This window comes from Neolamprologus brichardi, chromosome 3 (genome assembly GCF_056152115.1).
Source record: "Neolamprologus brichardi isolate AB-2024 chromosome 3, ASM5615211v1, whole genome shotgun sequence".
NCBI classification, from domain to species: Eukaryota; Metazoa; Chordata; class Actinopteri; order Cichliformes; family Cichlidae; genus Neolamprologus; species Neolamprologus brichardi.
Genome location: NC_142106.1, coordinates 49,668,917 through 49,808,050, shown reverse-complemented (window position 1 = coordinate 49,808,050; position 139,134 = coordinate 49,668,917). Strand labels below are relative to the sequence as shown.

Genomic DNA, 139,134 nt, shown 5'->3' with positions numbered 1-139,134 from the left:
GATGAAAAGATTGTTCATCGGGGGGGGAGGATGTTGTAACTTTATTGCAGTTTATTGTTTGATAACAGCATTTTGGTTATTTTGTAAGTGATTTAAGTGTTAGTCACATGTTTAGTGAGAGCTGTTAATTATAGATTTAATTTTCTGCTAAAGGGGAGCATTTAACAGGTATTTTCATTAGAAAACTGCGTTTCCCAGAATCCTTTGTGCTAGACGAAAGTTACTCTGGGTTTAGCTAGCAAAGAAAGTTTTGGGAAGCTATTATATGTTGCGCTGATGTCGAGAAGTTTATTTGTTGTACATTCCCCCTTTTGAAGCCTTATATAAAGACTATCATTTCTACAATTGATGTCCGATTCATTTATTTGGCAAGTGGATTCGCCACAACAAGTCCAGTTATTACTCAATATTTATGTATGATGTTCTTTCAGTGTTGCACTTTGTAGATGCTCCCTGAGCCTCACAGCCAGCTGCACATGGACCAGCTGACATTACCCAGCATTAGAGGCGGGTGTAAAAAAATGGATTTTCCTATTTAAATGGTTTTAATTTGAATAAAGCGATGTTGATTCATTCAATCCTGAATCGATTTTGAATATAAATGTATTTTGCCAGAATCTCAGGTTAAAGCTCCCAAAAGTATTTCAACAACAACCAAACAGATAAAACAGTAAATGAGAGCAGCTAAACACACAAAGATGGAAACACAGAGCGTGGATTGTTCACTCGACGGCACGTACACGGACACGCCGTCGGGGCTGAAAGTGGACAGCTCACAGATCCTGAAGCTACAGGTTTCATCTGTCTCCAACCAAAACTGACTGAACCAGCAGCAAAAGAAGATCCAAACTACGCTTTACGTTTGATGAACATCGTCATGAATTCTCTCTGACTTTGACGTTTACTTCCTGCACAGCTCTCTCTCTCTCTCAGTGTACTTCAAGAACAGTTTACCTTCAAAAATTTGTTTTCTGCATTATTCACTGCTTATGACGCACCAGTCTGCTGTTGTGTTCACTGCTGTCGGCCTCCGAAAACAAAGCCTCATTTCTGCTGTTCAATACTGAAGAAATTTAAACCTTTTAAAATGATGACAGATTACAAACTCTCAGCTGTGTCTGTAATCAAACCTCTGTAACTTTGCTTCACTTCAGCAGCATCAGGTCATGTTCACATGTTGATTCATGGTTTGCTTCAGTTTTTGATCGACTGCAGAATATTTTGAAGGTTATCTGCTATAAAAAGCCAGAACAGGAAAATCTGCTTCATGTGTTTCTGTTTGATCCTCAGTGACTTTGACACAAAGGCCTCTGCTGTGATGATCACACCTCTGATCAAGTCTCACAGTGTCAGCTTTGTTTTTATACATATGGATATGTGCTGATAAATGATCAGAATTATAATATTTCCCACTGTCTGCTGTGTGCCGTGACCTTTGACCTGCTAAAGACAGTCAGCTGTGGATTATTCATTGTTGTGTCTGATACTTAGAACTGTGAGGAAGAACACTACACAGTTAATCAGGGTCCCCTCTCTCTGAATCAGGAAAGGTGGGCAGGCCGCGTGTGGGCCGCGGGCCATACGTTGAGTCTCACTGTTTGAAATGTGAACATTGTTCTGCTGCAGTCAATGGACTAAATCAGAGAAGAAGAAAACAGACTTTACCATGAAGATCCTCAGTGTGGATCAGTATAATATCAGCCTGATGTCTGCAGTTTAGTGTCAGCACAACTTTCACATCATATTCATCTCAGCACAACTAAAACATGCTGACTGACCTCAGAGTTTCAAGTCCACATCCTGGACTCTCCAGGAAACCACACAGATGCTTCACTCCTGAATCCTGCAGCTTGTTGTTGTCACTCAGCTCCAGCTTTCTCAGATGGGAGGGGTTGGACTTAAGCGCTGCTGCCAGATAATCACAGCTGATCTCCGACAAACCACAGTCCCTCAGTCTGTATAAAGAATGAAAGATGTAAGTTTATTAGACGAAGTGTGAGCTTGAAATCGTTCAGTGTTTCATCATCTGTTCACAGCTAAAGAAGGTTCAGAATGTAGAAGTTTAGAAAATGGAAACTCCAAACAGCTGAAGCCAACAGGAAGCAGCTTCAAACAAAAACAACAAGAGAAAATACTCCTAATGTTTCACATTAAAGTCGTACATTTATCATAAAAACAGGACAAAGACTTGAAAAAGTTGTGTTTTTCCTTCCAGGAACCACAAGGCTTCACTTTTAAAGGTGAAGTGTGAAAGAAATGGACATATTTGAAGTCCAACACCTTTTTCCAGTCACATTATTAAAGCAGACAAACTACAAGCTCATTTTCATTCCAACAAGTCATCTTCTGACCTGGACTAACAACACTGGTCTCTATGTACAGCTGGCTGTGAGACCAGTGCTCAGGGACCGTCTACAAAGTGACACACTGAAAGAACATCACACACTAATTTGCTTCCAGCACTTTCACACAAACATCTACTGTCATTATTGTCACCAAACTCTGTGGATCCTTTATTGCAAATTCAAATGCGATTCAAATGGTCAGACAAAAGAGGGTTATGAGGAAATATGATGAAATGTTATGTATTAGCAGCAAGTTATTGAATCATTTTCCTCAGAAACCAAACAAAATGATTGACAAACATGTTTTTGCAAACTCAGTGTTGGACTTGGATCAGCAGGATAAGCTGATGTTTAAAGGCATTTGAGTCTCGCTGTATGAGAGTCCAGTTATTACTCAATATTTATGGATGATGTTCTTTCAGTGTTGCACTTTGTAGACGCTCCCTGAGCCTCACAGCCAGCTGCACATGGACCAGCTGACATTACCCAGCATTAGAGGCGGGTGTAAAAAAAATGGATTTTCCTATTTAAATGGTTTTAATTTGAATAAAGCGATGTTGATTCATTCAATCCTGAATCGATTTTTAATATAAATGTATTTTGCCAGAATCTCAGGTTAAAGCTCCCAAAAGTATTTCAACAACAACCAAACAGATAAAACAGTAAATGAGAGCAGCTAAACACACAAAGATGGAAACACACAGCGTGGATCGTTCACGCGACGGCACGTACACGGACACGCCGTCGGGGCTGAAAGTGGACAGCTCACAGATCCTGAAGCTGCAGGTTTCATCTGTCTCCAACCAAAACTGACTGAACCAGCAGCAAAAGAAGATCCAAACTACGCTTTACGTTTGATGAACATCGTCATGAATTCTCTCTGACTTTGACGTTTACTTCCTGCACAGCTCTCTCTCTCTCAGTGTACTTCAAGAACAGTTTACCTTCAAAAATCTGTTTTCTGCATTATTCACTGCTTATTGCGCACCAGTCTGCTGTTGTGTTCACTGCTGTCGGCCTCCGAAAACAAAGCCTCATTTCTGCTGTTCAATACTGAAGAAATTTAAACCTTTTAAAATGATGACAGATTACAAACTCTCAGCTGTGTCTGTATTCAAACCTCTGTAACTTTGCTTCACTTCAGCAGCATCAGGTCATGTTCACATGTTGATTCATGGTTTGCTTCAGTTTTTGATCGACTGCAGAATATTTTGAAGGTTATCTGCTATAAAAAGCCAGAACAGGAAAATCTGCTTCATGTGTTTCTGTTTGATCCTCAGTGACTTTGACACAAAGGCCTCTGCTGTGATGATCACACCTCTGATCAAGTCTCACAGTGTCAGCTTTGTTTTTATACATATGGATATGTGCTGATAAATGATCAGAATTATAATATTTCCCACTGTCTGCTGTGTGCCGTGACCTTTGACCTGCTAAAGACAGTCAGCTGTGGATTATTCATTGTTGTGTCTGATACTTAGAACTGTGAGGAAGAACACTACACAGTTAATCAGGGTCCCCTCTCTCTGAATCAGGAAAGGTGGGCAGGCCGCGTGTGGGCTGCGGGCCATACGTTCAGTCTCACTGTTTGAAATGTGAACATTGTTCTGCTGCAGTCAATGTACTAAACCAGAGAAGAAGAAAACAGACTTTACCATGAAGATCCTCAGTGTGGATCAGTATAATATCAGCCTGATGTCTGCAGTTTAGTGTCAGCACAACTTTCACATCATATTCATCTCAGCACAACTAAAACATGCTGACTGACCCCAGAGTTTCAAGTCCACATCCTGGACTCTCCAGGAAACCACACAGATGCTTCACTCCTGAATCCTGCAGCTTGTTGTTGTCACTCAGCTCCAGCTTTCTCAGATGGGAGGGGTTGGACTTAAGCGCTGCTGCCAGATAATCACAGCTGATCTCTGACAAACCACAGTCCCTCAGTCTGTATAAAGAATGAAAGATGTAAGTTTATTAGACAAAGTGTGAGCTTGAAATCATTCAGTGTTTCATCATCTGTTCAGAGCTGAGGAAGGCTCAGAATGTAGAGTTTAGAAAATGGAAACTCCAAACAGCTGAAGCCAACAGGAAGCAGCTTCAAACAAAAACAACAAGAGAAAATACTCCTAATGTTTCACATTAAAGTCGTACATTTATCATAAATACAGGACAAAGACTTGAAAAAGTCGTGTTTTTCCTTCCAGGAACCACAAGGCTTCACTTTTAAAGGTGAAGTGTGAAAGAAATGGACATATTTGAAGTCCAACACCTTTTTCCAGTCACATTATTAAAGCAGACAAACTACAAGCTCATTTTCATTCCAACAAGTCATCTTCTGACCTGGACTAACAACACTGGTCTCTATGTGCAGCTGGCTGTGAGACCAGTGCTCAGGGACCGTCTATAAAGTGACACACTGAAAGAACATCACACACTAATTTGCTTCCAGCACTTTCACACAAACATCTACTGTCATTATTGTCACCAAACTCTGTGGATCCTTTATTGCAAATTCAAATGCGATTCAAATGGTCAGACAAAAGAGGGTTATGAGGAAATATGATGAAATGTTGTGTATTAGCAGCAAGTTATTGAATCATTTTCCTCAGAAACCAAACAAAATGATTGACAAACATGTTTTTACAAACTCATTGTTGGACTTGGATCAGCAGGATAAGCTGATGTTTAAAGACATTTGAGTCTTGCTGTATGAGAGTCCAGTTATTACTCAATATTCATGGATGATGTTCTTTCAGTGTTGCACGTTGTAGACGCTCCCTGAGCCTCACAGCCAGCTGCACATGGACCAGCTGACATTACCCAGCATTAGAGGCGGGTGTAAAAAAAATGGATTTTCCTATTTAAATGGTTTTAATTTGAATAAAGCGATGTTGATTCATTCAATCCTGAATCGATTTTTATTATAAATGTATTTTGCCAGAATCTCAGCTTAAAGCTCCCAAATATATTTTAACAACAACCAAACAGATAAAACAGTAAATGAGAGCAGCTAAACACACAAAGATGGAAACACAGAGCGTGGATCGTTCACGCGACGGCACGTACACGGACACGCCGTCGGGGCTGAAAGTGGACAGCTCACAGATCCTGAAGCTGCAGGTTTCATCTGTCTCCAACCAAAACTGACTGAACCAGCAGCAAAAGAATATCCAAACTACGCTTTACGTTTGATGAACATCGTCATGAATTCTCTCTGACTTTGACGTTTACTTCCTGCACAGCTCTCTCTCTCTCAGTGTACTTCAAGAACAGTTTACCTTCAAAAATCTGTTTTCTGCATTATTCACTGCTTATTGCGCACCAGTCTGCTGTTGTGTTCACTGCTGTCGGCCTCCGAAAACAAAGCCTCATTTCTGCTGTTCAATACTGAAGAAATTTAAACCTTTTAAAATGATGACAGATTACAAACTCTCAGCTGTGTCTGTAATCAAACCTCTGTAACTTTGCTTCACTTCAGCAGCATCAGGTCATGTTCACATGTTGATTCATGGTTTGCTTCAGTTTTTGATCGACTGCAGAATATTTTGAAGGTTATCTGCTATAAAAAGCCAGAACAGGAAAATCTGCTTCATGTGTTTCTGTTTGATCCTCAGTGACTTTGACACAAAGGCCTCTGCTGTGATGATCACACCTCTGATCAAGTCTCACAGTGTCAGCTTTGTTTTTATACATATGGATATGTGCTGATAAATGATCAGAATTATAATATTTCCCACTGTCTGCTGTGTGCCGTGACCTTTGACCTGCTAAAGACAGTCAGCTGTGGATTATTCATTGTTGTGTCTGATACTTAGAACTGTGAGGAAGAACACTACACAGTTAATCAGGGTCCCCTCTCTCTGAATCAGGAAAGGTGGGCAGGCCGCGTGTGGGCTGCGGGCCATACGTTCAGTCTCACTGTTTGAAATGTGAACATTGTTCTGCTGCAGTCAATGTACTAAACCAGAGAAGAAGAAAACAGACTTTACCATGAAGATCCTCAGTGTGGATCAGTATAATATCAGCCTGATGTCTGCAGTTTAGTGTCTGCACAACTAAAACATGCTGACTGACCTCAGAGTTTCAAGTCCACATCCTGGACTCTCCAGGAAACCACACAGATGCTTCACTCCTGAATCCTGCAGCTTGTTGTTGTCACTCAGCTCCAGCTTTCTCAGATGGGAGGGGTTGGACTTCAGCGCTGCTGCCAGATAATCACAGCTGATCTCTGACAAACCACAGCGACTCAATCTGTATAAAGAATGAAAGATGTAAGTTTATTAGACAAAGTGTGAGCTTGAAATCATTCAGTGTTTCATCATCTGTTCAGAGCTGAGGAAGGCTCAGAATGTAGAAGTTTAGAAAATGGAAACTCCAAACAGCTGAAGCCAACAGGAAGCAGCTTCAAACAAACACAACAAGAGAAAAAACTCCTAATGTTTCACATTAAAGTCATACATTTATCATAAAAACAGGAAAAAGCAGACAAACTACAAGCTCATTTTCATTCCAACAAGTCATCTTCTGACCTGGACTAACAACACTGGTCTCTATGTACAGCTGGCTGTGAGACCAGTGCTCAGGGACCGTCTATAAAGTGACACACTGAAAGAACATCACACACTAGCTGTGTCCCAAAACGTCGGCTGCATCCTTCGGAGGACCCGGTCTTTGCGGTCTACGTGGGCCGGGTCCTTCAAAGACTGAAAAGGCTGGAAGTGCGAGGTTGTTAAATGGGATGGTCTAGCCTTCAGATTTGCGTCACCGCTGTGTCGGTGGAGTTTAATAAACTTGGCCGTCTGCTCCTTGCTATCTAAAATCTAACAGGACACTGGCGTAAATTCTCGACCGTCTCACACTTCTGTTTAATCAGTTTTCTGTTTAACGTTTATTCAGCTGTGTTAAAATCCCGGAGGAACCCACCCGATGGATTAATAAAGTTTTATTTAATCCAATAACTTTGATCTCAGCCAAACCGATTTACTCGGGAACGAATAAAACACCGAAAAAAGGCAAACAATTACATTTTTAAGTTATCCGAGTGACTTATATATCATGTTTAACCTGAGTAGCGAAAGAGCGGGGGTCTGAAAACGATGAAGCCGGGAGTCCACTGCTCTCGCCAGCTGGAGTGACCATTAAACCCCCCGGCTCTCTAACGAGCGGGTGTGGAACAGACGTCTCAGAAAACGTCGGCACACTTTTGCAAATATGCGATGTCTTGATAAACCGAGCAGATATTTGTAATTTACACAGGTACTTTCTCGACTGAAAATATGTTAAAAGTTTATTTTGTGACCCAGAAAGATTAATAAGAGTAATTTTAAAACTTAGTAGCAGCCGCCATTTTTGGCAGCTGGAATTTGGCTGGTCTGTGCTATGAATTCTGGGATATGGTGGGCCACGAAGAACACACCCAACCCATCCTTCAAATTCGGGGAAATGAAGGACGCATTTGTCGGCCGCATTTGAAGGAGTCGACGAATACGGACAGCCTTCGTCGCCTGGCTGTGATGTAATCGGCCTTCAAATGCGGCCTCCGGAGGATGCAGCCGACGTTTTGGGACACAGCTACTAATTTGCTTCCATCATCCAACCTGAAGAGGAAACAGAGACGCCTCTAAAAGCTGCTCCTTTTGGACACAGTATCAAAGAAAGTCTACAGTATAACATAGAAAAGACAGAACAAAGTTTTGGTTGTTATTAAATTGTGCAGAAATGAAACTACACTAAGCTCAATTATGTGACAGACATTTCATCCCATGTCAGTTTGGCCTCATCCTGGGCCGGATTATCCAGCACACACTCTGACCACAGGCCCAGGGGCCACGCACAGCTGGGCTCCATCCAAGAGACAGGAAACAAACCAACACAATAATAAAAAGCACCATGTGATCTTCTTACATCTTCAAGACAAACATAATAAAAACATGAGCATATTTGTTTCCTGATAAAATGATGTGACAGGTAGAACAGAGTAAAGTGGTTACAGCCTTTCTCCCCTCTGCTGCCGAGGCTGTTAGTCTCTCCCAAACTCAGCTACAGGACTTCCAAATGAATGAAAGCAGCAGAAGTGGCTTTACAAATGAAAAAGGAAGAGGAGAAGAAGAGGAGAGGGAGGCCACCCTGACCATCACTCCAGCTGAAAACATCACACTTCCATTAAAGTTGGTGAGAAAATGTTGAGCAGGATGTGCTGCTGGCTAATCTGGAGGCTGTAGCAGCAGCTCACAGTCACAGTGGATTTCCACTCATGAAAAAGCTCTGGCTGCTTCATTTCTCATCTCATATCAGAGACTTTAGTGCTTCACTGAAGCTGTACTGTGATGCTTCCATATTCCAGTGAGGCCTCCATAATGATTTCAGCTGTTCTGTACACACACTGTGTGCCCTTTATGGCTCAAAGTCTCTGCAGCCTGTTTTTATCTGCTATCATCAGATCTTCATCATCCTCATTCACATCCCTCACACACTCTACAGCCTCATCAGCACTGACTTCATCTTCACTGACTGATGGAGCACAACATGAACCTGTGGAGGCTGAAACACTGTCCTGTCAAACATCTCCCCGTCACCACTCCACTTCTGTCGGCCTTTAAATGAACCCTGCTCAAGTCTGTCACTTCTATTTGGAGCCAAAAGAGGTTAAAGATTACGCCACTACATTCTTGTCTAGAAAATATTAAAAGTGTATTTGGTGATACACAAAAAAGGGTAAAGTTTAAGTATAGTTTGGGTCCACACATGTCCAAACCCTGGTGTGTAGGCCTACTTAGTATTGAGAAAAGCCCACTAAAAGAATGCCCACCAGACCAAAGCAATGGTTTTGACTTGATCAGCATTAACCCCGCCCCCTGACTTTGATGGGTGAAGCTGACAAATAAAATGTATTTATGAACAGCGATGCAGGGCCATTATTATTAATTATTATTAGCATTATTATGAACACCACAAAAACAAAACAAAAGTTAGTGGCAGTGTGTTTTTCCATAACATACCAACATAATTAAATAATAAAAACTATAACTTACAGAGCTTTTTTAGAGACTTTGACCACTGGCAGCAGCCTCAGAAGTGCCTCCTCTGAAACAAAGTATTTCTGCAGGTCAAACACACCCAGATGTTTTTCTGATGACAGTAAGATGAAGACCAGAGCTGACCACTGAGCAGGAGACAGTTTATCTGTGGAGAGACGTCCTGAACTCAGGGACTGTTGGATCTCCTCCACTAGAGAACGATCATTCAGTTCATTCAGACAGTGAAACAGATTGATGCTTTTCTCTGCAGACAGATTCTCGCTGAGCTTCTTCTTGATGTACTGAACTGCTTCCTGATTGGTCAGTGAGCTACTTCCTGTCTTTGTCAGCAGACCTCGTAGGAGAATCTGATTGGTCTGCATTGAAAGACCCAGGAGGAAGCGGAGGAACAAGTCCAGGTGTCCATTTGGACTCTGTAAGGCCTTGTTCACAGCACTCTGGTGGAGAGATTGGAGTTTTGGTTTATCAAATAATTTAGACCACATGGACGTTGTTTGTTGTTCTTCCAGCAGATTGAGTCCAGAGTTGATGAAGGTCAGGTGGACATGAAGAGCAGCCAGAAACTCCTGAACACTGAGATGAACAAAGCAGAACACCTTGTCCTGGTACAGTCCTCTCTCCTCTTTAAAGATCTGCGTGAACACTCCTGAGTACATTGAGGCTGCTCTGATATCGATGCCACACTCTGTCAGGTCTGGTTCATAGAAGATCAGGTTTCCTTTCTGCAGCTGATCAAAAGCCAGTTTTCCCAGTGACTCAATCATCTTCCTGCTCTCTGGACTCCAGTGTGGATCTGTCTCAGCTCCTCCATCATATTTGATCCTCTTGACTTTGGCCTGAACCACCAGGAAGTGGATGTACATCTCAGTCAGGGTCTTGGGCAGCTCTCCTCCCTCTCTGGTTTCCAGCACATCCTCCAGAACTGTAGCAGTGATCCAGCAGAAGACTGGGATGTGACACATGATGTGGAGGCTTCGAGCATTCTTTATGTGGGAGATGATCCTGCTGGCCTGCTCTTCATCTCTGAATCTCTTCCTGAAGTACTCCTCCTTCTGTGGGTCAGTGAACCCTCTGACCTCTGTCACCATGTCGACACACTGAGGAGGGATCTGATTGGCTGCTGCAGGTCGTGTTGTTATCCAAAGGCGAGCAGATGGGAGTAGGTTCCCTCTGATGAGGTTTGTCAGCAGCTCATCCAATGAGGTGGACTTTCTTGTTTCAGTCAGGATTTTCGTTTTTTTGAAGTCCAAATTAAGTCGACACTCATCCAGACCATCAAGTATGAACACAACCTGGAAGTCTTCAAGCCTGCAGATTCCTGATTCGTTAGTTTGATTAAAGAAGTGTTGAACAAGTTCCACCAAGCTGAACTTTTCCTCTTTCAGCACATTCAGCTCTCTGAAAGTGAATGGAAATATGAACTGGATGTCCTGGTTGGCTTTGTCTTCAGCCCAGTCCAGGGTGTATTTCTGTGTTAAGACTGTTTTCCCAATGCCAGCCACTCCCTTTGTCAGCACTGTTCTGATTGGTTCATCTCTTCCAGGTGAGGGTTTAAAGATGTCTTCTTGTCTGATTATTGTTTCTGGTCTTTCTGGTTTCCTGGATGCTGTTTCAATCTGTCTGACCTCATGTTCATCATTGACCTCTGCACTCCCTCTCTCTGTGATGTAGAGCTCTGTGTAGATCTGATTCAGGAGGGTTGGGCTTCCTGCTTTAGCGATCCCCTCAAACACACACTGGAACTTCTTCTTCAGTTGGGCTTTAAGTTCACGTTTACGGAGTGAAGCAAATATTTCTGAAAATAAGAAATTCAGAAAAAAATATGATACAATAAATATCATAGCCTTTCAGTACCCTGAAAGGATGAATGTCTATTGGTCCATTTCTTGAGCTATTAGGAAAGATCAATATTCAATCTTTAGAGAAATTCTCTTACTGCTCTGCAGATGGTCAGCCATCTCATGCTGCTTAAGTCTCCTCAAGAAGTGAAGTGTGATCTTCAGAAATGCTTCTCTGCAGCTCTTTCTTTCATCTTCATCCTCACCTTCAAACATCTCCTCATCCTCCATCTGGCTCTTTAAAGTTTCTGGGTGATCTGGACTCAGAAGCTTCTGGATCTTCTTCAGCTCGTTCTTCACAAACATGGTGATGTTATCCTCCAGCCGCTGGAAAAGAAGACTGAATTACCCAGTGGTAAATGGACTGGTTCTTATATAGCTCTCTTTAATACTCTATGCACACAAAGCATTTTATACAACATGCCTCATTCAACCAAGCACATTGTTCTATGCTTAAATACTTTCTTTCACACTCTGATGGATGCATCAGAGGGCAGCTTGGGTTTAGTACGTTACCCAGTACATTTGCCAGCCAGGGTTTGATTCACAAACCTTCTGACTAGTAGCTGACCTGCTCACCTCCTGAGCTACAGTCACCCCAATCTGACTGAAAACATGGAGCCCAAACTCTGATTTATGTTGGACACACTGACAATCCTCTGGTCCACAAAGTGCAGCATAGAGGTGACTGAAAAGAACAAATGTAAACGTAGTACTACAAACCATAACCACAGAGTCCAGGTGTGTTTGATGTTGCTGTGCAGACTGACCAGTGGAAACCTCTGCTCTCTCCTGGTCCACTCTGTGGAGGAGTAATGTATAATTAGCTCATGTTATGTCTGTCCACACACAGACACAAGCTAAAGGTCCATGAAGTGATGTTTGGATGGGTTCAGTCAATCAGATGACTGTCATGGTGAAGCTTTGCTAGTCCTGGTGATCCCACTGAGAATTAACAACTCAGTTTCCAGATGTTTGTAGTTTTCTGCTCAGTTTCTTTAGTCCCAACAGCTCTTACCATCTCCCGCATAAAGCTTTCCCTCCATACTCAGATGCCCTGGAACAAGGTGCTCTCTTTACATCAGTGAGTGGTTTAAAGTGCCAAACTTTGTGTCAGCAAAAATAGTTCTAATGTTTCTTACATTTTTTACATTTTTTTACATTACAATTTGTTACAAAACTCAGTTCACAACTACACAGTCTGATTTACAAGTACAAAATATTTATGACCACAGTTTGAGCCGATGTATGTCCCGAGTCTGTGGACTCAGTAGTTTTGTTTTGATTGTTATTGTTTTTTGTTACAATTTCATTCTGATTAAGATTTTCTAGTTCTGAGGTTTTGGTTTCTGTGTTCCCTCTGTACTGTGTTAGTATTGTGTCTCTGTGTTCATTTCCTGTTTTATTTTGACAGTGCCATGTCCTATGTTAGTGTGTCTACTTTTGCTTCCCCTTGTCTGGTTATGTCCAATTAATCCTGCTGTGTCTCCCTCCCTTTTCTCATTCCCTTATTGCTCTTTTGTGTATATGAGCCCTTTGTTTTCTCCTGCTTGTTGCTGGTTCGTCTGTGTTATCTCCCCGTGTCTCCGTTTAAGGTTTCAGGTCAGTCTTTTAGTTTTTTCAGTAGAGTTTATCTTAGCTTCTGCACAGGCCATCTCCACTGCACTTCACCGTTTCAATAAAGCTCACTCACTTCACAGCAGTGTCAGCATCTTGGGTCCTTTATTAAATTCAACATGGCTCGTCCTGCTAGCCATGACATAAGATGTGAAAACAATATCCAAAAAACATGAGGGACAAACAGGGAATAGTTTTAAGGTGCAGGGCCAACAAACTGAGTCTAGCCATAAACTCAGAGTTGATCAAATTAGCATTTTGAATTGGCTGATCTGAGTTACTTCAATCAAGTATATGTTCACTTTGAGTAAAGATTATACGTGATTAATGTAAAAGAAAAAAGCCATCATCAGCAACTGATTCTGATTTAGCAGGTTTTCAAATCTAAGACAATCAGAGGGGCAGTGTGATGATCTTAGGTTACAAACTACCGCAGTCAAGTCATTAAGGGAGACGGGATAAAACTGCTCTAAGACAGCTGAGCACACAGGAGAAAGACTCGGATCTGAGGCAGCAGTCGGCGAGACAAGAGCCCTAATAGATAGAACCTTGTAGTTAAAAATGCTAAAAAATCATCACAAATACTTGGTGAAGAAATGACTCCGACATTATCACGTGAACGAAGAAAACGATTGAGGACATTAAAAAGTACCTGAGGCCTGTGACTGTTTACTGACACTAAGTTTAAGACAAACTGTGTCTGCAGTTTTTACAGCTTCTTGGTGAGCAGAAAGACAGAAAGTCCTTAAAATCTGTAGAGAAACATACAATCTGTCCTTTTCCCATCTTCTTTCGGCGCGTCTACAGTCATGTCTAAGGGAGCACGTATGTTCATTCAACCACGGCTCTGATAAATGCTTAGCGCACAGAGTCCTGAACGGAGCAATAGAGTCCAAAATATCAGTGCAGGTAGAATGAAGAATGTCCGAAAGGTCCTCAACACTTTAACAGCTGGAGTTCATTATTCCAGAGTCCATAAAGGCAGCAGAAAAAGCGGCGCTGTTAGAGCATTAAACGCGCTGAGGCGCACGGCTTATCTACCGAGCAGCGCAGCGTTAGAGTGAACAACACAGGAAAATGATCGGAGATGCCCAACTCAGATATTTCAGTGATGCACACATCCAGCCCGTGGGAAAGCTCAAAGTCTAGTGTGTAACCTTTTTCATGCGTGGGACCAGTAACCCACTGGGTCAAGTTAAAAGAGTCAATAATATTTAAAAAGTCCTTGACCAGAAGATTAGAGTCACAGCAGACATGGATGTTATAATCACCAAGGCAGCATCATCAGAAGACATAGCACACCCAGCTCTATCTGTCCATGAAGCCAGGTAACACACACCAATGAGTTAAACTGCAGGAATGTCTTAAAGACATAAAGACCTGGATGGCCACTAACTTTCTGCTTCTTAATTCAGATCAAACTGAGGTTATTGTACTCGGCCCTGAAAATCTTAGAAATTTGGTATCTAAGCAGATTCTTACTCTGGATGGCATTACCTTGGCCTCCAGTAACGCTGTGAGGAACCTTGGAGTCATTTTTGACCAGGATATGTCCTTCAACGCACATATTAAACAAATATGTAAGACTGCGTTCTTCCATTTGCACAACATCTCTAAAGTTAGAAATATCCTGTCTCAGAGTGACGCTGAAAAACTAGTTCATGCATTTATTACTTCCAGGCTGGACTACTGTAATTTATTATTATCAGGATGTCCAAAAAACTCCCTGAAAAGCCTTCAGCTAATCCAAAATGCTGCAGCAAGAGTCCTGACAGGGACTAGAAAGAGAGAGCATATTTCTCCTGTATTGGCTTCCCTTCATTGGCTTCCTGTTAAATCCAGAATTCAAAATCCTGCTCCTCACATACAAGGTCTTAAATAATCAGGCCCCATCTTATCTTAATGACCTTGTAGTACCATATCACCCTATTAGAGCACTTCGCTCTCACACTGCAGGCCTACTTGTTGTTCCTAGAGTATTTAAAAGTAGAATGGGAGGGAGAGCCTTCAGTTTTCAGGCCCCTCTTCTGTGGAACCAGCTTCCAGTTTGGATTCAGGAGACAGACACTATCTCTACTTTCAAGATTAGGCTTCAAACTTTCTTCTTACTTAACAATTAAGTCCCTGTATTCCACCATTATATGGAAATCAGCCATTATAACTTGTGTCAAATCTACTTGTACCTCACAGTTTTCTAAGTACACAGAGAGCAGTAAACCTTAGAGCAGCAGCACATCAGACTGTGTGCAAAAAATCTAGAAGAGAAAATATTTTGACCCATTTCTAAATGATTCTTGTGACCATGCTGCACCACAACATCTCTGGTTTCCTGACCTCTTCAATCCCACTTTAATACTTGACTAAACTCATTTTCCTGTTTAGGTGTTGAGGCAAAGCCACCCATCTACAATGCAGGCAACAGCAAATGGAGCTATTTTTTATTCCCTTTGGGTTTTTCTACTTTTGTGCTACAAAATTTTCAAGCTGATTAAATTCATTAGAATAAAAGTTCAGATAATTTTCTCATATTAATGTTGGAGGTAGAAATTCAGGTAACTTTGCACAAAAACTGGCAGAAATTTCCTTCAAAGATCAAGTTTTTACTTTAATACTGTGAGTACATTTCAGAGCCTGTACTCTTTTACCTTTACTTGAGTAAAGAAGTTGAATCAGTATTTCAGCTTTAAGAGGGCATTTTAACACAAACATCAGTCCTTCTACTTAAGTATGTTTGACACTTTGTTTACGCCTAAATTAACTTTACTGTTAACGAGTTTTCATCTTTCTGTAATCCACCAGTGTGTTCATGCTTTTTTAAATGAAAACATATTTTTAATGATCAAATATAATTATTTTTGTTATTTGTGGATTTTAAATGTCCTTGACAGAAACAGATGATAATCATTATCCTGCACTGTGGTCTCAGGTTTGGTCGAGCTAGCACAAAGAATGGCTGGCTATGTTGAACTTCCTCCTGGGATCTACACTAAGAAGTGAGTCCAACATTAGCAGGGTCTCTTTCCTTGATCTGGATTCACTTTAGCATTCACAGTCACGTGAAGCTTGTTATTAACTCGATAAGTCAACCCAGGGTCTCAGCTGAGCGTTCACATGAAACACATGGTGTTTCATGTGAACGCATGGTGCTGCTGCTCTCTGGCAGCAGCACCATGCTCTCCCTTGTTTTAAATACACTTTAGAGCAACACGCAGCAACACTACACTTGAGCGGGAGGAGGAGGGTATGGGGTCTTAACACACCCCCGTTCTCTACTAGCCATTGGGGCGGGGGGGCTGGGAAGAGATGCTGGCTGTCCGATTGGCCTCCCTGCTGCTGCGGAGCCTGGGGCGGTCTGCTTGCCTCCATCCCGGAGGGAAGGGTAACATCTCTTGGGTCTAGGTGCCGTTTCCCCCTCTGGGGGCGAGGGTATGGAGTATGTTTGGGGAGTGTGATTGTGTGTACATGTCCATTTACGTTTATTCCTACGTTGGGTGAGTGCTGAGTGTTTGTATATGTGTGCATGAGGGTGGGAATGCATGTCTGTGTCTGTGTGTGCCTGTTTGTCTGTGTCTATATGTCAGGTCGGGTCTTAGACTCCACCTCTCTGGAAACTCCCAGGCCCTCCAAGTGTGGAGGCCTATCTCCCCTCACCACACTCCCTGCCGGTGACTGATGCCCTCAGGGGTCGGTGCATTGTTGGTTCTTGGTGTCCGGGGCTGGGCGCTCAGGTCATGTGCCAGCTCACTCCCGGTGGCTACTTGGCGGGGCCTGGCGCCTGCTGCTCGGTCAGGCCTCTTCCGGGGCGCGGAGGGCCCTCGGGCCTCCGGCCTCTGTGCCTGCGGCTCGGTTCACTCTGGCACAGCTGGCTGCCGGCGGAGCCGGCGGGCGCGCCGGTGCAGCCCCCTCTAGTTTCTGCCCGGTGGCTACTGGGTGACCCCTCGTCTGGGGATCCTCAGCCCTTCCCATGAAGGTGGCACGGATGCCCCTCCGGTGGTCCTCCTTGGGCTCTTGCACTCTGGGGCCTCTGGATGTCTGGGGCCTGGATCTCCTCCATGCCTGCTTCATGCCCTGGGGGACAGGGCTATGGCTCTCTACATCCTCTTGCAGACCATTACATGGGGAAACCATTTGAATACAAGCGCGCCGACCCACACAGGTGTGCACACGGGTGTTCACTGTTCGTAGACTTAAATCACACCTTTCTTGGCTGCTACTTCAAAGCACATTGTGCGCTGTCTGTCCTGCGTGCTGCACAACAACATTCAATATTTAGTATTTACTGCTGTTTACACTTAGCTAGATTAATGCGATAGTGTTGTGTTTATTATGTTGCTTTGTTTTGTTTGGTTTTTTTTGCTTGTTTTCTATTCTTTTTCTCTCAACAGGTGATCCCGGAGATATTTTTTTTCCCCCCCTTTCTCACTGTCCCTCTCCCCTTCTGTTTTTCTTTTCCTTCCTCTTTCTTTCTCCCTTTCCTATCCCTCACTCATGTCTGTCCCGTCTGTAACAACTGAAAATAAAATAAAATAAATAATAAAAACAAAGGTCGATCAAATGGACCAATACGGCAATGCCATGATGATCCATTTGGCAAAATAAATCCATTGGGTATCCTTGTTGGTCTTCAGACAACAATTCTGACGGCTAAAGAACCAAATGGGACAGGCAGGAAAAAAAAAAAAAAAAAAAAAAAAAAGAAACACATGGTGTTGGCAGCATCTGATCAATCATATTCATGGAGACGTGTATCAGCAACAGAGCAGCTGAGTTTGCAGAAGGAAGTCAAACTAAACCATAGGAACAATATGAGGAGATTACACACGTAATAAAATACTAGCAGTAACACAGCTGCTGCAGACAAATCAGTCGTGTGATCGTGTGTGAGAGGAGAAGGACTGTAAAGGAGTTTGGTATTAAAAGCTCTGTATGAATGTAGGAGCATTTGAAGGGCTTTAAAAAGGCCAATATAAAATAAAAGGCAGCAAAATTGCTGACTGTGAAAGTCACCTGACTTATCAGACCTCTGTGATTAAGACCTGTAAGAACACCTATTTGTACTTGTTGGCATTATATCAAATACACACGCATATTAAGCCTTTGTTTGAACTCTGGTTGAATTTGTTACTTTCAGACTGTGAAACATCACAGAGGCTGCAGCTGCAGATCTTTTTTTTCACCTGGAAATTTACTTTAAATGTTAGATGGAAAATGTATTGCTCAGTTTAACCAAAGTAAGAACAATAATCCATAAACCTTCATAAAGACAAACATCTCCCCAGAACATTGAGCTTCTGAAGTGTCACTGAAGGGAAAAACTATTTGTCCTCCTCCATCCATAAAACTCCATCAAAGAGTCCTAATGTGGCTGTTTGGAGAAGGGAAAGAAGGACAAAGTGGAGCGTCGAGCTGAGGCTTCATTCACTGCAAACCTACAGTTATGTTTTCTTATTTCTGCTGTTTGCATGTTCACAGCTGAAATAAAGCTGCCTCTTTGACTTCATCCTGTTGTGTTTGGGTTCAATCCTGCCTGCCACACAGCGCTACAGGACAAAGTCTAATATTTTTATCTTTTTAATGAATCTTTGGTCTTATTTATCCAGGAAAACACAAACATGTAAAGGACTCATCACAGTTCTCTGACCTCGTTGGTCCAGGTTCACCACTGAAGTTTGGAGGATAACCTTTGGACCAGTCACTCCTCACAGACGGACAGCTGGATCCTGCAGACTGTGACCTCTGACCTCTGCAGACACAAACATGTTTTATTCAATGATCAATTCTCTGATAAAGTGATTGAAGCAGCTGTGATCACACAAACCGCAGATAATGCAGCTGTTTCCTGTCAGTAACAGTCCTCTTAGATTAGAGTTCAGCTTTTTACAGGAAAACAAATGTCCCTGAATGCAACAGTGAGGAACAGTGTGCCTGTGTGGCTGTGATAGCTGCCGTTAGGAGCGCTCATGTGTTTGCAGTTAGACGAGGAGATGTTACCATCATGGACATATTAACAAATCCTGCAGCATCACGTGGCACAAACACTTTGTGTTCCTGTCATCTGCAAGCAACAGGAAGTTCATTAACCTCTTAAGCCCCAACGCCCCCTGATACGGGGGCAAAAAGCAGGAGATCAGGTAGGCTTGGGGCTTAAGAGGTTAATAAAGGCGGGATGGAGACGTGACTGTGATGGTTCTCCTTCATCCAGCTGTTACACACATCTGGGCTCACACGACGAGCCTTTGTCTAATACAGCAGCTGCTCTCTGAACACTTTTCTGAAGAGGAGCTGCACAAACCTTTGTTTGCTTTCTAGAGCAGCGTATCAAAGTCAAACTACCCACTGCTAGCAGCTGTTTCTATCATAGTTTAGGATCCAGATGTGTGAGGTCTAAATTTACACCTCTGATTAAAATACATAGTTAAAAACAGCCAATTGTGTCCAAATGTGTCTTAAACCAGATAAACTGACAGTTACAGCTGAGCCTGTGTGTCCTTGGAGACACTGCTCTCCTACAGAGATGCATTTTAGAAACCAGGAAACAGAAAAATTATTTAAATCAGAGAGTTCTTGTTACTAACAGCTCACCTCTCTGCAGCAGAGACTTTAAAACCAATGGGGGAAGTTCTAGACCGGCAACTCTTGAAGGACACAGAGCTGGAATCTGAATCAGAGTCTGAATCAGGTTCAGGTCCATGTTGGTTCCTGTGAATAATGATGGAGCAGTGATGTGAGTGCTGAGCTGTGACATGGAGAAGAGTCATGGACAGTTAGAGATGGTCATCTCACCTCTGAGCTTTGGTCTGGCTCTCATGTTCCCCACACAGAGTGGTTTTAGAGGGAGGGACTCCCTCCTCTCTGTCCTCACACTGATCCATGCTGCTCAATTCACGTCAGCTCACACACACTTTCTACCTTCACCTGCAGAGGAAACACAAATCATTCATGTGCACATCAACTGAGAGCTGCAGAGGTCGTGTCTGATGTGTTGGACTAACATCCATCTGAGACGCAGCTTTCATCAGTTCACTACAAAAAGTGTCACAGAGCCGAGTTCAGCCTCCAAATCCTCCATTACTGTAGTCCTACAAAGCAGCAGGTCAAACATGGCTGCAGAGAGCAGCTTTATGTCAGTAACAATGTCCAGGACCGAGCTGACTGCTTACAGAGTTCATACTCTAACTGCTAGCTGCTCTGCTAGCTAAGCTAACTCAGTAACAGTGACTCTGACAGCAGTTACTGTGGAACAGAGGCCGAGCTCAAGACACATTCAGGGTGTTTAGTCTGAGTCTAAGTTTAACTTAAAGAAATCCAGACGCTTTTCTTTTTGTCTCCATAATGCTGCAATGTTATCTGCCCCAGAAACACACTGTGCAGAAGCTCTGATGGTGACACAGAAAAGTCAAAGTGGAGATACTTCTGTACACCTTTGATTAGACTCATTATAAAAAGTAAAAAAAAAAGTTTGAACACAGTCATGTTTCCAGTTCACTGACTTACATTTATTCCATGGACACTCACTCTAACCTGAACCACAGCTACAACCCAACATTGTTGAGGCCTCATCTCCTCCTTTCCTGACTGTAGAGGTTAAATATGCAACAACCAACAAATAAAAGAATTTGGTTCATTTCAAAGAAATTCACACGGTGACCAAGTAAAGTAACCGTAGTAAAGGAGACAACATCCCGTTGATGGTGGGATTATTTGAAAGATTTGCTTTAGTCACGTCACCAAATGCAGTTGAACCACCCGTGGATCCATGTTTGACCATTCTACCACTCTGAGCTCTGCTTTTTAATCATTTTATTATTATCATCATTCATTTATTCATTCTTTGGAGGGGGGCTATTTCCTAATGCCGCCCTAATAAGGTGATGTTCAAGGGGAAATATAACAGAAACTCTTTCAGTGTTATTCATTAATAAATTAACAGATAAACTGTGAAGACGAAAAAAACTGAGATTTAAAGGAGAGAGTGAGAAACTTGATCATCCATCCTCATAATGCATGTTTATCAGTATCTGCTGTGACCTTACTGCAGTAATAACTACAAGTCTACATTTCTGTGACTGTTGATCAATCACAGCAGGAATCTGAGCTCATCTCTGCACACAGAGCAGCTTCAGCTCTGGGATAAACTGCTCGCTTCACGTCCTTCTCAGCTCACAGACACTCATCCTGATATTTTCCTTTAAAATTTGATGGTATCTGGAATAGTTGGCAGTAATAAGGATGATTTTCTGTAAAATAATATTGATATGACCCGTGAATTATTCGTAGATGAGCGTTAGATTAGTTTGATGGGTTAACGCTTTGTCGGTGGTAATAACAGCTCGATTGCTTGCGAGGCGAGTGGGTCTATCCCACGCTTTGCCGTGAGACTGGGCTGGGCAGACATCTCCAAAATCATCGAAGCACTTTTGCAAAGAAGCTGTATCTTGACAAACCGACCAGACATCTGAAGATTAAACCGCTACATTCTCGGCTAAAAAATATTAAATATTATTATTATTTGGTGACACACAAACAGGGTTTTTCAAAGTATTTCCCATTTTATTTAATTATTTCAAATTTTAATTTATTATTGTCACATTTAATTTATTATTTAATGGTGCATTTAATTAATTCATTATGGCAGTCCTGGCGTTCCATACTGTGGTTGGGTCGACTTTACTATATAGATATGTTACACATGTTTCCATCTCAGCAGCCCCGTTGACAGATCACAGTATTATTACTTTTAAACTTAACCCTGAAAATAAAACGCAATTTAAAAAAGATTACTGGAAATTTAATGCAGATCTATTAATTGATGATGGGTATGTTAAGATAGTTAAAGAGCTCCTCCATAACATTTACAACAATGTAACAATTGGCAATTACATACATAGATGGGAATTCTTTTAATTTAAAGTTAGAGAATTTTCAATTACGTTTAGTAAAATGAAAAGTAGACAACAGAAGGAATTTGAAAGTAAATTACTTTACAATATAAATAACTATTGTAATAGACATTTTATGTCAGAGGCTGATAAGAAATCCCTGTTGTCTTTACAGGCTCAATTAGATGATCTATACAAGAAAAAGGCTCATGGAGCTTACATTAGAGCTCGTGCAAAATGGATAGAAGAAGGTGAAAAAGTGCTTCATATTTCTACAATTTGGAGAAACGGAGGCAAGAAAAGAAATCTATTAATACAATAATCGTAAATGGGGAGGAATGCACAAATCATAAGACTATAGCGGAAGAAAAACATAAATTTTACTCAAATTTATACTCCTCAAAATATTTAATTACTGATTCATTACGTTTTTTTGATCAGATTGAACCTTATACTCCAAAAATCGATTCTGTATTCAGAGAAATGTGTGATTCTGATATATCACTGGATGACTGAGATCAAGCCTTAAACAAACTGAAAATGGACAAAACTGTTAGAACAGCTTTGAAATTCATATGAGTTGTTCGCACTAAAGTAAAAACCACCATCACTTCATGCGGAGACTCTTTCGGCGCCAGCTGCGGTCTCAAGGCTGGAGCTGAACAACAACACCCTGATAACGACTGTGTTGAGACTGTTCTTCCCATTTTATGCAAGGCCACCTGGGTTGGCTGGAAGACTGTTTACTTAGCCTGGCAGGGCCAAGGACACTGTCTCAGCTGAACTCTGGACACATACACACACACACACAGAGACATATACACATGCTGATATACATTCACCCCCCCTCCAAACGCCTTCGACGCTTATTCCCTTCCGATGCTGACGGTGGATCATGGAGACCAGCGCATAGGCTGCAGGCCCGGATGTACTGTCTACATCGGCTGTCTCTCACCCTTTACCCATCCCTGTTGCTTGTCTTGTGTTTCTTTGGTGTATTAAGAGTTTTTTCATGTGCTATGTGCAGAGGTGTTTTTTCTGTTCTCAAACTGATCTCCCTGTTGGAGTTCAGTCTGGGGGGAGTTATTTTTTTCTCCTTATCTTTCCTTATGTTGTGCTTTTCCATGTTATACCCCTCTGACCTGTCTTCCCCATGTGATGTTTGTGTAATGTATGTATGGTCGGATGGGTAAGACGGCGCTGGCACGGCTGGCAGCCTTAACCCAATTGATATAGTGAAGTCATTTGAAGAAGGAGGTTTGAATGTGATTGATTTTGAAGCAACGATGGTTCCATCAAACTCAAATGGTTGCAATCTTTCATAAATAATTCAATTATTATCATTATTATTAATTAATTAATTATTAATAATTCTTGCTTACTAAAACAGAAGGTATCTCTGGATTGCTTTATCCATCACAATGTTTATATGTTTCCAATAGTCTAATCAATAATATAAATCGTAATTTTCGAGAAGCTGGGTGACATTGAATTTCTTATAAAGTGCGACTTTGAAATTTCCAAATTAAATTATCCAATTTTCACAAACAGGTTCTCCAGTAATGGAAAATGATATACACGCATATTTTTTCTCCACATACAAATTCGATTTGGAACAACAGATGTATACGATAAAAGAAAATCCATCTTTTATAAGGATTGGATGGATCACGGAATTTGGACGGTTTTACACCTTTTAGACAATGACGGAAATGTGTTAACATCTAACAAATTCATAGATAATTATGGCATATCATGTACTCAGAGTAAATTCATTAAAGTTGTGAAAGCCATTCCCCCTGCAATGATTCAGATGTCTTCCCCCAATTGAACAACAACGCGTCAACAACATGCTGAGCTGTGACTCTTCTTCCCTCTAAAGTCCTGGTGTTAACACTCACCCTGCATCAGCTTCACCTGTTTTTAAATTGTTTTTACTTTTCAAACCAACGGATCATTTGCAGCCAACCATCCAAAAACTGCTTCAGCTGTGTTTGATGTTTATGCTACAGCCTGTTTACCAATATAATCAATATCAGATATCAGAGCAACAGAAACCTCGGTGATCAGGACGCTGGGACTGAGAACAGGAAGTGGCTCAAACGTCACAGTTTCATAACGTCACCCTGAACTCCACTTACGGAGTTTCTGTCGCCATTGTAGTTTTTAATAAGTCCCGTGATAAAGGCGGGTCTTTCTGTGAATCCGCATGCTCATTGGCTAATAACTTGAGATTGACACATCGTTATCCAATGAGCGTGCGGGAACTTCCGACATAAAGTTGTTTCCTTTGAAAAACCAAAGTCTGATTATTTTTGCCTCCACTAGTGATGTGCGATACCACTGATTTCCTTTCCGATCCGATACCAAGTAATATTCAGGGTGGTATCGACGATACTGATCCGATACTGATACTTTGTACAAAAACTTATTTTATTTATTGTATCTCAAATTATAGCGTCATAATGATTACAGGACATCAGATTACTTGTTCTTATCACTTAATAATGCAGAGTTCATCATACAGAAATAAAAAACTGAAGTTGTGCTATTTGAACACGTTGCCTGCCTGCAGCACTAAAGGACTCCGTGAGAGACGTCTGTCTCGCCCTAGCAGCACCTGTCCCTGTCCTCCTCTTCAGTTCACCTCAACATACGTGCCTCATATTCTGTGATATGATTTACTCTGAGGTGTTTGACAAGGTTAGTGATGTTGCCACAACCATACATGCCAACCCTCCCGATTTTTCCGGGAGAATCCCGGAGCCACCATTCTCTCGAATTTCCACCTGGACAACAAAATTGAAAAACCATATCGCAGAATTCATAGCGCGGCCCAGCCAATTCGCTACTCTGGTTAAACATGATATATAAGTCACTTTGATAACTTAAAAATGTTATTGTTTGGCTTTTTCAGTGTTTTATTTGTTCGTGAGTAAATCGGTTTGGCTGAGATTAAATTTATTAGATTACATTAAATTAAATTAAATTTAACTTTATTAATCCATCGGGTGGGTTCCTCCGGGGTTTTCACACAGCTGAATAAACATCAAACAGAAAACTAATTAAAGAAAGTGTGAGACGGTCGAGAGTTTACGCCAGTACACTGTAAAATGTATTTATCACCCCCCCCAACAGCCCTTTTGAATGTCTCCCTAATTCTCAAGGTTGGGAAAGTATGGCCACAACACCTCACTCTTGGAGCACTTTTTTGCCACATGTATCTCAAACCATGACTCAGCTGTTTGCGGCGGTAAAATACGTCCGCACAATTACGCTCAGCCATTGTTGTGAGTGCGCGCGCCAAGGGGCTGCAAGACATTTATACAGCCGTATTTCGCACATGACTATGAAAGGCGGAAGAGGAAGTAGTTCCTTTGAATGTAGACAATCCGGATGTTATAGTTTCTTTCCACTGTGTTCCTGTTAATGATAAACTACAAATTAACCCTAAATTACTAAAATATCGATATTTTAATGTGAGAATCGATTCTAGAACATAAATGACTGGTATCGGAGGAATCAATATTTCAGGATCGATCCGCACATCACTAGCCTCCACTGACGGAGCCTGTTGTTCCCGCCACAGAGACACAGTAATGTCAGAGCGGTGTTAACACTCACCCTGCCTCAGCACAGCTCTCACTCTCCTCCTGCTCTCTCACACTAAACGGAGGCTCAGCTAAACTCACTTCCTCTCTACTTACAGGAAACCAGCGCTCAGAGAAGCCGACCGGCCTCACATTTCACCCACAGACACGAACAGCGTGGAATTATTTTATGTCATAAGAAGAAGCATATTCATGTTAACACTCACCTACCTCAGCTCCACCTTCCTCCTCCTGCTTTCACTTTCACTACTGCTCCCTAAACACAGAGGATGCTGGGACTTGTAGTTTTTTCCTTCCGGTACGGTCTTCCTCTTTATTTGTTTGTGTTCAAGTTATTTCGATCATGTAAACATCAACAGAGCACGTGAAGAAGTGAATCTAACTCTCCTCCACACTCAAAAACAAAGACAAACCAACTGACACATCTGAGTCCCTCACTTTCTTCAATCCACTCACTCTAACAAGCTCCACTTAGTCACACTGGCTCTGTTTATTACTAATTACTATTGTCTCCCCAGAAACACTTCCGTTTTCTTTTTTCCTATTTGTGTTTTCGTTTTTTGCATTTGTGTTTTGTTTTTTCCTATTTCCGCTGTCAGTTTTCCTATTTCAGTTGTGTTTTTTGTGCTTTTGCAGCGTTTTTTTTATTGCTGGTGTTTTCTTAAGTTGCAGTCCGTTTAGCCTCTCAAGGCCACCGTAGATAAAGGACAAAAATAAATACATAACATCATTGCAATCACTTTAAAGGTTTATTTGCCAGACACAAAACAGAAAAATTAAAAGTTACAAATGTATTGTGCATGAAACAGGAATTCAAACGTGGCTCAGATGTGTGTCACAAGTTAATCTGGCTGTAGGCTATTGTTATATTCTGGTCTCATTCACGACAGACTCCAGAATATCTATTTCCTACCCAACGGGGTAGTAAGTTTTATTAACAAGTCATGCGACTCAGATTGGTCCTGTGCCATGTACAACAGCAACATACAGCCTAACAATCCTTACTTGTGTGTCACTCTAAAAACGTCCGTGCAGCAACACAATCCATTGTGGAACAAACCATCTTGCAAACAATAATTCACATTATTACATCCCTTCTCTTTTTCTTTTTTTTTCTTTTTTTTTTTTGTTTGGAAAAAACAGAAGTCCTTTTTTTGTTTTGATTTGTCCTTCTTCTTACTGAGGGAGAAAACAATATGAAACACTCAAAGAATACAAAAGCATTCCACTATTCAAACATGTACATTTCTGTAAGCTGTAGTGAACATCAATTTCCACAGAATACACAACTCTTCCCCTCAAACAATAAACAATAAATCCTCATTATGTAACATAGTCCTTGTACCGAAGTGGTGGAACCACTTTGCGGCCTGACCTTGTCCTGACACCCCCTGATACCTCGTCAGTCTTGATCTGCTGCTCACGAGTTTCCGAAGGAGCTGTCACCGAGCTGCTCAGTGCCACAGTGTCTGTAATTGCATTTTCTTGATCCATCACACCTGCATGTCTCAGGTGCCTCCGATTCCTCCTCAGAACACTTCCAGAGTCCAACTGGACCTCATAGGACCTCGGGTCAACAGTCCCAATCACCACTCCCCTGCTCCAAGTGGAATGGCGGTCAAAAGGCTGAACTCTGACACTGTCCCCTAACTTCAAAGAGTCCATGTCTCGTGCTGATCGGTCATAGCACAATTTTTGGCGCTTCTGTTTCATCTCCAAGTCCCGCAGGGCTGGAATGACTTTTGGCCTTAGCAGACTCGTCCTGGTTGGCAAAAGCGTCTGTGTCCTCCTGCTGAGCAGCCTCTGAGCTGGGCTGGTCTCCAGGCCTTGTGATGGTGTGTTGCGATGGTCTAGAATCGCAAGATACGGGTCCTGCCCCGCCATTTTTGCCTTTAGCAGCAGCCTCTTTGCTGTTTTCACTGCTGATTCAGCCTTCCCATTACTCTGAGGGTAACCTGGTGAAGATGTTTTGTGCTGGAAATCCCACAGTCGACTAAATCTCAGAAACTCACCGGACGTATACTGTGGTCCATTATCTGAAACAACAATGTCTGGGATGCCCTGTCTGGCAAAGTGAGCCTTCAGCTTTCTAATCACTGTGGTGGACTTAGTGTCTGGGAGATAGTCAATTTCCCAGAAGTTTGAATAGTAGTCCACTGTGATAAGGTAGTCCTTGTTGTCAAACATAAACAGGTCTGAGCCCACCTTAGCCCATGGTCTAGTCGGGATCTCATGTGGGACCAAGGTCTCTTTCTGCTGTCTGTAGTCAACTGACCTGCAGATGTCACACTTAGTCACATAAGTCTTAATTTGTTCATTCATGCCTGGCCAATACACACACTCTCTGGCTCTCCTTAGACAACCTTCTACACCTAGGTGTGTCGAGTGTAGTCTAGCGATGATCTCCTGTCTCATGGTAGTCGGGACAACAACACGTTCACCTCTAAACACAAGTCCATCCTGACTACTCAGTTCATCCTGGAATGAGAAGTATGGTCTGATGTCACCATCAGTGTCTCTTTTGTCAGTCGGCCAACCTCTGTGAATTGTATCTATGAGGATCTGTAGTGCTTTGTCCTCTTGTGTAGCAGTCCTTATGCTGTTTAGTCTGTCAGGTGAGATGGGTGCATGAGTGACCATGTTAATGCTCTCTGTTTCCTCCTCTATGGAGCCCTGTGGTGAGCACTCTGGTAGATATGCCCTACTCAACGTGTCTGCTAATAACATGTCTTTGCCTGGCACATACACCACATCTATGTCATATTTCTGAATGCACATAAGCATCCTTTGCAACCGTTTGGGTGCGCTCAACAGCGGTTTTCTAACAATGGTCTCTAAGGGTTTGTGATCACTCTGTACCACCACTTTACGACCATATGTGTACTGATGAAACTTCTCCATACTGAAAACTACAGCCAAAAGCTCCTTTTCGATCTGGGCATAACCTTGCTCTGTACGTGTAAGTGCTCTACTCGCAAAAGCCACAGGCTTACCCTTCTGCATAAGTGCTGCACCTAACCCTTTGTCAGAAGCGTCACATTGTACTGTCAGCTCTTCCTCCGGACAGTAGTATTTCAGGACTGGAGCCTCTGCTATAGTCTCTTTTAGTCTCTGGAATGCGTCTTCATGTCGAGTCGTCCAGTTCCACTCACTGTCTTTGTGTGTCAGTTGTCTCAGTATGTCGCAGTGGTCAGACAGATGTGGGCAAAACTTTGCTAAGTAGTTCACCATACCTAACAGTCTCTGTACTGCCTTCACATCTGTAGGTCTGGGCATTTGTTCTATAGCCCTAACCTTCTCTGGGTCTATTTTCAGACCGTTGCATGTCAGCTGATGTCCAATGTACGTAGTCTCCTTCTGTTTAAGTTTAAACTTGTCTGCGTTTAACTTAATGTTTTTCTGCCTGCAACGAGTCAAAAACTGTCTCAGCTTCTCGTCATGGTCACGAACTGCTTCAGCATCTGTGTCCCCCTGACCCGTGATCAGCACATCATCTGCAATGATGTAGATCCCTGCCAGTCCATCCAAAGCTTGTGTGAGCTTCCTCTGGAACACTTCTGGAGCTGGACTTATCCCCATTGGCATCCTCAGCCATCTGTAGCGTCCAAACGGAGTCGAAAATGTTGTCAGATAGCTCGACGACTCCTCCAGTTTCACGTGCCAGAACCCACTCTTCACGTCGCAGACAGAGAACACTTTAGCCTTTGACAGATCTGGTAAAATGTCCTCAATGGGAAGTGGCTCCGTTGTAGGGCTTTGTTTAAGGGTTTTGGATCTATGCACACCCTTAAGTCCCCACTCTGCTTTTGGACCACAACCATCCCACTGATCCAGTCTGAGCTGCATTCTACTGGTGTAATGATCCCTCTGCGCTGAAGATCTTGAAGCTCCTTTTTTAACGGCTTTATCATTGCAATAGGGACACGCCGTTTTGGTAACTGCACTGGTTTCACAGTTACATCCACCTCGAGCCTTAACTCTCCCTCCAAACAGCCATCTCCTGTGAAGACATCGGCATACTCTGCTTTAATCTGATCCATGTTCCACTCATTGGCTGTTGGGTGCTCTGAAGTAACGATGCTGTCCAGTTTCAAGATGTTTTCATAGTGCACTTTTATGAGTTTCATCGCTTCGCTGGCTCTCTTGCCCAGCAGTGGTACTTTACAGTCTGTGTCAACCACTTGAAACTCCAACCGATACAGTTTCTGATTTCTCGGGTTACGTAGCTTAACTTTGCATTTTCCCAACGGCTTTATCTTACTTTTGTTGTACATCATCAACACTGTCTGTGTGTCCTCCAACTGTGTGTTCGGGCTTAGCATGTGGATTGGCATTACATTACAACTGGCACCACAGTCAATCTGAAAATTTACAATCTCTTTGCCCATCAGCATGCCTGCAAAGAGTTGAGTGCCTCTCACTTTGTCAGTGTTCTTTGTAGTTGAATCATGTGTGTCAGCCTCTGTAACACAGAGAACGTCCTCATACTCATCACTCTCACATGCTGTCACGTTGTGTACATTCGTCCTTCTCTTCTGCTCTGAATGTGCTGTGCATTTAACTGCAAAGTGGTTTTCTCTGCCACACTTTTTACATTTCTTCCTGTATGCTGGACATTTTTCTTTCTTTTTTTCATGTGTTCTGCCACAAAACTTACAGTCCACTGCGTCGCCGATCCTTTTCTGGCGCGCAGCTCCACGCACAGCATGCACCTCCTCCACTGCAGCTCCCGAAATGGTTTTGCTGTTTTCCCGCGACAGCTCCGCGGCTCTGCAGTGCTGTATGCATGCATCCAGTGTCATGTTTTTCTCACGCAGCAGTCTCTCCCTCAAACTCGGGTTGTTAAGTCCACATACAATCCTGTCGCGAATCAGTGAGTCCCTTATTACTCCAAAATTGCACGTTTTTGTCAGCAGCTTTAACTCCGTCACATAGCTGTCGATCGTCTCACTGGTGCCTTGGTTTCTCGTGAAGAACCGATAACGCTCCACAGTTTCATTAACTACAGGATTGCAATGATTATCAAACTTCTCAATAATGTCCTTAACTGTCGTGTCGCCCATTAGCGTGTCTAGCAGCTCCCTGCCGCTCTCACCAACGAGATAACTGAACAGGCTTACTTTTTTCTGTTCGCCGTCTGAGTCCATGGTGAGCTCCAAATAGAGCATAAACTCGTCCCTCCAGGTCTTCCATGTCCGTGATAGGTTACTGGAGTCCAATACCAACGTCGGCGGTGCTTTAAGGCCCTCCATGCCTCGCGGCGGTGCTAACTCGATTAGCCGCTAGTTGCTCGCCGCTCCGACAGGCGTCTCCCGGGGGTCCACTCCGGCCGTGCAGCTTACTCCGCTACCTGCTCCGCTGTCCGCTCCGCTGCCACCATGTTATATTCTGGTCTCATTCACGACAGACTCCAGAATATCTATTTCCTACCCAACGGGGTAGTAAGTTTTATTAACAAGTCATGCGACTCAGATTGGTCCTGTGCCATGTACAACAGCAACATACAGCCTAACAATCCTTACTTGTGTGTCACTCTAAAAACGTCCGTGCAGCAACACAATCCATTGTGGAACAAACCATCTTGCAAACAATAGTTCACATTATTACAGCTATGGCACTTGACCACAGGTGGCGCTAATTGACTTGACTCCATTTGAGTGCACACAAAGTAAACTGCACACTTTAGTTGTGAAGCGAAAACGCTGAAATCGCAGTAAAACACGTACGAGGGGAACGATAACGAAAACAAGATGCTCCTGATCGTTACTCTTGCTGTCCTGTGAACAGCATCGGCGTGGTGTTAATTGTTTGCTTTTGTTTTGGCGATCGCCCTGTGAATGAGAATATGACCAGGTAAACCCGCGACATTTTTAAATAGTTTGTCGTTCAACAGCAGCAAGACTGACGGAGTGTGTTTGAGGAAACCTCACAAATGTCACAGATGAAATATTTGGTGTTTATTTGCTGGTTTGTCGGTAGCAGCTCCTTCAAAGTAAGTCTACCACACATCTGTTTGACCAACGCCAGTTGATTTGGATCACCGGTCCAAATAATTTGAACGATTGTTATGTTACCTTTTGTGTTGACTTTGACTGATATTTGCTGGATAGCAAATGTTTTAAAGCTATGCAACCTTTATCTGCACATAGCAATTAAACTGTTTAGATCAATCTTTATTGATAATATACATTATTTATTTATGAATTACTGTGTACACAAGAATAAGTTAATGTATTAAGCTAAACTGGCTGAAATTTTTGTATTACTCTTGTGATTTTTTTTTTATTGGCCCTGTTTATTTACAGGCCAGGTGACCCTTTAGGAGTTTAAAATGCCGAGCCAATGAACAGCTGGGAGCAGGAATCTTTCTTCATTGAAGCTTCCACTTCCACGGGTCTGGTAGGAAGTTGTCAAAGACGACGCTCTGACCCCCACCCCCCCAGCTCATTATTCAATTACACCGATTTCCTTTTTTTTTTTGTTAGAAAATTTACTATTTATTTACATTTTTTAAGGTAATCTCCATAATCTTTTTTTCCCCCTCATCTGTCCTGTTTGGTTCTTTTGTCATCAGAATTATTGTCTAAAGGCAAAAAAAGATGCCCAACGGATTTACTTTACCAAATGGACCATCCCAGCCTATTGGTCTATTTGATTCACCTTTGCTTTTATTGTTTATTTTATTTTATTTTCACTTGCTGAATATGGGACAGACTTGACTGGGGAAAAGAAAAGAAGGAAACAGCGGGGAAGAGGGACGGCGATAAAAGGCAAAAAAAAAAAACAACAACAAAACAAACAGACAAAAAATGCATATATCAATCACCTGGATCACCTGTTGAGAAAGAAAAAAGAGAAAACAAGCAAAGAAAAAAGAGCAATATAATAAACAACATCATCGTGATGATCTATGTGAAGATAACAGTAAATACTAAATATTGAATATTATTGTGCAGCACGAAAGATCGACAGCGCACAGTGTGCTTTGAGGTAGGAGCCAAAAAGGGTGTAGTTTGTGTGTGTGAGCACCCGTGTGTTCACCTGTGAGCATGAGCGCGCTTGTACTTAAAAGGTTCCTTCATGTAATGATCTGCTAGAGGGTTTGGGGGGGCCACAGCCCCGTCCTCCAGGGCATGAAGCAGGTATGGAGGAGATCCAGGCTCCAGACATCCAGAGGCCCTCAGAACACAAGAGACCAAGGAAGACCAACGGAGAGGCAACCGTGCCACTATCCCGGAAAGAGCTGAGGAGAGCCCCAGATGAGGGGACAGCCGCGGAGCAGAAGCCAGGGGGGGTTGCAGTGACGTGCCCGTGAGCTCTGTCAGCTGTGCCAGAGTGACTGAGCCCCAGGCCAAGAGGCCGAGGGCACCCCACCCCCGAAGGAGCCCGAGTGAGCCCCAGGCTCCAGGCCCCGACAAGCAGCCACCAAGGAGTGAGCCAGTGTGTACCTGGACGCCCATCCCCGGACACAAAGAACCACCGATGTCTGAGGGCGTCTGCCACTGGCAGGGGGAGTGGTGGGGGGAGATAGGCCTCCATACCTTGGAGGGCCTGAGATGTTCCCAGAGAGGTGGCATCTGATACCCGACCTGACATATAGATACATAGTTTTCTACAGTCAATGGTTCAAACCTTTACTGGAGCCTCCCAGTGTGCAAGCCACAAAAGTGCAGCTCATTTCTTCTTTTTTCTTTTTTTGCACACAGAAACCCTTTGTATAAGAACATCTTATTAAATAACAATAGTACAGAAATGTTAAATAAGGTGAAATACTCAAGGGCCTTCCTGCTCCCATCTTTCCTTTATCTCCATGTTTGATTTTCATGTCGCAGCTTCCTTTTGCTCTGCTGGCTGCTCTGCCTTTGTAAAAAACAAAAACAACAACAACATGGCAGATTGAACTGATTGCTTATGCTTTAGGGTTTTTTTCCAGTAAATTTTATATCTAATGTCCTTTTTTATAATGGTAAAAAAAAAAAAATGCTGTGGTCAACGAGCTCACTTTTGGCGCCGATTGACTTGTTCGCACTCCAGGCCAGTAGAGGGCGAACGGCTCCAAGCTGGTTTGCTAACTACCAATCACAGCAACAGTAGAAGAAGAGAACACTGACGGTAAAGTGGCGTCATTTCATTGTTCATTCATTGGTATCGAGGCCTACGTCTCTTTATAGGTGAGCTGGGGGTTTTGGTGTGAAGACGTGACACGAATCTTTATGTGTGCGATGTAAAACTTACGTTGTGGTGTTTATTAAAGAAGAAAATTAATTAACAGGCCAAAGTGAGTGAGTCTGTGGCTAGCGAGCATTAGCTTCCTGGACGTATTACAGTCAAAAATTATAAATAACAGTGGATGAATGGTGAAGAGTTGCGAACTAAACGCAGTTTACATAGTTTAGAAATTAGGAGCAACACGTACCTGTGGCGTTAGGGTTCGTTATCATGTGATTAATGTAACATACGCATTAGTGCTAACAAGCTAGCTACTTTACGAGTGCAAAACTGGTGTTGACATGTCTCCACTGACAAATGAAGGCAGTGTGTAATATGAAGGTGGTACTTTTCCAAATACAGCATACACACTCAAAAGTTAGCACATCTGCTCAGCAAAAGTCTGTTTATGTCACCCAGCCCCAAAGCAGCTCCTGTCACAGCCCGGAGTTCAGCTCTTCTCATCTGCAGATCATTTTGCAGCAGCAACATGTAGATACGGTTTAAATGAATTGTGTAGTCTCTGTGTGCACACTTGACTACTCGAGTAGTCACACATGTTAGGTCGCCTGTGATGAGTACAGATAAGAAACTATCCTGCCAGTGTCTGACATGGACATCATTCTGACCACCACAGACAGTCCACACGTTGAATCTTCTGCGGTCTAATAAAAGAAGCTGGTGAAAGCTGAGTGAATGATTCTCTCCTTTTATGTGACTTGATTTTGGCCTGTCCTCATTGATGTTTGGTGTGAAAACATTCAACAGTTTAAGCAAACATGCCCTGCCTTGTTAATGTTTGCAAAGGCCTTTGTATTAGCTGAACAATTGCTTTTAGATTTAGTTTGTATTTATTTGTATAAGGTAGCAATTTCATGACATTGTTAACCAACAGAAATGGGCAATGGCCCTCACATCCTTTTAGATCAATAAGTATGGAATGTGTTCCTAACAGACATATTTCTTGATCTTCTAGGATACAAAGAATTCATCATGGTGAAAATTTTTATTGGCAACCTTGCCTGCAATGCCACAGCAGAGGAGCTACGGGAACTCTTCGAGAAGTACGGCAAAGTCACAGAATGTGACACTGTCAAAAACTACGGCTTTGTACACATGAGCAACATGAGCGAGGCAGAGGAGGCCATCAAAAACCTCCACCAGCACCAGCTGCACGGCTGGCGCATGAATGTGGAAATGAGCAAAGGGAGGCCTAAGTCCACCACCAAACTGCATGTCAGCAACCTCGGGGAAGAGGTCACTAGTGATGTTTTGAGGGCCAAGTTTGAAGAGTTTGGCGCAGTGGTGGAGTGTGACATTGTTAAGGACTATGCCTTTGTTCACATGGAGCGAGTCGAGGATGCAATGGAAGCCATCAGTAAGCTGGACAACACAGCCTACAAAGGTGAACACTCGGGCAGGGGAGTGCAAGTTGTCTTCTCTGTACATGCGATTTTGGATTCTATTTTGCCGCCGTAGGGATTAGTAAAGTCCTCTTGCTGATGTATTTCCAGAGAGTATGGATAACCGTTAACTGACCAGTTAACTGAAAATAATCACAATTTTGGAAGGTTTTTTTGTAAAACCAGTGGCAGTGTACTTGATGAATGGGCACTGCACTGTCATTCAGTCACCTGCACGTTGTGCTGCACGTTTTTTCGCTTCTCTCAGTCATTGTCGCTTTAACGTGTTTAATGGTCGTTAAGAAGCTTTCCGTGTCAGAGTCCCCACGGTCTCATGCGTGTCTTCTCTTTCCTTACAAGGCAAGCTGATGAGCGTACAGCTATCCACCAGTCGGCTTCGCACTGCCCCGGGAATGGGAAATCATACGGGCTGCTTTGTCTGCGGGAAACACGGCCACTGGTCGAAAGACTGTCCAGTCAGTCGGAACGGTAGCCACAGTGACAGCATGAGAGGTCGCGGCACCTGGGCCCCGCCACACGGTCTCCCAAGTTATGGCAGCTACGGGATGGCCTCACCTGCAGCAGCTGATTACATGGGTGGCTCTGCATATAGTCAGGCTAGTTACGTAGGTGGGTTGCCTCCACCTCCTCCCCACAGGCTTAGCGGCTACGCCTCTGAGCCGGGGGATCGGTACAGCAGCAGAGCACCAGGCTCCTATGCTGATAGGTCACCAGCCTTTGATCGTGACCATCTCTATAGCAGCGTCGACTATTATGAGAAGTACAGAGCTCATCCTTTTGGCTCAAGCTATTTTGAGGATCGGCGCATGTCCTACCTTCCCCCTCCCCCACCTTCCTCCATCTCAAAGCTCTCATCCAGTGTAGATCCCTTTGAGCGTCAGGCCCTGCCTCCGCCTCAAGTGCCTGCCGCATGCTACACAGGTGAGCACACCCCGACCAGACGAGCAGCTGTCCCATCGGCCGGCTTTGCCTATGAGCGAACACAACTGTCGCCCGCCTCTGCCTCCAGGAGCTCATACACAGCTGCACGACCCAAAGGTCATTATGCATCACGTTATGCGCCTTACTAAAGCCAGGTGAGCACCACAGTCCATAACGTTACTTTAAGACATTAGCAGTCAGCGGGCACTGACGCGGTTCTGTGTTTGTCTGAACTTGGACTGTTTTTAACGTTCTGAATCTTTTAAAGTTGTGGTAAGTGTCAGCACTGTTTCTCAGGAATGCTGTGCTCTCTTTCTAGGTCTATCTGTGAACTGCAAGACTTTTCCTTTGCCGTCACTTCAAGTGTGATTCCTTCAGTCTGCGTTGATGTACGGCAAAGAGACTCTGTTTGGAAAATGGTGTCCGTATCTTCTAGGCATCTGAGATGCCAGTGGCCTGCAGATGACTCTTTTCAGCCATGTTCCCCTAGCTTGTTTTCTGAAGGGGCGATTAGCAAACGTCACACTTTGACATTTTTCTTACTCTGCAGGTTTTCAGCTCGGGTTTTAGCCAAGTCTTTCTTTCTTTACATGTCTCTCATCATTTGTTGCAAATTGTTCAAATCGGCAAATAATAATTTTTGGTCTTTCTTTGTCATTTAGACATATTCTTGTTCAGTTAATACATGTTTTGTTTTTTGTTTTTTAAGATTGCATGAAGCGTACCTCATTCCACATAATGGCATAGGTTACCCGTTGCACAGAAGAATTGGATCTTGCCCTTTCACACATTTGACATGTGTGTCAGTAAAATGAATTTGGATAAAGAGAAAAAAGTGTTACAAATGATCATCATTGCTGCAGCGTCATTGCTGCAGCGGGCGGTAACTCTCAATGTGTATTTTATCACAGGTAAAGCCAGAAGTGTGGAATCGAATGGTGCAGCGTTTCCCTCTGTAGTGGATTAAAAGGCTAAAGGCAGCAGCAGGGAAATGGATGTGTGTGCAGTCTGGCGTTCAGTTAGCATTTACAGAGTTTAAACCAAAGTTAAGCCTGGAGATCATAAACATTCCAGCTTTTTTCTCAGTTAAATGTGTCTGTGGGTTCTGCTATTTGTTCATTTTCTAATAATTGAGGTGTCTGCTGGTCTAAAATTCCTCAACTAAGTGACACCAAAGTGAGACTGCTAGCTGATATGGATTGTGCAACTGACAAACGGTTTTCTTCCCGATGATAGTGGTGCTGACTGCCTGTAGCCAACAACAGAAATGAGCCACGATGTGTGAGATCTCTATTGTATCCATGTAACACTGAGTAGAAACAAGTCTGTGGGGGGACAGAGCAGAGCTGTAGAAGTTGTGAGGCACGTCCTGTGTACTGTTGAAGGTGCCTTTCCTTGTTTCGCTTATGAGTGGATTTGAAGTTTGTATTTTTCATACTAGCTGAAAAAATATTAATATACCTTTAAAAAAAATCTGAAGTTAATGATTTTTAATAAAGCCAAAATTATTTTGGTCATGCTCTTTTCAGTTTTTTTTACTTGAGTATGATGAACGCAGTGGTGTGGCTTTTGGTATTTTGTTCTAAAAATGCTCCAAGTATGAATATCAGAAAATAAAATCCAGTTATTTGGCCAAATAGGGGCTCAAGGTTAATGTTCAAGACAATGTCTTGTAAAAAAATAAAATAAAACAAAGTCTCCAATGAAAGGCCATTCTTCACATATTTAAAATCTATATTTCTTTGAAATTCTGTTTTTTGTTTGTTTGTTTAAAGCTCTTCATTGATGTAGAGCCACAGTTGAATTAAACTTTTCAGTGCAGATTTTAGAGAGAAAAAATACTAACCCCTGTCTCTTCATTGTGTTAAAATTCAGGACCATACATTTAAATTCCATTTAAAAGAGAGAGAAGTCACCGGGACAAGCCTGGAGAAATATAAATTGTTTTGACAAACCAAAACAGCCTTATGTGCTGAGCCAGTTTGGGTCATGTGTGTTTTATTCTGCTGCGGATGGTAGAGAATACAGGACGAACCACTGTGCCCAAACTGGGATGGATCAGAACTAAATTGCCCCCTCTTTCGCTACGTTGTTATCAATAAGGTTTTCATATCAGAACATATTGGACGAAACTCATTGACACTAATATGTATGTGGTAGTCCAGTTAACTTGAAAACTTTGCTCCGTGAACCGAGATGGGACCTCCAAACTCCAGGCTACAGATCCAGCTTTGAGTGGGCTGTGTGTCTCCGCATGAACGCTTTCAAAGACCCAAAGATGTGATCCAGCGACTGTATGAAAGAACCTTTTTCACTTTTGATCAGCGTGATTAGGTGCTAATCTTCCAAAGCAAGTCGGATTTCTTAAATGTCACTGTTCAAGTACTGATAATAATGTTTAGAAAAAAACTATTTTTCACGTAGTCACGAACTATATCCTCCATCTTGCCTATTCTCCTGCCTTGGTTTCCTTTGCTCTGCATGTGGAGACGCCATGGCTTAGCTTTCGGTGCTAGCTAGTCCCTCCCAAAAAGCGCTAGCGGGGTTAGCTGTATGTATTTGCCTGCCAACGCGCTAGCCGCCATTTCATTCTCCGAGGGAGGAGACGAGGAGTGCGACTTTTAACAGGTATGAATTGTATTACCTCGTAATTGCGAGGAACAAAAATCGGTTGCGAAAATGACCCAGTGCACCACAGTTCCAGCTGCTCCAGAAGTGTTTGCTGTAAAAGAGATCTGCTAATCCAACATCCAAGCTACAGCCTCGCGACTCGTGTAGTGAAGGCCGCAGCCTGAATGTTGTGACGTTACGTAAGAGTAACTGACCAAAGCAGGCAGAGTATAGTGCGCTAAGTGTAAGTGTGTAAGTGTTTTGTCACGGTTTTGATGCACATTGTAATCAGATAAGCTGCGGTGATGTTATTTAGCGGTGCCGCTAACGACTTTTTTCGGCTGCGTGCTCAGTGTCTGGTTAAGCACCGCGCGGGCAGTGCTGTGCTTGCTAATGGCTCGTTCGCGCGTTTCCTTTGGACTCCGCACACCACGCCGGTTCTTTGTAAACTGAACAGCCGATAGAAATGGCTCCGCTGAATCCAGTCCACTGCAGCTTTGTCTGTTGGTCAGCTCCTTCGTCAAACTTTAGTTGTAGCGCTTAAACTTTTGCCCAAAGAGCGCGTCCATTACGTTATTCTCCAGTTAACGTTCCAGGCCCATACGGTGACTCGTTAAAGCCGAGTGGGTTATCTTTAATGAAATGCTGTCAGAGTGCTGGCTTTGTTAGTATTGCTGCCACTCTATTCTGTGCGGACTGTACCAGTGTTGTTCGTGTTGTCCCCATTAGATTACGTGGAGACTTTCTATACAGTTAACTAGTAGGGGTCCTCACTCCTACATGCCGCAGGAAGCCTTGTTAATGGAAAAAAGTCCATAAAGTTTGAGTAGTGATTGCTCAACAACACTGCTGGAAACTCTCATTATCGCAGAAGTTCACCTTACAACCTTGGAGTTGTGATTTGGCGCTATATTAATAAAATTGAACTGAATAGCATTTTGTTAAATGAACTGGTAAAAGTTTGAATTCAGTCATCGGAGTCATGACGCTACTAATGCTGAAGTTCCTCTCTTCCTTTAGTGACGTGGACCCTGCACAATGGTGAAAATATTCATAGGGAACTTGTCCCCAGACACCACATCAGATGAACTTCGCTCTCTCTTCTCCCAGTATGGAAAGATTGCAGAATGCTCAATTGTCAAGAACTTTGGCTTTGTGCACATGGATGACAAAACAGAGGCAGAGGAAGCCATCCGCAATCTCCACCAGTATGAGCTGAATGGCCAGCCTATGAACGTGGAATTAAGTCGTGGCAAGTCAAGGGGATCCACCAAACTGCACGTTGGCAACATTGCCTGTACCAACCAGGAGCTGAGGGCCAAATTTGAAGAGTTTGGCGCTGTGTTGGAGTGTGACATAGTAAAAAACTATGCTTTTGTTCACATGGAGAGAATGGAGGATGCCATGGAAGCCATTAATCAGTTAGACAACACAGCTTTTAAAGGTGAACTCTTGGGCTGGGCTTGATGATTTAATTAAAGTCAGATTAAAGATGTAGTATCAATATTGTTATGTTGATGGGTAAATTATTGCTCAAATGCAGGTGAGTAAAAAGAACTAAGGTAAGTTTTAATAGACAATTCCAACATCATTTTAAAGCTGGTATCCGTAATGTCTTTGGTAATATCCGCCTGTGTTGTGGACTTAAAGGGACACAGACTGGAATTTATGACTCACTCGTCAGGTAAACACCTGTTGTGTGGTTATTCCAAGTATCCGATTTGAAGTACATAGAGTGTACAAATCGGACCAAATGCATAGTCCCATTAAGGGCGGGATTAAAACGGACATGACGTAGTCCTGTTCGTAGAACGTGGTGTTTGACACGCATTTATTCGCAGGATCATAAATCTCAGGTTGCGCCGGTGAGATCCACGTCCGCACCACGGGTACAAGTTGAAATTGACGCTCACTGATCACATCGTATTAGTTACCTGTTGTGTTTTCGGTGGTTTAAGAAGCGTTTCAAGTTACGGATTTCAGCTTTAATAACCATATTTTCAGTGCTCAAATCATTAGGTATGTCTTCTTGCTACTGTTGGAATACAATGCAGCCTTTTAGCTGATTGATACAGGCAGGAAATATGAATGCAGGTATAAATCCTTATTGAGTCTTTTCTTTTTAAGGCAAACTGATGAGCGTGAAGCTTTCGACTAGCCGCCTGCGTACTGCGCCGGGAATGGGAGACAGATCGGGTTGTTATCGTTGCGGGCAGGAAGGCCACTGGTCCAAAGAATGCCCTCTTGACCAAAATGGCTACCACGGTTCAGAGCCAAAGTCTGATGGATATGATGCCTCGAGATTTGGCGGGCGGGGTCGCAGCAGGGGTTATCATCCGGACTTCAGTGGCGAACCAGATTACGGTGGCAGCTATGCTCCTGTGCACGGTTTTTCCCGAGGTTCCGGTCACAGCAGCAACATGGCAGGGTACAGAAGAGGTGCAGGCTATGAGGGTGCAATGAGGTATGGGCCACACCCGGGGTATGGTGTAAATGCTGCTGCAGAACATAGCATGGCTCAGATGTATGGCGGCGAGGCAGCATACAGGGGCAACGGCTCACTCTATGGCGCGTTCCCAGCCTACCCGGTGCGACGGTCGCCTTACGAGGAAAGAGATCCGTACGGGGTTGTGGACTACTACGAGAAGTACAGGGCCAATTCTTACGGAGGCAGTTATTTTGAGGAACGCCGCGCTGTCCCCTTGCCTGCTCCAGCAGCGTCCTCCTCCACGGCTATAATGAGGGAGCGTCTGCCTCCCTCTAATGTCAACCCATACGAGCGCCCTCCCCTCCCTCCTCCACCAGCCCCAGTCTCTTCATACTACGCACGTGACCGGAGTCCGATTCGGAGAGTTGCTGCCGAAGCAGATGGATATACATATGAGCGTTCGCGCCTTTCTCCGGTGACCGCCCTCCCAAGAAGTTCTACCTATGAAAATCCGCGGGATCCCGGCGCGGAGCGGGCACGGTATACATACTAGTGCTTGTCCCATGCAGTCAGGGCAGAGCTGATTTACAGTAAGCAGGTAGGCTAGCCGAAGTGCCATGTAAACGTCACACAGTGAATCTCATTGCTGTTGTTTGAAGCTAAAGTCAGCGCTCTGTATGTGGGTGGGTGGGCACAGTAAGCAGATCATTTAAGTCTAAATGGTTGGATACATTCACAATATGCTTTGATCTTCTTCCAGGTCCTAATTCACACTCCAGTCCAAACAGTGGCTCAGTTTCCCATCTCTCATTGTCTTGTAACATGCTGTGGTATAGCTGCAGTTAGCAAGTATGTAAAAGCAGGTCCAGCCTGATTCCTTATGTGACACTGCCACAACTGAATTTTTGCCCTTCTGAAAAAAACATACATAGCCTGAACACATTACATTAGTGCATGGTGCTTATTGTAAAGGTGAGTCTTCTGTTAATAGAACTTAAAGTGTATTCAGCAGCTTCTAATGTATTATGTGCGTTTAGTGTATTTGTGTTAGTGGAAGTATGCCTCATAACTGCAGCGACGGCTAAACAAATGTGAGTGCTTGAAGCCTGAAAACGAGGACCTTCTCTTCCTTCTCATGGTTCCACTTTTCTGTTCGGGATCAGATGAAAACATTTGTGAAATTAAGATGGGAGAACTTTTTTTTTCTTAAGCTACATTGTGTTTGATTTTTCTTTTTTTTTTCTTTTATTGACAGTAGGAACATTACTTAAATTCCATTGATTTCCATTGCTATGATAAATATGAGATTCACATGTTCAACCTGTAGTAGTAAAGCATTGACCTCGGAACCTTTTTGTCTGTATTGATTTCTCACTATTAGGTTATAATAAAAAATCTGTCTAAAGTTCGAGGATTGTGACCTCTGTGTGTTTGTGTGTGTGTGTGTGTGTGCGCTTACTATAAGATGTGAACTCGACTGCAGAGTCCATCAGCCCGTGAACACACAAGTGAAGACTGGTGGAAGATCACTTTGTCATACAGAGAATGATAAATGCAACTTGTGACATGAAATATGTTATGACATGATAAACATTGACTTGGACATGTTTTTATATCAGAATCTGTGTTTGGCCAAGTTTGTTTGACTCCAGTTCAAGTTTTTTTTAATGCAAAAAACCCATTTTGTTTAACCCCCCCCCCCCCCCCCCCCAAAAAAAAAAAAACAAAAACAAAAAAAAAACAAAACCCTCTTGCTCTTTTACAAGTTACATAGTTATAAATGGGGTGAACATAGTGCAACCCTGGATGAATCTTAGACACTCATTTTAATAGTGTAATACTAAGCCACTGTTACCTTGAATGATATAACAGTGGGCTATTTCTCAGTGTTCATTATTAGCTTGACAGCCTGGGGGAAGAAACTGTCTTTGGCAGCTGGTTTTAGTAAACAGTGCTCTGTAGTGCCTCCTGAAGGAAGCAGTTGCAATGTGAAGGGTCTGCAGAGATGTTTTCTGGCCCTTTCCTAAAACTGGGCCTGTACAGGTCCTTGATGGAGGGCATATCGGTGCTGATAAGCCTCCCTGCAGAGCTCATTGTCCGTTGGAGTCTGAACTTGTCCTGCTTCATGGCTGACCCGAACTAGTGAGTACTATTATTATTGTTGTTATGATTATGTATAATGTACAGTAATTTTAGTAATGACACTTGGCTGTATATCTGAAGTTTTACACTGCCAACTTTCACACAGTATGTGGTCTGTCCCACCAAGGGGGAGAGAATTTTAGACCTACTGTTAGCATACAGACACACACACAGCGAGTGGTTAAAGGAGGTCTTAGTGAAACTACAGGGCTGTTTTGAGGTGACAGACTGGGAGACACTGTAAACTTGTCAGTGAGGACATCAGTGGGCTTACTGAGTGTATCGCTGACTCCATCGTCCCTGCTCAGACTGTCCATTGTTACCTAAATAACAAGCTGTGCATAACTAAGGACATAAAAACCCTCCTCAATGACAAGAAAAGGGGCCTTCAGAGCAGGCGATATTGAGGAGGTTCATCTTCAGAAGTTTTCTGATGACTCTGCGGTGGTTGGATGCATCAGTGAGGGTGTTGAGACAGAGTACTGAGTTATGATGGACTCTTTTGTCATCTTGATGCATGCTCAATCATCCACATAAGTAAATCTCCAAAAGTTGATTCTGTTCATTTGGATGCAGTGTTTTCTTTTGTTATGTGGTGCGAGCAGAGTCACCTGCAGCTCAACAAGACAAAGACCAAAGAATTGTTTGTGGACTTTAGGGGGACCAGGAAACATGTGACCCCTGTTTCAATCCAAGAGGTCGATGTGGACATTGTGGAGGACTATAAATACCTCAGAGTACACATAATAAACTAGACTAGGTTAAAAACACCACTGCACTCTACGGTAAGTAGAGAGTAGAAGTTTTTCCGGAATATCCTGTGTAAGCCTCAGAGAGAGAGGCTGTACAGGAAAATCTCAGCAGTTTGTGAAACCGCAGCCCCCATTCAAAGTCTCTTAATCGCCTTTCTTCCCTACGCTGATGCTAGGTTTGAATTTCAGGAAATCGTCTACATGCATTAATGTACAATGAGCGTATAGACACGTTATATTTGCGATTTGTTGCCTGTTAACGAGGTATCAAAAATAGGAGATTGACATTTTTCAGCCAATCAATTTTTAGAATGAGAGGCGCAGGGAGCATTGGTCTGACCAATAGGAATCTTTCTTACTGCGACGGCCCGTCCCACGTCCGAAGGATTAACCTTTGTGATTTTCTGTTGGGCGCCATTTTGGTTGAAGTATTGTGTGAGAGCTAAAGCAGGAAGCACTTTGTCAGCTATTTGCACACATTTAAACCTGAGCTGACTGATCGCTCATACTGATTGAGCCATTTAAGTAATTCGAAAATGGCGACGGGAGCAAATGCAACTCCATTAGGGAAGTTGCACCCTAGTATTGGCGCTAAACGAGCCTTTGATGCCGGGCCTGGTGCGGGGAACGGGCTGATGCCAACACCGGGGCCGCCCGGGTCCTTTCCTTCTCTACAAGGCTTCCAGCCTTCGATGCCAAGCGCATCTTTTCCCCAGTCTCATCAGTTCAACCCGGGGACAAGTTTTTCGAGTCAAGCTCAACAGCAATCTGCTGCGGGGAGCGGAATGGCTAAACCTGGTAAGTTAAGCGAGCTGAAGCTAACTCCTGTAGCCCTCAACGCGGCGTTAGCGAGCTGAAGCTAACGACGTTAACCAACATGGGTGACGAGCCCTGGCCTGAGCGGCATGGATAAGGAGTCGCTAAAGTTGGTTAGTAAACGATAGTGGTTGGTGTTTTTTGGTCTAGGTTGTCCTCTTCTGACCTGACGGTTTAGTTAACGAGGGTTAATAGTGAAGTCTGGCGAAACGACAGCTCTCTGCCTGACGGTATGTTTTATTGGTAACAGTGCATTGCCTCGCTTTCATACGTAAACCTCATCAAGGCCATCCATAACTGTCTTTTTCTAAATCGAAGCACATGAGAGAGGAGTAGCCGATAGAGCCCAAACGAGGAGTAACGTGATCACCACGTTGCCGTTCTCCTGCATTTAATCTCGAAATACACTGGCTCCATCAATGCCGTGAAGGGCGGTAGAGCTGGCGTGCATCATGTAATGTTTCACCGGCATGCTGTGTTTCTCGCGGTAGATTTCGGCCAGAAGAAGGGAAGAAAGAAGAGTCGTTGGAGCAGCGAGACGCCTGATCAGAAGACCGTCATACCGGGCATGCCCACCGTTATCCCACCCGGACTGACCCGGGATCAGGAGAGAGCATATATAGGTAAATATTGAGTTGGTGATAATGAAACGTGTAGTTTCTTGTATTATGTGTCTAGGAAATTACTTGTTTGGGGTTTAGGTTTCCCTGCCAGTAATAATTTTATCCTGTTTGCTGAACTGCCAACAGTTAGAGCTTCTAAAGACACCCATTACACATTCTGGTTCCAGTATGTTTACTCTAACACGATGGGACATTTTGCTCCAGCTGTTGTCTTTTCTGAAGAGCAATGATTACTTTATGATTGAAAATGTTAAGTTGACTTCTTTGTAATGGAGGCTTAGTGGTGGTGCTGCATAGTGTTATAGTTTGCATACCATTGGGCACCCATTAGCAAGAGGAGTAGATTGTTAAACACCACTGCTTGCAGATATCTGTCCTCAGCTGCAGGTCACTGCTCACTGTCTTGCCTGATTCCCTACACATCATCAGTTTTGTTCCTGTGCATGGAGGAGTTAGTCATAATGTCCTAACATTGCTAAAGAATGCTCTGTTTATTTTGGTTTGAAGTGTGAGCAATGCTGCTTCAATGGCAAACGAGTCCAGTGAGTTTAAAGAAGACTAATTGTTTTTGTGGGCACTGCAAATTCGGAAATGCTTAAGGACTGTGTGCGCGCTCTGATTTTGGCCTGTCCCAAAAACATTGATCATAAAAAGTCCTTTTGAACCACACATGCCTTCCAGCAGCAGTGTAACACCAACATACTGCCTTCACAGGCCCTCAGCGGGTGTTCTGAAGCAGACCAATCCTTTTTTGTCAAAAACTAACATCATTATTGATGTTGTGCACTCATTGGTAATGGTTGATCTTGGTATGTAAACATTCATTTGTGCCCACCCTCCGTCGTCACACTTGTTATTTTTCCTCATTCAGTAAAGCCCCAAAAACATTGTGAGGGAAGATTTAAAGATGAAGCACAAGTCACTGGCCCTTTATTATTCTTCTCAATAACCCAGACTAATAGTTTCAGTGCCAGTGAACCTGTGTGTTTGGTGTATTTCATCACAGCTTTCATAATGTGCATTAGATGACTGACTGATTTCATTGCCTTTGGAATGATCCCCTCAGTGTTAGATCTGTGGAGTGACTGCGACTGACTTTATAAAACCAAATAGCCAGCGTAATCCTCAAATGTTTAAGATTTAAGCACTGTTCATGGAATTAATTAAAGAGTCTTATATACGGTAGGTATTATTAGGAGTCATGGAGTTAACGGACACATTGACGTTCAGAAGACGTTAGACTTTTTCATGCTAAAGTAAATGACCTCTAGGACTTGCTGGTAATGTGTGCTTCTGATGATGTAATACTTTAGAGTCTTACCAGATGTTTATTTGATCTTCCTTTTGTATTTAACAGACTCACCGTTTGTCTTTACCTCAGTAATGAATGAGATAGTGCTCCAATGTGCAGAGCATTGTCTCTCTGTTGTTATTGTGGTAATCAAATTTCTCTCCATCCTTGTTTTTCTTTCCTAACCTGAATTCTTCCAGTCCAACTGCAGATTGAAGACCTGACTCGTAAACTGCGTACAGGAGACCTGGGAATCCCTGTTAACCCTGAGGACAGGTCGGAAAAAGATTAAATCCACGAACAGTAACACTTTCTCTACCTTCTTGACTTTTTGGAAGACATGTTCAGAGTATATGTGGTTGTTAGCCTAAAACTTTAGTATTAGCTGAAGAATGTAGTTTAGTGAAGAACAGTGTTGTTTAGACAGTTTGAGTTCTTCACATTTCCATTTCCTGTTGCTAGAGGAGAATTGATATATATGAACGTTTTTCTAAAGACTGCTCCTCGTCCATCACCACTTAGTACACGTGACTACTAGTTTCAGCACTTTTCTATACATGCAGTGATTGTCTAGAATTGGTAATGATGCATTTTTAAAAGTAAATTAACATTTTCTTTGAGTAAACTGGAGAGTGATTAACAGAACTCCACTGTTACACTGTTCCCTGTAAAACAACACAAGTTTGAATGTTTTTACTCAAGACGGAGAAGCAGTGTTTGTAATTACACTGAAATGAAAGAATTGTAATAGAACGGACAGCCAAAAGCCAACCCTAGTAACATTTGAATAGTTGTTGGCGCAAACAGAAAGTTCCTTCATGACAGGTGAAATATTTGTTTACCAAAAACACAAAATCAAAGTGCACATTGTGGCTGCTGCTGCTTTTTTGGAAACCAAGCTTTGACAAAGGTGTTTGCTCTGAGCTCAACAGCTGCCATCAGCACAGGAACACTGTAAGATGTGCTTCACAGTACCGGAGAAGTGATCGAATGGTCCCTTTGATTTGTTTCTCTCACAGAAATCTGTACAAGCTTATGCAAATTGTTTCATTTGAATGAAATTACAACCACTGTTTTGACCTTGAGTAAAAAAAAAAAAGGCCAACACATTCTCACTCCTCTCTCACCTTTCTATACATTTATAGATGGCTGTGCTTGTTTGCGACCTTTGGTTTCACATGTTACCAGGCTGACAAACTTTAGTGTTTTCCATCCTGATACAGATTGAAGCTAGCGTCCTCATAATGCTATTGCTAACGCTGGGTAGCTCATATATAAACTCGGTGATCCTCTCCTTCACGTTTTCAGGTAAAGGCAGTGTTCCACATTAACTCGCTATAACTCAATAGCTCGTCAAAGTCTTCACTCTGTATATTTTCAACCTAATTGACAGTTGTAACTGTATTGTTAACAAAACAAACAAAAACAGTGGCTGCTCACTTTCTTGCAGCGCTCACCACAGGAGAGGAGCCACTGAATAATGCCCAACACCCTTTCTGATGCCGCCCTCCCACTTTTGAACTTTGTGCATTAGATGAGCATATAAACCTCTACACCGTGGAGCTGCATATGTATTTAATTTCTATATTTTATACCCAAATACGAATACGAGTCAATACCATCACAGAGACTTTAGTGGTAGGTGTGTGTCCCTGTTACACACACACCTGAAGGCCACATTAAAGAACACGAGGGCGAGGAGTGGTCACGTATTAAAAGCTATGAACCATTCAGAAGGGTTACTAGTTTGCTACTTGTTAAGTTAATGTAAGTTTAGTAATGTAGCTAAGGATTACATGACTGACACGAACCCCAAATATGTCTGATATTATTTTGAACTCAAACATCCACACAAATGTTTGGAAAATGAGCTTTTCCTAGGTATTGTGTTTCATTCCTCAGTACACTGCAGCAAACATGTGCTGCAGGGCCAAAAAGCACATTAAATTATGACCTGCCTGAGGTGGGAGTGAGAATAAGTTGAAGGATTTTAAGGCTTTGAAAGCCAGCTTTCCATAGTCGACTATAAGCTCAGTCTTTAGAAATGTCCTAACAAGGGTATCTAGCTAGTCACTGCCAGACTCCTTCTATTGGATGCTTGGCAGTTTACTTAACACAGTCGTTGCTTCAAATTTAAACCTGTAGTATTTCTGCACACTCCTTATTCTGTGTCTGCAGTAGGGGCCTGTCTGGATATGTGAGTGCTATAATTCATGTGTAAAGATTTTCCTCTGACACAGGTTGGACTAGTGTACAAATAAGTTTGCATATTGATTTATTTCACATCTTAGGTTTGACTTGAATTGGCTTATTTTGAAAAGATGGGTACTAAATGCACACGAGCACCAAACTACTGCTTTGTCTTACTTTATTTCACATACTTATTTTGGTCCATTGTTGCCAGTGACTCAGCCCATGGCATGAAGCCTACTTGATTACATCCCAGTGATCCAACTGGGCTTTGTGTTGGAGTGAACAAGTGATCTATTGCTAGTCCTCTCTGGTTTTCCCCTAATGAGGCTGTGAACATTTCTGCCCAGGAAGGAGGAGGATATGCTCAGTTTTCCCTCTGGATTTTGAGGTCTGGAGGAAAACTGACACAAATGTATGTGTTCTTGGAAAGCCAATGGCTGCCTTAGAGTGTGTGAAGTTGACCTTTGCTAGGTAGCGTCCCGGTCACCTGTACACTGTATATAGTTTTTTTTAATCATAATCAGACATTTCCACAGCTGTCCAAAACTTGAATGCAGAGCTGCAGAAGCTTTAGAAATCACTTCCCAATCTAATGTGACCAACTTGGGAGGTGTTTCAGGTTGTCAGCGTTGGAAGTTTGAAGCGTAAAATGAATTTTTTTTTTCTCACTCGTCACGTGGACACATGTGGCTCTCTGATGGGAGAGCGTAGGAAAAGGTGGATATCTAATCTTAATTCCTTTTCTCTAACCCAAATTACCCCACATCAACCTAACCCTTTTTCAAGCACAGAGCCTCCTTAACGCAATACCACAGGTTTTCAGCATCCAAGGGGAGGCACGGACCTCTTCCACCACGTCAGCACCAAGCAACTCTCACAGCCAGCGTTTCTGCTTAGGATTGCAAATTTTGCTTTGATTTGTTTTCTTGCCTCCAACTTTGCTTTCTTGTAGGCCAACAATCCTGTATGCAGGTTGAAGTTATGGCCGTGTATTTTATTTTTTCTTCTTGGTTGATGCCCCTCCAGATTATTTGTTTACTGCCACTATACAGCTTTGGTTGCTACGTTTTTCTTTTGTTTTCTTCTGGTTTTGTTTAAAAAAAAAAATTAATTTTTTGATGTCAGAATGGACTTCAGTCTTTGAAATGGCAGTGCAGAGTTCCTATATACCTTTCTTTTGTTTAAGTTTGCTGCTACTGCTGCACTGGCCATGAGTCAGAGTCCATCTGAGATTCTCTCAGTAGAAACAATTACAGTCTCAAAGTTTATTGTTGTTTTAAAGATTCACTGATTGAGATTCTTTTATTGTTAAAGTCTTAGTCAGCTGTAGGGAGTCTGTGTGATTGTTATTGGCAGAGCTTTGCTTGTAGGAGGGTGTTGATGATGTCTGTCTTGTCTTTTGTCTGCCGCTCTCAGGTCTCCTTCTCCTGAGCCCATCTACAACAGCGAGGGCAAGAGGTTAAACACCCGCGAGTATCGCACACGAAAGAAGCTCGAGGAGGAGCGACATGCGCTTATCACTGAAATGGTTGGACTCAACCCTGACTTCAAGCCTCCTGCAGACTACAAGTATGATGATCTTTTTTTTCTTTCACCCCATTGACTGTATTTGTAATTTTTGTTTCATTTTGTGTTCATTTATCTGATAAAATAAAAGGCTGGCGTTTTATCTGGGACGCCAGTTTGATGAGGGACAGAAAAACAACATGCAGCACGCGGTCTTTTAATGGGGGGCACTGGTGTGATTTTGGTAGAAAAAGTAAATAACAAATGACCAATTGACCGGATGGTTAAACGTTGCTGTTAGTGTGAGTGCTCAAATAAGCTAATTGTTACTAACTGTTAACTGTTGGATTGAAGATGTTATAATGCCACCCTCTGTGTCTATGATGGGAAGTTGCAAACAGGGAAAGTTGATAAGTAGATGGATGAAGCTTTGCAAAAGCAGTGTTCTGCAGTCAGTTGGTGCAGAAAATAAGTGGTTGCATGTAGACTGTGTCACAGGAAAGTTGCCTGAAGCAATGTCTAACCACACTCTCCACAGGTGTGTTGATGCTACCTGCAAAGGAACAAATGCGCTGATGTTGGCAAATTAATCTAACATTGCATGCATGTTGAATATTGCCTGTGGTGCAAATTGTTGCACATTTCAGCAGCAATTTGTGACAATTGGTCCTTAAAAAATGTGAGGAACAGTTTGGGTTAGCTCTTAAAAACACAAGCTGTACTTGGGCCGTATTTAACCCCAAATTACTTTTAGAGTAGTCCACTAGTCTCCCTCTTTGTAATCTACTAGCTTTTTATTCTCTGGGAACAATATGACATAATTAACAACTGAAGGAAAAAGGTTAGAGGGGCCACTGAGAGAAACAAAAGATTTAATTTTCATCCATCCATCCATCCATCCAAAGGGTTCACTGGGTAATGTGTCCTCTGGGCCATGGGGCCGTTGATAATGTCAGACCCTGATGGTTAGGTGAGATAATCAGTCAGCCTTGTGTTTAGATGTTAAACTGCCTGGATCGCAGTTTGCAGCTTGTGACACATTTTCCATGAGGATCTGTTTCTGCAGGTACAGCATTTTGTTCAAGCTGTTGAAATGATGTGAGAGTCTAGTGGACTAGATGACTAATTGTCACTAGGCTGCTGCAAGTTGAGTATTTTTTTTATAAAATGCGATTATTAAAAAAATTTCAACACAAATTCTTTGTTTTGATGCGTCGTATAAGACGACTCTATAGCACGCCATTGTCTCCATGGAAACACGAACAATTCAGCACCAAATCACAAGAAGTGTCGCCTCACGGCGAGCGTTTCACCAACATTTGCAACTAAAAAAGGACCTGCAATACCAATGTATTTGGGAGCAGCATATGAATAAATAACGTGACAACATAAAGCCCACACAGTGTTCAGCTGGCACAGTTTAGTGTGGAGCTGGAGTCTGTTTACACACTGTGAAAAGCATAGAGGCGTCCTGTTACCGAGACGATGAGCTCAGGTAGCATGAAAGAAAACGTGTTTCTAGTCTGAAACAGTGCTGCTGTTCCCATAATCACCATTAAACCTTTAGTGGGAAAAGGCTAGTGGAAGTCCTTCAGACTGTCAGAGCAGACGGTGGATGGAAGCTGTAATAAAGCAGGACTTGAGCAGAACCGTAGTGTTCTAGCAGCAGCTCATTGTAAGGAAGGATGGCAGATACCTTTGGTTTTGTTCGTATTAGTAAACGCTGAAGCCTGGAAGCTCACTGATAAAACATTGTTTGTTTACTGGTCTACATCGTTATTAGTGCCATTAGCACAAATTTGAATCTATCGCCCACTGCTACCTCACAAACCATCTGAGTTCAGTGAACTCCTGTTAGGGTCAAGAATCTGATCTGGGATGTGGAGTGTTGTCCATTAGATGATGGGTACACTGTGGCCAGAGACATGCTGCCATTATTTTCCTTGTCTCTTATAGAACAGGACATCAACAGAAAGAAGAGTGGAGGTCTCTGTTAGTGCCAACAGTCTGATTGACTTAAGCGTTTTCTAAGCTTTGAGAAGCGTGTTCATTCGACATTACTGCGGTGTTTTTATCATCATTGTCATACGTTGTCATGTGCAGTAACGCGTGCAAACGAATGATGTGTCAGCAGAAAGTGATTTTTATGCATTAATTGTCAGAATGAGAGTGTTTGACTGGTCGGTAACAGAAAGATTTCAGTTTAGTTTTCTTCTTCAGTGGTCTCGGTCTAATCAGTGATTGGAGTCCACCTGCTTTGTGCTTTAAGTTGTATCTTAATGACTCTGTGAAGAGTACACACTTTCTTCCTGTAGAGCAGCCCTACTGCACATGCTACTCCATGCTAATTGCTGATGATCTAAATACTGGATTGGCTCTTAGGACATTTAGAAAGCTAAATGCTTTACCTGTTTGTGTTCTCCAGGCCTCCAGCCACCAGAGTCAACGACAAAGTTATGATCCCTCAAGATGAATACCCTGAAATCAACTTTGTTGGTCTGCTCATTGGACCCCGGTAAGTTCGATGCCATCTTAAAGTCATGCAGTTTGTTTGACGTGCTTTCATACTGCAACTGAGGGGGGAAGAAACAGTTTCTCACGTTTGTTTTTCCTCCTAGTGGTAATACATTGAAGAACATTGAGAAGGAGTGCTGTGCCAAGATTATGATCCGGGGGAAAGGGTCTGTGAAGGAGGGGAAGGTTGGTCGAAAAGATGGCCAGATGCTGCCAGGGGAGGACGAGCCTCTGCATGCCCTGGTCACTGCCAACACGATGGAGAACGTCAAGAAAGCTGTGGAGCAGGTTGGAGCACCTCCTGTTCATTATGTGAAGATGTTTAGCATGTTTGTTAAATGTAATGCATGTATACTTTGGGGAATATATACCGTGATATTAATGGTGTGAAATGTGTGTCCACAGATTCGTAATATTTTGAAACAAGGTATTGAGACGCCTGAGGATCAGAACGACCTAAGAAAAATGCAGCTCAGGGAGCTGGCCAGACTCAATGGCACACTGAGGGAAGACGACAACAGGTCTGTGACACTGCCCGGGCTTTGTGCACAATCACTCCTTATTTGTTATAACACGAGGAGTCACCTGGTCATTAAAGTACAGAATGAGCAAGAATAGGAATGAAGGATGGATTTGTTCCATTTCTGAAGTCTCCGGACACCATGCTTATTGTCTCTTGTATCCACAGGATTCTTCGTCCTTGGCAGAACTCTGAGCCACGCAGCATTACTAACACCACCCTCTGCACTAAATGTGGTGGAGCCGGCCATATCTCCTCAGACTGCAAGTACAGCAGGTGACGATGCGCTGAGTGTCCAAACTTGAGCTGAACTCCTGACTCCACTCGCCTGACTTGTGTAACGACGTGTGCTTCTTTTACAGCTCGTTCGCTGCACACAGAGCAACTGGTGGAGAGCCCCCTCAGTCAGCTCAAGACAAGGCTCGTATGGACAAGGAGTATCTGTCTCTCATGGCTGAGCTGGGGGAGGCCCCTGTCCCAACGTCAGCCGGAGGACACACCAGCACCCAGGGCGCACCTCGGGCTGCAGGCCCCAACAGCTCCCAACCTCCACCGGTTAGTTGGGACGCACGTGGTTCTCTGTGCTCGTCGTGTAGAGCTCTGTCTGAAATTCTCTGTGTGTTTGACAGAACCGGCCTCCGTGGATGAGTTCTGGTCCAGCCGAGAACAGGAACTTTCACGGCATGCCTGGGGGGCCCGGGGGGCCCGGTGGTCCTGGAGGACCTCACAGTTTTCCTCCTCCGATGCCCAGCATGGGAGGACCGCCTATGCCTCCCAACCCCAATGGCTTGCCTCCACCCTGGATGCAGCCCCCTCCTCCTCCCATGGGCCAGGGACCTGGACCGCATGGACACCCGATGGGTAAGAGCAGATCCAGACTACACAACAATGTGTTTAGTGATGACGTATGAACCCTGCTTCAGGTCCAAACTACTCTGCGTTCATTAGGGCTGTTGTGTATTTAACATGTTTTAATGCTTTGTATCTTGTTCTATTTAATTTTTTTAAAAGTCAGTTTCTAAACCCTTTAAGCCCATGCAGCAGTTTATTAATGACTAACCTCGTATTGTGGATGGATTGTCTCAGTTGTTCTCCTAAGTGAAGTTTGGTCCGTTTACAGCATCCTGCCATGTGATTGCATTTGTCCCTAACCATCAGGAACCTTCATGTTTTATTGAGTGGAAAAAAGTTAGCGTTCATCCTCCAGCTTCACAGTGTTTATATTATGCTAACATAGCTGTGTCGCTAGCCACCACATCATTATATACCAGCTAGCCCAACTTCAGTAACCCTACAAACGTCACTGCTGTTTAGTTTTCTGTCTTCATTTATGTTGGAAGTGATAGCAGAGCTGTACGTTTGAAGTTTTTCATAAACCTCTCAATCAGAACATGCTATATCATGCATAGGTGGAAACTAGCGAGCTAACTTCCTGTTAACTTCTAACTCCGTTGAATTTAATAAATTCTGTTTTCATGGATGCCTGGATGTTAAACTTAAGAGTTACACCTGGTAAAGCAGCAAAACTGATCATTTTATTAAAGATGAAAGAATTTAGACAGTTTGTAACTCTCAGTGATGCTGCAGTGTTAGTTTGTTTTTGGGACCTGAAGCGGAGTTTGGGCCCAGACACAGCTAATGACGTCAGACTTAAAGTCCGGATACTGCCAACAAAAATCAGAGTGTATGGAGGATTAAATTCTGCATGGTGGTGATAAGAGTACAGTTTGGGTAAAAGGCTAAGACCTGGTGATCCATACAGTGCCAGTGATGTCCCACAGATGGCAGGGAGCTGGCACAGGCTGGACTCTCATGAAGGCTTTTAGATTTTTCAAGTCGAGTTACTGAGACGTCTCATGAAAGCTAATGAACTCTGTGTAAGATTCAGTTCACCTCCTGAGTTCTTTGTGTCGTACTTAAGTTGCTTTGAAGTGTGTTTTATTGTAAAGACTTTCCAATATTGAAGAGGTCAAACGCAAAAGAAGCGTCTGAGCGTCTGCTGTATTAGAAAAGGACCCAGAACTTTACTGTAGAAAATCTGCAAAATAGAAAAGAACCCCCAAACTTATGTGCTTTTGTTGTAGGTCTGCTGCCACCTCCAATGGGTATGATGCCACCTCCACCTCCTCCACCAAGCAGCCAGCCACCTCCTCCCCCTTCAGGTCCTCTGCCACCTTGGCAACAGCAGGCTCCACCTCCCCCTCCAACCAGCAGCATGGCAACTAGCACACCATTGCCCTGGCAACAGAGTAAGAGCGCACAAAAGCTTTATTGAGAAAACTTTCAGTGGTTCAGCACACACACAGCTCTTTTATACGTCAGTGGTTTCAAAACTGGTTCCGGTGTACACTGAAACGAGAGGTAGTGTGTTCACTGTGTAATCTATAACAAAACGGCTTCATTTTTTTGGTTTCTGGGGGGGCTGTCACCCAAAGAAGAGTGTTTGCCTCGGTGTGTTGATTTGACTGAGAGTTTATCACCGAATCAAACACATATAGGCAGTGCATATTTGCAATATGTCTTTGTCCTTACACACACAAAGACGTACTCACCGAACCTTATTCACAGAGCTGTGGAGACTCTATGCATAGGAGCTTATCTGCGAATGTGCAGCCTTTATATTTGCCTACAGTTCATTTCCATGTGTCCCCTGCTCTCTTACAGACACCACCACCACATCTAGCCCCGCCACCGGCACCCTGCCTCCATGGCAACAGCCCCAACAGCCTGCAGCCTCTGGAGCCCAGCCCCCACCACCCATGGGTACTCCGTCCATGGTGCCTCCTCCACCTGGGGTCCAGCCCCCACTGCCCCCGGGCGCTCCACCACCACCACCTCCACCTCCTCCAGGCTCCACGGGCGTGATGTATGCCCCACCACCGCCTCCACCACCCATGGACCCCTCTAACTTTGTCACAATGATGGGGATGGGGGTACCGGGCATGCCCCCTTTTGGCATGCCTCCTGCCCCCCCTCCCCCTCCACCTCAGAATTAAGTGTGGGTCAGAGGAATGGTCACCATGTACCCATAGACTGAAGTCTGTGCTCACAGAAATGTAACCAGTGCTTTATTTTTTATGGATCCATGATGTTGTGAACAGTGACAGGCTGTGATTGTTCACTCTGTAACTTAATTCCACTTCTTGTCGCTGTTTTTAACGTTTGTGTGGACATGGCGCTCGGCCCATGTGTACAGTGTCCCTCTCTGACTGCCATAGTTTGTTACATAAGTACAGTTATGACTCAGCCAGCCAGCACCAGGTTTAACGTATGTGAAGACTTGCCTGTCATTGGCTTTAATATATCAGAGTTCAGCTTGCATGATCCATTCAGACAGCTCATTCTGTTTAAAGTGACACATTTCTACTCTGACCTGCTCCCCATCTTCGCTTTGAGCTGGACAAGATGAATATTTTTGTATGCAACCTAGGAAGTGTACCTTAGTTGCGTAAAACCTTTGTAGTACTAAGATTGTTTTCCAGGGATTTCTGTGGTTTTAATTTTCTTCTTTGGCCTGGGTCTTGGCGGTGACACCGAGCTTTGTGCCCCCTGCACTAATCGACTGCTCAGAAGATCCTCGTTCATGTATCTCTGCTGTGATTAGACGCTGTGTGCAGTGTTAGTGTTGCTTCTGTTTGACTTATCTGAGTAGAAAATTGTTCATTTCTGGAGTCCACCGTGTAATGTTAGCCTGAATTAATGTTGGTTTCATATTAAACTGATCCATGTCAACTTGTTGTTTCTCCTTTTATGGATGTCAGCCCTTTGTGTCAGAAAGAAAGCTAGCTTTTCTTTCCCCCGAGAGGAGACCCTGTTGGCCACTTCATGAAAGTGTTACATAATGTGGTCTGCTTAAAAGAACATGGCCTTAAAAATGCCGTGCAGCTCGCGTCCCTGTCCTGAAACAACTTTCTTTAAACAGCCTAAGTCTATGTTCAGAAAAATTAGCTTCAGAGTTACTTGATTGCCAACATGTACCAGTTGATAGTACATGTTGGCTTGTAAAATCCTGACGATGACCGTGCTGTGCAATAGTCTCCCCACACATATCCTATGTGTTACTGTCAGTCTATGAAGTCTAGGTTGGGTCAGCTCTGACCTTACTCTTCAATATCGGGCTTAATAAATATCAGAAATGTTGGCAGGATTACAGAGGAGTACAAAGGATTGGACTGTGGTGTTTTACTCAAAGAGAGCTCTGTCATCTGAACTATTCAAAGTTTAAACCATGTAATCTAAATTTAATCGTTTTTCATTTGTAATCTGTGCCATTTGGGTAATTTATAATTTGATTACTTCATATTACATGTAAACCGTTTTACTGTGGGTCACGTGATGAGATTAGCCTGAAGACTTGAAGGTGATGTTTCCCGCAACCTTGACCACCTGACCTTGGGCCGAGTTTTCTCTGTGGATTCATCAGTACTTGTTCAGTTCAGACACTGAATTTAGACTCAAATTTCTTCTTGGTTTGAATGCTTTAAACCAGGGACAGAAAGATCAATGTGCTCAAAGACGCACCAAATATTTTATTCTCATTGTGCGACAAGCTTCTGAAGTCAGGGTCTGTGAAGTTTGCATAGAACTGCTACATATTCTATCCATGTGCGTCTCAGTGAGGCACAGTTAAGTCAAAGTAGCCACATTTACACTGGAAGTTAGAAAAAGTATTGTTTACAGAGTTTCGTGGAGTACCCAAACAGTAAGACGAAAGTCTTCCAAGTCGCTGATTGGCCACCTGATGATACTGAGTTTTATTTTGAAACTGTCGACCGGAAAAGCTGTTTGGCTGTTCCGTCCTGACGCTCTCAGCTGTACGTGACATATTAAAGAGGCTGGAGCATCGCTAGGCTCCGGCTGAGTTCAACGCAGAGCCGAAGAAGAGCAACGACGCGTCGGGTCACACTCCGGGAGCACAGAGATGGCTAAACCGCTGACAGACCAAGACAAGAGGAAGCAGATCTCGGTGCGGGGCCTGGCCGGGGTGGAGAACGTTGCGGACCTAAAAACTAACTTCAATCGTCACCTCCATTTCACTCTGGTCAAGGATCGGAATGTGGCCACCAAACGGGACTACTACTTCGCTTTGGCGAACACGGTCCGAGATCACCTGGTGGGCCGCTGGATCCGAACGCAGCAGCATTACTACGAGAAGGACCCCAAAGTAAGCAACCGGGTGCAACGCAGTCGAGCACAGCTGATCGGAGGCCTGGGGGAAGGGAGGGGATGCGGGTTCGTGATGCGGATGTCAGCAGTGATGGCTGCGGCTCGTAACTCTTCGTATCCATTTATAGTCACGTTCGCTCTGACCGTGAGTCGTGTGTGTGTGTCGACAGCTCCGCTCTTATGAGATGTTACGCAACGTCATCTGCAGCTGTCTCACCTTCACCTGACCTCTGCTGTACCTCGCTCACTCATATGCGTCCACACGGGCGGGCTTGGGACCAACCAGACATAGCTCACGTAAACGCGTGTCCTCCATCCATCCCTCCACCCCCTCTCCTCTCCTCTCACCAAAGCGCAAAATGACCTAAAGGCCTTGAGCAGGCAGCGAGAACTGAACCCTCAGAGCTGCTGCATAGCCCCTTTTGCATTAGTACCTACTCTGATCAGCTCGCCACTGTTTTATTACCTACTGGGCTGGGGTTCCCTGAGGAGGGGGCTACCCTCACGGGCTCACAGCTCTGATAACTGCGTCACTAAGACTGCATAGCAATGCCACGGCCGGAGACCCCGCTGTGCTCCAGCCTGGCTGTTCAGACGGCTATGTCTTGTTCTCCTCCAGCTTATTAACCGGCTTTCAGGGAGGCCTTCATAGTCAAAAGATGCTGATCTGCTGTGCATAGAAGTATGAAGTGATTCTTTTCAAAGCATGTAAAATGTTAGATGATGATGATTCGTTGAATTTTCAGTAAAGAAGTTCTGGTTCTCTGGAACTGGAGGTTCAGGGTGAGCATTGCAACTTTGGTGACTTTTCCTGTGACCGTGTGGCGTGGTGCACTTGGAACAGCTGTCACATTTCTATACACTGAGTTAATGTGCTGCTGACTCGCAGCACTCTTAAAGTGGTGCTCAGTTAGACATGTCAGACATGGAGGTCAGTGTTTAACGATACATATGCTGTGACAAAGAACAAAGGAGCCAGTGTGACCTACCCTGCTGACCTCTGCATGTCTCAGTCACTTCGGTCTACACATGCTTCTCATGCTGGAGCCGTATCAGAATGTCAGAAGCTTTGTTCTCTGTACCAGACTTGTAATGCTGCTTCTCTGAAGTGAAACGGTGTCATTGCCTGCAGTAGCTCTGCTGCTGTCTTGTCCTAGAGATCACGTGGCCGGGCCATGGGGCACATACTGTGTGCTTTATTGTCAATAACCTGACTCTGTTTCAGAGTTTCATCCAGTCATATTTGTGTTGTTGCCTTTGGAAATATTTTTGCATACAGATGTAAAAGTGCAATAACTGAAAGGAAATTCAAACTACCAGCAGCTCAGGATCAGGTGGAAGTGGAATAAAAAGCCATTTCGCTCTGTTTTTTTGCAGCGCGTCTACTACCTCTCCTTGGAGTTTTACATGGGCCGTACTCTGCAGAACACCATGGTGAACCTGGCCTTGGAGAATGCCTGCGATGAAGCCACATACCAGGTGAGGGTAATACAGCACGCTTCCAACAGAAACAAAATCAAATCAACCCACACTGATGCAGAGAGGCTTCCACATCCTCAAGCAATGGCTGAATAAAGTGAGAGGGATGACCAGAGATATTATAGATTTCTAATTAGTTTTTACTTTTATTTTGACTTCCTGTTTTTAATTCAGTTTAGTTTCAGTGAGTTCATGAGTGAATCTTTAGTGTTAATTAATTTTTTATTAATTTAAATTTGAAGAAAAAAATTTGAAGATGTAGTTTTACAAGATCCCGCAAAAGTTTTTAAGTCCATGCACTTCCAGGTCAGTCTGAGACCTTGGAAACAACCATAGCAATGAGAGACGCACCTGCGGGAGAGATTCACAGATTTTTATTTAGAGCTTGGCCCAAACTATGAAGACATTAAATGAGTGCTTGGCAGTAGACGCGGTTTTTATATAAGTGACAGCCATCTGAAGAAAGTTCTTAGTTTAAGGGGTCACAGTCATCACAAGGCGTAAACTGACCTCTGGCTGAATTCAGTTGTGAGCAGCTGCAGTGCTCAGGACAGCTTCAAGTAATGATGGAAGTGCGATGATGGCAGGGGAATAAAGTCTTTCTCAGGATCTTGCAGAAGTAGATCTCTCTCTCTCTCTGCGAGTCCCAGTGCTGGAGCACACACTGATGCTTTACTGTCAATAACACTCAGCCAGACAGTGAAGCTCTAATGTTCATTGCCATTAACGTGGGAGGAGTGATTAACAGCTCTGTCCTGCAGCACTCACAGCTAATACACACCTTACTGTGTGTGTGCTCATGTTCTTTAGCTGGGTTTGGACATGGAGGAGCTGCAGGACATTGAAGAAGATGCTGGTCTAGGCAATGGAGGCCTTGGACGCCTGGCTGGTGAGCTCCTGATTGGCTGCTGACAAATGGTGATGTGAAGCACAGCCATGTCTAACAGCGCTCCCGTTTCCACAGCTTGTTTCCTGGACTCCATGGCCTCTCTGGGTCTGGCTGCTTATGGATATGGCATCCGGTATGAGTTCGGCATTTTCAACCAGAAAATTGTCACCGGCTGGCAGGTATGTCCACCCGGTGCTGTGTATGCACTTAAAGCATTTTTGCACTACAGTCATACTGAATAAGATTAGCCAGACAAAAGCGCCCTCTGTGATGGTAGCAGAGGGTGTTGCATGATGGACCCGTCACAGTTTGTTTACAAATTGTTTACACAAGATATGGGTGATGCTGATTAAAAGGAGCATTAATAGGATTATTAGGAGGATTATTCGGAGCACAGAACGTGGCAAAGTGAGAGAATTTGATGGACCATCTGTTCACTCTGTAGTCTTAGTGGAAATGGAGTTATAGTCAGAGTACCGTCTTGAAACTCCAGTGTTTGTTGTGTTTGGACAGGACGGTCTGCTGATGTAGTTTTTGTCATATAAGCAGCATATAAGTGCTCAAATATGAGACTTTGCAGGACGTTTTTCATATTTTAACTAGTTTTAAACAGGAAGATGCCATCTGGTATTTCCACAGGTGGAAGAAGCAGATGACTGGCTGCGTTATGGGAATCCCTGGGAGAAGGCTCGGCCCGAGTACATGCGCCCTGTCCACTTCTATGGCCGCGTGGAGCACACAGCTGATGGAGTGAAGTGGGTTGACACGCAGGTTGGTACCAGGTCGTTACTGTATAGTCTTAATAGAAAGTACTGAGACTGTCACATTTTCTTTGACACCTCTAATTGTGCATACTACTACTAGTATTATTATTGGGTAACAAAGACTACAGTTTAACGAGGATACGGGGTAAAGACAAACCCCTCAACTTGCTGTAATTATCTAATAGACGCATTTTTTGTTTTTTGGTTGTAGTAGTTTAAAAAATTGAGTTAAACAGTGGCTGGATCAGGTTAAATGCACTGGGACTGTATGCATTAGTAACATTTGCATGCAGCAGGTCAGTCCTGTGTCTCTAGTGGTTGTCTGTAGTCTCTCTCAGGGGTCGAGGGGGAGGGAGAGCAGATCCTCTGTTAATCGTAAGGTTGGTGCTTCAGTCAGCATGCCAAAGATCCTTGGGCAAGATACTAACCCCAAGTTGCTCTCCAATGTATCCATCACAGTGTGAAGTAGCACTTTTGTAGAAACCGCATAGGAAAAAAAGTGCTGGTTTGAATGAGGTGAGTAATAAAGTACCTGGAGTGCTCGGGTAGAGTAGAAACATGCTACATAAGAACCAGTGCATTTACCATTTAGTTGCACAGCTGATATACAGTTGAAAGGTTGGTAATGTAGTGTGAAGCAGGACTTTTTCCCACTTGGTTTATACAGTGCCAAATCACACATTTGTGTATTTGTATTGTAAGATGAAGACCTTATGATAATACAGAGAGAACCGCAACAGTCAGAAAACTCGCTGTGAGCAAGCTCTTGGTGACGATGAGAAGGAAAAACATCTTTTTAAAGTAAGAACCCTGCGGCTGAACCAGGCTCAGTGAGGGGCGTCAGTCTGCCCAGTGATTTGGGGAAAGTGGGACAAAGATGCACCGTAATCTTCAGATGTGGTTACACTCATGGCAGTAGTAATGACCATGGCAGTAGAAGAATGCAGGGTGGAGAGAGTCACGTCACTTGTTCTCTGCATCAGAGAAGGTTGAATGCAAACAACAGTAACAGATATGAATGCTTTCTGGTAGCTTCCAGCTCAGTATCTGTGCCTCGGGAATATGTGAAGGATTAGAGAGTGCAGCTCTTCATGTCTCCCCGATGAACACCTCAGTTTGCCTAAAAATGTCTGAACCCAGGAACCTTGCACTGTGGTATTCCCTGTAATGATACCTGGGACGGATGGTTTGTATTTGCCCTGCAGCCCCATCTCAGTCTAGTTGGCTTGTCCTGTGGTCTGTGACATCATCCCTGACAGTAAATCAGCAGACTGTAGTTTAAACGCTGAGAAATGATGAAGTGTGTGTGTTCCAGGTGGTTCTGGCTCTTCCCTATGACACTCCAGTCCCCGGCTACAGAAACAACATAGTTAATACGATGAGGCTGTGGTCTGCAAAGGCGCCCTGTGACTTTAACCTGAAAGACTGTGAGTACTGCCCTCTGCTCACATCACTCTGAGCAATGACGCTTTGTGAAAAGTAGAACCAGCCGACATGGACTGCTCTTCTTGCTGTTGTCCCACAGTTAATGTTGGAGGCTACATTCAAGCTGTGCTCGATAGAAACCTCGCTGAGAACATCTCCAGAGTGCTCTACCCCAACGACAATGTGAGTGGATTTACAGCTGCACTTCTTGTTTATTTGAACTTTTGCTTAGTTCACATGAACTAGTGGATGGTGCTGTGCGTGACATTGAGAGTATTTGCTCATCTGCTTTCACACACGTATGAACTTCAGCGACATCCCATTCTTAATCCCTAAAGTTTAATATGATGTCAGCCCACCCTCTGCCGCTATAATAGCTCCAACTCTTCTAAGCTTTCCTCAAGGTTCAGGAGTGTGTTTATCCCTGTGCCAGGTGACATTTTTACTTATCTGTCCAGTGTTTTAAAAGTTAAGATTGACCCAACTCCTGCAATGATTGCATTTGGGACTTGAAAATAAGCACAGGGTCTGCAAACGGCACAAAAACGTCTCTTAGTGCAGAGCAGAGATGGGCAGTAACGCGTTACAAGTAACGCGTTACTGTAATCTGATTACTTTTTTCAAGTAACGAGTAAAGTAAGGGATTACTATTGCAAAAACGGTAATTAGATTACCGTTACTTTCCCGTAGGAACGCTGCGTTACTGCGTTACTAAAACCGTGATTTTCTTGCGAGAATGTCTCATGACAGTGACGTAAGCGAGTGCGACGTGTGTGACAACAGCTGTGTGCAGATCAACAATGGATCATATATCGAGTGCAGAGAGAGTATGAGCGTGCAGCGTTTAAAGCGTGGAAGTACTGACCTTATTTTGAGTTTGATTCCGTAAAAAGTGACAAAAACATTAGTGTCCGTTGTGCGTGGGAAGAAAACTTCTTTTTACAGCGAAAAAACCCCTAAACTTCCAAGCAAGCACCGAGTAGCTACGACGTAATGGGAAACTCACAGAGAAACTGCCGTATCCTTCCACTGACCGCTGCGGCACACCTGCACCAGGATAACCCTCCGCCTACCCTACTCCTGCTTTACAGGTGAAAATAGAGCAAAAGGACCGCTAGTCTTTGACTTTATTTATTTTCTGCTGTGTTTTACTTGCATCTGAAAGAGTGAGTGTAAACACACACACACACACACATATATATATATATATATATATATATATATATATATATATATATATATATATATATATATATATATATATATATATATATATATATATATATATATATATATATATATATATATATATATATATATATATATATATATATATATATATGATGTGCTGGAATGTGCAGAAAATAGGTTTAAATGTTAAACTAATTTCTTCCAGTCAGAGAATGGTGCATATAATTAAAATTTTGCTTCATGCATAAAGTTAAAAGATTAAAACTAACAAAACAAGTTTTAAAAAGAGACTTTTCCATTCGATTACATTTTGTATGATGGATTATGTAGAAAAAGTAGAATTGGGCTGAAAGATCTATCACTTTATCGCCTATTCAGGTTGTAAATCATGTTTTTAAAAAGTAACTAAGTAACTAAGTAACTAAGTAATTAATTACTTTTGAAAATAAGTAATCAGTAAAGTAACGGGATTACTTTTTTGGGGAAGTAATCAGTAATTAATTACTGATTACTTTTTTCAAGTAACTTGACCAACACTGGTGCAGAGGTTCCCAAAGTGTGGGGCCCACCTCTTAGGGGGGGCGCCAAGCCATTGCAGGGGGGAGGGGTGCGGTATGAAAGAAAAAACAAAAAGGAACGCTTGGATGCTGCTAGCATAATGGACAGGTTTTTGACGGGGCTCCCACACAAACGCAAAGCAGGAGATGAAGCATCGCTGAATATGTTTCCAAACCAACTTCATTCTAAGCCAGCGGTCTCCAACCTTTTTTGCGCCACGGACTCTTTTGCCCAACAAAATTTTCACGGACCAGCCTTTAATGTGTCGCGGATAAATACAACAAAATAAAACTAGTACTGGTACCGAAAAAAATTATTCATAACACACGTGAAAAGACCCAGAAAAACCGAGTTAACGATCAAAACGATAACAAAATAACGCTGAAAACCGATAAAAACCCTGAAAACTATACATTTCACACCTGAGCCTCAATTCTCGCGGCCCCGAACCAAACGACTCACGGACCGGTACCGGTCCGAGGCCCGGGGGTTGGGGACCGCTGTTCTAAGCCAAAGACTAGAAAATATGGTGAAGCAAATCTTCCCTTTGATTTCACCTGCACAAGTGCCGAGGTAGGTCTCCCCTGCAGAATTGGTTTTCCCTGCGTGAGGAGCAGCGCTGGGCTCTCCAAATCACGGGCAAACAGTATCCCACATTCTTGATGTTAGCTCTTTATACAGTAAAGTTACAGTGAGATACAAATAATATCAGGCCGTTCCTGCCACGATTTGTTCCCTTGGTTCAAATCACGGACTAACCTGATGATTTCCTCCTCCTGAGCTGCTCTCTTTTTCTGTGCTTCTTCCATAATAATGTCAGCGGGTGTACCAGCAGCAGATTGATTGTAAGCATTGAGATCTGGTGTAACAGCTCTTCATACTCTCCTTCAGTTCTTTGAAGGGAAGGAGCTGCGTCTGAAGCAGGAATACTTTGTCGTAGCTGCAACTCTTCAGGACATCATCCGTCGATTCAAAGCCTCAAAGTTTGGCTCCACAGAGTTTGTGCGGTTAGATCTTTCCACACTGCCAGACAAGGTGAGCTTGCTGTCATTCTGTGTTATTTGCTTATCTTTTGTTTTTTACTTTCTCTTATTGATTTCTTCTAAAACTGATGATCATGAGTTTTCTGTTTTCTCTCCATGTGCAGGTGGCCATCCAGCTGAATGACACCCACCCTGCTCTGGCCATTCCTGAACTGATGAGGCTGCTGGTGGACATTGAGAAAGTGCCCTGGGAGAAGGTATCACATCGCAAACTCTTAACTTTTCCATCCAGTGTGCATCTGTAGTGAGTCTGTGGGACCCTAATGGTGTATTCAAGACTTCAAACTGAGCTGGAGACCATAAACTCACTGGGAAAATGTTTAGTGAGCTCTGCAAATAAGAAGTAGGTGCATTAGGAGTCGCTACCTGCCATTAAAACAGATGCAGTTTTCAGACTCTGGCTACGCTGATCAGCCCATATTTTATAGACGTTCTGGGACCGGGATTCAGTCTCATTGTTTGTTTGTGTCCTTAGCGCTAACCTCAAACCAAGTCACTGATCAGCTGGATGAAAAAGCGCTTTCACATTGGTGCACAGTTTCTTAAATGCTAACCTAGCTGCCTGTGGCTCTGGCCTCTGTGTCTAGGCCTGGGACATTGTGATCCGAACCTGTGCCTACACCAACCACACCGTGCTGCCTGAGGCACTGGAGCGCTGGCCCGTGGACCTCTTCCAAAACCTGCTGCCTCGACACCTCGACATCATTTACGAGATCAACAGGAGGCACCTGGAGGTATGAGGAGCATGTAATATTGGAGCTTTTCAGGCAATAAGGTGCCTGAAAAGCTTTGTGAGCAGAGAAAATGTGGTTCGTTCTTGAAGAATGAAACATTTTTTTTATACGCACAGCGGTGAGTAATCTCAGAGTGTTTATCTTCACTCCTCCAGCGCATCTCGAAGCTTTACCCAGGGGACACCGACCGCATATGTAGAATGTCCCTGATTGAGGAAGGAAATGTGAAGAAAATCAACATGGCTCATCTTTGTATTGTGGGCTCTCACGCAGTCAACGGAGTGGCCCGTATCCACTCAGATATCATCAAAAACACTGTGTAAGGAAACCTGTAGGAATCCAGCTGCATAACATGTTACAAAGATGTTTGGAAGTTTATCTCTGACTGGTGTTCCACGTTCCTTCCAGGTTCAAGGATTTTTACGAGGTTGACCCTCAGAAGTTTCAGAACAAGACCAACGGTATCACCCCCAGGCGCTGGCTGGTCATGTGCAACCCCGGTCTGGCTGAGGTCATCGCTGAGGTGGGTTAGTTATTTGTAAAAGTTGTAAGTCTTTGTAGAGATCTTGCCTAACTCACCTGCTTAACCTCCAGAAAATTGGAGAGGATTACATCCGTGACCTGGACAAGCTGAAGAAGCTTCTGGACTTTGTGAATGATGACGCTTTCATCCGGGACGTAGCCAAAATCAAACAAGTGAGAGCTTAAAATGCCAAAAGTAAAATGCACTCTGTTTGCATGCTTCTTCTTACACCCTGTCTGAACTTTCAGGAGAACAAGATGAAGTTTGCAGCGCATCTTGAAGCGCACTACAAGGTGAAGATCAACCCCAGCTCCATGTTTGATGTGCAGGTGAAGAGGATCCACGAGTATAAAAGGCAGCTACTCAACTGCCTGCATATCATCACACTGTACAACCGTGGGTGCTGCTGAGCTTTAACTCTGAATCCAGACTTGTCTTCTGTTTAACAAACAAATAAACAGTCTTTCTCTCTAATCAGGCATTAAGAACGAGCCCAACAAGCAGTGGACACCCAGAACGATCATGATTGGAGGAAAGGTGAGCAGCAATATTCCTAAAAGTTTAATGTGGTCAGAAGAAAGCCTGTCATGGAAGCAGTTTATTCCCACACCCCACTGCACTTCGCACTACATCAAATCCAGCCTTATCTAGTATGTGTCTGGGCCACTTTGACACAGTCAGTCATAAACATGGCTGTCCATCTGTCTGCACATGGATGTTGTTGCATCAGAGAAGCTGCTTGTAGACATCTGTCTCACCAAGCAGGACCTTTCTTCTTCTTCTTCTACACTAACCTCATTCAGTAGTGTTTATTCACCTGCAGTTTATATACTGCTGTGACAGGACAGGCTATGAAACTGTGATGATTTAGAAGCACCTCTGGAGGAAAATTGAGCATGACTGAGTTGAGCTGCACGTCTTGGACGAGTTGAAGCTAGCTGTTAGCCGCTACGAATTTAACACCTGTTTTTGAACTTTGAGGGTGTGGTGAGCCTCTTGGTTTCCCAGCATGTGCCTTCTGCGTTTCTAGGCTGCTCCAGGATACCACACTGCCAAGATGATCATCAAGCTGATCACGTCCATCGGAGATATCGTTAATAATGACCCCGTGGTGGGAGATCGCCTTAAAGTCATCTTCCTGGAGAACTACCGCGTCACACTGGCTGAGAAGAGTAATACGTTTTTGACTGTGTCTTACTGTAAATAAGTGATGTATAATATCACTTATTTACACTACAGCTGGATAAACCTGATCTTTTATGTTGGGTCATTCTCTGTTGGGACAGCACATAAAGCTGACTCGACTGTATTCCATGTGTCTCCTCTGTGCAGTCATCCCTGCAGCTGACCTGTCTGAGCAGATTTCCACAGCAGGTACTGAGGCCTCGGGCACAGGGAACATGAAGTTCATGCTGAATGGCGCCCTCACCATTGGCACCATGGATGGTGCCAACGTGGAAATGGCAGAGGAGGCTGGAGAGGAGAATCTGTTCATCTTTGGTATGAGGGTGCACGATGTGGAGGCTCTGGACAAGAAGTGGTGAGTTTTAAAATGGTCTTGGTTCAGAGGTGTGTGTGTGTGTGTGTGTGTGTGTGTGTGTGTGTGTGTGTAGGTGTGTGTGTGTGTGTGTGTGTGTGTGTGTGTGTGTGTGTGTAAATGTAGATATACATCCACAACATCAGGGATAAGTGAGATGCTTGGCTACAACAGCCAAAAGGAGACTAGAGGCCAAGATCTAGGTAGCATAGAGGGATGTTAGCCAATTTCAGTTGCAGAAAGGTAACTAAGAAGTACAGCAAAGTGTCCATACCTGAGGCCTTGGAAACAGCTGCTAAAGATTCACAGCCTTGGCCAGCCGCTTGAAGAAGTATACCTGAGAAACAATATGAGAACAGCACCACCGAGGCTGGGGGCTCTTTTCCATAGGCGAGCGGAGCAATACTGGAAGAGCATATGGGAGAAAGATGCAATGCTCAGCAGCCAGTGGATCTAAGAGCAATTAGTTACTTTATTGCTTAGTTACTTTTTTTTAATAACATGATACACAACCTGAATATAATAAGGCAATAGACCTTTCAGCCCAGTTCTATTTTGTTCTGCATAATCCATCATATAAAACTGAATCAAATGAAAAAGTCTCTTTAAAACTTGTTTTTTTAGTTTATTAGTTATCTTTTAACTTTATGCATCAAGTAAAAATTAAATTATATGCAACAATCTTTGACTGGAAGAAATGTGTTTAACATTTAAACCTATTTCCTGCATAATCCAGCAGATAAAATAATGTTTTGGGTTTCTACTCTTTCAAATAGATGCGAGTAAAAACAGCAGAAAATAAATAAAATCAAAGACTCAGCAGCTCTTAAATCTATTCTCACCTGTTTAGCAGGAGTGGGGTGGGTGGAGGTTTGCCCACAGCGGTCACGTCAGTGGGAGGATCCGGGGGTTTCTCTGTGAATGTCACATTCCTGTGACAGCGTGCTCACTGCTCGCTCAGAGTTGAAGTTTAATTTTTCGCTGTAGAAAGAAGTTTTCTTCCCACGCAGAGTGAACAGCAGACGCTAATGTTTTTGTCACTTTTTACAGAATCAAACTCAAAGTAATGTGATTACTTCCACGCTTTAATCATGGCATGGTCGTGCTCTCTCTGCACTCCATATTATGCATTGTTGATCTGCACACGTCTGTTGCTGCCACGGACGTCTTACGCTCGAAGATGTGGAGGGTGAAGGAAACAGTGGTCCCAGTGGTAATCGGAGCACTCGGTGCGGTGACTCCCAAGTTAGGCGAGTAGCTCCAGCAGATCCCAGGAACAACATCGGAGATCTCTGTCCAGAAGAGCGCAGTCCTAGGAACAGCTAAGATACTGTGCAGGAGCCTCGAGCTCCCAGGCCTCTGCTCAACTAGTTAGCTAAAGTAACTTAACCATGTAACGGGAGCTGAACAGTATCATCACATAATAATAAAACTGAAAAGCATTTTGCATCTGGGATGTTGTGCTTTTTAAAGCCCTGCTTTACCACCATGGAAACCACAGGAGTAACTTCCATCCACCGTCTGCTCTGTCCTGTGGAGCACAGCTAGCATTTCTGTGTTTTTTGCCTTATTTGATTAAACACATTTGTCGTTTCCACCTTTAGATTGAGCAGTTTTGTTGTATATGTTGAAAGTATTGTGTTTCACCATTATTGTGTTGAAGGAACTGAGGATATAGTACCTCAGTGTTTGGGCTCAGTGCTCAAGATGGGGAGCATAAACTACTCTTCTATGTTTGTGTGTCAGCATCCATCACATTGTGCTGCTGAAAGTTGATTGAAGTGTCCTGCTTTGTCGTGAGAAGACTAAACAGAAGCACCGCCCCTTTATATGATGACTCTGTCCTCAGCTACGACGCCGTGTCCTACTATAACCGTGTCCCCGAGCTGAAGCAGGCAGTGGACCAGATAGCAGGAGGCTTCTTCAGCCCCAGCCAGCCTGGCCTCTTCAAAGACCTCGTGAACATGCTGATGCACCATGACAGGTGAGCGCTCGGTGGTCCCTAAACTCACGAGTCAGTACTTTGCATTCTAACTCACACTGTAGGCTCCAGTGATGTCGTGTCATTGCTGAGCAAACATGTGACTGACTTTCCCAGGCGTTAGACACGAGCTGAAGAGTGAACAATGCAGCTCACTGTTGAAACATTTTTATGTCCTGCAGGTTCAAGGTGTTTGCTGACTACGAAGACTACATCAGATGTCAGGAGAGAGTCAGCACGCTCTACAAGGTACGCTCTGCTGCTAGTGAGGTCATGTACACAAGTATTGTCCAATAAATGGCAGCTGGCCTGTGACGCCCTCTCTGTGTTAACAGAACCCTAAAGAGTGGACCAAGATGGTGATTCACAACATTGCTGGCTGTGGAAAATTCTCCAGTGACCGCACCATTTCTGAGTATGCCCGGGAAATCTGGGGAATGGAGCCCAGTCTGGAGAAGATCGCTGCTCCGGATGTCCCTCGCTAATCCAAACTACTTTCGTCCGTAGCTCAGCACGTGGTACGGCAGCCAGAGACGAACCCTGTAGCTTCTCACTGTGCACTGTGGCATTATTTCTTTACAGTAACAATCCCTGTACAACCTCAACCACTTCCAGTTCACCCTGTGCTAACTGGAGCTGAAATGGTCCACTATGCATGTGTGACAAATTAAAGGAAAAAGCAGAACCTGCGTCTCCCCCACTGAGGGCTGTGGAGGTATTTTGCCTCCATGGGTTTGATCCACTTTTCTCTTTTTAAGGGGAAAGATTGTTGATCCTGAAAAGAGAGGGAATGATTGTTGGAAGTATGGTCTGCCATTAGTCCATTTCCAGAGAGTGGGAATCAGTGCCAAGGATTAAGGCTGTTGGCGTCCCCTTAATAAATTATTTCATCACTTGTTTTTCCTTTAACTTGTTACATGTCTTTATTTTTCTTTCTTCACCAGTAGCATTTGTATCACTTGTACAAGTACTACTAGGCATTGAGCTGTTTTATGTAAAGTGTAAACTGTAGGACGCATAACAAGTACTGTTCATTTTATTATTTTTATTAGTAGTACTTGTACTCCACAAACTGCAGATTATGAGAAAACTGGGAATGTGTTTGGTCCCTCCAGGATAATTGAGGCCTGTCTTTAACAAGAGCTAGATTACATTCCCTCCTTCCAAAAGCCAGCAGAACTGCAGATAAGCCCGAGTCCTGTCACTGTTCCTGACCAGTCACGTCTTCCATGGAAGAGTGTAGCCTCCCAGCAGTACTGTAACTAAAAAGCATGTACCCGTGTTTCAGCACATGACTATTTCACGTTCACTGTCCAGCTGCTTGTCCAGTGTTGTATGATGTTAGCTGAATGTATTCATTTGTGTGTTTATTATAGTTGAAGTTTGGTAGCTGTGGCATCCTCTCAGCATGTGTTGTCTTTGTGCTTTCGTCTGTTAGACATTGATGGTGCCTACTCTTTGCATACCTCTCTGGAACATGTGTGTGTACTCTCAGCTGTATTTGTGTGTAACATAGAAGAGTGATATTAAAAAAGCATTTATCATCAACTTTTTGACTCCTGGAGTTAATGTGTAATTCTGTTTGAAGAACAATTGGAGCAAAATGAGGAGAAAGGAAAACGATGCATTCAAGGAAAATGTTCCAACGTCTGTGAAGGGACCAGCATTTAAAAGTGAAAACACGCACACTTTATCCTTTCATGCAATTCACACAATTTTCTGACTAAATCAACGACCCACTCCAATACTCTATTAGTTTATTTTGGTTTTCTCTTTTTCATTTCAAAGTGAGGAAGTTTGTCTTTTACAGCACGGTCAGCTTTTCCCTATTTTCTGAAATTCTGATATTTTTTCTTCCTATTTTTCATTAGCACTAACCTTTTAAAGTCCGTTTCTAAAACTGACTCAACAGCAGTTGGACTGCCGTTTAAACTTAGGATGTCACTTTAGTCTCGTGACTTGTTTGATGCACAATTAGCTGCAGTTTTGCTGATTTTTATTTTATTTTTTATTCTCCAGTCTTTCTCCTGAAATAGTCCACCCATACCTCCTCCAAGATAGTTCAGAGTTTACTACTCTCTACAAATTTCCAACAAACAGGAAGTGGGAAGCTGTGTGTTTTAACAAATTCTTAATATACACCACAAAAACAGTAAATGTACTTATTCTAGCACATTCTTATGTTATTATACTTATATTGTGGACTTCAGGAAGCACACAGCCCCACTCCCCCCCATCATCCTGACTGACACCCTCATCACCTCTGTGGACTCATTCCACTTCCTGGGTACCACCATCACCCAGGACCTGAAGTGGGAGCCCACCATCACCTCCGTCATTAAGAAAGCCCAGCAGAGGATGTACTTCCTGAGGCAGCTGAAGAAATTCAACCTGCCAACACGGACGATGATGCAATTCTACACCGCAATCATCGAGTCCGTCCTCACCTCCTCCATCACCGTGTGGTACGCTCGAGCCACTATCAGGGACAAACAGAGACTGCAGCGTGTTGTGCGCTCTGCTGAGAAGGTGATTGGCTGGAGACTCCCATCTCTGCAGGACCTGTACACCTCCAGGACACTGGGGCGTGCAGCTCGGATCACAGCTGACCCTTCTCACCCTGGACACAGTCTGTATGACCTGCTCCCCTCAGGCAGGAGGCTCCGGTCCAGTCGCACCAGAACCTCTCGCCATAAGAACAGTTTCTTCCCCTCTGCTGTTGGACTCATGAACAATACCGTATGACCACTAACACGTGACCGTACGCTGTGTCCACTGCATCATTCCATGTTTGGCACTGATCACCACCTGCACTCATGTATATATCTATCTACTTACCACTTTTAATTCTTATTTTTATTTTTATGTCTATTTAAGCATTATATGACAGTATGTTTGCACTAAGTACCGCAGCAATTTCCTAATGTTGTAAACCTGCTCAACATTTGGCAATAAAACCCTTTCTGATTCTGATTCTTATACATGCTGATTTATTATGTGGAGGGCTTACACTGGACCTTAAATCTCTTCCTGCTGACCCTCCCACATCTCCATGGCTGACAGTTGTCAATCACGGCCTGCCTCCTCCTTCCCTCACAGCTATTATATTAAAGGCTCATTCCCCGTGTGATCCCTATTTACTCCACCTGATCCTCAGTCTCACACACACTGAGATGGATGGCAACACTTACGGTAAGACACCAACATCTCTCTGTTCTGTGTTTTATCAGAATGAATGATTTTTACTTTGAATCTTTTTATTGTCTGTCAATATGTCTAATACATTATGTTAGACATGGCTGATATTATAACACAAAACTTTATTCGCCTTTGCATTTATAAGCAGCATAGAACCAATAACATATTAGAAAAAAGTGTATTTGTTCATAATTTGTTTACTCTCAAACTAAGAAGATCATTCGGACTGACAGCAAAGTGGAACAGTCCCCCATCATACAAACACAAACCAGCGTCTCTCACTGTGCATCCTGTAGCTGACTCGCATCACTTTTGGTTGACGATCTAATAATTTAGTTCATGCTGGTTAATGTGATGACAATGTCTGGGAGGTTTTAAACAGCTAATACAGTGCTGTGCAAAAGACTTGAGTCCCCCCTCCATGTGTTGCTAGAAAAATGGGGATATCGATGCAGTGATTTATTGAATAGTTCTCCAGAGCTCTTCTTTGGATGTTTCTGTTCTCTGTCAGGATGATCCCACACTGTTTTAATAGTAATAATAATAATAGTAATAATATAATGTTGAGCTCTGGGGAGGCCGGTCCATGAACGATGGTGCTCCACTGTGTTCTCTCTCCAGCTCTGCTTTCACTGCACTGATGGTGTGTTTGACATTATTTTCATAATGATACTTTTCTGAATTCATCATTTCATCAATTTTGACAAAACCTCCAACACCACTGTCTGAAAACCAACCCCAAAACATGACAGAGCCTTGTTGCATTTTAAAGATGACTGCAGGCATACATACATATTGATGGTGATTTAAATCAATGTTCACAGTTGGCTTCATTCCCCCATCAAACCGGCTGCCACTGATTTTCAGTCCAATTTCTGTGGAATTAGGTGAACTTCATCAGCATGCGAGACAGCCGTCCTTCTGGCTCCAGAACAGCAGATGGGTCAGATGAAGGTCCTGGGTCAGGTCTTTTTCTTAAGGACACGAGTTTCAGACATTGTTCATTTGCTGTCCTTTCTTTTTAGGGCACCTACTTCTTACTTTGGGGCTCTACTTTAATTTGTCTGACACGCTGCACACCATGCTGAGATAAACCAAGTTACCAAGAAAAGAAAGAAAATGATGTTTTCATCAGGTTGCTGGTAACAAAGTGCCTGAAAATACTATTTAAAATTTCTTGTGGCAAACAAAAAAGTTCATCTGAAAATGGCGAGGTTAAGGTTTATTGTGTATTATTGTGTCTTTTCCTTACAATTTAAAGTGGCTTAAGGTGACTGTTGTTTTGATCTGGTGCTATATAAATCAAATCAAATTTAATTAAATAAAACAAGTAAAAAAGAAAAAGAAAGAAAGAAAAAGAAAGGGCATCGCCTAAAAGAAAGTCTGGGTCCTTAGAAATAAAAAAGAGAGGGATGGCTCAAGACTTTTGCACATAACTGTAACTTATATTCTAATTGTGTAGCTCATACATACATAAACGTGTCATCATAATAAACTTAATCTCTGTAGATTAGCTTTATTACACCATGTATGAAATAACTGAATCAAAAGTTGTGAAATATTTAATGATAGGTCGTCTTTAATGTGTTGTAAAGAGTAAACATAACTTTTGTTCCAGAGTTTGATGTCCTAGAGGTCCCCCCCCTCACCCCAACCAGTAAGGAGGTCTTCACTCAGGCTGTGAAAGCCAGCTTTACAGGCTTCACTCAGGAGAGAGTCAGCTGTCACTTTCCACAGGGTACAGTGGGAGTGGGAGCTTTGATTAGTTGTCACGTGTTGCCGACTCTGTTATTAATGCATGTGCATGTATATTTAGATCCTAGGTTGTGGTCGAAGTGGGAGGTGAACCACTGGCTGGACTGGTGCCAGGCTGAGTTTGGGCTCTGCTGCCTGGGCTCAGACCTCAGAGGTCTGGATGGCAGCGAGCTGTGTGGTCTTGACCAAGAGGCTTTCCTGGGCTTGTTGTCTGACTCCACTGCAGGAGAAATCCTGTGGGAGCACCTGGAGACCATGAGGAGAGGTGATAGCACTTTTATTGAAAAGCACAGAATTAGCTTTCTAGCCACATTGTTTTCTATCATTGCACAAGAATGGCGAAGAATTCAAAACTCTGAAATTTTAAATGGTCAGTTCTCTTTGCACAGTCCTTTCTCTCATCAGGTCATTTCAGACAGTGTTGAATAGATGTGCTGAGCCACATACTACCACCTGTATATGTTTGGACTATGAAAAAAATTCAGAACTGCTTCAAACTTGATACTATTACTATCATCAGTGAAAAAAATGATATATTGATATATGGAACAGAGTGAACTGTATACATAGTTCATTCACAGATGTGTTCATACTGATTGTGAATAAAGCCCATTGTCACTGAGAGAATGTGACTGCTCTTCTTCATTAGCCGTCTGCACGCACCACCCAACTGCAAGCTTGAGACTTTTTTTTGTTGTTGTCGTGTTTCCTTCAGAAAATTACTCAGAGATTGAGGGATGCTCAGACAGAGATAATTACCACATTCAGTACCATCCCAGTGAAAGCTCAGACCTCCACGATCTGGAACCAATGAGTGTGCAGCATGGAGGCCACTATCCAGCCTATTCACAACGTGGCAGCAGCAGCATTAGCTCTGCAGCCCTGCTGCAGGAAATACGAGGGAATGGAGGTGAGACAGATCACATGATAATGAGTCATCAGTTGAATAAAAAGCATTACAGTCAGAATTGCTCCACAAAGGGAAAAATACCCAGTATGGACTAAAGTAAGTGAGCCACATACAGTTTTAGAGCTGATGTTAATGCCAGAGGAGCTTACTGAGTGAGCAGAGCATTTATGTGGGCTGACAGGTGCTGTGGCTCGTAACACTTCCACTTTGCATTTCGAGGACTTACAGCTGACATGGAATATAATAATCGTTTCATGGTCGATGGGTCTTGGAGCCAGGGTTGTGAGTTTTTGAGGATCACTTGTGTTTTGGTATTGCTCTTTAGGAAAATGGTTGCCATTTCCCTTTATCCTTTCATTATCCTCCAGCAGTGTGTTTGGATCTTTAGTTATGTTCTTGTTGAGCCCACGTGTCTCTGTTATATAATATTTCCCTTCTTGTGTGCCCAGTTGTGTGTGGACATCTCTGTGTCTTGTCTCCGTGGTTTTCTGGTTTCCCCATTACTTGTGTCGTGTTTGTATGTCTTTGTCCTGGACTCGGTGATCGTTACTTCCTGTCTTATTTTATTTGTTACTTATCTCCTGTGCACTGTCTTTAGTTTTGCTTCCTTTGCCTTGTTTCCCAGTGAGTCTCAGCTGTGTTCCTCGGTGTTTCCATCTCCCTGTGTACATATGGTCTGAGTCTCCCTCTGTTCTTCGCCGTGTCCTCCCTGCAGCTGTGTATTCTGTGTTTCATCCTTGTGGGAGGAGGCTCTGGACTGTGCTCAGACTAAAGCTCTCTTCTTCAGTTAGTTAATTTTAGTTACTTTATTACATCAGCTCATTTTTGGAAGACTGTAGACTAATCTACAGTTTGATATGACCACTCAGTTGAGCTGGCAGACATCACTTGATTCTGTTTCCAATGTGTGTCCAGGGACAGGCTCAGAAGTGGAGAGTGTTCTCGGGGATGAGTCTGCCGCTGTGGGCACTCAATCATGGGCTGCTCCGCACCATGACGTCCAGCCAGTAATGGAAGAGAGCATGTCTGAAAATGCCTTCATGTTACCTCAGCAACAGAGGAACTTCAGGGAATGTGCAGGCAGCAAAACTGATCTGGAGACAGCTGTAATACCAGTAGCGGTTCTTGCTGGCTACACTGGTGAGTAGAGTGGCTGAAGGAGGTAAACGATAAGGTGTAGCCATGAGGTAAGCATACTCATTTGTTCTGTCGTGTCTCAATAGGCAGTGGGCCCATTCAGCTCTGGCAGTTTCTGCTGGAGCTTCTGACAGACCGCAGCTGTCAGTCGTGTATAAGCTGGACAGGAAATGGCTGGGAGTTCAAACTGACGGATCCTGACGAGGTCATTAATGCTGAGTTCACAACATATCAGGATATATACCTGCATGAGTAGAGCATGAAGGGCCACATTTCAATTAGGGTATTTTTCACTTTGTAATGGCATATTTGTAACCTCCACATGTTCCACTCTGCAATAAAAGCACCAAAGAACCTTCTTCTATGAGCTGACATCGCTAACTACTGCTTCACTATTTGTCATTTAGAAATCATCATGTTGCTGTTATAAAAAGGAAACACGAGGCTTATTCTGCTGGTGTTTACATGTGGATTGTTTCTTCAGGTGGCACTGCTGTGGGGTCGCAGGAAGAACAAACCTAAGATGAATTATGAGAAGCTGAGCCGTGGTTTGCGCTACTACTATGACAAGAACATTATTCGCAAAACCGCTGGCAAACGCTACGTCTATCGCTTTGTATGCAACCTGCAAGGCCTTCTTGGATATGACCCTGGGGAGCTGCATGCCACACTGAATATCAGCAGTAAGAGTCTATAGTGAGGCAAGAAAAAGGAACAGTACTTGTTAAGTGTCTTATAGTTTTCACTTTACATGACACAGCTCAGCGCATATGCTTGTTTGACGACATGGAAGTGGTGTACCACTTTATCTCTGTCACTGTCAAATAATAGAAATCAATTCATGTCAGTTCATTTTAAAAGTTATTTATTCCTCTGTAAATAGTTAAGGCACATGGACTCGTTTAGTAATCCTTTGTATATTTAACTTATACTATAAACATCAATTAAAAGAAATAAAATCAATGAAACCGTAAATGAATTACAGCTGATTTCTATCTGCTTCATCTCAGAGAAACATTCTCATTCATTCTTCTTCTTTTGCTTATCCAGTTCAGGGTCAGCAACGGGCGGCAGTCAATTCCAGCTGCCATAGGTTGAGAGGAAGGACAGAGCCAGGACAGGTCATCAGGCAGTGCTAACACAGAGTGCTATATTGCAACAACAGTTGCCTCAAGGTGCTTTATATTGGTAAATGGATGGGTTCTTATATGACATCTTTCTATCGTACTCCATACAACAAACCTTAACCATTCAGACAAGCACGTTTCTCGACACCTAAGTGCTTTCTAGCTAACATTCAAATCTAGTGGACGCCTCGGAAAGCAACTTGGGGTTAGTATACTGCCCAAAGACACTTTGTTATGCAGACTGGAGCAGAGATCAAACCACCAACCTTCCAATTAGTAGGCAACCTGCTCTAATGCCTGAGCTACAAGCACACAATTATGAGGTAAAGACCCTGCAAAAAACAAAAAACCCTAACAATCACATGACCTCCTGTGTCAGGGGCCACTTGCAGTCCATACACTTTGCTGTGAAGAAATCTAATGCAATTTGACCCTCAAAGTGACTTTTTTGTTAGGGAGGATTTATTTGTTGTTGAGTTCAGTGTTAAAATAAGTTCTTTAAAAAGCCAAAATATGCCAGATTGAATATGAAGGCGACATGAGCAGAGAGCACAAACATGCTGAGGGATCGGCTCTGTTAGTTCAGTGGGAGAGTCACAAACTCATGTGTAACCTTATGTCTGCATTTTTAATTTGTTAAATACGAACACAGTGATAGCAGAAGTGCTGCCACATGTCTAACCAGAAAGCGAGGACCAACGTGTTTATTTGGTAGTTCAACGAAAGGCTTCAGTTAAGAGGGAGGAAAAACATTTGCGTTCACGTTTGTAGTTTTCTCTTGTTATACAATATTTGACATTTTAAAAAACAAACAACCCTCACATGAGATGACAGTGCTAGCAGTGGCCCACAGCTCATTTAAGTTTGAGACGCCTTCCCTCTTGGTGACAGTGGGAAGGAAAAACTCCCCTTTAACAGGAAGAAACCTCCAGCAGAGTCAGGCTCAGGGAGGGGTGACCATCTCCCACGATCAGTTGGGGGTGAGGTGAGGAAGACAGAACAAAGACACACTGTGGAAGAGAGCCGGAAGTGAATAATAACTGTCGAGAACACAGGGACAACCCACACAGAGAGACTGTGATTGGTTGTGAGTGGACAGTGCTCCCTAATGTGCAGCCTGGAGGAGCCCGTCTCTGCCTACCACCCACTTTTATTCTGTCACAATGAAATGAGTATCCTTTAAATCCCGTTAAAAGGAGAAATAAATAAGAAGATGGCATTAAAACAAGGAGAGAGAAACAGTTATGTAAGAAAAAGAAATGAATCTAGTGAATTTAAAAAGAAAGAAATGCTGTTCTGGTTCTCAGTATGAAATGGACACAAAGCTTTAAATGACTGAAAACACATTTCAGCTGGCTGAAACTCAAGAAAAAGGAAAAATCAGACTTTAAAATACTCACTGAAAGGCACCATATCAATGAATTTCCTTCTCAGGAAATATTTTTAGACTGACTGTGAGTCAGTGACCTTACATGTATTTTCATTTTCCTGAATATATTATGACTTATCTGCCTCCCCAGAAGCTAGACTAAAATGCAAACAAGTGGAACATAGTAAGTATAATGCCTCTGAATGTAGCAGATCGTCCACCACACACCCCTGACAGCATCAAGCATCAGGTTTAGATCAGAAATGGCTGAATGCTGATTTAATTTCATCCCTCAGAGAACAGGAAACAGAAACAGAGCGAGAGTGTCAAGTGTGTGAGGATTAATTCCACCACTTACCCTCCTGAGGTGTGCTAATGGAAGAGCCATCAAGGGGAAAAGTGTGTGTCTTTGTCTGAGCCTGAGTGTATGAGGATGGATAATTTATTCAGGACAGAGCAAGTGTATGTTCATGTGACATAAAACCCGGTGTTTTCTACCAGATACATTTCTCTTTAAGAGCTAATTATGACTTTATGCTTTCCTTTCAACCCTGAGAGTTTCTGAGTATGTTCGCCCTGGAAGGAGTGTTTGAATAGAGTTTGGTTACATAAAGCTGCTTGGCCAAAAGGTTATTACAAATTAAGTCAATAAATATGCAAAGGCAAAATCAGGTTGGCCAAGTTGGTCCTGCTCAGCAGAAAGACCAAAGGAATACACCACCTGAAATTAACACTAAGTAGAAATCTCTGAGCTGAAGATGAAAAGTTTTTTATGTTAACACACGTTACAAACTGGCCTTGCAAACAAAGCTCCTCACAATGACTGAAACCACTCTGAAATAAATCTGCTCAAGTGGGAGGGAAAAGGCAAGAAATCAATAACCTAGCCCTGAAATGTATAACAGAGGTTAAATTAGAGGGCCTGATTTCTCTGCAGGAGCTGACGAGTCTAGCTAACCACACACAAATGCACTGCACTTCACCTGTGCACTGACGTGAAAAGCAAAGAGAGTTGGCTGAGCAAGAGTGAATACATCAATTAGGCTCCATCCATTTAGTCCACCCACCACCAGCTGATCCTTGGTAAAAACAAACAAAAACACAAAAAAAACACCTCCTGACAGCGATTCTGAGATCCCGCCGTACCCGAGTCCATGAGAGGAATCATGTGGTGAGCTGCTGGAACCATTATGGAGCTTGTGCAGCTTGCACATATTTACAGTGAGAACTTCACATCACTGGGAATTTGGACTACAAGATGCCCTTTTATTATTTAGGGAGGGTTCAGATCGACTCTCTACCAATATTATGTATTATAGTTTGTAATACCACCAACTGCTGGTCCGATCTCAAAGTAGCTTGGCTGCTATGCTTGGTTTTAGCTACTGGATTGTATGTACGGAGGCTGCATGTTGGCCCTAACCTTTGATGCAACACATGTTGTGTACCAGCATATCTACTGTATGCCTCATACTATATAAAGACTTCAAAGCTGTGGATAAAAAATATTAAACCTCTGAAATATGTCAGCATCTGTCTGTTTTTGTATTTTGTCCTTTTTGTCTCCCCAGTCTGTCATGTCTCTCCGTATCCCTGATCCCAGTGTCACGTTCATGTTTCTTAGTCTGATTGTCTGCATCTCCCTCTGTTCCTCATTGTGTTCTCCCTCATGATGCGTACCACCTCTGCTTGAGTGTAGCTTTGTATTTCTCATTGATTACTGTACTGTTGATTCTGATTGACCACTGTAACTCTCTCTATTTAGGCATGTGTCACTCAAGCCTGTCCCACCCACAACCAGAAAGAGAGAGAGTCTTACTCCGATACTAGCATCTCTACTGCTGCCAGTTAAATATAGAATTGATTTTAAGGTTTTATTATTTGTTTTTAAACCTCTCCATGGTTTGGCTCCAGGTTACATTTCAGATCTCCTTAGCCTACACCTACCCACTCGAACTCTGCGCTCCTCCAGTCAGACGCTTTTATTATTTCCATACTCCCAGTTCAAATTTAGAGGTGACAGGCTTTCTCCATTGCCGCCTCGAGACTCTGGAACAGTCTTCCCTCTTCCTCCTTCTTCAAATCAAATCTGAAGACCTACCTATTTTCCAAGGCTTTCGGATCTCTCTGACACCTATTTTATTCTGTTTTATTATTCTGGTCTTTTATCTCATTGGATGATGTTTGCATGGCTTTACATGTATTTTATGTTCATGTATGTGTGCTTGTGTGTGAATGTGTACACTTTTGTATATGTATGTGCATATTTGCATGTACACATATATTTTTACAAACATATATGGATGTCTCACAATCTTTTCTATAATGTTTTGATCTTATCTATTTTAATTATTTTTATTTGATTATATTATCCCTCTGTTCGGCACTTTGGCCGACACTTGATGTCCTTTAAATGTGCTATATAAATAAAGATCACTTGACTTGACTTGATTTTCACTGCTTTTTGATAGCAATAAAGCTGTGATTTTGACTGTTTGCAGAGTCCTGCATTCTGCCTGCCACATGACATGCTTGTGTCACGACAGTATCATTAGCTAAAAAATGGAGAGAGGTGGAGGGATCTTTTCAGAACTGTTCCTTTAATGCAATGGCACACTATAAAAACACCTCTACACATACAAAAATATACTAGCATATTTAAAATGTCATAAGCCTAAAAAGTCTTCATCTAAGACCCTTTTTACCTTTAAGAAGCTTTTTTTACAGCATCATTCATTTAAAAAATGCTCAATATCGTATGCTAACTTTACCCACTGACTTCACCAAGTACTTTATACTTAAACACCAAAAAATGTATAAAACAAACAGAAACAGAAAAATTCAGATGCAAAGGTTTTATTATTTCTTTGAATCTATTTTTATTTGGGAGCACATGATCATTAATAGCTTAGTCACAAGTTCAGGTCAAAAGCATATCAGCCAGTAAATATGCTCAAAACACAACAAATAGTGTCATGCTCAGGTGAGCACCTAATGCTGTGTGAAAAGTGCGTAAAACCATGAAAATATGATAAAATATTGACTTATTGTTTCTCACTCACAGTCTTTAAGGCAGATTTGAGACCTATGTACGAGTTTCAACAATACTCCACTTAAACCACACATACTCCAAGTGATTTTAATCATTTATAACCTATTGTTATAAAAAGTCTCTTATGAAGTGAGACACAGTGAGACACACAGTAGCGAGCTCCAACGCATTTATTTACTTGAAAGGAAGGAAAAGCATACACAGTGAACGTCTCTGCAAGTTCCATTTATACACTCCTTCCAACGTTATCTTGGGAACATACGTGTGTGACGCTCTTACAGGGTTTAGAGTGCATCATTTTGTGATAGCTGTTGATGCACTTTTCACAAAAAAAGCTTGATATAGACATAACAATTTATAATGAATCATAATAAAATACTTTATTAACTTAAAGAAATTATGTGGTTACAGATTCTCTAACTGTATAATCTTGTTATTTTCACTGTGGAGGATGTGCAAAAGGGTGTGACTACAGCACTGTGTACTGTGCATTACACTGAGGAGTCGTACAGACAGATATCCACAGGCAGGAATGATTTCCTGTCATCCAGTGGTGCATTTGTATAATCTCAGTCTCTCACTGAATGTGCTGGCATGTCACAGAGTGGGTGGAAGGTATTGTCCAACGTTGTCCTTATCTTGGACAACATCCACCTCTCCAACACCACCCCAGCTCCATCCCCCACAATATTACTGGCCTTGCAGAACCAGTTTCTTGATCTGCACTTGATGTTGGCATTTATGGCCCCTTAACTTGCAACATCAGAGGATGGCACTGACCACAGCAGACTCGTAGAAAATCATGAGCACTTTCTCATATGTTAAAAGACCTCAGCTGCTCTGACCCTTCATATGCCCTATTGCTGATCACCTTGTCAGACCTTGTGGTCTTCCTGTCAGGTAATCAACAATCCACAATTTTGTTGTATATGTACAGTCAAGGACGAGCCTTTCTAGGATCTTCATGACGTGCAAAGTCAGTGCCACTGGTCTGTAATCCTGGGGGTCACTGGGACACGTAGTGTGCCAGCAGCATCCCCATATGACATATAACAGCACTGCTCCTTAAAATACTTGAATCAATATAAGTTTAGGATTTAATCACATCCTTAAAATGACACGCTCACCATTACATAAATCACATTTACACCATAGTTGGAGTTGGGGAATGGCTGCAATCGCAGTATTGTGAGATGGTGAACGATGTACCTTTATGATCAATGATCTTCTTTAATAAACTGTTCACCATCACCTCATCTTATCTAATGATATGCACTGATAAGATAAACTACATACTGACTTGAGGTGAGGGTTTACTTGATTTTGTGCCATATAAATAAAATAAACAGAATAAATTATATATAAATTGTGAGCCTCGCCTCTGTCAGTGCGCCCCAGGGTGGCTGTGGCTACATGTAGCTTGCCATCACCAGTGTGTGAATGGGTGGATGACTGAATGTGTAAAGCGCTTTGGGGTCCTTAGGGACTAGAAAAGCGCTATATAAATAAAGGCCATTTACCATTTACCATGTTCTGCAGTAGGCATTTGTAACTTCATTAAATGTATTTATCATGATGTATTAGCAATAAAAAAACATGATGTTGTGCTATCAAAACAGCAGAAAGTCCAATAAAAATGATTCAACAGAGACAGGAGGAAGCATCAAAGAGTTTTATTGCCAGTCGATTAAAGAGAATTTAAGAAGTGTATCCGTTCTACATATCCAGTGAGTGTTTATGGCAACAACGTGATACAGTGTTTGTGTGTCATTGTGAATTCTGTTTCTTCCACTGTTCTGGTGTGAGGGTCTTCTGTTCAAAAGCATGGATCTCTTTCAGCTCCTCGGCTAGACAAGTATTCACCATCCTGCAAAAACACACAGTACACACAGCACAGTGACATGACGAGCTTTAAGGCTGCAGAAACGGCTAGAAAGGAGTTTCACTGAAACCCGCACAGACGTATAATCTGAGCAAAAGTCCTGCGTTACACTTCATTTCTTTATATTTTGCTAGGAAAATAGAAAATATTTGCTGTGGTTTATGGGAATCTGCAGACATATGTTGAAATACAGCATCTAAGGCAAAAACTCCATTTGCACAATTCTAACCAGCTTGAAAGGCAACGCTGAACACTCTGAGGCTGCTTCAGGTCATTTTCAGGAATCGTTGTCCTTCATGAAGGAAATTCAAAGCTCTTCTTTGGATGTTTCTGCCTTTGTTCTGTTCTGTGTCAGGATAATCCCACACAGCTTCAATAATGTTGAGCTCTGGGGAGGCTAGTCCATGACTGACAGTGCTCCACTGTGTGTTCTCCTATCCAGGTAGGATTTAACTGCACTGGTGGGATCATTGCCATGCTCCACACCACTGGCTGAAACCACGACCAGAGCCTCCACTGTGTTTTAAAGATGACTCTACACACTCACAATGTTGAACCTCTCTCCCCACCTCCTCTGTACATACCGATGATGATTTGAAGCAAAAATATACAATTTTGTTTCTCTTTTTGTTTCATTTCCTGTTCAAATTGCTATTTTTTTTAAAGGATTCAAGCCAAACAAAGTCTTGCACTAATAGCCATTAAGGAATCACTTGGTATTTGCAAAAATACTTGTTTTTTTATTGTTTACATTTTTCATATATTCAATTAAAGTAATTGGAACAAAATATGTGTTTTTGCAGTACGCTACTATTAAAGTGTCTAAAGACACAATATAAAATTCTTTGGCTAATTTTCTGTTACATGTAGCCATAACACAGGTTCATCCCTTGAGCCTTTTTTACTTCTTAACCCAAGAAGGTTAAGGTTACAGAGAAACAAATAAACCATCCACAGCTTTGTTTTGTCATCAGCACCTCATGCGTACACACTGGCACATGTGTTATTACCTGTGTCTCTGCAGCAGTGGTTTGTTCTCAAACTGGGGTGAAACCACCAGCACTTTGAAGCTGGCAGCACATCTGTTGGCTGATGTATCCTCCACCTCCTGGTTAAGCACAAGATCAAGTATGTGAGTACCTTTACTTAAGAGAAATAATCTAAATACTTCTATAAAAATACATTTCAAGGTCATTATTACTCATCCTTTATTATAAAAAGGTAGATTTGCAGTAGTTGTGTGAAGTGAAACTATTGAGTATCAAGCTGCAACTAACATTTTCATAACCAAATAATGTGCTCATTATTTGCTGCATCAATCAATTCATTGTTTGCATTGTTTAAAAACAGTGAGATAGCATCACCATTAGCCAGAAGCCAAACTGACACCTTACTGTACTTCTGTACTTCCTCTGAAATATACTGGTTTATGTGCCATTAGAAAAAGAACTCATGTAAAGTATGAAAAGTACACTGATGTAAGTGTACCTTCTTTCATTCCAGCAATGCACATTATTACAACATAGTGTCAATAATTACAGCTCTGATTTTCTTTTATGGTAGTTTCATTTTAAGAGAGGCAAAAATACATTACATAAAAGTTATAAATTGATTTGTGTGTCATGTGTAAAACATGAGTGAGTGGTGGTGAAACCCTTGTTGCCTAAAAAAAAGCTTGTAGTTGGTCACCAGGCTTGCACACATCTCATGAGACACGGGTCACAGAAACTCTCAGCCCTTTAGGTTTGTTGGCTGCTGTTTCAGCTCCATCCACAGACTTTCTATTGGAGTCCTGGAGACTGGCTATGCCACTCTATGACCTTAATGTGCTTCTTATTTAGCCACTCCTTTGTTGCCTTGGCGGTATGGTTTGGGTTAGTGTTGTGCTGGAAGACCCATCTTCAATGTTTTATGATACATGGTCCTGCCCAGAGGTGGAAAGTAATGAAGTACAAATGCATTGGTACTGTATTTAAATATACTTTTAACGTATCTGTACTTCAGTATTTATTTTTCTGACAACTGTACTTTTACTCCCTACATTTTTAAACAAATATCTGTACTTTCTGTACACATTTTCAAAACAGACCAGTTATTTCAGGTTCGACAGGATCATCTCTTATACTCGGGATTTTAAGTGGGCTGGAAAGTGTGCAGGTGTTTGTATGTTGAAGCCTTAACACAAAACAAGTATAGTGTTTCACCCTCCATGCTTGGTGTTCTTTGGGTCATACTGAGCATTTCTCAATGCCAAAAAGCTAAATTTTGGTTTCACCCTATTACTACGCTTTCTCTCAAGCCTTCTCTGAATTATTTAGATGTTTCCTTCCTTCTTCAACCCAGATTTCAGTCTGTTACAGCGTAGTGTGTTTTCCAAGTGGTGTTCCAGGTGGCCTTTGTCCTAACTACCCTTGAAATCCTCAACTCCTTCTGTCTAGTTTTGGGCTGATTCAACTGTTATCATCCTCACCCATCATCTTTCATGTTGGTAAGATCTTGCATATGGCATACAACCTGGGATAATAAGGGGTCGTTTAATATTTCTTCCATTTCTGAATTATAACAGTTGTCACTTTCTCACCAGCTTTCTTTCTTTTGGTCTTGTAGCCCATTTCAGTCTTGTGCAAGTCTACAATCTTGTCCCTGATGTGCTTTGACAGCTCTTTTGTCTTGTATGTGATGGTGGAGAGGTTGGAATTGAAGAAACTTATTATGTAGATAGGTGTGCTTCTACCTCACATCCATGTCCAACTTTGAATTACAAATTAGACTAACAGGCATGTCTTTGAAATGCAGAAAGAATCACACAGACACATGGGCATTATGCAAATAGCACACATAAAGGATCCAGCTGGGGTTCAAACCTTTTTTCTGTGAGGCAACAGACCTAACCCACTGTGCTACAAATGGGCCCTTGTAGCTGTAAAATGTTACTTCAAAGTTAAGGTTTTGTTGTTAACGACGGAAAGCACTTTGAATGTGCATATTATACACACACACACACACACACACACACACACACACACACACACACACACACACACACACACACACACACTCTTAGGAACAGCCTTGAACCTACCACGTGCACTGCCGCCAGCTCTTTGATAAGTCTGTCCCGGATGTGATCAGCTGTTACTGACATGTCTACATGATATAAAAACGGAAACAAACCGATTGTAGGGTTAGTGGTTAGCCGGACCGGCAGCTGCTTTGTCACACTGGATCTGATGACTGACGTAAACTGCCACTTAAAATAAGGGCGTTATATTCATCCTATCCTATTCATGCATCCTCGGTATATTTAAAAGAAAAATACTCTTCGACTGTTACATCGTTGAAGATGCGAGTATTACCAAAGGCTGTGATCCTGTCGCTCCTTAGTGACTCTGTGCGGACGTCCTACTGGCGTCAGTCTTCGGCGCTAAGATCACAACAGACCGAAAGAAACACCAATTGCATTGTGACAAATTACACAGTGCCCAATCATTTGAGAGCCGTACATACAGTAGGCGGGACCTATTATTTAAAATAGCAAATCATAACACTAGAGGTCTATGCAGAAAGCCAAACTAAAGTTTTGCAGTTTCAATTAATGAATCAGAAAAGACTGCACGTATCCGACATCTTTAGTCATAGATGTGTTAGTATAGCCTGACTGGTATAAGATGTTACGCTTTTGTTAGCTACTCTGCGTCGTTACGCTTTTTTCAATTTTTAATTTTATCAGGCAGATTTTTCGACTACTAATACAGAGGCTGTTTATGTGTATGTACTTTTTTAAAGCTACCAAGCAGTCGGAGGTGGCTAACAGTGGATGAAAAACGTAAAGATTTTGTGCAAAAGTCACGTAAGTGTTGAACAATACTTGGAGTTATTTGGTGTGTATTATACCTGTATAATACTTTAGCATGTAGCCAATGTTAGCCACTGTGACCGATATCTGGTAAAGTCGTGATTCAGTCTTGGGCTTCATGAGAGTAGTCTGCTTATGCTGTTGCTATGGTAGTGGAGGTGGAAAGTTTCTTCGGGGTGTATATGCTGTACTGCATCAATCCAAAATTTAAAGGCCGTATCTACATCGGCTTCACTGTGAACCCAGAGCGAAGGATAGGACAGCACAATGCTGGGAGGCACAGAGGAGGGGCCAAGAGGACCAGCGGGAGAGGACCGTGGTAGGGCCTCGCAACTTTATACTGTACGGTATACCGCACCTTGGACATTAGTTACTATTTACTGGGAACGTCTGTTTACAGGGAGATGGTCCTCATTATCCACGGCTTCCCATCTGATATTGCTGCTCTCAGGGTAAGTATCAAGACACTGTCCAATCTATAAGTGATGGAAATGAATCAAAAACTCTGTAATCTGTGGTGTAAAAAGTCAGAGCGCCATTGTGGCTATAATAAAGTGTCACCCAAGCCCATAGCAATAAGAGCACAGTTTCATGCATGCACAGTTTTCAGAGTTTGTTTCTTTACATGTGGTGGTCCAATCTTCTACAGTTTGTCAGTTGGAATTTCATGCAAATGTTAGTATATAATAAATGTGATGATTAATTTTATTTGCTTTGCTTTAAATCATTGGATTTCAGCAGAAATCTGCCAATCTGGGCTTTAGGTGATGAAATTTCCATTTGTCATTTTTTTTTCACCTAATGATAGTGGGTGGGTGGGGTGGGGGTGGGGTTATGTTTATGGAGTCATAAAAACAAATAGAGGCCCATTTTTCAGCACAGAAATTGAGCATGATTTTCAACCATTCAGCTCCGACAATGATCCTTAAAGCTAACAAAAAGAAAAACATGACCATGACTGCATGTGCACGCTAGACAGGTCAGATTCATGATCAAACATTAACAGCTGAAATTTAGTTTAATGTTTCCAGAGTTCAGTTTAAATGAACTCTGGAATCTGAACTTGTGGTCAGAAAGAAGACTGTCGCAGTGGACACAAAATCATCCGTGGCTAGTCATAGCACCAAATAACCACAGAATAGAAGAGATGGTGACCATAGTGTTTGTGTTCTGAGACACTACGTTTTTTATGTCACAGCCTAATTGCATTTCCAATAAATCTGAAACACATACACAACAGACAACATCTCCCCTCTTCTCAGGTGTAGTTCTGATGCCTTGAAAGTTGCTGGAAATTTGGAGGTTTTGGAGTTTCAGAAAGGCTGATCTTGTGTTATGAGACAGTAAGGGCCTCATTTCTGTAGCTGGGACAATATGATTCAAAATAAAAAAATATGCTCCAGACAGCAGGGTTAGCTAGCTTTACTACTTGATTTCTCTGTTCATTGCGTCTTGGCACAACAACATGAGCAACAGAAGAAATCCTCTTTTTGTGGAAACATAGATAGCAGAGGGGCAATCCAGAGACATGCTGATCAGCTGATAAGGTGGGCCCTGAAATGTTTAAAGACTACTTTAAACATTATATTTTATTAATGGAATTGCAGATTCCCGTCCCTACCTGAGAATGGTTCTACCAGAGGTTTCTTCCTGTTAAAAGGGAGTTTTTCCTTCCCACTGTTGCAAAGTGCTTGCTCATAGGGGTCATCTGATTGTTGGGTTTTAGTGTTTACTTGGTGGAGAGTCTTTACCGTACAGTATAAAGCACCTTGTGGCACTATTGTCTATATAAATAGAATTGAACCAGACTGAAAACAGACAAGGTTTTAGGCACCAAGTGAAATGAGGAAAATACTGCTATGAAGGGAAATAAATCAGATTAATATTTTGCAAGCTCCATCCAAGCTAGACACTGTCCTGAGTGGCTGTGTGACTGTCATGTTTCTGTGTGCCAGTTTGAGTGGGCGTGGCAGCACCCTCATTCCTCCAGGAGGCTTGTGCATGTATCTCGGCGCTCCAGAAAAGAATCGAGCCTGGAATTCCACTGGCGAGTCGTCTCCAACATGCTGAGGGTGGCGCCATGGAACAGACTGCCGCTAACATCCCGCTGGCTCAAACAGGAGTACAGGATGGACTTTGAGCCTGGCCTGCAGCCTCCCCTCCATATCCCCATCGCTTTTGGCACCGTAAGAGCCAAAAAGACACCCTCGCTACAATGTCAGGACGAGGAAGAGGAGGAGGCGTCCATGTGTTTTCTCTGTGAGAAGCACATCAAGGTAGAGTCATCTAACAGATCAGTATCAGTGCTTTTACACATTTCTGTTCAGTTTAAACAGCAGGATGTCTTTAATGGTCAGCAGGATTAACTCATCAGAATACTCAATGGCTCAGATATCGTTTGGTTGTTTAAATACTTGTTTTTCAAATCATATCCATCTGAGCACATTGTTGATATATATTTTTTAATCTAGGAACATTTTAAACTACTTCAATGACCTTTCTTCAAATAAACAGGCAGTGGAGAGAATCTGTGGAGCTTCCTGCTCTGCAGCAGAGCTCCTGACCTGTCCCATTGTTTTTATTTATTTAGTCTCAGCCAAGCCGATTTGCTCAGGAACAAATAAAATACTGAAATGAACATTAAGTTATCTAAGTGAATTTTATTCAACTCAACTTTAACTTCCACTGAGTATCCAAATGACGCAGGGTTGAAAATAATGTGCAAAGTCGGGCTCCCGACGCAGGGGAAACAACTTCTGTCGGGGATAACTACTTTGACACAAGACTGGCTCTAGTGAGCCTTGACATCCCAGTCGACTATCTACTGCTAGCTGGTGGGATGTCAGGCATCTCCCAAAATGTGGGAGCACTTTTGCAAACAGGTGATGTCTTAATAAATCGAGGTCTCGCCTGAAAATATCTTGGACAAAAGTTTATTTTGTGTCCCAGAATCAGTAACAGTTCAAACTTTACTTGGAATTTTAGCTGAATTTAATGTAATGTAAACAATGTAATGTTTTTGTGCTCTTCGAGGTGTCAGAGAAGCTGAGCTGTGTCCACCCTTCCTGTGGGATGAGAAGTCATGTAATCTGCCTTGCCAGATATTTCCTGAGGTCTGAGCCATCCCACCTTCTGCCAGTTGAGGGCGAGTGTCCTTCCTGCGACAGCTCGATGCTGTGGGGAAGTCTCATTCGACATAAACACGGCTGCTTCGGAGACCTGGAGGAGGTCACGCTGTCTGCAGCCCAAGTTAGTTACAGCATCTCATGCTCAGTATGTTTAGATAGAATACATTCAGCTCTCTGTTCATTCCTCACTTTTATTATTTGCATGTCTCCTGTTGGTTCTTTACTAAAGCCTCTCACAAAAAGCTTTGCTCACATTGATTATGCCAGACTGGAGTCTCACTGTATTTTTATTTTTTTCATGTGCAAAATTAAGACAAAATGCCAAAGCAGTGTGTGAAAACGAAGTACTCCCTATGATTCAGTAGCTTGTAGAACAACGTCTACCAGCCACAACTCGGAGTAATCATTTTCTTATGACGTTATCAGTCTCTCCCATGGCAGTGGAAGAATTTTGGCCTCTGGTGTGCTTGATTCTTGGGATCACCGTGCTGACTAGTGTTGTTATGATTTCACAACTTGGACACTCTCATTCCTTACACTTTAATGACACATACATATAGGGCCTTTTGAGGTGGGCACACTGAACAGGGTCCTCACCTCTGGTGCCAGTGCTGGTGCTGGTTGGCGCCCCCACGCACTGGCTGGTGCATTGGTGTTTCTCGGTGTCTGCGGCTGGGTGCTCGGTTGTGTTGTGGCTCACTCTCAAAGGCTGCTTTGCATGGCCTGGCCCTCCCGGCTCTGATGGGCCCCTGCTTGGGTGGTGGGGGTGGTGCTCTTGGGTCTCAGGTCCTGGGCCTGGAGCTCAGTCTGCTCTGGCACAGCTGGCCGCCGGCAGCACCTGCGGGCTCATTTCTGTGGCCCTGGGCCTTCTGCACTGTGTCTGCTGGCTGCTTACCTCTGCTCTTCTCCAGGTAGGGGCTACCATTGTCCTTGAAGTGGTCTGGGGTGGCCTCTGGATGTCTGTTGCCCCAGTCACCTCCTTGCCTGCTTCATATCCTGTATTAGTAGTACTGTGTGCTGTTCAGTCAAATTTATAATTTATTCCATTTTTATTATTTATCTTTAATTGCCACGATTAGCTCTCCACTCTCTGGACCCTCCGTTCTGTTCAGTTCAGCTACAGTCTCCCCTCTGCTCTGCACAGCCAGCAAACTGCCTGCTTATCCACGTGTCCGTAATCTGCTCTGCAATAATTATTCGTCTTTTATCTAATTGCAGTTCGCTGGCTGCAATGTTAATGATAACAGACGGCTAATGTGGCTATTGGGTAATTGCTAACGCTAAACACCTAATGTTATGTTAAACGTTAGCCTGGCTGTGTGCCAGCCAGGCTAACGTTTATGATAACTGTTTAATATTTCAGTGTTGCTGAAATGAGAGTTTTACTGAGCTCTGAAATTCCTCTGAAAGTGTTGCCCAGTGTAATGCATGTTAACTACTTCAGCTGTCAGTGGGGGGAGGAGCTGTGAGCCTAAAGTTGCCTGTCAGCTGGAGGCAAAGATGATTGACACTGTTGCACACGAGTATCTTAATTCAATGTTAATTTTAGATTAAATTAATATCAGAATAAAGTTGTTTTTTTGTTGTTTTGTTGGCACGAGGCTGATGCTGTATGGTATTCTGAGTGGTAATCTATATAACAATTTTCTACTCTGACCTGCAAACTGCCAAAACCTCTGTTTTTATAGAAGTGCTCAGACTTGATGATCAGTTAATTATGTGCATTTGAGCTTAGCAGTACTGGCTTCTACTCGCCTATTTACCTATGTACTTAGTTTTTCACACTTTGTTTCTGCATTTTATCATTTGAATCAGATGATCTTTCATTGATCTCTAATTGATAAAGACTGTATGCATTCTAATTTACGTAACTGGATATGTAGGTACAGTTGGGCCTTAAAATGTCACATCCCTTTCAGAAATCTTGTGTGTGTTCACCACACCAGTAGATCTGGAATAAAATGAAGAGTAAATATAGAAGATTTAAGGTGCTTAATTACTTTGCTAATTTGTACTGATCTTCCACAGAGTCACTGGGCAGACAAACTGCAGATATGAAGAAGGGGAAGCTGTAAAAAAATGTGTTTACTTCTCACTGGACATCACGTCACTGTCAGAAGAACTGGAGCACTGCATGGAAAGGACCGTGCTTCCAACATGATCTGCAGTTTGTGGCGACTGTGTCAGTGGACTGGCATTAATATGGTGCTTTTCTAGCCTTACTGACTACTCAGAGCACTAGAAGCCACGTTTCACCATAAGTTATACAGCAAACTCTCATCCACAATCTATTTGAACCTCTAACTCATGCAATCATAGAGCAAGAGGCAGGATACACTCTTTTTTTTCTTGTCATTATTAGTGTTGAATTAGGTGCGAGTGATGTAGTGTTAGTGCTGTCTTCTCTTCGTTCCAGTCTGCTGGAGTCTGTCTGAGTTTGGGAGGAAAACCACACAGGGAGAATATGCAGAGTACACACATGTATTAATTAATAGTTACTTGGTAATTCTAAGTGTGGATATGGGCGTGTGAATGGTTGAATCTCTGTGTTAGCCCTGTGATGACAACATATCCATGATGTTCCTGCCTTTCCCTTACCCAGTGATAGCAGGAACTCCAACCTAACTTTTGTCTTGTTTCTGTCACTTTCTCTTAATTATTTAAAAAGCAGAATAAAATCTTTAGTTTTTATACATGACTGATAACTAATTCTTCTATTCTGTATGTATTATTGTAGGGTCTGCCTTATAATATAAAGCGCCTTGAGGCGACTGTTGTTGTGATTTGGCGCTGTATAAATAAAACTGAATTGAATAACTGTTTTGGGGGTATAATCTTAGTTATGGTTCCTTGAGCTATAAGTCTGGCCCATATTTTCTCTGTACACTACCACAGAGGATTTTAAATCAGCCATGATGTGACTGAAGTGCGAACTATTTGTATATGAATATGTATATGTACACTACAGGTGAAAACGTTTAGACCACTCCAATTTTTCCAGTTATTTATTGCAAGGTCTGTCCTACAGAGAAATTGCAAAGAAAGTCAAGGTGTCAGTGAGTACAGTTTCCTTCACCATCAAAAGGCTCAGTAACAAACTCTGACAGGAAGAGGCCTGACAAACCCAAAGACACAACTGAATCAGAGGACAAGTTTCAGAGAGTTAACAGCTTGCGTAATAGGCGGCTCACAGGACATCTTCAACACAAATTAATAGTCGCATTAACCAAGTCTCAGTTTCTTGCTTCTTCTTTTCCTGGTCAACCTCCATGAACTGATTTGGCTAATGTGCCTTGTTCCTTGGCCTGGAAGTCCCCCTGTTTTCTGTTTGGTGTGTGTGTCTATATATAATGTGTGTATGTTTGTGTGTATATACATACACATATATATATATATATATATATATATATATATATAATGGAGGGTAAAGTGCTACTTAATGTGGTAATGGGTTTATCACACCTTGACATTACGCATGATTATTATTCTCAAAATACTGATTTGGTTTTAACTCAAGACTGTACTGGAGCATTTTCGTGGCTGTACGTGAGTCTTTTGCGCCTGTCCCATCTTCACTCCTGGGCGGGAGGGGCTTGTACGGTGATCACTGGCTGAAAGGCACAGAAAATAAGGTTGAATATCATTACCTCTATGAGCCCTGTCTAAAGTTAGTAACAATGATTGTGTGGCCTATTCTTGATGGGATAACAAAAAAATATTAATTTACTGTGGAGGGCCTCAAGTGCCATGGTTAAATAATTAATTATAATTGAAAATAAATCATTAATTAGATATATAAATATTTAATCAATAATATGTCAATTAATTTCATGTAAAAGATTTAATAATTTTTTATTTAGTTGTTTTCAATTGTAATTAATTAATTACACAATTAATTATTCAATGGATTATTTAATTAAGTCATATTGGCACTCCTGACCCTTCTGCTGTGTTCATGAATTAATTGTATCGTTCAGCCTCACCCATCAAAGTCATGGCAAGATAATCAATTGCCATGAAGTGGATTTGGGGCAGGTATGCCAGAATGCATTGAAAACCACAAATGGCACAAGTGTAAGTAAAGTTTTGAAATACCTTGTTTGTGTATTTTGAAAGATTGTGAGCACAAATCTAACAGTTAACAAAGTTAACTGGCAGCAGGAACAACTGTCTTTGAAAACGTCAGAGCACTTTTGCAAAAAGGCTCTATCTCGACAAACTGACCAAATATTTGAAGATTATGCCACTACATTCTCAGCGAAAAACTGTAGTTGGAGACACACAAACAGGATATTTCAAAACTGTAAGTGTAGTTTGGCTCCACACATGTCCAAATGCCTGCGTGTAGGCATTAATGAATATGACAATGTGACAGTGCACTGCGATTGCGATCATGAGCATCTACTCACCAGTTTAGCCGGTGGCCCACAACAGTTGACCACCTTACAGCAATAGGCAGCCAAAGTAACAGAGATGGCAAACAGAGTCGCCTGGATGAGCATACCTCCAGCACAAAAGTGTGCATTGATTTTCTGTAAATAGAACACAATACACACACATGACATATGGACATCGTTCATGTCATTCTTCAGCTCAACTTCCTTCATTAAATTGTGCATTTAGCATACTGTGAAGTGCCGTCACATTACTCTTCCACCTATTTCAATTCAATTTCATTTATATTGTTTACATTTATTATAATTGTAGTTTTTCCATATTTATATAAATAAATAAAACTATATTGAATTATATAACACCATATCACAAGGCCACTGCCCCAAGGTGCTTTATATTGTGAGATAGCCTCTGTCAGTACGCCCCAGGGTGGCTGTGGCTACAATGTAGCTTGGCATCACCAGTGTGTGAATGTGTGTGTGTATGTGAATGTGTGTGTGTGTGAATGGGTGGATGACTGGATATGTAAAGCACTTTGGGGTCCTTAGGGACTAGTATAGTGCTATACAAATACAGGCCATTTACCATTTTTACCATAGAGACCTTACAATAATACAGAGAAAATACTGGTGGCTGCCAGTTACCCCAGTAGATGCACCAAGCCATCTTTTTGAAAAATCCTACACTATCGCATTCACGGGATTTTCAGAAAACTTCTGAAAATCTGTGATCATGATCACTTTGGGATCAAGGTTGTCCAAGATTCGTAGTAAACGCACCCATAGTGTTAATTTCAAACTTCTGCTCTGTCTCATTCTCGAGTTATTGCATGCCCACACTTGGTTGTCCATGCCATTTATGTCATCTGGCTTGATTGACAGATAAATCTGGGCATTATCTGCAGTGAAAATGTAAGCGATACCCAGAACAATATTACCTAAAGGGAAGCATGTATAATGTAAACAGAACTGATCCTAGTACAGAACCCTTTGGAACTCCATAATTAACCTTAGTGTGTGAAGAGGACTCTCCATTTACACTAACAAATTAGAGTATATTTGATAGATATGATTTAAACCACTGCAGTGCAGTACCTCTAATTCCTATGTCATGCTCTAATCTCTGTAATTAAATATTATGGTCGACAGTATCGAACGCTGCACTGAGGTCTAGCAGGACAAGCACAGACACGAGTCCACTGTCAGAGGCCATAAGAAGATCATTTGTAACCTTCACCAGCGTGTTTACTAATGAGTTCTCAAACCTGAACTCTTCAAATAAATCATTATGCTGCAGATGATCTGTTAGCTGTTTGAAAACTACTCTTTCAAGAATTTTCCCGCATTAGAATAATGGAAGACAATGGATGGTTCTTAGTTTGACACTTCCCTTACTTCCACTAATTTGAAAATAAAATGAATGTAGTTCAACTAAATATAATCACAATATTCTTATAAAGAAGGCATTTGTTACTCACCTCAATTTTATGGCAGATTTCACCGTCGTCCATCATGTAAGAGTGCCAGCAGTAATAGGGTGTGGTATCCTTAATCAGAGTGCAGACTATATTGACGATGGAAGCGACACACGCCACAATCTGCATCACCAAGCAGGCCCTTAGCTGAGAAAAACAGCTGATACAATTATTTGCTTGGAGACATGGATACATTGTGTAAGAAGATATAAAAAAAAAAACACTTTAAATTTAACTGATCCTGATATAAAAAGTCAGTTTCACTCCTCCCACTTGTTTCCAGCTAGTTGCTAACAAGGTGACTGCTGGTGTCTGTTTGTTGTATTATGAGAAGTACTGCTTCTACATCCTGGCCATATGTGCTGTTGCATGTACCGGTCACTGCCAGTCCTGGCAGTAAAATGTCAGGGACAAGGTCACTTGACATGTGTAACAACCAGCTGCCTTACTCAGTGATTCTTAAAGGAAGTGAGACTGAGAGCTGTTCTGTTTCTGTGGCAGGGGACTTCAACAGTGGCATTAACTGACATGGTAAATATCTTCCTGTACTCTGTAGTTGCTGTTTTTAAGCTGTTATGTTGTATGTGCATGCTTGTGTGCAAACTCACTGTTGGCAGATGAAGATTCTTTGCTGCTACAGCTACGCTCCCAGCTATTATCACCTGTACAGAGAACAAAACCACACACAAGAAGGCTGACATTAGGCCCAAGTCTGGAATTAACCAACTAACAGAATTAACAAGTAGTGCAACTTTTCTATGAACTGGTAGTTCGATCCCTGGCTACTCCAGTCTGTGTCCCAAAGCATCCTTGGGCATGATACTATGTACAGGTTGCCCTCAGTGGATTCAGTGCAGTGTGATTGTTAGCTAGAAAGCGCTCAGGCATGAAAGGAAGTGCTTGTATGAATGGGACATGTTGTATAAAATGCTTTAAGTGCTCCAGTAGAGTACAATTTGCACTCAATATTTTCACTCAGCATACTTTCTTGTATTTAGCTGTCAATTGCTAGTAGTAGTTGGATGACTGCAATTAAACAGACTGGCGAAGGTTATAACTATAATCTAATTTCTAACACAGACAGCTTGCCAACATGTTGCAGTCACTCTGAGTCTACACTGATGGGTACTACACTTATTTACTACATCCTTTGAAACAGAGAACTCTATATTTTGGGTTATCTTCTTATATAAAAGCAAGGTTGTTAAGTGCTGGTGTCATTTTGCAGATCAGTGATTGTCCTGCAGCAAAGATGTCACTATTTGAAAACATTTCATGTCTTTTATTCTAGCTGGACTTGGGATGCAAGTAGTTATGAAGAATGCAAGTTTTCTTGTCTTATATAGTTTCTCTGCTCATCTAATGCTGTGTGTGAAGTGTCTGCAAACTTACCAGGAGAGATGAGATGAAGAAAGGTATAACAGCGTACGTATTACCCCAGTTACTCAGAAACACAATGGTGCTGAGCATCGTGAAAACACTGAGGCTGATCTGAGTGATCTGAAGTAAAGTCAGGAAAAGGTGTCAGAAAATAAACCTAGAACAGTTGAATTTAATGATCTGGACAGATGAGTGAGTACTTTTGGCAATATAGTGTGTATATATAAACTAGTTGAAGTTGAAGACACACACACACACACAATACCCCCAGAGCTTTGGGTTCAGCTTCCAGGTATTTCTCTTTCCTGTGGATGTGTTTCTGGAAGGTGAGTGTGACCAGAGGACTTTGAGCTGGGCTGATGGCTTCTTCCACAGCTGGTACTTCTTCTGAAAGCAGCAGTGAAAGGATCTCTGTTACTGCTGCACAGTTTTGACTCAGCTCAGTATCCAAACTGTGCTGCTAAACCTCACTGCAAATCACAGCGGTATTCATGTAAGTTTGGGTTTATATTAACATTATAACTGTGTTTACTCAGAGTCCAGAATCTCTGAGGGTGACAATAAAAGGCAGATTTCATCGTGGGGTTGTGCTGTAGCGTAATAACAGTGCTGAGGGTATTTGTTGTTTCTCTGCTCACTAACAGCGGTCTATGTGCAGATTTAGCAGAAACAGCTGGATGGCAAACATGCCTTAGTATCAACACCGACATCTGGATTTTATCAGACGCTGCTGCTCTCTCATTTCCCCTTAAACCAAAGCGGGGACATCGTAAATTTAGCACCGAGAAATAAGGTTGTTAAGTATTAAATAAAATTGCTCCTCTTGAGAATAAAGTCGAAATTCGAGATTAAAGCCAAAAATGTGCTTTGAGAAAATGTGGAGATTGTGGAGATAACAGTTGTTTGGTTGTTTAGCTCACTGACACAGTGTGATGATCAGCAGAAGGGCGCTGAAAAGATAGCTGCATCTGGTTAGAAGCAAAAACCCACAAAAACCTAGAAAAGCGGATTTGTACAAATGATGCACACCCGTGTGCAAACACGATGGGTGTTGTGTCACAAGACGGCTGATCAGTTAGTTTCACGATGTTTTTTTGTTGTTGTAGAGGCTACAGTTACAACAACTAAGCTACAAATGTCGATAATAATGTCAATAATATTTTTTCTAGTGTACTGCTAGTACACCATCGTTTAGATTTGAATTATTATATCGATATTTTACCTGCCATGATCACAAGATCCGCTGCAACTTCGTCCAGACAGCTCGCCAGTTTCCCTCGTTTATGTGCTGACCTCGGGATTTTGTAGGGAAGTTCGACCCACCCAATCCTCTATCGGGGTGTAGTGGCAAAAAGGGATTTCCTGTTTTTAAACTGTTGTAAATATTTTTTTAATGTGAAATATATGTCAAATGTATCCATCGTGAATCATATCAAGTCACCTTGCCGCCACAAACAACATTCCTGTTACAAGTTAGAAGCCGCCGTCAGTTTCTTTTTTTTTTTTTTTTTGGGGGGGGGGGGGGGGGGGGGGGTTGGCAGAGTTTGTTTTTTTTTGGCAAAGTTTAAATATCCTCTGTGAATACGATAAAAAAAATCTTGTTGACATTTCAAAATGTCATTTTTAAGGACAGCAGACATTACAACAAATATAACAATAATTCTGTAAACATATTTTAAATAGCTAAAAAGTACTCGATTGCTTATAATGTAGGTATAATAACACAGAGTCATGAAGATACTTGAAAAAAAGGTAATTTTCACATTTTACACAGTATAGAATAGAACAGACCTTTATTTTCCCACGGATGAGAAATTTGGGTGTTACACAGCTCTTATAGCAAGGAGAATATAGAATATAAAAGGAAGACACAAAGTGTCTTCCTTTGTGTCTTATACATAAGCAACTGAAGTTCGTATATACATGTAACAATGTACAGAAATATGTATGGAAAAATTGCACAGAGCTATGTATAAAATGTACAGTGAGCAAACAAGCTGATAAGATGACCATCTTACCATATAACCTCTTTGTAAACCCTGTTCACTTTAGTCTATTCACCAATGTTACGACCCGGCTCAAAAGCCACAACATAAAAAAGGAGATGAATACCAGAGTATGGGTGAGAAGAGGTTTTATCTTAAAATGGCATAGCAGGTTGGCTAAAATGGCTGATGTCACCAAGGCAAAGACAAGGGAGCTCCCTGGACGCTTGCCTCAGGTATGCTTTTATCCACACCTGACTAGGTGTGGCCAGTTAGCACCAGCTGAACACACTGAGCAGATTAGAGGCTGCAGAGGGACGTAACAACCAATATAAGTAAAGACATTACATATAATAAAAACACCTGTAAACACTGGAAATCACTTTTTGGCAGACAATCGGTTTTTGGCACGAGCTGCTGTAACCTCTTGGGGGCGGACCAAGAGGATGACCTCCGAGTACAAGTGCAGTTTTCCCACAGTGTTTTCATCATGACACGTATTTAGCGCTGCTATGTTTGCTTTTTTTTTTAAGTTATACCTGACTACCTGACCGAAAATAATACAAAGACAACATAAGAAAGCTAAAGTTTGTCATTCTTGCTTATTATGATCTCAGCTACTCTGTTTTTGGTTTTCCGATGCTCTTTCTCTCTGCTGTTTCCAACACTAATCTCTAAGTTGTTGTTTTTTTTTGGGGGGGGGGGGGGGGGGGGGGGGGGCTTTTATAGATATGGTTTTTCTACAAAGAGTATTAGGGCCACGATAAGAAAGGAAAAAAAATTTTTTGAGGGGAAAAAGAAGTATGTGGAGAATGCAGTTGTTCCACGACTGCCACGGCTGCTATGCCCTCTACAGTTTTGTGATACCATCAGCACAGACACATATTTAGAAATAATATAATCATTTTTATTGGAAAAGGGCGTAAAAACGAGGTACAAAGTGCTCACATGCTGTGCACAACAGTAAAGTCTAACTTTTCTGCTGATGTCTTCATTTCACAGCCTCTGCCTGCCCTGACAGTAAGAGTGGAGCTGCCAGTCACCAGTTATAACATCACAACATCCCTTTTTTATTACATCAACAAAAGCACACAAATAATCATTTAAAGTATTACTGAAGAGTTGGTTCACACGAATACATTTGACACTAGGAGAGAAACTCCTTTGTTGGTACAGTATGGTGTTACGGTGGCACGCAGAAGGTTTTGGTTGCATTTGTTCAATTCTTGAGACATCTCTCTGAGCTTTTTACTTCCCTGCTTCAAACCTACAGAGAAATTTAGCTTGTGCATTTCAAAAGTTAAATGTAATAGCACTGAGATTCCTATTGCTTTCTTTCTTTTTAAAAAACTTCAAACATACATAGATTGAGTGGGTTCAGATGTCCTCTCACTTCTCTGTGTTGCAGGAATTTTAAACAAAACAATCTGCTGTTCAACATTTATACGCTCTAAAATTTAAATGGACTGTCATTTACATATTTCTCTACTCTTACTGACCACTTCAGAATAAGCCACAATAAACCATACATTTGTTCTTTATCTGACATCCAAATTAGAAACACAAATGAACCCAAAATGCAAATGAACAGCTTACTTTAAGTTACTGTTGTTTAAACTGCATAGTTCCCTACTGCCAATTAGGGGTTCCCTTGTGTCATTCTTGTTTATTCGGCATAAACACCAAATAAAACGTGCATGAGCCATTAAAAATCTTATCAGGATTAGACTAAAGTCATTATTGACCAACATGGAGGCTCCATTCCACTACAGTTTGACAAAGGCAAAGAAAGTAGGCTGAGACAACGATCAGTGCAATAACTGATGATCCCTTCAGCTGATGATAGCTAATGATCCAAACACAATATACCATCACCTCCCTTTTTATGAAAAAAAAATAAGAGCATACAAGATGCGATTAAAAAAACAAAACAAACATTTAATACAACATCCTGTAACAGTTAAAAAAAATCAGTAATGCTTTTAAAAATAGGCTGCTTCTAATTTTAAAAGAAAAGATGATTAAAATTGGATTATGACTCATAACGAGGGGCCGCTGTTGTCAATAATGAACAATACAACTCTGTGATCCAAACACTGCTTATGTACCATAGTGACACAAATAAACATCCTAGCAACTGGCATTAAATGACAAAGCAAGCGCTCGACTTGTCATACTGGCGTTTCAAAACCTGACTGTATGGAGTGTAGAGTGTGTGGCTGTGACAATAAAATGAAAACCAGTATGCATTTGTTATTCAAACTGATCTACATTTAACTCGTTTAAAACTAAATTTAAAAAACTTTATATTCTCAAATTGTAAAATCAAGCTGTTTAAAGTGGCACACATACGCAGGAACCTCTGAATGAAAACTGTAACTAACCATCAACCAGTTAAATTAGGAGACAAAGACAGAAATGACAGGTTTCAGTAAAGATCCCCTTCATCCACGTAAGAAGGTCTTAGTGACTGCTTAGCCCTTTCTGGCCAGTCCCCCTCACAGGGATTGGTAGCCATCGGTCCTCCTCTTGCGGCTCACCAGATAGGCCACTACCACCACCACGATGAGCACCAGCAGTGCCACTCCCACTCCAATGGCAATCTTGTAACTACGCTGGTCCGCAGGACAGTAGTCAGCTGGAAAACACACACACACACACTCCCATTTAAACAACATATCACTTTTTTAAGTGACCAGTTTTCTAAGAACTGATAAAATGTCAAATGTCACTTTTGGAAGATTGTGGATGTCTGTAACAGAGTTCAAGCTAAATTTTATTCTTCAATCCAACAACTGACAAAGACAATGGAGCATGAATGCGTTCCATGAAACTTAACTATTCTATGAAATCTGCTTAGGACTGTAGTTAAACCTGTTCTTCCTGAGCTGCATTCCAGAGCTGTCAAGCTGTCACGCAGCTGCTTTAGTTTCTACTGTTGGAAACTCTAATGATGAAAAGCCAGGACCTTGGTTTTTAACTTTATACACATTTTTGTATGCTGATCATATTACATCATTTGGTAAAATATTGTTTGGAGAATATTATTCAAATAGGATGTGTAAAGTTTAAATCCCCATGAAAGATAAAGTGTTTTAAGTCTTATAGTTACGCTTTGCTGTAAGAAATAAAGTCATTCCAAACCTACTGTTTGACTCCATTAGAACAAATGAGAATAAGAGACTACAACTTTTTGACTTGGAATGGAAAACATTTAGAGTAGAGTACTTCCAAACCTAGCTCGATGGACATTTCCTGCTTCCATTATTGTAAATGTACTGGTTCTTATATAGCGCTTTTCTACTCTATCAGAGAACTTTATACAACTTGCTTCATTCACACTAGCACTTTCTATGCTTTTTATACATAAGTGCTTACTATCTAACATACACACATTCCAATGTATAGAAAGCAACTTGGGGTTAGCATCTTGCCCAAGGATGCAAACTGGAGCAGCCAGGGATCAAACCACCAACCTCCTGTTTAGTAGCTAAGCAGTTGTACCTCCTGAGCTACAGCCATCCCAATACTGGCTCTAACAATGTTTTTGAGACTGATAGGATGGTTTAATGATTAATTGTTCTTCACAGGGACACTTACAATTGCCAAAGTTGTTCTTGGTCAGATTGAAGGCTTGCGTTCTGTCAGAGTTTACATCCAGGGACAGGTCGTTGCCCATGTAAATAGAATCAGCGCTGCAGGAGTAGGAGTGTCCAATCTGTGCAGGGAACAGATGGAGTGACTTGTTGATGGCCTTGTAAGTTGTACCTGCAAGTGTGAAATAGAAAGACAATTTTTACAGACTGCTGATCAAGTATCGCGACAATCGAGTTAAACAGTATTACACTGAAAGTAGTAGCATGACATGCTTAACAGTAACTCCACAGGTCTTGTCTGTATATTGTTGAGCAGGCACACAAACAAGGAAACAGCAGCTTGTGTTCTTTCTGTGTTTACCATCCATGTGCAACACTTACCTGCAGCTAAAGTATCAGGGGACATTCAGTGAGTCCAAACTCTCATCAGTGAAAATGTTACGAAATAAACATTGACTTACCTTCTGTGGTTAAAGGGTAGTTCAAGCTGAAAGACACGGCATCAACGTAGACGGTGTTATTAGGAACATTCTGAGGAATTATAAAAAACAGGGAACCTTTTACAATGTAACACTGAAACACTGTGTCCGAATGTGACATTTTGGTTTTCGTTTTACTGAATCCAAACACTGAACATTTTTCTGGGTCAGAGGGTTTCTGTGCTCATTTACAACAGATAAACAGGTTTCAGCACGTACACATGCTGCTAGCATTTGAACTTTAAGTGTGAAACAGGAAACAGCTCATCCAACCTGTTTGACAATGTATTACTGTTTTCCTCTTAACCCTGGACATATGCTTGAGACCAGCCTACATAACAAAGCAATCTACTATTCCTGGCTGTCGTGGCTGAGCTTTTCTATTTAAAATCTGGTTAGCCAGAACCACTACAATCTAATATTTAATATGATAGCACTATATTATTATTAGTAGTATATTATACTACTACTGCAGTAGAGTACAGAATTTAAAAAAAAACCTCACTTTAAAAAAAGAAAGAAAAAGAAAGTAACCCAGAGTCCCAGAAGCTTTGGTCAGCTTTGACTCTGAAAACTGAAAGCTGATTTTCAGCAGTGTGTCTTTCTTTATTGTGATATTATTGAGACCAGTTCACAAGTGGGGCTTTTATTAAAAGCTGTTGGATGTTTTTATACTTACAGTAAAGTTGCCGCCAGGAGCAGCATGCACTTCTACTAAGCTAACATTTATATTGGAGGCAAACTAATTACAAATGTTTCCTTCTATCTTTATTTTTTCCTGGCTATGAATCCATATTGCATCTTTGAAAATGATAACTGATGCACGCTCAATCCTCCAGCAAAGGAAATCCCAGACAGTTGATTCTTCCGTGTGCCCACACTGTATGGGAGTTGTGGAAGCACAATCAGAGACAGAGGAAGTCACTTGGATGAGTGCGAAATATTTCGAAACATTTCTCTTGCTGGAAACACAATGTTCAAGTGAACAGAACCAACTCTCTGGGATAATAAATTCAAATCGATTAATTTTTGTGCATAATAAATATGGCATAAGGACGACCAGTTGGTCGTATAATTACACCTCAGCTGTATATTTTATTTGACATAAACACTTTAAATGTTCAGATAGACTATCACTTACAAAACCACAGAATGAATCACATGGATGCAGTAGGGCGAAGCCGCCTGATGTAGTTTCCCTATGGGCTACTTCTCTTTTAACACTTCTGCAATTTACTTTGCTTGACTAGTATTTCCAGCTTACATAGATTTACCCGTCAAGGAAACTGTTAACACTCTGAAGTGCTAACCCTAATCCTACATCTTGGAGAAATGTGGAACAGACTTTTTTGGAAATGTGATTGTTTGACGTTAGAATGATTATTTACTTTGTTTCCTGAAACCTAGAGCTCAGTTTAATAAAAACAGAAATTACACATTCTGATTGCCCATGGTTGAGATCAATAAGGTGTCTATCTGTTTATCTTATCCTAAGATTGCAAAGTTAAGGTTGTCATGACTTGGACGTCAGAGGTTGAATTGACGTTCTTGTCATAAATGTGCAGGATAGGGTAACTGTGGTAATTTCAGGTTAAGATGAATGATTGGCTGACCTCAGCACCTCTTTAACCACCTCATTTTGATCTTATAATGCTGTATATGTCACAGGCTTTGAGAAAAGAGTTCACCAAGTACCTTGGTGAAGTTGAAGTTAATGAAGCCCTCTTTAAAGGAAATCCAAATGTTGGCACTGTTTTCATTGCAACTTCCTTTAGTACTGGTTAGATGTGGCTGAACAATGAAGATTGTCTGGGAATAAACAGAGAAGAACAAATGGTAAATGGTAAATGGCCTGTATTTGTATAGCGCTTTACTAGTCCCTAAGGACCCCAAATCGCTACACAACCAGTCATCCACCCATTCACACACACATTCACACACAAGACACTTCATTTAAGATAACAAGGCAGCAGCAGACTTTCTTTAAAGAAACTCTAGTTCATGGGTCATGTAAGTTACCCGATTGTCTTGTTACACAAACACTGGCAATATTTAACCATTTACAGTAACTAAATGAGGAAATTAAACTTGCATGATAGCAAATTCTCTCTTCCTGAAGACAGAATGCTGACAACTAAATCACTGAAAGCTGAGTCACATCCTCGTGCTGGACTCATTAGGATGTATTGCTAATAGAATTTCTATATGCTATGTTAAGACTAATTTACATGCCACAAAACAAAAAAACAAACAAAAAGAAAATGAAAAAGCTAGACAGTCGATATTAAGAAACCTACATTTGTTGATACTTTTCGGATCTGCAGCGCCATCTGAGCCCTCAGGCAGGTCTCATTTTTATTTTTTGTGATATTGTAGTCTCCTACGGTCAAGCCAGCGGAGGGTCTAGGTGTGGGCGTTGGTGAAGCCGTGGTAGTCGTGTTTGGAGGCTTGGTGGTGGTGGTTGGAGCCTTGGTGGTGGTGGTGTTTGGATGCTTGGTGGTGGTTGGAGCCTTGGTGGTGGTGGTGTTTGGATGTTTGGTGGTGGTTGGAGCCTTGGTGGTGGTGGTGGTGGTGTTTGGAGCCTTGGTGGTGGTGGTTGGATGCTTGGTGGTGGTGGTTGGATGCTTGGTGGTGGTTGGAGCCTTGGTGGTGGTGTTTGGAGCCTTGCTGGTAGTGGTGGTGGTGTTTGAACTGTCAAATTGACTTGCAGGGGCGACAGTTGCTGAAGGTTTGGATTTGTTTGTGTCTCCAGCCAATGACAGCGCTTGTGGGACAAAGAAACAAAGAATCCTTTTCAGCATTCATACTAATTCCAGACTAAATGAACTCTTACTTTACTGTTGCTGTATTAGCTGACTTTTAGTTACTTTGGGCTTTGGTAAGAAAACACAAACTTTCTTATTGCTACATTTTTGCTTAAATAAGTTCTGGCTATGTATTTATTCACACGGTAGTTTTATCATTACATTTAATGAAATTAAACAAAATGAAGTTCCAATGTGCTTTCATTACCAGCTGCTCAAACTTCTGTTTGATGGGATCAAACAGTAGTTTGAGTAGAGTACAGCGGGATTACTCAAAGCTTCTATGATGGAAATGTGTGTGCATGTCTTTTCCCTTTCTGCTCTCTATTATTAGTCTGTATAGCACTTTGGTCAACCTGAGTTGTTTTTAAATGTGCTTATAAATAAATCGACAAGATATCAGTTTAAACGGTCTCTGCACATTAAACAAAATAATTTTATTACAAATCAATCAATCGATTTTCTTGACTGATCAATCAATCAATAAAATACGAATAGTGAAGTTATAAACTTTAAGGTAGGTTTAAGGTTTGTATTCGGTTGCGGAAATCATGTTCTAAAAACAACAGCTGTCATCTGTCAGCAGACATGTGACTCGGTCTTGCAACAATATCGAAAGTCAAATTTCTGTCTCTCCCACAATCTAGGAAGTCCCTGTGAAGTAGAGTTTCACATACATTGTATTTCATGACAAACTCCGTAGGTAAGCACACACAGACAGAGCCTCATTTTGAGCCTTTTTGTTTATATATTATATAACACAGTACCTTTGTAGACTCTAAACACTTACTGTGGCACTTAAGCACAAAACTAACAGCGAGATCCGACGTGAGTTACGCCTTTCTTTTTCATATATGGATCTCGTTTATTTTAATATTAGTATTGTTTAGGGGTCTTACCTGAAAGCGCGCAGCACGCGATAAAGACGAAAACAGCAGTCCTCAGCATGATGGCAAGTGCAGAGCAGTGTGGAACCAGGAGCTTTGGAGCGATGCCGTCGCGCCTCCACCTATAAATACCTCACTTTTCAAGCAGCAGGAAGTCCATGCTTAAAAAAATAAAAGCATCCGTATACGCAGTCAGCGCTGAAAATGTACTATTCTGAGTAACAGCTTCTCATTCAGTAATTTCTTTTTCGAAATAGGGCAAGCTGCCCTTGCAGTACTATAGTGCAAACCCCAACAATTAGACAGTTCTTGAGCGACGGTGGTGAGGAAGAACTTTCTTCTTCTTCTTATTTTTTTTTAGGACGAGACCACCAACAGAACCAGCCTTGTAAACAACGTGAAATTAAGGAATTACAAAATCCATTCTAGTAGTATACAAATAATAATAGTTTTTCTACAGGCACTTTACTTTAAAGTTACGTTTAAAATGTGCAAAGTATCACTATGCTTCCCACTTGTAATTGATGTTTTGATAAATTATTAAATAGTATTCCGTTCTATATAATGTAATGTGTTTTGTTTAAAATGTAAGTTTTAGAGTGTGATCATGCGTGGAATTAATATTGTAGATGAATTTAAGTTTAAGAAGAGGTGGACAGAGAAATTAGTTAATTTTTTTGGCCTCTCCTGAAGGCCAAGAACAGATTTACTTTTCCAAGTGGACCATTACGGCTTTTAGCTATACTGGTCCACTTGATAGTTATAGTCTACTGGATTTTTATTAGGATTTTTTTTATTGTCGGTTATTACAGTCAGAACTGACAGAACTGGGGACCGGGAAGAGAAAGGAAAAGGAAAGAAATTTTGTGAAGAGAGAGAGCGAGAGAGAGAAGACACTGAAAATCCGCTTCATCGCCTGCTAACCCCCCCCAAAACAACACATTAGGGAAACCACAGCAACAACCACCATATGCAAAAGTAACAGTAAATCATGAATATTAAATTTTTATGAGCAACACACAGTATTAATAATGATATGTTTAGAGGCAGCAGCCAACCAATATAGCTGCATTTTACCACAGCCAGGAACGAGGATTTGACTTGTTCTGCAAGGAAACGTGAAGTATGAATTTTATTTTGAAAGCATCAACAGACAGACATTACGAGGATTTAAAACTTCAGAAATGAGCAACAGCAAGGAAACGAAACCAACAAGACTGCTAGCAGGAGGGAACCCACAGTCTCAGCGTTAACAGAAAGGTCGATGAGTAAAACAAAACTCCAGATTTCTGTCTGACAAAACACTCTCTTAAACGGCTGCTAGCAGTTCGCTTTGATCTGATCGGAGCGTCATTATCTGTAATTATAATTGGCACGTTAGTAGGAGGGTAATGCTGCAAGTCGACTTGCAAGTTGTAGGCTAGTACAATTATTATTACTGCTAGTAGAAACTAATACTATAAACAGCATAACTGCAAGTATTTTAGTCTTAGTAATAGTAGTAGCTATGATTAGGACTTTATATTAGTGGTAAAAAAAAAAAAAAGGTGTTGTTATGATACTGACAGTATTATTAATACAAAGCAGTAAGAATTAAGGTTGCCATAATTAAGCTAACATAACTTAAATCTAATGACAGTACAGTAGTTATGAGCAGTGATGTTACAGAAGGTTCTAGTATTAACTATATAATCAAAGTTCAATACACACTCCAGGTCAAAAACCGAGAGAACAAACACAAATAATGACATGCTACAGCACATATACTTAACACAAACATGGCTTTAAAAGAATATACGTATAAATACTGTGTCCTACAGAGTGAAAGGTGCACTTAGTGTAAATATAAATTGTTAACTTTCTGACTGTTAGCATAAATAGACAGAACATGTCATGTGACACGAAAAGAGGAAATAAGGTGGTTCCCAGAAACACACAGCACACAAGCAGGTGACACTGCCAGTCATCCTCGTGACGCTTCAGGATTGCATTGAATGCACCCAAACATGTTAGTTTTTCTTTTTACATTTTCCATCAGTGAAGCTACAGGTAACTGCACAAAAACCTCACTGAGGTTAAGATAGTGAAATAACTCAAGTATAAGCTGGCTTGGCTTAACTATAAGTTCTGCATGTTCTGTGCATCATCAAACATACATTTTCTAGACAATAAAAATCCAACAAAAAAAACAAACAAACCAGCTGCATTGTAGGAAGTAGAGGCGTGTTAATCCCCAAGGCAGGACACACACGCATGAATGTCAGACTGCAATACTCTTGCTAGTGCAGAAGATTAGGGAAAAGTCATTGAAATGATAAAAGTAGGAACATTTGCATACTGATAGATTTTTCTTTTCTCTTTAATTTAAAAACTGGACAAACATAATCTGCCCAAAACTGTGCCTGCCGTGTTGTTATTAAAAATGACTGCCATACAAAATAAAAGATTATATTTGCAATATTTTGAAAGACACAGACATTCAAGTAACCTTTGACAAAACGTGTATGTGTTCACCAGTGCCACCTTATGATGAGTTGGTGCTCCTCCCTCAGCAGAGAAGGCTGCAATTAACAAGGGGTACCCTGTTGTGTTTTCTGATTTTTAAAGAAATCCAGATTTAATTAATGTATGTTAGTAATCACAGCTACTACATCATCAGTACCTTTTTAACGGATCAAGACTTTCTTGTGGCCATTTTTTAAACAATAGATGTGAGATAGGCCTCATGTTAGTTTCTTTATGACCCGCAGTTGTTTGCACTTTTAGACCTGTGGTGAGCGTACAATGTTCACTACAAAGATAACCTCGATGGGTGATGGCCAGACGGTTTTAAAGACAACTGTTTTCAACGCTCAGTGTTTCATATACAACCCTTATTATTGCAGGGTCTTTACCCAAAAGCCTCTGTTGTGGTGTTTTGATGCTATATTAATAAAACTGAATAAACAAAAATTGAAATTGAACCCAATTGCAAAAAACTTGGGATGCTGTGAAAATTGTGAATTCAATTTAATTTTATTTATATAAAACAAAAGTTGCTTTAATGCACTTTATATTTTAAGATAAAGGCCCTAAAATAATGCAGTGAAAAACCCAACAATTAGATGACCCTTGGTGACAATGGGAAGAAAACTCTCCCTTTTAACAGGAAGTAACCGCAGCAGAACCAGGCTAAGAGACAATTCAAAATATTAACTCCTTTTGAATTTGAGCAACACATCTAAAAAAAGATGGGACAATGGTAAGAAGGGTGGAAAACTAAGTGTTACTAAAAAGGAACACCTGGAGGAACATTTTAACTAGATTCACTGGCAACAGGTAGTAATATGATGAGATGCCAAAGAACATGTTAGAGAATAAAACCCTTTAAACAAAAAACATACTTCACATTTTTAGTACATCTGTGTATTTAACTTTAAAATAGTACCACAGTACCTAATGATGGAATATAAACTCCTTCCTCTTTGAGGCTAACAAAATATTTTATCAGTTATTCTAATGCAGCACTCTTCCTCCTTTTTGTTATATCCTCAGCCTTGAAGAGAATGGCATGGTAGAGTTCCACAATATATTTTAGTAATCTTTTTTTAAGACTTTTAATGGTTTTAGTCTTGGCAATTTATCAGAACAGATTTTCTATTTTATGAGCTGGTTAGAACGCTTCCTGAAGATCCAAGAACACAATTTAAAGATTTGTCTTGATGCATGCTCAATCATCCACGTGAGGAAATCCCAAAAAGTTGATTCTGTTTATCTGGAAAAAGTGTTTTCAGTGGGAGAAACATTTCATAACGCATTCAGTCTCAGCTGACTGCAGGTTTCCCCAACTTTATAAAGAGTATATTTGCATAATGACTGAAACTACCAGCACTAGCAAAGCAAAAGGCTGTGAGGGCAGTTTCTTGATCATTAATATGTAAATTGTCATGATCAGTGGTGAAACACTGATCACCAATGATCATTGATCATTGACCAGTGATCATTGATTGATCACTGGATTGATTGATTGGGGGGGCTGTTGCTCAGGTGGTAGAGCAGGTCATCTACTGATCGGAAGGTTGGTGGTTCGATTCCTGGCTTCCCCTAGTCTGCATGCCAAATATCCTTGGGCAAGATACTAACCCCAAATTGCTCTCCGATGCATCCATCGGAGTATGAGTGTGTGTGAATGTTACTTAGAAAGCACTTAGAAAAATGTGCTTGTGTGAATGGGTGAATGCACAAGTTGTGTAAAGCGCTTTGAGTGCTCAGAAGAGTAGAAAAGTGCTATATAAGAACCAGTCCATTTACCATTGATCGGTGGCTTCCCCTTCCCCATTCACAGAGAGTTGGGGAATGGCTGCAATCACAGCATTGTAAGATGATAACCCTTAGGCCCCCTCCTTGATTCAGAGATGGTCTTTCCCTTTTCACGTAAATGTAAAAGTTTTTGTCAGGGTGAGATGAAGTAGGACCCAAAATTGCACATGCAGAGGGAAAAGGAGGTTTAACTAAAGGCGAGCGCTTTAATGAGCTGAGTAAACTTGACATAAGCAGAAATACAAAACAAAACAGGAAACTAAATAAAAGCTGATTATAGCAACTCAGGTATGGATGCAGAGACAGACAGAGCAAGAGACAGAGCTTGACATAGACCAGACCTTCCCAAAGTGTGGGGCCCGCCCCCTAGGGGGGGCCCAGAGCCATTTCAGAGGGAGCGTGGCATGAAAAGGGAAAAAAACAAAAAAACAAAAAACAACGCTTGGACACTGCTAGAACGGGGCGCCTACACAAACGCAAAGCAGGAGATGAAGCATAGCTGAATATGTTTCCAAACCAACTTCATTCTAAGCCAAAGACTAGAAAATATGGTGAAGCATATCTGCCCTTTGGTTTCACCTGCACAAGTGCCAAGGTAGGTCTCCCTGCAGAATTGCTTTTCCTTTTGTCGGGAGCAGCGCTGGGCTGTTCAAATCACGGACAAACAGTATCCCACATTCTTGATTTTTAGTTCACAAATACTTGTTGTAATGACTAACTGACATTTTGGAGATGTTAGCTCTTTATACAGTAAAGTTACAGCGGGATAAAAATAATATCAGGCTTATCCTGCCATGATTTGTTCCCTCTGTTCAAATCACGGACAAACAGCATCCAACAGTTGTTTATGTTTTTGAACCCATTTTGCAGAGGGATACATGTAAAATAATTACACCATGACGCCTCTGCCTTTCTAAATGGAGGGACAGTAGTTGCGTGTGTGTAAGTGTGTAAAACCTGAATATAGTCAGATTAACAGTATTTCGTCTCTATCTGCTATTTTGCAATTCATTTCATGTAAACAATAATGTGGCGCACAGCGTGACGTGAAAAAAGGCACATACCTTTGACGTTGCGCGACGAACTCTGTATTCCTCGTCCACATGTAAACGCAAAAGAGGAGTTTTAAAAAATCTCTGTTCTCGGTGATTCGAAACGCCGTTTCCATGTGGACGAAACAGCTGCGTTTTCAAAAATACCCGTGTAGGTGTGGATGTAGCGTAAAAGACTTAGTAGTTTATTTTCTTACTACCTGTAATTTATTGCAGATTACTTGTATTTGCTTAATTGTTTACTAAATGTTTGAGATGTGAAATAAACCGCAATGAAGCAAAATATGGGTGTGTGTGGTTGGAGGATGTGTTCGTGCGTGCGCGTGCGAGGGGGGGCGCGAACATTTTTCTTGTAAAACAAGGGGGGCCCAGCAAAAAAAGTTTGGGAACCACTGACATAGACAGACATGATTGGGGATGCTGGGAAGGAGGAGCGGGATTTTGAATTCAATTCTGAATTTTACAGAGAGCCAATGAAGCCAATACAGGAGAAATCTGCTCTCTTTTCTAGTACCTGTCAGTACATTTTGGATTAACTGAAGGCTTTTCAGGGAGTTTTTAGGACTTCCTGATAATAATGAATTACAGTAGTCCAGTCTGGAAGGAATAAATGCATGAACTTGTTTTTCAGTGTCACTCTGAGACAGGATATTTGTATGCAGCGCTACATATTTGTTTAATATGTGCATTGAAGGACATATCCTGGTCAAAAATGACTCGAGGATTCCTCACAGCGCTACTGGAGGCCAAGATAATGCCATCCGGAGGAAGTATCTGGTTAGATACCATATTTCTAAGAATTTTAGCAACAAGTAGTTTTATTTGAATTTAGAAGCAGAAAATTTGAGGCCATCCAGGTCTTTAGCAGTTTAACTAATTGCTGTGTTATCTGGCTTCACGGATAGATAGTGTGTCATCTTCATAGCAGTATAAATGTATGCTATGCCTTCTGATGATACTGCCTAAGGGAAGCATGTAAAATGTAAACAGAACTGATCCATCTGAACCCTGTGAAACACCATAATTGACCTTAGTGTGTGAAGAGGACTCTCCATTTACATGAACAAATTGGAGTCTATTAGATAGATATGATACATGATGGTTTAACTACTGCTAGACTGAAAGCCTGTGGTGCAATTGAGATAGGTTGGTCATATTTAAGATTGACACATTAATTAATGGTACGACTTTTTTGAGGTGTTCTTGTAGAAATGGGGTCAAAAAAATGGTTTGGATGAAGTAATTACTGAAGTAGAAAGATCACTTGGAGAAAAAGACCAAGGAAGAAGGAAGTCCTCTCAAACATACATTATTTTGCGGCTTTATGGCAAACATTCCAACTCAAAATGTAATCTAATATTTTGAGATTTTTCACATTTGAATGAACTAAAAGCCATGGTAATGAAAATAAAACAAAATAGCCTTGAAACCTATATTTTATATAAGAAAATTAACCTTTTTAAATTATGAAAAAAAGCTTTCATGATATTCTTTTTTTTAACACTAGTGTATTTGAAATTCCGTCAAAACACACTTGTCTGTATTAGCGTCACATTCGGACACAGATGGTGAACTAAACCTTTAACTGAAACATTAGGTCAAATTTGGGCTCTGCCTAAACTACTGCTATATTTCCCGGGAAAATATTATGATAATGAGGTCACTCTAAACCAATCCCAATACTGCAACCCCAAACGGACACGCCTTCAGCGGCGATAAGCGAGAGAAGTGTTACAAAACCATAAAGGGAAAATACTCCCGCATGCGCAGTGGCTTTAGTGTTGTTTGAAGTGAACTGCTGCTTGGAACTGCCTTAGAAGCTGTAAAGTCGCCAAGCATTTGGTTTTAGCAATATATTTCCCTGTTTTTTTCACAGCACTTTTTGCCTCTATGCATCTTAGAGACGATGTTAGGCCACCATTTCCCAAATGCCGACAAGTCGCAACAACTGGTCAACTATGTGGAGGATTATCTGGAATGTGTGGAGTCGCTGCCCCTGGACATACAAAGAAATGTTTCTCTGCTTCGAGAAATTGATGCAAAGTATCAAGGTACTGTGTCTTCCTATTACCTTGTCCCACGCGCGAATCGCTTCGTAAGGCTTTAAGGGCAGTGTCGCGTGCTGTACTGAAATGGTGGAGAACGCACGAGCCCCGGGTTCCCATTTTGCAGAAAGCTTCATGTCCGTGCTCGTTCTTACTTCCCGGAACTGAGATGTGGATACTCGTACTGACGCGCAAAGTGTTTTAAAAAATGAGGTGGACATCCGTCAGCTAGCATAGCTCTGACATACTCCCTCTGCACCAAACTGCAGGGCAGAATGATTACACTTGATATCGGAAAACATGTACAGTATGACGTGATACACGAGCATTGTTTTAATAAAAGGAGTGTGGTATCCCGCGGCAAAATCGGCCTAACATATTCCAAAAACTAGGACCTTATCTGTTTAAAATCAACTTTTGAACAAGAGCAGTGTGTGTCCCCGCACGGTGTTTTCGCTGAGTACTCTTTGCGGTTGGAAACTACGCCTAAACTTGAGGATTTCTCCGCTTTTAACGAAGTCTGTTCGTGTCACTAGATGCTGAAGTGAAATATTAGAATAAATACGTGCAGGAGATCAATAAGTGCGGTCATCTGTTTGTGAAGCCTGTTTGACGGCCGAGGTTAACGTCACAAGCAGCTTGCATCGCTTTAATAGATATAAGCTGATCAGGTTCTCCCCAACAAAGAGTCGCTTTAGCTCATTTTCGCCTTGTCAGTGAGGTGTGTTTGGTTATGAAGTCCTTGATGGAGGCCTGGAGCAGGCGTTAACAAAAGCCTTCGGTACCGGAAAGCCTTTGCTTTGTTGCCTCATGTTGACACAGAATAAGCAGCAAGTCCCTGACACTTCGGGCTGAGCTCGAATGATTATTTCATTTTTATATTCAGCAATATTCAGTGTTTATGAGCTGCCAATGCACATTCTCCGCGCGCCGCTCCGCTCTATTAAGTGTGAACTGCAGAGCTGCAAGACAGCTGCTACTCTAGCTATCCCTCTCGCAGCAACTGACTGTCGTCATTTCCTGTAGGCGGGACCACACTGGGATTCAGCCCTCGTCCATGCTCCTGCTGTTTAGGTCCAACTCCAGTTTCACTTTAAGTAAATAAGAGCCTGGTGCTGGAAGGTGATTTTGCAGTAATTTTACGCTGGGTGTCCCTAAAGTGCGGTCTGCGTATAAAGCCAGCTAGCTGGCAGTTAGTCACCTGTGTGCATTTCCAAAATCCTGATGTCCTGGTAACCTATTTGTAGGTTTCCCATCCCTGTGTGTCAGTTACCAACATCACGTGCTTCTGCTGTATTGCCAAACAGGTAATATTAGTTTACCTGGACGCCGTTCACTTGGTTGCCTGTCATTACTGAAGCTGGTCTAATGTCCCTGAGACAAGTGAAATGTTGTTGCTCGCTTTGCATACGTTCCTTAAAGTTGGAACTGATATAGTTTAAACCACAAACCCACTTCAGCTACTTGGATTACTTTTGTCATATAATGTTTAAGTGCCAGATGGAATTTTGTAAAACGAATTTGTTTTTAGGGTTACTCAAACAGTGACCACTGACACTATTTCAGTGTCATTGTCTAATATACGTCCACTTCTTTGGATGCTGTGATATCGAGCCATGTTAGCTTTGATGTTGAGGGAGCCTTGTTGTTTTTGTCTTTGGGCAAGTGATTTTATTTACTGAATTCCCAATAATGAGGTACATTGACCACTAAAAACTCATAAATACATTGTCCATTGTTCAAAGAGCATTTGATCCACTTGACATTTAAAAACATATTTAACCATTACCACAAACCTTCCCATTAGGGGTGGGCGATATAAACGATATACGATAGAAACGATATAAATTTGGCCAACGATAGAGATTTTGACTATATCGCTCTATTGCGATAGCACATGTTGATGATGTCATCAAGCTGCGCCTGTTTTGGTCGAAAGCATCGACCAAATGCTTTCAACTGGTGCTTAGGGTGGTTTGTCCCTGACCACCAGAATCCCTCACGTTAACTTTTATCGAGTGGAAAAAAAGTTGGCGTTCATCCCTCAGCTTCACTGTGCTAATGTAATGCTAGCATAGCTGTGTCGCTAGCAATCACGTAGCACAACATTATATACCAGGTAGTCCAACTTCAGTAACCCTGCAAACGCCACTGCTGTTTAGTTCTCGGTCTTCATTTATGTTGGAAGTGGTAGCAGAGCTGTACGTTTGAATTAGTTTCAAAAATCTCTCAGTCAGAACATGGTATGAAATGTTTAGGTGGAAACCAGCGAGCTAACTTCCTGTTAATTTCTAACTCCGTTAAATTTAATAAATTCTGTTTTCATGGATGTTAAACTTAATTGTTACACCTGGTAAAGCAGCAACGCTGATGATTTTATTAAAGATGAAAGAATTTAGATCGTTTTTAACTCTGTGTTTGTTTGACTTTGGGACCTGAAGCAGACAGAGTTTTGGACCCAGATTACTCCGCGAAGCTCCTCACTACGGCAGCTGTAATGCTCTGATAATCCATCAAGCAGTGCAGCTTACCAAAGTTGTACTAAAACATTTTAACAGATTTCTGCACGCCAAAATCGATTCAAGGTCAGTAAGCACAACCAGAATTCATACATAAGGCACACTCTTGATTTGTGTGCCTTATAGTGTGGAAAATACGTTATACAGAAGAAAATAATATATCACGATATATATCGTTACCACACGTGCTTCAAATTATACCGTGATATGGATTTTAGGCCATATTGCCCAGCCCTACTTCCTGTCTATATTCAAAATACAGCTGCAATTAAGGAATTAAAACATGGAAACCTATCCTTCCTGAGCCTGATTCTCCTGAAGATTGTGTTGTTTTTAAAGGGAGCTTTTCCTTCCCACTGTCGCCAAGTGCTTGCTCATAGGGGGCTGATTGTTGGGGGATTCCTCTCTTATTGTTTGAGGTGATTGTTGTTGTGTAAATAAAACTGAATTAAAAGTTGTTTTATTAATATTTTTACATTTAAAACACCCATTAATTATTATGTCCTGTACTTTACAGATGTGCTGAATGAAGTGGATGAAGTGTTTGAGAAATACAAAGGTGAGCAAGATGGAGCTCAGAGAAAACGTCTGCAGATCCAGCTACAGAGAGCGCTCATCATTAGCCAGGAGCTTGGTGATGAGAAGATCCATGTAGTGACCCAGATGACAGAACTGGTAGAGAACCGTTCCCGCCAAATGGACTCTCACTCCCTGTGCCTCCAGGAGCCCAGTGAGGCAGAGCGGCTCACTACAGAGAGGCGTTCCAGCATCCAAGAGTCCCCAGCCCCCGAACGCACCTCAACCCGCCGCCCACGACGTCAACGCAACAGCGAGAGCCGTGACTCCAGCCACCAGTCTGCCAATGGCTCTCTGGATGACCCTGTGGAAGAGCTGTCCCTCCCTCCACCCCGAGAGAAAAAGTCCAAGTCTGCAAAGAAAAAGAAACGTAAGGCTAAACAAGAGCGAGATGCCTCACCGGTCGACTTTGCCATTGATCCTAATGAGCCCACCTACTGTCTCTGTGAACAAGTGTCCTACGGTGAAATGATCGGCTGTGACAATGATCAGTGCCCGATTGAGTGGTTCCACTTCTCTTGTGTGGGGCTTACCTACAAGCCCAAAGGAAAGTGGTACTGCCCTAAATGCAGAGGGGACAACGAAAAGACCATGGATAAAAGCCTAGATAAGAACAGAAAAGACCGCAGGTCCAGGTAGTGACTTGTATCTGGAAAGCAGCCTGGCATTAGTCCTGTCAGTCATATTTACAAGCACTTGTGATGCTATAAGAGGACAATCGAACACCATTGGCAACCAAATTTAATATTAATCAAGGACGAATTGGGATTGAACTTGGGCTGACACTTGTGCTCCAAGTCTGTAGGGTCACCAGCTACTTCAACAATCATCAGCTTGAACCAGTTTTTTCTTTTCATGTACAACAATAAGCAACTGCATTTTTAACTCCTTTTTAACTCTGGACAAGGTCCACGTGTACATGGCAACTTTCTTTATTGTACTCAGTGACTGAAATCAGTGTCTACAGGAATGGCTTCTAGAGTATAACCTACATGTGTTTATAAGAGACTGATATTTAATGTAGGAGATGGCTGTTGACGGGACACTGGATGTCATTTGTTTTCACCAATTCACTAATGTGTACATTCCTTTTATAATCATTAAAACAATGTATAGTAATTCATTTAACATACTCTTGTCGTTTGTGAACACATCAACAAAAATCGGACCAGAGTTAGTTTTGATTTAATTTGTTTTGTGCTGCTCTCAGGGACCACTGTCACCAGGGCTTAAAATTTGGGACTCTTCCACATTTGGTCTAAGAACTGGAAAAACTTCAAGTCCTGTCACTCTTCTTTCCAAGCTCCTTTGATATCTTAATAGATATGCATCATAGCACCTTCCTTCAAAAAGGCTGAATTACCTGCTTTTGTTTGAGAAAGATGAGAAACCACATCACATTCTTCAAGGCACATATTCTACTCAGCATTGTCTTATATATATTTGTCAGTTTTTATTCAATGGGAGAGCCCTGATATAATTGACCTCCGACAAAGGTATTGGCGGACTTGCACCCATAAGTAATTCTTTATTCAAGATGACCATTTGCAGCTTTAAGAAATGGACACTGACTGCAGCACAAAACAGTGTTATCACAAGACAAGCCAATGAATAATGATGTTCTGAGACCAGCAGTAGATAAAATTGATTTTATTTCTATATAAAAACTTCTGGCTTTACAATTCAAAGGGCAGAGGGACATTTATCAAAATAGGAAAATATTGAGAAAAGTAACACGCAGCTCTGCTTTTAACACGTCACATGGTACCTCACAGTAACAGCAGCGTAACGCTTCAGCTGAGAACCCCAACAGCTCAGTGCTGGGCAGCAGATCAGTCAAACTCCAGCACACTTCACCCTGACAGACCACAGAGCAGGAGACTCACTCTTCAACAAAAGCCTAATGTGTTCTCCGTCTCATGTACAGTTATGGCCAAAAGTTAATTTCATACACTTTGCTGTCTTTAAACATGTTTCTATGATATTATGATGAGCAATCACAAATATTTCATGAATTTCAAAAATGTTTTCAAATAAAAAAAAAAAAAATTGATTTTGCAGTGACGTGACTGCTAAAAGCTTTGGCCGTAGCTGTACTAGCAGTGAGGAAAAAAAAAAAAAAAAAAAAGTAAACCACCACAAGCACAGCAAAGCCTTCAGGTCATTTTCAGCTTACAGTCAGAGTCTAACTGGGATTGTGAGCAGATCCAGTTTTACACACTGTCCTCATTGTGGAAGCAGTCATATTGAGTGGCGCATGTAGCTGGAGTATTACAGACACCATCAGCCTCACGTAGCTTGTCTGTGCAACCTAGTCTTCATCTTTCCCTCCAGTTTTACTGAGCTGCAGCAGGGATGCAAAATTAAACAGTAAGTCACTCTGTATGTTGACAATGTGCAAACAATGTTCATTTAACCATTGCCACTTACATGCTGGAGGGTGGTCAAGCAGCAGGGACCAAGGAAAGAGGACAAAGATAAGAAAAAGTTGTAACAACAGTGCTTAAAAGGAACAAAGTGCACCATCTGGTGGCAAAACACTAAAAGACACCTACCTTAATTACATCAACCCAGTTCCAGCCTCTGGGCAGCTCACCTTTGTGATCTGAAAGCAGGAATTCAAATATTATGAAGCTAACCTATAAACCTCTTACTGCTGTCTAATGACAGTTATATTAATGAATATCAAGTATACATGAAAGTGATTCCCAAAGTTTCCCAAGGCTTTCCACTTTACATATTTTCTAATGTTACTGCTGTGAATATTCGATTTACATGTGGATTCTCTCTGTGAGGACACATTTTGGTTGAACTTCTACAGCTCGTATATGGTCTGCATACCATTGCATTCAGCAGCAGCCTAGACCTATTGCAGCATAACTGGAGGACAATTCAGGGCCATCTAATCCAACTGTAATTATTTTGTCAAAAATGGAAGGTTTTATGCTTAGTCTTAAAAGTCAAGAGGGTGTCTGTGTCCCGAATCCAACGTTCAAGCTGGTTGGACAGAACAGGGTCCTGAAGCTAAAAGCGCTACCTCCCATACTACTTTTAAATACTCTAGGAACCACTAGTCCTAGCAGTCTGAGAGTTAAATGCTCTGTAGGCTCATTATTCAAGAGCTTGTATGTGATGAGAAGGATGTTTTTAATTAGATTCTGGATTTAATAGGAAGCCAGTGAAGAGAAGCCAATATTGTAATTCTATCCAGAGTAAGCATCTGGTTTGATAGTATACTTCTAAAATTGTTAGGGCCGAGAACAATAACCTCAATTTATCTGAATTTAGAAGCAGAAAGTTAGCGGCCATCCAGGTCTTTAAGTCATTCCTGCAGTTTAACTCATTGGTGTGTATTATCTGGCTTCATGGACAGATAGAGCTGGGTGTCACTGCATAGCAATGAAAATTTATGCTATGTCTTCTAATGATACTGCCTAAGGGAAGCATGTATAATGTAAACAGAATTGGTCCTAGCACTGAACCCTGTGGAACATCATAATTGACCTCAGTGTGTGAAGAGGACTCTCCATTTACATGTACAAATTGGAGTCTATTAGATAGATATGATTCAAACCACTGCAGTTAAATATTTCTAAAATATTATGGTCAACAGTAGTGAATGCTGCAGTGAGGCTTTCAGGGTTTTACTGTCAGAGGCCATAAGTTCATTTGTAACCTTCACTAAAGCTGTTTCTGTGCTGTGATGAGCTCTGAAACCTGACTGAAACTCTTCAAATAAGCCATTCCTCTGCAGATGATCTGTTAGCTGTATGACAACTACTCTTTCAGGAACTTTTGAGATAAAGGAAGGTTGGACCACGTTTTTGTGGTCAGCACCTTCTCAGTCCATGGTGAATGGACTGTGCACAGGGATGCTGGTGTTTCAGCAGCTTCCAGGCAGGCTTGAGCCTTAGTACTTTCTGAGTTGTTCCAACTCATTTCCTCTCAGCTAAAGGGGACGGTTTGGGTTGTCTTCCATTTTTTGGCAAAAGCGTATAACATGTATTAATGAACAATGGTTTAAACTGATGATCCTGAAATCTGCACTTGTTTAGAAATGGCTCCTTGTAGACCTTCTACAACTACAGTTTTCCTTCTTAGCTTTTGAATGAGTTCCTTGGACTTTCCCATTGTTCTGACTACTGGTGAGTCCAGTGAGTGCTGCCAAACATCGTCATTAATGATCGTTGACAAGAAGTTGAAGGCATTCACCTATTAAAACGTTTAAGTGAGTGCAAGTGTATATTTGAGCCTGTATTCATACTTTAGAGAAAATCCAAAATAAATTAAAACTTGTGCTTTTTATTTTTTAGTCATTAACGATTTATATTGAAAGAAATAATTATTTGATACCCTGCTGAATATGTATGTTTGATAACTGACAAAATGAACAGCCTCCAGTTTTTAAATGGCAGTTTAAATAGAACACAGACAGAACATCAGATGTGGCAAACCTGGTGACCAACTACAAGAAACACCTTACCGCTGTGTTTCTCACCAAGTACTCACATGTTTTGCTTGGGGATCAAATACTCATTTCACTCAATGGCACACAAATCAATGTATAATATTAATGAGGCGTGTTTATCTGGATTTTTGGGTGATATGCTGTCACTTGAAATTCAAACTATCATAAAAATGAGAAGCTTTTCATTTATTTGTAACTGAGCAAACTCACAAATTCAGCAGGGGATTAAACCATTACTTCCACTACTTAATACTGTATAGTCATTCCACCCAGGAAAAAGAACTGTTTAAAGAAATCACACCCAAAATTACCACAGCATAAATACCCAAGTTAAGTGTCTGCAAACATCTGATCACAACTGTATATAAATACATTACACTTAGAGATGCATTATGAAACACTAACCAACGAGGGACATCATGACAGCTACGTTCATCTTTATATGCAGTCTAACGATTTTCCATCAAAATGTTTCCAACAGCCTTGCTGGTGGTGCTTTTACTTTATTGTGTTAATCTCAGAGCCATAATTGACTTGACTCTTTTAGCCTTGGAAAAAGAACAAAATCAGTCATCAATAGGAATAGTTTTTGTGTCATAATAATCAGCCTCAATTTCAATCAGTTACTAGAGGAATATCGCAATGCAGATGGAATCCCAATAATTTAGATAATCTTCACCTGAAAAAAAATAGTTGCTCTATAAAAAATAAAAAAAACCCTGCTGTAAAGCCAGGACATCTTACTATTCATGATTGACTGAAGAAAATAAGAACAACCCTACGTTTCTCTTCAGCACTGTAGCCAGGCTGACAAAGAGTCAGAGATCCACTCAGCAATGAATTCCTTTAACCAAAATTAGTAATGATCTCATAAATGTTTTCAAACAAAATTTTAACCATTATAGAAAAAAATAATACATATACTTCTGTCAAACTCAGAGATGTAAAGGTATATTAAATACCATTGATATTTATTTAGACCTTTTCTCCAGTTGGATCTTTCTGAGTTAACCAGTAATTGCATCCTCCAAATGATCAGTCTTTTAGAGCCCACTCCTACCAGACCGCTCAAAGAAATTCCAGAAGGTTAATTACGGAGTTCCACAGGCGTCTGTGCTAGGACCAACTCTGACCAATTCAGAGTCAGAGCACAAAAGTTTACCATTATCCCCAAATTAAAACCAGCACTGTTTTAAAGAGCTTTTAGAAGAATATGGCAGAGTTTTTATAACGTATCGAACAATACGAGCTACTGGACACAGTTTCATGTACCTGTTTTGTTTATCATCCTTCTTTTCTGGGCTTTAGTCAGCTGCTCTTTCTTTTCCTTCTTCTTTGCTGCTGTGGCAGGTTCACTCACCTCACTGCTTGACGTCAGCGTCTGCACAACAACAACAACAACATCATCATCATTTTGGGTTTATTCCCCTCAAACTTTGATGACTCAAGCCAATCAGTCAAACACTAAATTCTGAGCAAAAGCGTGCATCTTCCTGATGCACGCTCAATCATCCAGGTAAGTAAATCTCCAAAAGTTGATTCGGTTCATCTGTTTGTAGCGTTTTGTGGGAGAAATGTTTCATCACTCATCCAAGTGACTTCTTCAGTCTCAGCTGACTGCAGCTTTCAATCTTATAAACAGTACATTTGCATAATGACTGAAACCAGCCCACTGAAGGAACAATGGGCTGGGAGGTCAGTTCCTTAATCTTAATTGTGCAAATTCTCATGACCACTGATCAACAACCACTGACCAAAACCCACTGATCAATGGCCGTGAGTACCATTCACAGAGAGTTGGGGAATGGCTGCAATCACAGCATTGTAAGATGGTGACAGATGTACCCTTAGGCCCCCTTATAGACTGTGATAGACTGTCTGAAGCAGAAGAAGAGATGGCTATTGAGTGGACCTCATACCACAGGCTGTACCCAAGGGAGTCTACACCAAGTCTGTATGGTTTACCAAAGATACATAAACAGGGTGCACCTTTAAGACCGATTGTCTGCATGATCAACTCTGTTACCTATAACATCTCCAAGTTTCTGGCTTCGATCTTCAACCCGCTGGTGGGCAGCTCTGAACACCACACCCTGGATTTTGTTGAGAAGGTGAGAGATGTCATTATGGAGGCAGATGAAACCATGGTCTCGTACGATGTTACATCTCTGTTCACTTGCATCCCAGTCATGGAAGTGTTGGAGGTAGTCCGTAAGAGATTACAGGATGACCCCAACCTTAGCAACAGGACCACTCTCAGCATTGACCAAGTGTGTTTGAGCTGTGTCTTCATTCCACCTACTTCACATACAAGGGTCAGTTCTACAGGCAAAAACATGGGCTCCCCAGTTTCACCCATCGTGGCCAATTTGTACATGGAAGAAGTGGAAAAGAGGGCTTTGCTATCCTACCCAGGAACACCACCAAGCCATTGGTTCAGATATGTGGATGACACCTGGATGAAAATTAAATCTCAGGATGTACCACAATTCACATATCACATTAACTCAGTGGACCGACACATCAAATTCACCAGGGAGGATATGAAAAGTGGCAGGTTAGTCTTCTTAGACTGTGAGATTTCCATCAGTAATGGGGGACATCTAAAAGCTGATGTGTACCGTAAACCTACATATACGGGTCAGTATTTAAGGTTTGACTCTCATCATTCACTGGAGCATAAACTGGGTGTCGTCAGGATGCTACAACACAGAGCGAACACCATCCCCACAGAAACAGCAGCCAGGGAGGCAGAAGAACATCAAGAAGGCCCTGAGTAAATGTGGTTATCCCAACTGGACTTTTGTCAAAGCTGGAAAGGCACCTAAAGAAAGCTCCAGCTGATCCAGGAGAGAAGGACAACCGCTGACTAAGTGACCTGTAGTGATCCGTACGTGTCAGGAGTATCGGAGCAATTGAGATGCATTTTTTCTAAACAACGGGTCTCTGTGGCTATTAAACCTCAAAACACGCTGCGCCAAAAACTGGTCCACCCCAAGGATCGGGTCCCCCGACACAAACAGAGTAACATAGTGTACGCTGTTAAGTGCAGGAGGATTGGCAGGATTTATACATCGGGGAAACCAAACAACCTCTGGCTACAACACAGAAGAGCTACCTCGTCAGACCAGGACTCTGCAGTCTATTTACACCTACAGGCCAGTGGACACTCTTTCAATGATGAGGATGTAACATCCTGGAGGCCATTTATGTGAAAAGGGAAAGACCATCTCTGAATCGAGGAGGGGGCCTAAGGGTACATCTGTCACCATCTTACAATGCTGTGATTGCAGCCATACCCCAACTCTCTGTGAATGGTACTCATGGTTATTGATCAGTGGGCTTTGGTCAGTGGTTGTTGATCAGTGGTCATGAGTATTTGCATAATTAAGATTAAAGAACTGACCTCCCAGCCCATTGCTCCTTCAGTGGGCTGGTTTCAGTCATTATGCAAATGTACTGTTTATAAACTGAAAGCTGCAGTCAGCTAAGACTGAAGAAGTCACTTGGATGAGTGATGAAATGTTTCTCCCACAAAACGCTACGAAGAGATGAACAGAATCAACTTTTGGAGATCTGAGCAAAAAACTACATGCAGTGCTAACAAAACCATAACAGGAGCTGGGATATTTTCCACCTTTTACCAGCTAACAATAATAATAATAATAATACATTTTATTTGAAAGCACGTTTCAAAACACTCAAGGTCACTGTACACAGAATAAAAAGCAACATAAAAGCAAGCAGTTTACACAATCATAAAAGCATAAGACATAAACAAATTTAAAATAGCAGAGTGGAGAGGTTATGTGGGATAAGCTATTTTGAACAAGTAAGTTTTGAGTTGGGACTTAAAGAGAGAGAAGGAAGAGATGTTTCTTAAATCAGGAGGTCGGGAATTCCAGAGTCGTGGAGCAGAGCAGCTGAAAGCCCAGCTCCTCATGGTGGCAAGACGGGGGGAAGGGACGGAGAGTGAAAGGGAAGAAGAAGATCTGAGACAACGAGATGGGGCAGTAATCTTAACCAGATCAGAGAGATATGGAGGAGAGAGATGATGAATAGCCTTAAATGTGTACAAGAGTATTTTGAAATTGATACGATATTTGACCGGGAGCCAATGAAGCTGCTGCAGGACAGGAGTGATGTAGTGGGCAGAAGGGGTCCTGGTGATGATACGGGCAGCAGAGTTCTGGACGCGTTGGAGCTTGTGGATGGATTTTTGAGTAAGACCAAAAAGAAGTGAATTACAGTAATCAATCCGGGAAGTAACAAGGCTGTGGACAAGAATGCAGTGACATGTGGGGGGAGAAAAGGACGGAGACGATTAATGTTGCGAAATTGAAAATAATCAGACCGAGTAACATTATTAATGTGTGAATTGAAAGATACTGTCGAGGATGACACCCAAACTTTTCACAGAGGAAGAAACGCTGTTCTTTATTATGGTAATATTGGGAAATAATAATGTACTGACCACAGCCGTTACTATAGACTTGTGGTTCTCCATGAGCGTCTCCTGGTTCTCCTTTGCCCACTCAAACAGAGTGTACATCATTGCAGCTCCCAGGTTAGCCTCCACCTGCTCCTCCAACTTTGCCAGGATCAGCTGCTTCGTCTCTGCTGAGCTGTTTTCAAAGCAAGATGATGAAAAGAAAAGAAAATCCTCAAGTACCATCAGCCACAGTCTCACCCTGCACTCTCCAATACTGTAAATACAGTACTGTGCAAAAGTCTTTGTTTCTTGTTATAAAAAGCCATTTTTTGATATTCTTTTAAGCAAAAGTTCTGTGTTTTGTGAGTCTTTCAAAGTTTCTCTTTGGCCATCGGCTTCTTTTTAAATTACTTTCAGGTCAGGTCCTCATACCGGACCTTTTTCAGAGGAAAGGGCTTTTTTAAGCCTTTTAACCCTGACCTATGAACCATTCAAGCAGTTAAAGTCAAGCAATGAACTAGTGTTGTGACCACACATGACAAATAGCAAAGAAACCAACTTTAAATTGTAAATGGTAAATGGACTGATTCTTATATAGCGCTTTTCTACTCTCCCGGAGTACTCAAAGCGCTCTATACAACATGCCACATTCACCCAGTCACACCCATTCTCACAAGCACTTTATCTGTACTTAGTGCTTTTTTTTCTAACTACATTCACACACATTCATACTCCGATGGACGCATCGGAGAGCAACTTGGGGTTAGTATCTTGCCCAAGGATACTTGGCATGCAGACTGGAGGAGCCTGGGATCGAACCTCCAACCTTCCGATCAGTAGGTGACCTGCTCTACCTCCTGAGCTACAGCCACCCCAAAAATTGTATCTTCAGACACTTTGTTACCAGCAGCCTGTTGCAAAAAACACATAATTTGTTTAATTTCTTTAGCTGAATCTCTGAAAAATGCCAAAGATAGCAGTTTGACAGCAGTAGCAGTAGTAGTTTTTCATCAACAGCTAATTCTAAAAGAGCTGTTAGTCCAAAATCTTGGTTTAACAAATTCAAACTGAGGACAAAAAATAAAACTGAAAACACAGAGAAATGACACAAATCGCCCACAGAATTCAGGGTGTGTTGAAGAATAAAGTGCTCACACCAAGCTGGTTAGAAAGAACTACATGAAAATAGTTTTCTCTTTCAAAAGAGAGAAAAGGCCAATTTTGGAGGCTTGATGGAGGAGTGAATCATTTGAATCAAATATCCTTGGTCAAAATACTAACTCCAAGTTGCTCTCTGATGAGTATGTGTGTGTAACTATTAGAAAGCACTCAACCATAGAAAAAAAGTGCATGAATGAGGACTATAGGTTCTACATAAGAAACAGTCCATTTACCATTTCTTCAAAGACTTAAATTTAACACAAACTAAGGGATCAGTATACTTGGAACTTACATCCTGTTGTTGAAAAAAGCTTCAAGTGAGATCTGTGGAGCAGTTTCAGGGTACGTCTCAGGCCACGTGATGTCCAGAATGAATGCTTTGCTGTCCTCGAGTTCTCCTACCTTTTGTGTAATATTCAAAAAGACGAGAAGGTTACTGACACTGAATTCAGCCTTTAGGTTTGTTAACGTTTTAAAGTAGCTGTGAGCATGATGGCTCAAATTTCTTGTTTTAATTCTATGACCATAGTTCTGAAACTGGATGTTAGAGGACTGCAGAAGACAATCATTTTTGCACAGCCTTGGACAGTGCACATACTCACCCTAAATTGGAAAGAAACTGGACTCATTTCCTTGAAACATTCATCCCCCTCGTAGATGGAGCGAAGAGCTTCGAGCTCCATCTGGGATCACATAAACAAGTGAAGTAACAGGAATATCATCAGGACTGAAGTACATCAAGAACACATCAGACAGCACGCTACCAGACAACCCTGAGAAATGCAGTCATTAGCTTAGCAAAGGTTTGCAGGACAGAGGTCTGTCACAAGGCCTTATACACTCGTATGTGCTAAATTCATTGCTTTTACGATCTTTGTATCCAAGCCGAAACAAGTCACCATCATAAGGAGCCGGAGAAGCAACAACACAGTAGCGGTGGAAAACTGCTGTGTGCCGGCTAACACACGGGCTGAAGCCCTGTTTGTCGCTGCAGGTACAAGATTAACCTTGTAGACTTCTGAATGGAAGGTGTCGTGAGCGACATCTGAACCGGGACGAGCTGGGAAAGTGTCGCTGAGCTTTTGTACTCGAAATAATAACAGTCTGTTAACTTGGCTGCTGTCTGGAACCGAGGACCACCCCGATCAATGCTAACAGTCACGCTACCGTCAACTAGCTAGCAGTTAGACGCTAACAGCATTCTTGCGTTCTTTCATACCTCTTGATCCTCGTTGGCTGTCATACTTTTCTTTTCCTGCACTGCACCCTCTGTACTGAGCTTCAGACTTGGACACGGCACACTCCTAAAAGCCCATTTCTGCCATTCAAACTTTATCACTTCTCTGGCTCACACTAAAACGCCAAGATCTGAACACGCGCATGCGTAGTAGACGTACGCCTGACCTTTAAATTAATTGTCAAACATAGTTTTTGTCATTTAAAGACAAAATGCCGCAAAAAATGTTGCTGGAAAGGCCCATGTGACTTTATTCGATTGTTTTTAGATCGTCAATAAATAAAAAAAAAAAAACTTTAAGCAGCAACAAGAGCAGGAGCTCTAAACACACGGGGGCAGTAGTCATTCATAACAATTAAACGAAGAGCTAAGACCAGAGTAAAATGTATTTTGATCTGAAAAAGAAATAATAAAGTTAAAAAAAAGAGTTAAATGTTTTTTTTTGATGTTGTGATAAATTACATATACAAATATCTGATTACACTAAACACGTCAACAAAAATTATCATGACAGACTTTCAGCCACTACCTTGCTTACTAATATGCTCACTTTATAGTTTGATTACTAAAATGGTATAGTTTTTCAAAACAAGTAGCTGACATTAGGCAAAAAAAAAAAAAAGTATAAAATAATTTACAAAGACAAATAATTTACATATTCAAATTACAGAGGAATCTGATTGGGCTTTGTTAATATTTTGATTGGTTTTAAGACCACATTTATTCAATTTAGTTTTATTTATGTAGTACCAAATCACAACAACAGTCGCCTTAAGGTACTTAACACTGTAAGTTAAAGACCTTACAATTATACAGAGAAACCCCAAGATTCAGACGACCACCTGTGAGCAAGCACTTTGGTGACAGTGGGAAGGAAAAACACAGCTATCTACTGTGACTGGTTTGAGGTGAGGGGAGCAAGCAAAAACAAAGACATAGTGTGGAAGTGCTTTGTCAAAAAGGAAAGTTTTAAACCTAATCTTAAAAGTAGTGTCTATCTCTCGAATCCGATCTGAGAGCTGGTTCCACAGAAGAGAGGCCTGAAAGCTAAAGGCTCTGCTTCCCATACTGCTTTTAAATATCCTAGGAACCACAGGTAAGCCAGCAGTCTAAGAGCAAAGTGCTTTATTGGAGTCATACGGCACTATAAGGTCTTTAAAATATGTTTGCAGTCCCCTCAGAAGCATTTCAGAACATTAGGTCAAATGAGAGAAAGAAGCCATTATTGGTTGAATATAGTTAACACAAGATCCAGCACCTCCAGGTCTGCTGAGCAGAGAGAACGTTCTTGGAAGAATTCACAGAGGAAGACTGTTTTCTCTTATTGTAACCATCTACACTGACCAAGGATTCCCATTTTTCTATAAGTATTTAAACATACAAAAGCAGTGTTTTTTTGTTTTTTGTTTTTAATTTATGGTTTTATTATTCTTCGTGCAGTTGCAATTAGCTTTGTGTGATCCGTTTACTTTTCTTTTTTTGTTTCAATTTAACAAATGTATAAAAATAAAGTTCATAAATATAAGAAAAACAAAGTGTCCAAATTATCCATAGTGGATCATGTCAGGGTCGCCACTTTGTTAATGTGTTTGTTTATCGCCATTTAGGAATCACCAGCCAAAACACTTCTTCTTTTGATAAATGTATTTATAAGGCATTAAATTATTAAAAAGTATCATGTACATGGATGTTTTTTGTTCAGAAAACTGCAGGCTCTAAAACAGTTAGCTGCAGTCAGTCTTCCCAAAACAGTATCCTAGCCTAGTGGTATACAAAGTTTTATATTAGAATGTGCATCTATCTTATTGGTTAAAACTGATAGGGAGAAATTATAGTTTACACTTAATTTTCCCTTCGCTGGTGCCCCAAGTTGGTCCCCCTAGCTGGTCCCAAGCTCCCCACTGGGGAGCTGTACCTACAGTGGCTTGCAAAAGTATTCGCCCCTCTTGAACTTTCCCACATTTTGTCACATTACAGCCACAAACATGAATCAATTTTATTGGAATTCCACGTGAAATACCAATTACAGCTGCCAGTCTTTTAGGGTATGTCTCTACCAGCTTTGCACATCTAGAGACTGAAATCCTTGCCCATTCTTCTTTGCAAAACAGCTCCAGCTCAGTCAGATAAGATGGACAGTGTTCGTGAACAGCAGTTTTCAGATCTTGCCACAGATTCTCAAATGGATTTAGATCTGGACTTTGACTGGGCCATTCTAACACATGGATATGTTTTGTTTTAAACCATCCCATTGTTGCCCTGGCTTTATGTTTAGGGTCATCATCCGCTGGAAGGTGAACCTCCGCCCCACTCTCAAGTCTTTTGCAGACTCCAAGAGGTTTTCTTCCAAGATTGCCCTGTATTTGGCTCCATCCATCTTCCCATCAACTCTGACCAGCTTCCCTGTCCCTGCTGAAGCGAAGCACCCCCAGAGCATGATGCTGCCACCACCATATTTGACAGTGGGGATGGTGTGTTCAGAGTGATGTGTAGTGTTAGTTTTCCGCCTCATCATCATCCCTGGTCTCATCTGACCAGAGCACCTTCTTCCACATGTTTGCTGTCTCCCCCACATGGCTTGTGGCAAACTGCAAACGGGACTTCTTATGGTTTTCTGTTAACAATGGCTTTCTTCTTGCCACTCTTCCATAAAGGCCAACTTTGTGCAGTGCATGACTAATAGTTGTCCTATGGACAGATTCCCCCACCTGAGCTGTAGATCTCTGCAGCTCGTCCAGAGTCACCATGGGCCTCTTGGCTGTATTTCTGATCAGCGCTCTCCTTGTTCGGCCTGTGAGTTTAGGTGGACGGCCTTGTCTTGGTAGGTTTACAGTTGTGCCATACTCTAGTGATGTGACGTTCTGTATCGAGGCTTCAAAGCTTGTGTCAAGTAATGGAGGGGGCGTTTCCGCGATGCGCGTAACGAGGCTTGCTTCATTTATGGGAGGAGCTGAAAATGATGACGTCCGAAGCCTCGCTGCCCGGCTGTACCACGTGACTGGTTCAGGAAGTGGTTCGAACTTTGCCGCGGGCTATGACAGCGATATAAACCCCTCAGACTTCATTCAAAATGTGGGTGTTTGATGGAGAGTTGCGGTTAGTGAGAGTTCGAGACAGTTTGGAGAGAGTTAGAGACAGTTTGGAGAGAGTTTGGAGGTTTAGGAGAGCGAGGAGAGAAAGTCAGAAGAGAATGGAGCCAGCTAAGAAGAGGAGGATGTCCTCCCCAGTGTGGGAACATTGTGATTTTATTCCTCCCAACAAGGTATGTAAATTTCTACAGAAGATGTATTTTCATAATACTGATGGTGCAATACAATTTATGTTAAGTTGTCTTTACTTTTGTACAAGGTGAAGTGTTTGCTATGTGCCAGGGAGCTGGGATATAACAACACCTTATCCATGCTTAGGCACTACAGAGCTTTGCATGAGAATCAGGGGAACACCGATTGTGGAGCAAGACCAGGTGAGCCATCAAATGCCATGATAATATAGCATGCAGTAATGTTACTAAATGATATAACAATATTATACAACTGTAATAAGTTACGTGTGCGATATAGGGCCGGGCAATATGGCCTTAAATCCATATCGCGGTATAATTTAAAGCACGTGTGGTAACGATATATATCACGATATATTCTTTTCTTCTGTATAACGTATTTTCCACACTATAAGGCACACTTAAAATCCTTTAATTTTCTCAAAAATCGAGAGTGTGCCTTATGTATGAATTCTGGTTGTGCTTACTGACCTCGAACCGATTTGGGCGTGCAGAAATCTGTTAAAAAATGTTTTAGTACAACTTTGGTAAGTCACACTGCTTGATTGATTGTCAGAGCATTACGGCTGCCGTAGTGAGGAGCTTCGCAGAGTAATCTGGGTCCAAAACTCTTTCTGTTTCAGTTCCCAAAGTCAAACGAACACAGAGTTAAAAACGGTCTAAATTCTTTCATCTTTAATAAAATCATCAGTGTTGCTGCTTTACCAGGTGTAACAATTAAGTTTAGCATCCAGGCATCCATGAAAACAGAATTTATTAAAATTAACGGAGTTAAAGTTAACAGGAAGTTAGCTCGCTAGTTTCCACCTAAACATGACATACCATGTTCTGATTGAGAGATTTTTGAAACTAATTAAAACATACAACTCTGCTACCACTTCCAACATAAATGAAGACAGAAAACTAAACAGCAGTGGCGTTTGCAGGGTTACTGAAGTTGGATTACCTGGTATATAATGTTGTGCTATGTGATTGCTAGCAACACAGCTATGTTAGCACAACATTAGCACAGTGAAGCTGGAGGATGAACGCCAACTTTTTTTCCACTCGATAAAAGTTAACGTGACGGATTCTGGTGGTTAGGGACAAATGCAATCGCAAAGCAGGATGCTATACACGGGCCAAACTTCAGTCAGGAGAACAACTGAGATCATTCATCCACAATACTAGGTTAGTTATTAATATACTGCAACATGGGAATAGAGCAGCTGCAAGAGAATTCAACATTAATGAATCAGTGGTACGGAATCATCTCTTTGCTATGACTCTCGCCCGGTGTTCTGACAAAACGTCCTACTTTGGCAAAACGTCCTACCGTAAGTAGTTTATGCACATTTCTGCTGTCACAGAGTCATTCCAGCACAAATGTAAATAGGTATGACGGTTTGCCACTTAACTTTGCCCATCAGAGTATGCTTGTAGCTCATAATTATAAAGCCAGGACAGTTTGCCACTTCATTTTAGCCGTTAAAGTATGCTTGTAGGCAGTGTTGGGGAGTAACGGAATACATGTACCGCCGTTACGTATTTAAAATACAAAATATGAGTAACTGTATTCCATTACAGTTACCGTTTAAAAAGGTGGTATTTAGAATACAGTTACTTTGTTGAAATAAATGGATTACACGGCGGTACTTCCCTGTTTCATATTGTGGCGGGTCAGGCCTGTTTGGGTTTTGTTTGACAGCTACGTTCTGTAGTTCCAGGCGGCAGCGTTATGGTTGCCATGGTTACAGAGTGACGCTCTCTCTCTGCGTGTTTCCTGGGTGAGAGAGCGCCTGTTGTTGTTGTTGTGCTAAGCTAACAGGCAGAATGCTACAGGTATAGCTCTAAAGAATGTAGCATCATAGGCAGTGTAGTCCGTGCTGCAGGGAGAATGGACTGCCATACCCGTTATGTGTCTGTGAGCGAGGGAGGGAGAAAAAGGAAAAGTACGAGCTGTCATCGAGCAAAAACGGGAGCTGGAAGCATGTAAATATAATAATAACCACTGCAGCCAAGAAGAGAGCCTGACGAGCCCAGTTGTAAGTAAGCTATTAAGACTCGACTGTACACCGTGTTCGTGTTTTCCTCCGAAACAATAATTTCCGTTGGAGCAGCCTTTCAAAGCCTCTCTCTGTCTCTTGCTAGCAAAGTGACCCAGACAACAAAGTAAAGCTAGCTTTCGGCTACGAGCCCAACACGATCCCACCGTATTAGCCAGAGGTCCCTTTACTACGGTTCGGAGCCGCGGACCTTCAGTAACAGTAATAAATCACAGCAATAGTACATTCATGTAGTTGTAAACAGCATGATAATATATTAAGTAATCCAAAGTATTCAGAATACGTTACTCTCATTGAGTAACGTAACGGAATACGTTACAGAATACATTTTGGGGCATGTATTCTGTATTCTGTAATGGAATACATTTTAAAAGTAACCTTCCCAACACTGCTTGTAGGTCACATTCACAAAGGTAGCATGGTTTGGCACGTAATTTTACCTGTCAGAGTACGTGTCTAGCTGTTATTAACAAAGGTAAGATGATTTGCCACTGAATTCTAGCTGTAAAATTATGCTTCTAACTCATATTCACAGAGGTAGGATGGTTCGCCACTTAATTTTAGCTGTTAAAGTATGCTTGTACGTCACATTTACAAAGGTAGGACGGTTTGGCATTTAATTATACCCATCAGAGTATGTTAGTAGCTTATATTCACATAGGTAGGATGGTTCGCCACTGAATTTCGTGTTGTGCGCATGCGTAGAAACAACGGGTAGGATGGTTTGTCAGGTAGGATGGACATTATTTGCAGATGATTGTCACTACCCGATCCGTACCAGAAACCCGATTGGTACCCCGCATGCATGGGCTCAAAATGTGGTCATGAATATTTTGTACTTCTAAATCAGTTTTGTACTTGTAAATTAGGATTTGTATGTGTAAAAAAGATTTGTGTGTGTGTAAAAAAAAAAGATTTGTATGTGTAAAAAGAATTTGTGTGTGTGTAAAAAAGATTTGTGTTTGACCCCATTTTTCTTCCTTTCATCTGATTGGTCAATGTCATGTCAATAACAATTGTAACAATCCAACCAGAGAACAGATGGGTTCGGCTGTCGGAGGGGCACTTTTTTGAACTGCAGATCCTTGAAGGGTAATACAGTTTGAAGCTAGAGGATCTCTATATAAATATCCGATAGCAGTTAGCTCCGCTAACTTTCAGCAGTTGTTGAAAGGATAAAGTTGTGGTTATCAGTGGTTAGAAATACCATTATTACTTTAGGATTATTTTTACACAAAGTCAGGGCTGACCCGGGACCATTGCTGTGAGTCACAGTGCGCAGCATAAAAGTCCTTTCACATTGGACGCAGGATGTGCTGCTAATGCTAACTAAAAGCAAAGGATCCAGAATTTGTTGCTGGCTGCTGAGCTCTGTGGGTTTTTGCAGCAGCTCTACCTGTACTAGATGCACCTGCTCCTTGTCGTTTCTATCTCTGACTTTATGTCCTCTACAAGACTTTCTGTTTTTTTTGCTAGTTCTTCAAATGTTCAATAAAAACATGTATGCTAATTCATAACAAAGAAAGCTTTGTAATGAAGACTGTCATTTCCAAAACACTGCCCCCCCGCGGTCCGCAGCACTGTTTAAAAAGCTGTGGAAGTCCCTGTATTAGACACATAGACCTGTGACACAAAAATCACCAAACTTGGACGACCACAGACTGTTTTCCTTCGTGGTGATGAGGGAAAACGCTGGGTTGGTATGTAAAAGGGCATTTATTCCCTTCAAAGACCTGCAGTTCAAAAAAAGCGCCCCTCCGACAGCCAGACACAAATTCTTTTTACACATACAAATCTTTTTTACACACACACAAATCTTTTTTACACACACACAAATTCTTTTTACACATACAAATCCTGATTTACAAGTACAAAACTGATTTACAAGTACAAAATATTTATGACCACATTTTGAGCCCATACGCATGCGCGAAAGGTGTCTACTTCGGGTTGAAGCGTTTTACGATAGTTACAGGTCAGAGTATCTGTTAAGATGTTAAGAATAACAAGTATCTCTTAAAATGTTTCCAATAATGAAACATTTCAATATAATGTAGACAGAAATGAAAAATAAAAAGATAGTTACGGATCAGGACTCCCCAATCCTTACTGCGCATGTGCAAAGTCGGACCATACAAATCGGGTCTACCCGATCTGTACCGCGCATGTGCAGGGGTTTTCTTCTTCTTCTGTTTGTTTAATGGCAGTTTACTCCCCAGTGTATGAGGATACTGCCACCTTCTGACCGAGCGAATGAACCCTATTGTAAACTGAATTAGCGTCATTACAAAACGTGTGTTAAATTTGATTTAGTGATAATCGAGTGTGTTTATGCTTGTCTGTGTGGAGAGGATTGATTGGAATAGTGATGATGATGTCCGCTATCACTGTCAATTGCCAGTAAACACTTCATCTGGCTGCTGAATCTTCACGTGACAAGTCTGTATTATTTATTTATTATTATTTATATGTTTTTTCTTTCCTTTAAGCCCTGAAAGTCATGGTGGAGGCCAGGTACCAGGAGATGAAGGAGAAAGCTAAGGCCAGCATTGAGAAGGCAGCAGCTGTGAGTCTGACATCAGATATGTGGACCTCCATCAACACAGAGGCCTATCTTGCAGTCACCTGCCATTTTTTTGATGAGTCCAGCACATTAAACACCATTGTTTTAGGAGTGCAATATTTTCCTAATGCACACACTGCAGAAAATATTGCACAAGTGAAAGGCTCACTCATGACAGAATGGGCAATTACTGACAAAGTCACATGACTAGTAACAGATGGGGCTGCCAATATGGGGGCTTGTGCAAGGGAGCTATGAGTCAAACATGCCATATGCATAGCTCACACCCTGAACTTAGTGGTGAAGAAGGCCCTTGACCAGACCCCTGAGCTCTCTGACATCCGAGCCAAGTCCAGGAAGATCGTGGGATATTTCAGGAGCAGTACCACTGCAAAGGTAAGTTCTTAAGTGTCTTAATTACAGTTTCTTTAATGCTACTTAAGTGTTTAGTTCTGCTCCCTTGACAATCTAATGTATG

General features: G+C 41.9%; 14 protein-coding genes across 22 annotated transcripts; 8 read left to right on the top strand and 6 right to left on the bottom strand.

Annotated features, from left to right (window-relative positions):
• Positions 1-9,372: 9,372 nt before the first annotated feature.
• LOC148105729 (protein NLRC3-like) lies at positions 9,373-12,153 on the bottom strand. Its single transcript, XM_087837819.1, has 3 exons — positions 11,944-12,153; positions 11,319-11,547; positions 9,373-11,177 (listed from the first exon to the last, which is right to left on the bottom strand). The coding sequence occupies exons 1-3, from the start codon at positions 11,944-11,946 to the stop codon at positions 9,373-9,375; spliced, it is 2,037 nt and encodes a 678-aa protein (XP_087693945.1). The 5' UTR covers positions 11,947-12,153.
• A 6,030-nt stretch (positions 12,154-18,183) lies between these two features.
• On the bottom strand, positions 18,184-19,746 carry LOC148105728 (uncharacterized). The gene is made up of 4 exons (XM_087838376.1): positions 19,621-19,746; positions 19,420-19,536; positions 18,479-18,580; positions 18,184-18,202 (listed from the first exon to the last, which is right to left on the bottom strand). Exons 1-4 carry the CDS (start codon positions 19,707-19,709, stop codon positions 18,184-18,186), a joined length of 327 nt encoding a protein of 108 aa, XP_087694502.1. The 5' UTR covers positions 19,710-19,746.
• A 13,664-nt stretch (positions 19,747-33,410) lies between these two features.
• Positions 33,411-37,715, top strand: LOC102787147 (RNA-binding protein 4.1-like). The gene is made up of 4 exons (XM_006809854.3): positions 33,411-33,498; positions 34,512-34,940; positions 35,299-36,035; positions 36,200-37,715. The coding sequence occupies exons 2-3, from the start codon at positions 34,529-34,531 to the stop codon at positions 36,027-36,029; spliced, it is 1,143 nt and encodes a 380-aa protein (XP_006809917.2). The 5' UTR covers positions 33,411-33,498; positions 34,512-34,528; the 3' UTR covers positions 36,030-36,035; positions 36,200-37,715.
• A 285-nt stretch (positions 37,716-38,000) lies between these two features.
• Positions 38,001-42,326, top strand: rbm4.1 (RNA binding motif protein 4.1). 2 transcript variants are annotated; one of them, XM_087837803.1, is made up of 4 exons: positions 38,001-38,508; positions 39,511-39,934; positions 40,618-41,516; positions 41,679-42,326. In XM_087837803.1, the coding sequence occupies exons 2-3, from the start codon at positions 39,529-39,531 to the stop codon at positions 41,469-41,471; spliced, it is 1,260 nt and encodes a 419-aa protein (XP_087693929.1). In that variant the 5' UTR covers positions 38,001-38,508; positions 39,511-39,528; the 3' UTR covers positions 41,472-41,516; positions 41,679-42,326. The 2 variants fall into 2 exon arrangements, with proteins under 2 accessions (XP_087693929.1, XP_006809916.2); XM_006809853.3 differs by having other exon boundaries at positions 38,004-38,508; positions 40,618-42,326.
• A 1,883-nt stretch (positions 42,327-44,209) lies between these two features.
• Positions 44,210-57,007, top strand: sf1 (splicing factor 1). Its single transcript, XM_006809850.3, has 12 exons — positions 44,210-44,610; positions 45,120-45,251; positions 46,743-46,818; positions 50,152-50,304; positions 52,667-52,756; positions 52,860-53,043; positions 53,161-53,276; positions 53,444-53,551; positions 53,638-53,830; positions 53,905-54,136; positions 55,360-55,524; positions 55,940-57,007. The coding sequence occupies exons 1-12, from the start codon at positions 44,349-44,351 to the stop codon at positions 56,269-56,271; spliced, it is 2,043 nt and encodes a 680-aa protein (XP_006809913.1). The 5' UTR covers positions 44,210-44,348; the 3' UTR covers positions 56,272-57,007.
• A 1,049-nt stretch (positions 57,008-58,056) lies between these two features.
• Positions 58,057-72,113, top strand: LOC102785869 (glycogen phosphorylase, muscle form-like). The gene is made up of 20 exons (XM_006809849.3): positions 58,057-58,439; positions 59,819-59,920; positions 60,731-60,809; positions 60,885-60,988; positions 61,449-61,580; positions 62,889-63,000; positions 63,099-63,181; positions 65,639-65,782; positions 65,895-65,987; positions 66,378-66,524; positions 66,680-66,843; positions 66,933-67,047; positions 67,119-67,220; positions 67,296-67,443; positions 67,526-67,584; positions 68,078-68,219; positions 68,380-68,587; positions 70,434-70,568; positions 70,748-70,814; positions 70,901-72,113. The coding sequence occupies exons 1-20, from the start codon at positions 58,197-58,199 to the stop codon at positions 71,048-71,050; spliced, it is 2,529 nt and encodes an 842-aa protein (XP_006809912.2). The 5' UTR covers positions 58,057-58,196; the 3' UTR covers positions 71,051-72,113.
• Positions 72,114-72,168: 55 nt separating this feature from the next.
• On the top strand, positions 72,169-73,310 carry LOC148105727 (uncharacterized). Its single transcript, XM_087838375.1, has 2 exons — positions 72,169-72,212; positions 72,737-73,310. The coding sequence occupies exons 1-2, from the start codon at positions 72,169-72,171 to the stop codon at positions 73,308-73,310; spliced, it is 618 nt and encodes a 205-aa protein (XP_087694501.1).
• Positions 73,311-73,738: 428 nt separating this feature from the next.
• Positions 73,739-78,262, top strand: LOC102787744 (protein C-ets-1-like). Its single transcript, XM_006809856.2, has 7 exons — positions 73,739-73,757; positions 75,382-75,501; positions 75,580-75,783; positions 76,234-76,428; positions 77,344-77,568; positions 77,652-77,770; positions 78,050-78,262. Exons 1-7 carry the CDS (start codon positions 73,739-73,741, stop codon positions 78,260-78,262), a joined length of 1,095 nt encoding a protein of 364 aa, XP_006809919.2.
• Positions 78,263-84,770: 6,508 nt separating this feature from the next.
• zgc:112271 (bolA-like protein 2) lies at positions 84,771-88,473 on the bottom strand. Of its 2 annotated transcripts, XM_035916533.2 has the most exons (4): positions 88,352-88,473; positions 88,078-88,142; positions 86,006-86,103; positions 84,771-84,980 (listed from the first exon to the last, which is right to left on the bottom strand). In XM_035916533.2, exons 2-4 carry the CDS (start codon positions 88,138-88,140, stop codon positions 84,881-84,883), a joined length of 261 nt encoding a protein of 86 aa, XP_035772426.1. In that variant the 5' UTR covers positions 88,141-88,142; positions 88,352-88,473; the 3' UTR covers positions 84,771-84,880. The 2 variants fall into 2 exon arrangements, with proteins under 2 accessions (XP_035772426.1, XP_035772427.1); XM_035916534.2 differs by lacking the exon at positions 88,352-88,473 and having other exon boundaries at positions 88,078-88,345.
• An 88-nt stretch (positions 88,474-88,561) lies between these two features.
• Positions 88,562-95,209, top strand: slx1b (structure-specific endonuclease subunit SLX1B). Of its 2 annotated transcripts, XM_087837798.1 has the most exons (6): positions 88,564-88,845; positions 89,098-89,170; positions 89,252-89,303; positions 90,807-91,127; positions 91,885-92,100; positions 94,008-95,209. In XM_087837798.1, exons 3-6 carry the CDS (start codon positions 89,256-89,258, stop codon positions 94,035-94,037), a joined length of 615 nt encoding a protein of 204 aa, XP_087693924.1. In that variant the 5' UTR covers positions 88,564-88,845; positions 89,098-89,170; positions 89,252-89,255; the 3' UTR covers positions 94,038-95,209. The 2 variants fall into 2 exon arrangements, with proteins under 2 accessions (XP_006809911.2, XP_087693924.1); XM_006809848.3 differs by having other exon boundaries at positions 88,562-89,170.
• Positions 94,967-100,695, bottom strand: LOC102784997 (membrane-spanning 4-domains subfamily A member 4A-like). 4 transcript variants are annotated; one of them, XM_087837801.1, is made up of 7 exons: positions 100,451-100,695; positions 99,479-99,612; positions 99,241-99,348; positions 98,457-98,510; positions 97,852-97,995; positions 96,389-96,511; positions 94,967-95,590 (listed from the first exon to the last, which is right to left on the bottom strand). In XM_087837801.1, exons 1-7 carry the CDS (start codon positions 100,455-100,457, stop codon positions 95,552-95,554), a joined length of 609 nt encoding a protein of 202 aa, XP_087693927.1. In that variant the 5' UTR covers positions 100,458-100,695; the 3' UTR covers positions 94,967-95,551. The 4 variants fall into 4 exon arrangements, with proteins under 4 accessions (XP_087693927.1, XP_087693926.1, XP_035772425.2 ...); XM_087837800.1 differs by having other exon boundaries at positions 99,479-99,615; positions 100,451-100,693; XM_035916532.2 differs by having other exon boundaries at positions 99,494-99,612; positions 100,451-100,692.
• Positions 100,696-102,098: 1,403 nt separating this feature from the next.
• On the bottom strand, positions 102,099-109,101 carry cd68 (CD68 molecule). 3 transcript variants are annotated; one of them, XM_087837797.1, is made up of 7 exons: positions 108,992-109,101; positions 107,937-108,052; positions 107,586-107,792; positions 106,984-107,097; positions 105,271-105,340; positions 104,814-104,981; positions 102,099-103,851 (listed from the first exon to the last, which is right to left on the bottom strand). In XM_087837797.1, the coding sequence occupies exons 1-7, from the start codon at positions 109,038-109,040 to the stop codon at positions 103,712-103,714; spliced, it is 864 nt and encodes a 287-aa protein (XP_087693923.1). In that variant the 5' UTR covers positions 109,041-109,101; the 3' UTR covers positions 102,099-103,711. The 3 variants fall into 3 exon arrangements, with proteins under 3 accessions (XP_087693923.1, XP_087693922.1, XP_006809918.2); XM_087837796.1 differs by having other exon boundaries at positions 107,586-107,906; positions 107,940-108,052; XM_006809855.3 differs by having other exon boundaries at positions 107,586-108,052.
• Positions 109,102-116,109: 7,008 nt separating this feature from the next.
• Positions 116,110-120,571, top strand: ing2 (inhibitor of growth family, member 2). The gene is made up of 2 exons (XM_006809845.3): positions 116,110-116,381; positions 119,412-120,571. The coding sequence occupies exons 1-2, from the start codon at positions 116,237-116,239 to the stop codon at positions 120,107-120,109; spliced, it is 843 nt and encodes a 280-aa protein (XP_006809908.1). The 5' UTR covers positions 116,110-116,236; the 3' UTR covers positions 120,110-120,571.
• Positions 120,572-121,103: 532 nt separating this feature from the next.
• On the bottom strand, positions 121,104-130,915 carry rwdd4 (RWD domain containing 4). The gene is made up of 6 exons (XM_087837795.1): positions 130,751-130,915; positions 130,134-130,214; positions 129,824-129,933; positions 128,413-128,563; positions 125,211-125,319; positions 121,104-122,075 (listed from the first exon to the last, which is right to left on the bottom strand). Exons 1-6 carry the CDS (start codon positions 130,772-130,774, stop codon positions 122,011-122,013), a joined length of 540 nt encoding a protein of 179 aa, XP_087693921.1. The 5' UTR covers positions 130,775-130,915; the 3' UTR covers positions 121,104-122,010.
• Positions 130,916-139,134: the final 8,219 nt, after the last annotated feature.

What these genes read in the sequence shown, in the direction of transcription:
- LOC148105729 (XM_087837819.1), bottom strand. An exon ending in GGCTGACCATCTGCAGAGCA is followed by an intron (nt 11,178 to 11,318) that starts GTAAGAGAATTT and finishes TCTTATTTTCAG; the next exon opens with AAATATTTGCTTCACTCCGT.
- LOC148105728 (XM_087838376.1), bottom strand. Translation starts at nt 19,709, where the DNA reads ATGGATCAGTGTGAGGACAGAGAGGAGGGAGTCCCTCCCTCTAAAACC. An exon ending in AGCCAGACCAAAGCTCAGAG is followed by an intron (nt 19,537 to 19,620) that starts GTGAGATGACCA and finishes CATTATTCACAG; the next exon opens with GAACCAACATGGACCTGAAC. An exon ending in AAAGTCTCTGCTGCAGAGAG is followed by an intron (nt 18,581 to 19,419) that starts GTGAGCTGTTAG and finishes TTGTGTCTGCAG; the next exon opens with AGGTCAGAGGTCACAGTCTG.
- LOC102787147 (XM_006809854.3), top strand. Translation starts at nt 34,529, where the DNA reads ATGGTGAAAATTTTTATTGGCAACCTTGCCTGCAATGCCACAGCAGAG. An exon ending in GGACAACACAGCCTACAAAG is followed by an intron (nt 34,941 to 35,298) that starts GTGAACACTCGG and finishes TTTCCTTACAAG; the next exon opens with GCAAGCTGATGAGCGTACAG.
- rbm4.1 (XM_087837803.1), top strand. Translation starts at nt 39,529, where the DNA reads ATGGTGAAAATATTCATAGGGAACTTGTCCCCAGACACCACATCAGAT. An exon ending in AGACAACACAGCTTTTAAAG is followed by an intron (nt 39,935 to 40,617) that starts GTGAACTCTTGG and finishes TTTCTTTTTAAG; the next exon opens with GCAAACTGATGAGCGTGAAG.
- sf1 (XM_006809850.3), top strand. Translation starts at nt 44,349, where the DNA reads ATGGCGACGGGAGCAAATGCAACTCCATTAGGGAAGTTGCACCCTAGT. An exon ending in TCAGGAGAGAGCATATATAG is followed by an intron (nt 45,252 to 46,742) that starts GTAAATATTGAG and finishes GAATTCTTCCAG; the next exon opens with TCCAACTGCAGATTGAAGAC. An exon ending in ACAGCTCCCAACCTCCACCG is followed by an intron (nt 53,831 to 53,904) that starts GTTAGTTGGGAC and finishes TGTGTTTGACAG; the next exon opens with AACCGGCCTCCGTGGATGAG.
- LOC102785869 (XM_006809849.3), top strand. Translation starts at nt 58,197, where the DNA reads ATGGCTAAACCGCTGACAGACCAAGACAAGAGGAAGCAGATCTCGGTG. An exon ending in ACGTAGCCAAAATCAAACAA is followed by an intron (nt 67,221 to 67,295) that starts GTGAGAGCTTAA and finishes CTGAACTTTCAG; the next exon opens with GAGAACAAGATGAAGTTTGC. An exon ending in CGATCATGATTGGAGGAAAG is followed by an intron (nt 67,585 to 68,077) that starts GTGAGCAGCAAT and finishes CTGCGTTTCTAG; the next exon opens with GCTGCTCCAGGATACCACAC.
- LOC148105727 (XM_087838375.1), top strand. Translation starts at nt 72,169, where the DNA reads ATGAGGAGAAAGGAAAACGATGCATTCAAGGAAAATGTTCCAAC. An exon ending in TTCAAGGAAAATGTTCCAAC is followed by an intron (nt 72,213 to 72,736) that starts GTCTGTGAAGGG and finishes TACTTATTCTAG; the next exon opens with CACATTCTTATGTTATTATA.
- LOC102787744 (XM_006809856.2), top strand. An exon ending in CAGCTGTCACTTTCCACAGG is followed by an intron (nt 75,502 to 75,579) that starts GTACAGTGGGAG and finishes ATGTATATTTAG; the next exon opens with ATCCTAGGTTGTGGTCGAAG. An exon ending in AACTGACGGATCCTGACGAG is followed by an intron (nt 77,771 to 78,049) that starts GTCATTAATGCT and finishes TTGTTTCTTCAG; the next exon opens with GTGGCACTGCTGTGGGGTCG.
- zgc:112271 (XM_035916533.2), bottom strand. Translation starts at nt 88,140, where the DNA reads ATGTCAGTAACAGCTGATCACATCCGGGACAGACTTATCAAAGAGCTG. An exon ending in AGCTGGCGGCAGTGCACGTG is followed by an intron (nt 86,104 to 88,077) that starts GTAGGTTCAAGG and finishes GTGCTTAACCAG; the next exon opens with GAGGTGGAGGATACATCAGC. An exon ending in CCACTGCTGCAGAGACACAG is followed by an intron (nt 84,981 to 86,005) that starts GTAATAACACAT and finishes GTGTTTTTGCAG; the next exon opens with GATGGTGAATACTTGTCTAG.
- slx1b (XM_006809848.3), top strand. Translation starts at nt 88,998, where the DNA reads ATGGTAGTGGAGGTGGAAAGTTTCTTCGGGGTGTATATGCTGTACTGC. An exon ending in ACCAGCGGGAGAGGACCGTG is followed by an intron (nt 89,171 to 89,251) that starts GTAGGGCCTCGC and finishes GTCTGTTTACAG; the next exon opens with GGAGATGGTCCTCATTATCC. An exon ending in CTGATATTGCTGCTCTCAGG is followed by an intron (nt 89,304 to 90,806) that starts GTAAGTATCAAG and finishes TCTGTGTGCCAG; the next exon opens with TTTGAGTGGGCGTGGCAGCA.
- LOC102784997 (XM_087837800.1), bottom strand. An exon ending in TCTTCATCTCATCTCTCCTG is followed by an intron (nt 98,511 to 99,240) that starts GTAAGTTTGCAG and finishes TTCTCTGTACAG; the next exon opens with GTGATAATAGCTGGGAGCGT. An exon ending in AGAATCTTCATCTGCCAACA is followed by an intron (nt 97,996 to 98,456) that starts GTGAGTTTGCAC and finishes TGTTTTTCTCAG; the next exon opens with CTAAGGGCCTGCTTGGTGAT.
- cd68 (XM_006809855.3), bottom strand. Translation starts at nt 109,040, where the DNA reads ATGCTGAGGACTGCTGTTTTCGTCTTTATCGCGTGCTGCGCGCTTTCA. An exon ending in TTAACTTCAACTTCACCAAG is followed by an intron (nt 105,341 to 106,983) that starts GTACTTGGTGAA and finishes ATAATTCCTCAG; the next exon opens with AATGTTCCTAATAACACCGT. An exon ending in CAAGAACAACTTTGGCAATT is followed by an intron (nt 103,852 to 104,813) that starts GTAAGTGTCCCT and finishes TGTGTTTTCCAG; the next exon opens with CTGACTACTGTCCTGCGGAC.
- ing2 (XM_006809845.3), top strand. Translation starts at nt 116,237, where the DNA reads ATGTTAGGCCACCATTTCCCAAATGCCGACAAGTCGCAACAACTGGTC. An exon ending in AATTGATGCAAAGTATCAAG is followed by an intron (nt 116,382 to 119,411) that starts GTACTGTGTCTT and finishes TGTACTTTACAG; the next exon opens with ATGTGCTGAATGAAGTGGAT.
- rwdd4 (XM_087837795.1), bottom strand. Translation starts at nt 130,774, where the DNA reads ATGACAGCCAACGAGGATCAAGAG. An exon ending in CAGCCAACGAGGATCAAGAG is followed by an intron (nt 130,215 to 130,750) that starts GTATGAAAGAAC and finishes ATGTGATCCCAG; the next exon opens with ATGGAGCTCGAAGCTCTTCG. An exon ending in AGTCTATAGTAACGGCTGTG is followed by an intron (nt 125,320 to 128,412) that starts GTCAGTACATTA and finishes GTTGTTGTGCAG; the next exon opens with ACGCTGACGTCAAGCAGTGA.